General features: G+C 44.4%; 7 protein-coding genes and 4 long non-coding RNA genes across 16 annotated transcripts; 7 read left to right on the top strand and 4 right to left on the bottom strand.

Annotated features, from left to right (window-relative positions):
- Positions 1-8,763: 8,763 nt before the first annotated feature.
- LOC310662484 (keratin, type I cytoskeletal 24-like) lies at positions 8,764-11,757 on the top strand (the record flags this gene model as incomplete). The annotated part of the gene is made up of 3 exons (XM_083409417.1): positions 8,764-9,123; positions 10,459-10,541; positions 11,592-11,757. 3 exons carry the CDS (start codon positions 8,764-8,766, stop codon positions 11,755-11,757), a joined length of 609 nt encoding a protein of 202 aa, XP_083265543.1.
- A 1,479-nt stretch (positions 11,758-13,236) lies between these two features.
- On the top strand, positions 13,237-18,435 carry LOC310662664 (keratin, type I cytoskeletal 10-like; the record flags this gene model as incomplete). The annotated part of the gene is made up of 5 exons (XM_083409608.1): positions 13,237-13,395; positions 14,146-14,271; positions 14,967-15,184; positions 16,007-16,332; positions 17,441-18,435. 5 exons carry the CDS (start codon positions 13,237-13,239, stop codon positions 17,542-17,544), a joined length of 933 nt encoding a protein of 310 aa, XP_083265734.1. The 3' UTR covers positions 17,545-18,435.
- A 3,882-nt stretch (positions 18,436-22,317) lies between these two features.
- LOC310661959 (keratin, type I cytoskeletal 12-like) lies at positions 22,318-33,871 on the top strand. The gene is made up of 8 exons (XM_083408694.1): positions 22,318-23,576; positions 25,520-25,602; positions 26,426-26,582; positions 28,118-28,279; positions 28,805-28,930; positions 31,187-31,404; positions 32,151-32,320; positions 33,490-33,871. The coding sequence occupies exons 1-8, from the start codon at positions 23,136-23,138 to the stop codon at positions 33,594-33,596; spliced, it is 1,464 nt and encodes a 487-aa protein (XP_083264820.1). The 5' UTR covers positions 22,318-23,135; the 3' UTR covers positions 33,597-33,871.
- A 3,184-nt stretch (positions 33,872-37,055) lies between these two features.
- Positions 37,056-46,404, top strand: LOC310661991 (keratin, type I cytoskeletal 12-like). The gene is made up of 8 exons (XM_083408778.1): positions 37,056-37,661; positions 39,750-39,832; positions 39,989-40,145; positions 41,502-41,663; positions 41,752-41,877; positions 44,056-44,273; positions 45,051-45,115; positions 46,089-46,404. The coding sequence occupies exons 1-8, from the start codon at positions 37,128-37,130 to the stop codon at positions 46,190-46,192; spliced, it is 1,449 nt and encodes a 482-aa protein (XP_083264904.1). The 5' UTR covers positions 37,056-37,127; the 3' UTR covers positions 46,193-46,404.
- A 5,638-nt stretch (positions 46,405-52,042) lies between these two features.
- LOC310662049 lies at positions 52,043-60,420 on the bottom strand. Of its 2 annotated transcripts, none has more exons than XR_014504227.1 (2): positions 58,841-60,420; positions 52,043-52,873 (listed from the first exon to the last, which is right to left on the bottom strand). It is a non-coding gene; the product is annotated as an uncharacterized lncRNA (long non-coding RNA). The 2 variants fall into 2 exon arrangements; XR_014504228.1 differs by lacking the exon at positions 58,841-60,420 and adding an exon at positions 53,491-54,256.
- On the top strand, positions 55,367-66,090 carry LOC310661960 (keratin, type I cytoskeletal 12-like). The gene is made up of 8 exons (XM_083408695.1): positions 55,367-56,165; positions 57,139-57,221; positions 58,299-58,455; positions 60,427-60,588; positions 61,363-61,488; positions 62,543-62,757; positions 63,340-63,374; positions 65,733-66,090. The coding sequence occupies exons 1-8, from the start codon at positions 55,611-55,613 to the stop codon at positions 65,834-65,836; spliced, it is 1,437 nt and encodes a 478-aa protein (XP_083264821.1). The 5' UTR covers positions 55,367-55,610; the 3' UTR covers positions 65,837-66,090.
- Positions 66,091-67,144: 1,054 nt separating this feature from the next.
- On the bottom strand, positions 67,145-76,950 carry LOC310662030. The gene is made up of 3 exons (XR_014504208.1): positions 75,833-76,950; positions 72,041-72,206; positions 67,145-68,204 (listed from the first exon to the last, which is right to left on the bottom strand). It is a non-coding gene; the product is annotated as an uncharacterized lncRNA (long non-coding RNA).
- On the top strand, positions 71,823-89,306 carry KRT222 (keratin 222). The gene is made up of 6 exons (XM_083408782.1): positions 71,823-72,011; positions 79,757-79,885; positions 80,392-80,612; positions 82,583-82,662; positions 83,905-84,013; positions 85,302-89,306. The coding sequence occupies exons 1-6, from the start codon at positions 71,916-71,918 to the stop codon at positions 85,513-85,515; spliced, it is 849 nt and encodes a 282-aa protein (XP_083264908.1). The 5' UTR covers positions 71,823-71,915; the 3' UTR covers positions 85,516-89,306.
- A 3,412-nt stretch (positions 89,307-92,718) lies between these two features.
- LOC310662026 lies at positions 92,719-95,328 on the bottom strand. The gene is made up of 2 exons (XR_014504203.1): positions 95,226-95,328; positions 92,719-94,016 (listed from the first exon to the last, which is right to left on the bottom strand). It is a non-coding gene; the product is annotated as an uncharacterized lncRNA (long non-coding RNA).
- A 174-nt stretch (positions 95,329-95,502) lies between these two features.
- SMARCE1 (SWI/SNF related BAF chromatin remodeling complex subunit E1) lies at positions 95,503-123,579 on the top strand. 5 transcript variants are annotated; one of them, XM_083408723.1, is made up of 11 exons: positions 95,503-95,643; positions 96,624-96,666; positions 97,341-97,384; positions 103,091-103,258; positions 108,354-108,434; positions 109,422-109,553; positions 110,214-110,385; positions 113,192-113,364; positions 116,363-116,464; positions 119,185-119,395; positions 121,879-123,579. In XM_083408723.1, the coding sequence occupies exons 2-11, from the start codon at positions 96,660-96,662 to the stop codon at positions 122,088-122,090; spliced, it is 1,302 nt and encodes a 433-aa protein (XP_083264849.1). In that variant the 5' UTR covers positions 95,503-95,643; positions 96,624-96,659; the 3' UTR covers positions 122,091-123,579. The 5 variants fall into 5 exon arrangements, with proteins under 5 accessions (XP_083264849.1, XP_083264851.1, XP_083264852.1 ...); XM_083408725.1 differs by having other exon boundaries at positions 103,091-103,195; XM_083408724.1 differs by lacking the exon at positions 95,503-95,643 and adding an exon at positions 95,644-95,778.
- LOC310662025 lies at positions 104,761-108,347 on the bottom strand. The gene is made up of 2 exons (XR_014504202.1): positions 107,772-108,347; positions 104,761-107,663 (listed from the first exon to the last, which is right to left on the bottom strand). It is a non-coding gene; the product is annotated as an uncharacterized lncRNA (long non-coding RNA).
- Positions 123,580-141,409: the final 17,830 nt, after the last annotated feature.

A 141,409-nucleotide genomic window follows, 5' to 3' on the forward strand; every position in this document is an offset into this window, starting at 1 on the left:
GTAGGACTACAAGAAGTTTTGTAAGGAGAACTATATAAAATATTGCAGAAAAGATTTATGAGAATGGATTTTAACCTATGGATTATTAAAAGTAATAGTTAGGATCAAATATAAGATTAAGAGATGAGGTTTGAAAACCATTAGACGTGGTTGATGGAAGTCTCAGGCTAAAATAGCCAAAATGTTGGATGAGATGAGATGAGATGAGACGATATGTTCTGTTTGGAAAATATATGTAAAAACTAATACAAATGTATATTAGAAAAGAAAAAGAAATGTTATTAACATTGTCGGTACAAAGGTTTGAAAAGACAAGACTTCCTCAAGATTTAGTAACATGGTGCCCTCCAGCTATTACTGAAATCCCAGTCAGGGAAAATGGGAGTTCCTGGGATAGTTAAGGATGATGGAAGCTGTGGGTGCTTTAGTTGAGATTCCTGCATTGCAAGGGGTGGACTAGATGACACTCAGGATCCCTTCCAGCTCTGTGATTCTATGAACACCCGGAAGGCACCATGTTGGGTATCTGATTACAGAAGGAATGGAAGCAAAATTAAAGGAGGATCCCTGTTGAAGAACACTAAGTAAATAAATGAGTTTTTAAAACAAATACAAAGACAAAAGGAAGCGAGCAAGAAAAATAAACAAGCATAGAGACCACAGGTCTATGGGACACAGCACCACAAGCAAACAACACATTTCAAACTAGTTTTAAGAAGGACAGAGTGCCATCTACTGGGGAAGCAGAAAGCAACCATTTAAAAGAATTCACTTTTTACCAAAAACATATTTCACCCTGAGGGGCAGGTGGGGCTTGTCAACCTGGGAAGGCAGTTCATCTAGGAGAAGGGAAACTCTCATCCTAAACCTCTGCTGCCTTGTAGAATATCTTTGGAAGGAGTAAACCCTACACAAATCTGGAGTGAAGTCCCTAAGATGGTTGGATGGCACCTTGCATGCCTCCTTCCAGCAACTCCTGCAGCCCAGCTGGTACCAAATGCATTGTTTTCCTTTCCTTTGGACCACATCAGTGAGGCCAAGATGAGAGTCTTGTTGTCTGGGCAGCCCAGGACCTCCATACACACTGCCCAGGCTTGTGCCCTGGGGAGGTCACGTTGGTTCTGCTAAGAAGAAGAAGAGTTTGGATTTGATATCCTGCTTTATCACTACCCGAAGGAGTCTCAAAGCGGCTAACATTCTCCTTTTCCTTCCTCCTGTACAGCAAACACTCTGTGAGGTGAGTGGGGCTGAGAGACACCAGAGAAGTGTGACTGGCCCAAGGTCACCCAGCAGCTGCATGTGGAGGAGCGGGGAAGTGAACCCGGTTCTCCAGATTACGAGTCTACTGCTCTTAACCACTACACCACACTGGCTCTCACACCACACTGGCTCTCGCTGCTAACATCGTGGTTTGATTTCATCCCTGGAGGCGCACTCCATTGTCTCTCGGGACAGATGGATGCCAACAACGATTTCACCCTGGTTCAGTGGTTCTGTTGCCCAAGTTGTTAGGCTAGTTTCATTCGTTCAATCTAGGCAAGGCAATGCTTATTATGACAAGGAATATGGTTGGCCTATTATATTTCATTAAGATTCAAATCCTGTTAATCCCCATGCACCTGAAGGGATGTTCTTCCTTTCCTCGTAGAACGCAGTGGCCCGGTTCATACACAACACAAAGTGAAACCATGGCTTAGTGCAAGCAAGCAGAAAGTAGCTTCCCAAAGCGAAGGGCAGCAGCTGCCGTGCTCTTCTCCCAGGTCTAGGGATGGGGAAGAAGTTCAGTTCAGTTCAGTTCACATTTAAGGGCAAGCCTACCTAATTTGCACAAATAGAAACTTCCTTTGAAATTCACACTTCTACACATTTTGCAAGACACTTCTCCAGCCAATTAATGTGTATTGATTTTGCAATTTCCGCTGATATATGCCTTTGTATGATCACTTAAGCCTAGTACATGAAATTTTAAGCGATCATACAAAGGCATATACCAGTGGAAATTGCAAAATTGTATTACAGGAAATTGCAAAATTCAGAGAAGTGCAAATTCCAAAGGATTGACATGTTTCAGCTCACATATTGGTTTGGGGAGAGCAAATGAAGCAGGTTCACATACAAAATGCAAACTTAACTCATTTCTCCACAATCCCTAGATCAAAGGCAAAAGTTAAGGAGTTCAAGGAAGATAATAGTAGAGCAGAGATCTTAGGCAGTGAAAAGATCACCTGTGCTCAGTGGAGCACAGAGGGTAGAGGTCCGATTGAAAGGGGTCAAGATGGAGGTTGGAAGAGAGAAGCTCAAGAAAAGGAACAGCACACTCCAGGGATTTGGAGGCAAAAGGGGGGGGGAGCAAGATCAACCAAGATCCTAGAGGGCAAGGATGAGTCAGTGAAGGGGGGAGGGGGTTGGAGAATGTGGAGCAGGCAGGTGGAGGGCAGATCTTAGCAGAGCGTCAAATACAGAAATTCCAGAGATTGTTCCAGCGATTGTTGCAATGGGTGTGGATCAGGGTGTTGCAGTAATGTTGCCTGGCCGGATAAAAAGCAGAAGGTAAAGGAAAGATTCGGAACTGAAACTGTTTTCTGCCAGGACCTCTCAGCAACCATGAAAGCATAAGGGGGGGGGGTAATGAATTGAGAGCCAGGGCTGGGGTTCAATGGAGTGAAAATCTTGATGGGGCCAATGGAGCAAATGTTGAAGACAGGGAGGAGTGGAAATTGGGAACTGTATTATCAGTGCAGTTTCCTCCTGCCCAACATACAGTGGGCATTCCATGCCCACTGGGCATGCTCAGTTCTCACTGGGCTCTTTTGGGTCTCCCAGAGTGGGTGGGCATAAAGATATACCACGAAAACACAGGTTTTCAGGTTCCCGAGTCGCATGATACCTCATTCTCATATAGGGGTGGTGTCATTTTGGATTGGCACTAGAGAATAAGTGGGGCCCTGCAGCAAACTCTATTCCATCCCCTTTCTACCCACCCCAGTTTTCCTTGTTGTCGTCCCCCCTCAACACTGAGCATTCCATTTCCACTGAGCATGCTCAGTACTTATTGCACTGTTTGGATATGGGAGGGTGAACACACTTGAGATACATTAGCATCTTGTATTTCTTAATTGATTTCGGTGGGTAGCAGTGGAGGACTTGGGTACTACAGAGCCCTGTGCAAGGCCAAATTTGCCCCCCCCCTTCCAGGCATCAGGTTGACCACTGACCTAATCCAGTAGCCTCTTGCTGTGCTCTTATGTCCTGCTCAATAACCCACATAAGTAGCAACTTTGTTTGTTTCTCCCCACAAATCACTGGGGAAACTGTGAATAAAAAGTACACCATCGAAACAAAACACACACATTCTTCCTTCTCCTTCTCCTTCTCTTCCATCTCCCTTCTCCTCTCCAAGCCCTCCCCTCTCAAACACGGAACATTCCTCAGTTACTTTAGTTTCATTTCTCAGAATAGAAAAGCAGGGAAAGAGGTTATGAATTAAACTTTCTGGAGAAAAAACCAGGGCAAAAGAGCTGCTTGGAAGGCTGGGGACTCCCTGACCCGCCTCGACATGCCTTGTTAATGGGGTGATGCGACTTGGGAACGTGAGAGTCTGCTCTGCTCGGCTGTGTCATTCAGGATTCACACAGAGGTGATGCACACCCTTAAGAGGCGTGCTGGAAACTGCTGACTTGCTTCTGTGTTCTGCCCAACAGGCTGCCAAAGTTACCTGGCAGCATAAGGGCATCAGACGCGATTAGAAAATCCATCCCCCTTTATGGCATTTCCCTGCATAGAATCATAGAGTTGGAAGGGACCCTGAGGATCATCTAGTCCAACCCCCTGCGATGCCAGAATATGCAGCTGTTCCATGCAGGGATCGAACCTGCAGCCTTGGTGTTATCAGCACCACATTCTAACCAACTGAGCTGAATGAATGAATGAATGAATGAATGAATGAATCTCTATTTGCGTCAGCCATCAGCCATAGCAATAAAACAACAATACGATATACAAAGAATAGAAATAAAAACTCAGTTATATAAAATACATTTTAGGGTTTTGAATCAATAGTCAAAGAGTGGATCTTATTCTAATTGCTCCAGCTAAAAACCTTGCAGCCATTGCTGTCATCTGCTCATCCTGATCTGCCAAGAGAGAGGACACTGTGGCAGTGGCTGGGCAATAAAAGAGGGGTGATAACACCATTCCTCAAGTCTTTATAAAGAGTGCAAGGCAGAAGGGCATGCGCCACCAATTCGGTACTGCCATCTCCACAGGGACATAAGAGTTCTTCATGTGGAATCTGTTGGAATCATCCCTCCAGTACAGCCGAGGACGATACATTCAATCTTGCGAGAGTAAAAACACGTCTATATTTTAGAATTGCTAGATATCTATGCAGATAGGGTGCCAGAGAGTTGAAATGGGAAGGTGGAAAATAGTCATATCATGGGCAAAATTTCCTTATTGTGGCCAAGTTGTTCTGACACTCGATACCATTTAGGCACTGACAAATTAGACTGTTTGCTTTACTAAAACCCAAAGTGTGTAGCTGTTGTGGTGATAAACCACAAGAGTGAAGTTTTTGATAGACAATTTTAGTCTAGGCACTCTTGTGACAATCTTGCAGCATTAGGGATATTAAACAGGGGGGATTTGAGTTTAGGCGAAGCCATTAGTTAAGTGCCCTACGCCAGGTCCATAATTCTACCGAGGGAAGATTGGCCTCTAGGAGCAACCAACTGAGCTATCCAGGTGCTGAGGGTTCCTGACCCCTCGCTGTCCTACCACACAAGTCCATCCACTTTCCTACATGAAGGGATGGTACATGTGTCATCTTCACTGTTAAATAAAATGCAAAGGGTGAGGCTATCCAGATTTGCCATAGGACAGAAAAATCCTTCAGGAACAATAGATTTTAGCATACGTCTGTCTTGGGAGACAATGGAGGAGTGCTCCTTTGGGAGTGAAGCCAAACCATTGGATAGTTACACTGCTTGCTGTGACTGTAGATCAGAGGTTTTCAGCCAGTGTTCTGTGGCAACTTGGGATGCCTTGAATGATGGTCAGGGGTGCCGTGGGCAACACTGGCCTCTGTCCCTCTTTCCGTCCCTCCCTCCTCTGATGCCCTCTTGTGTCTCTGCCTCCCAAAGGCTTGTGTGGTTGTTTGTTGTGTGTGTGTGTGTGTGTGTGTGTGTTTAATTTTTTATTTTTTTTTTACCAACAACCAAAACACAAACAGTGAAAACGAACAGTGAAAACCCCCAGGCAGCTGTTACATTGGGTATACATAATCAATAATAACATATTCAAATCAACCATATGTATAATTCTATATACCTTAACACTCCACCCTCCACAAGGTTTATTTAACTTTTAACATTTTAATTGCCCCAAATTGTTCAAACCTGCCCAAATAATTCAATATTTTCTCAAACCAATCCTCCTCCTTTTTACTGACCTAAAACCCTTTCATTTTATATATTTGTGTTTGTTGCAACAGCCCCAGGCAAATGGTGCCTCTGGCGCTGGCCAGAGGGTGCTGGTTGCCAGGACCTGAGGTAGCCTCGGAGTAGGCAAGCAAGTGGGTGAGGGAGCCCAGCCAGCCAGCCAGCCAGCCCTCGCTGTTGGGAATGGACAGACAAGTGGGAGGCTGGGCAGGCAGGCTGTGCTTGCTGTGTGAAAGGCCTGCCTGGGAGCTGCATGCCCAGCACCGAAGGGGAGCCATTCTGCCATGCAGGCCTGGCAACACCCACTGCTACCTCCCAAGGTGAGTAAGGGGCTGTCCTCATGTTCACCTTTGGCCAATCTCTGTCAGGCTGTTAAGGGTGGGGGCATCCAGCCAGTGTGGTATAATGGTTAAGAGCAGTAGACTTGTAATCTGGTGAACCGGCTTTGATTCCGTGCTCCTCCATATGCAGCTGCTGGGTGACCTTGGGCCAGTCACACTCCTCTGAAGTCTCTCAGCCTCACTCACCTCACAGAGTGTTTGTTGTGGGGGAGGAAGGGAAAAGGAGATTGTTAGCTGCTTTGAGACTCCTTAGGGTAGTGATAAAGCGGGATATCAAATCCAAACTCTTCTTCTTCTCTTCCCAGGCCCCTGTGGGGCACTGTGAGGAGGTACCCCTCTTTGGGGCGGGGGGGTGGCTCAGAAACTGGGAGTGGTAGCTGCCTGGAAGACTCCCAAGGAGAGGGGAGAGGAGAGGAGGCTGATGGGGCACTCCACAAGGGAAGGTGTTCAAAAAGGGGTGAGGGGCTGCCGGCTCTGAAGGCAAGGGGTGACATAACTGGGCTCCTGAGCCCCACAGGGGTGCCACAGAAAGAATGTGGTTGGTTAAGTAAACCATAGGCTCAAAAAAGTTGAAAACCTCTGCTGCAGATCATTGATCTAGCGAGCACCAGTATAGATACTGGATAGGACTGGCGTTTGCTCCAGGATTGTGAAAGTTGTGGCGTTGACTCCAGTGTCATCTCTTGCCCTTGTGAACCCGTATTAGTCAGATGGAGCAGAACCTTCATTGGCGCGGTCAGAAGGAATACAAAAAGGTGCTCATGTCTTTCTTCAATGTGATGGCCGTGGTTGATGGAGAATGACTAACAGGTTAACAAAAGCTTGCCTCTGTGGTCTCAAAAGATGATTTATGTTTCTGGGTTTGGCAAAGGGTATGCGTGATGCAATGTATCTAACATTATTTTAATTGAAAAGGAGATTTAGCTAGTCAGCAGTCATGACAAGCTTTAAGTAATTAGTGGGATAAAAGACAACAACTTCATCTGCCCTTTGAAAGCCGGGAGGAAAATTAGCCAGTATACGCTAAGTGCACTATCATAGACTCACCTGCCACCATTCATTGACAGCATAATTATTTTCAATCCAGAATTAAGCATAGAATCACAGAATTAAGATGATGGTTTTTAAAAAATTACTTTTCAAACAAGCACTTGAACTGCATCCAAAATATACTGTGACCTCTGCTCCAGGCAGGGCACTTACCTGCCATGTTAAAAAAAAGGGGGGGGGGAGAGTCAAATAGCTGATGGATCACAAAACATTAAGGATCTTTTCACAGGAAATTCTTATATAGATAGAAGAATAAAAATGCTACCACCTTCCTGGTGATCTTTGTTTTACCAAAACTGCTGAATTTTTAAAGCAATGAATCAAATAATCCCCAGATATTAACAAAGAAAAATAAACTGAATAAACTGGATTCTCTCCCGGTGTAACCATATAGCATTGTATCGCATTGCATTAATGGAAAAATGGTGTGCTTTTAAAGCAGAGCTTAAACCCCATTCACCAAATGACAGCTGCTTCTAGACAAAATGGCAATAGGGGGGAATTATTCAATGCTGCTACTACAAGTGCATAATTTTATACCCCCTTTCAAAAGGCCTATGCCCCGTTGGTCAGAATCAAAAGCCATATTAGCTTTTCTGCAAACTTTCCCACAATGTGGTTGTTTTCATTATGACTGCTGCCACTTGTTGCCATTTTTATGCGTGCAATCATTAAAAATCTGTTTATGTTTGTCTTGGAGTATTTTTTAAAAAAAATTCTTCGTATCTTTTTATTATTTAGTATGTTTTCTTCTGCAGAAAAGGGTCTGATAGATTAGATCAATCTCTCTGTGAGATATGGTCTTTCTTCCCTTTCTAAACTAAATAGCAGTGGAGCTAGGGTTGCTCTCCCTGTCTCTTGTGGAAACAAGCTCCTCAGTTTAACCACACACCGTGTGAAGAAGTTCTTCGTTTTTGTCTACACTGGAATAAAACCTGCAGAATCAGCGTTAACCTGAAAGTTAACGCTGCAATTCCGACAAGATGTGTGCAAAAGGTAGAAGGAATAAAGAGGCACGGTAATGCAGGGATAAAATGAGCATATAGTGGTACCTCGGGTTAAGAACTTAATTCGTTCCGGAGGTCCGTTCTTAACCTGAAACTGTTCTTAACCTGAGGTACCACTTTAGCTAATGGGGTCTCCTGCTGCCACTGCACCGCCACTGCACGATTTCTGTTCTCATCCTGAGGTAAATTTCTTAACCCGAGGTACTGTTTCTGGGTTAGTGGAGTCTGTAACCTGAAGCGTCTGTAACCTGAAGCGTCTGTAACCCGTGGTACCACTGTACCTAAAGAAATAGCATGCAATAATGTGTTAGGAAGCAGCGAAGCTATAAAAAGGAAAGTACAGTAATTACTCAATTGAGTTCCAAAGGCTCTAATGAAAGGTTTGGCCCACCCAGCTCCACCTATTCTCCATGTTGACATGCTGATTAAACAGAGGGAAGAACCCAAGCATGCATATTGGGATTAGCTATTAATTATTATAATTAGCTAATGATGGGCTAGGCTAGCAATTTGGCAAAAAAACACACCATACACTTAGGGGTATGATGCAATTGCACATTTGTGTATAAAAAGGTAAAAACTGCCTTCCGAGGTCACCATCACTGCATTTCTGCACAGGGAAGGTCCTCTGTACGTTGTGCTGCAAACATGAGTTTCTTTAGCCAGTCCTCCAGACAAGCCGCTTCTTCCCGCAGCAGCAGCAACAGCAGCCGAGGACCAGCAAGGATGTCTGGCCATGGAGCATGCAGCTTCAGCGGTGGATCTAGTGGCAGGGCCTTTGGTGGAAGCTCCAGTTTCAGTGGTGGATCGAGTGGCAGGGGCTTGGGTGGAAGCTCAAGCTTCAGTGGTGGATCTAGCAGAAGGACCATTGGTGGAGGCTCCAGCTGTGGTGGCGGCGCCTGGGGCTCTGGCGGGGGCATGTGCGGTATGAATGGGATGTCTGAGAGCAGAGGGAGATGGAGTTCTGGTGGCATGTCATGTGGTGCTGGTGGGTCCTGGGGCTCAAGCGCTGGGTGGGGCGCCATTGGAGGTGGGTCGGCCGGGGGCTTTAACGGCTTCGGGGGCGGCGAGGGCGGACTCCTTTCCGGCGGCGAGAAGCAGACGATGCAAAATCTCAACGACCGCTTGGCAGCCTATCTGAACAACGTCCAAGCGCTGGAGGAGGCGAACAGTGACCTGGAGAGGAAGATTGCAGAATGGTACGAGAAGTTTGGAGGAAGCACCAGAGGCGGAGAGCAACGGGATTACAGCAAGTATTACACAGTCATCGATGACCTTAGGGCGCAGGTATGGAAAGAAACAAGCCACGCAGATATGTTGCAGGGCTTTATTTGCTGCATTTGTTCGATTCACAAGGCTTATACAGACGTACCTTGGAAGTCAAACGGAATCCGTTCCGGAAGTCCGTTCGACTCCCAAAATGTTCGGAAAACAAAGCGCTTCCTGCAGCCAATGGGAAGCTGCGGAAGCCCCTTCAGATGTTCGGCTTCCCAAAATAGTTTGCAAACTGGAACATCACTTATTTTGCGTTCAGGAGCCAATATGTTCAAGAACTAAGACTAGTTGTTCAAAAACCAAGGTACGGCTATATTTATGTTGTGAATTTGCAGGTGGAGGGAGGCAGGAGAGAGTTAATGGGGCCAGAAGGACTGCTGAGGTCCCTTAATGGTCAACAAGCCAAGTTGCCAAACACATCTATTAGGGAAATTACAGGAGAATGGCCCTTAATAACTAGGAAATAACTGGAGACCCCAGAACATAGGAAGGTGCCTTACACTTAGCCAAGCTACTCATCCAACTATGTCGGTGTTGTCTACACTGAGTCATAGTGACTGTCCATGATTTCAGAGAGGCTTCTCTCCTAGTCTGTTCTGGAGATGCCAGGGATTGAATCTGCATGCAAAGCAGATGCTCTATCATTGAGTTACAGCCCTTTCTCAAAGACACCCCTGGAAGGTGAGATCCATTTTGACAAAGGGCATACTTTTATTCCCCCAACCCTCACATTATTATTATTATTATCAATTGAGTTTATCTACTGCCCTATACCCAGAGGTCTCGGGGCGGGTCACAGAAATATTGCAACCTTTCTTCATAGAGTAGCCCCAGCTCCCCAGTCATTTATTGCTGAAATATTAATTTTATTTACCTACTTTTCTGTGGGTTTTTTTGTTAGTATTCTTCCATTCTAATTAAAAAAACTCCTTAAACTTATTGGATGCTTAGTTTTAGACAAAATCTATTCTAACTATATAAAAGAGAAGAAAGAAATGATGTCGTTTTAAAACCCGTATATCTCTCATCTGTCTATTTAATACTATATATTCCCCTCATTAATTAAGCAGACTTGTCTTGACTTCCCACAACAAAAGGAGACAAGATATGTAACATAATTCATAATCCGTCTTATTCTTGATGGTGCTAAATAATAACTACTGTACAAATTAAAATTGGGTGGGAATTTCCAACAACACTGTCGTTTATTTCTCTGGGGGAAGCCATGACTATTTAAAGTGGTATCATAGTGCTTTAAATGTGTGTGAATGAGTTGGGAGAGGAACTTACTGCATGTCCGAATCCAACATTCAATTATATATTAATTATTGATTCTTTCTTTTGCAGATAATTGCTGCAATTACAGACAATGGCGGCCTCATTTTGCAGGTTGACAATGCTAGGCTGGCTGCTGCTGACTTCAAGCTGAAGTAAGTGGGACAAAATGGGCATCTGCTCCACATCCTGGTGGAGATGTTTGCTGAATCATTCGCGTAGAGCAGAAAAACCAGCCTATTGTGAGATCTCCAGCATGCATATCCCATGAGGTGTAAATACAGTACATTTACTGTATGCTTGGGTGGAACAAATTCATACCCACCAGCCAATGAATTGCATTTGTATGCCTCAGCACAGACCCAACCATGTCAACTCAGAAGTACGTCCCATGGATTTCAGTGGGGCTTACTCCCAAGGGTTATAGGGCTGCAGCCCTAATTTCACATCATAAATTTAGCTGAGTGCTTCACTAATTCCAGGTTTGGTTCATAATGTGTGACAAAAACACCGCTGATAACCACACCTTCTTTAAAACCTGATATGCAAGCAAATAGCCCCAACATAAAGCTGTGGGTTAAACCACAGAGCCTAAGACTTGCCGATTAGAAGGTTGGCAGTTCGAATCCTCATGACGGGGTGAGCTCCCGTTGCTCAGTCCCTGCTCCTGCCAACCTAGCAGTTTGAAAGCACATCAAAGTACAAGTAGATAAATAGGTACCACTCTGGTGGGAAGGTAAACAGCGTTTCCATGTGATGCTCTGGTTCGCCAGAAGCGGTTTAGTCATGCTGGCCACATGACCCAGAAGCTGTACGCCAGCTCCCTTGGCCAATAAAGCGAGATGAGCGCCGCAACCCCAGAGTCGGTCACGACTGGACCTACTGGTCAGGGGTCCCTTTACCTTTAAAATAATATAGGAACTTAAGAAGAGCCTGCTGAATCAGGCCAGTGGCCCATCTAGTCCAGCATCCTGTTCCCACAGTGGCCTGTGGGAAATCTGCAAGCAGGATTTGAGCGCAAGAGACCTCTCTCCTCCTGTGGTTTCCAGGAACTGGTCTTCAGAAGCTTTGTTGCCTCCAACCGTGAAGAAAGCTGATGAAGGCATGGAAGAAAACACTCACAGAGAAGGAACATGTTCCCCTCTCTGTGTTCAGATGTTTCCCACATGATCTGCTGACAACCTTTTTAATCCATTTTGCTTCAGGTACGACAATGATGTGGCTCTCCGCCAGAGCGTTGAAGCTGACACCAATGGCCTCCGTAAGGTCCTAGATGAGATAACCATGAGCAGGAGTGATCTTGAAATGCAGATTGAAAGCCTGACTGAGGAGCTTGAGTATATGAAGAAGACTCATGAAGAGGTAATGTAGGTCTCAGTAATGCCTAAAGTCAGGTCCAATATGTGTGTGTTTGTGTATATTTACCTTTACATATGTAGGGTGGCGCTGTGGGTTAAAGCACAGAGCCTAGGACTTGCCGATCAGAAGGTCAGCGGTTCGAATCCCCGCGACGGGGTGAGCTCCCGTTGCTCGGTCCCTGCTCCTGCCAACCTAGCAATTCGAAAGCATGTCAAAGTACAAGTAGATAAATAGGTACCGCTCTGGCAGGAAGGTAAACGGCGTTTCCGTGTGCTGCTCTGGTTCACCAGAAGTGGCTTAGTCATGCTGGCCACATGACCCAGAAGCTGTCTGCAGACAAACGCCGGCTCCCTCGGCCTATAGAGCGAGATGAGCGCTGCAACCCCAGAGTCGGTCACGACTGGACCTAATGGTCAGGGGTCCCTTTACCTTTACCTTTACATATACACACGCATCTTAAGAGCAATGGGTGCTTGGCAGGGGACTTAATAGTATTGGTTTGCATTACCCATATAGATAATAGGGGAGCGGGTGGCACTGTGATCTAAACCACTAAGCCTCTTGGGCTTGCTGATCAGAAGGTCGGCAGTTCAAATTCACATGATGGGGTGAGCTACTGTTGCTTTGCCCCAGCTTCTGCCAACCTAGCAGTTCAAAAGTACACCAGTGCAAGTATATAAATAGGTACCGCTGCGGCGGGAAGGTAAATGGCATTTCTGTGCGTTCTGGTTTCCATCACGGTGTTCCATTGCTCCAGAAGCTGGCTACATGAACTGGAAAGCTGTCTGTGGACAAACGCTGGCTCCTGTGGTCTGAAAGCGCGATGAGTGCCACATGCCAGTCACCTTTTCACCTTTAAAGGCCTTTTCACCTTTACATAGATAATAAACAGACCAGTGTCCAAATCAAGCTTTAGCTATGCAGGAAAAACTTAAGATAAATGCTGGCGCAGAATACAAATATTACAGGGGTACTAACCTGAATAAAATATTGTTGGGGGAGCAGGTAAGCCCTACCCCACATAATCACATGACACAGTGTACAATACAACATTTGAATGGGAATGCTCATCAATTCTGTGAGGGCCCGGCCCCCTCAAATATTTTATTGTGGGGGCCAAGGCCCCATGGTAAGAGCAGGCACCCCCAAACTCAGTCCTCCAGATGTTTTGGGACTACACCTCCCACCATCCCTAGCTAACAGGACCAGTGGTCAGGGATGATGAGAATTGTAGTCCCAAAACACCTGGAGGGCCAAGTTTGAGGGTGCCTGGGTAAGAGGGACCCCACACCTCCTGCTCAATCTATTTCGGATCAGATACAGACCTCTCTGGAGTCTGGGCAGTAGAAGCAAAGCTATTGAAACCAGTCAATGTCATCTAGAAAACATTACAATTACTCAGAGATACTCTTGGTATTTTAAAAAAAAAAAATTATTTATTTTCCTGCTCTTGCAGCAAGTGTTGAAAGAACATTTTTATTGATGCAGGATATGAGCTCTGTGACTGATACCACGGCCGGAGGCATTGATGTGCAAATGAATGCCGCCCCAGGAGTTGACCTGACTGCGCTCCTCAATAAGATGAGAGGAGAATATGAAGCCCTCGCTGAGGAGAACAGGCAAGACATTGAGGCCTGGTTCAACGAACAGGTAGGTGGCGGAAATGTTCACTTTTTTATTATTTCAATAGTTTTCATTTGGTTTTACAAATTCATTCACACTCATAGTCACAAGTAATAAAAAATAACACAAGATTCTTCTGAAAATCAAGACTTCCCTCCTCCCCTCCATGGGTTCTTTAAGGTAACTGTTTTTTAAAACTGCATATTATATGTCCATCTAATTTACAATCCTCCATTGTAGGTCTATGTATCATTGCAACCTTTCAAACCTGCCAAAGAGTTCAAGTGTTTACAGTGGTCTTTCAAATATAATATGAATTTGTCCCATTCCTTGTTGAAGCTTTAATCCTCCTGATTTCTGATTTTCCCATTTAATCTTGCCATCTCTACATAGTCCAGTAGTTTCATCTGCCAGTCCACCTTCGTAGACATCTTGTCATCTTCCCAGCTCTGGGCAAACAGCATCCTTGCAGCTATTGTAGCATACATAAACAATTTTTTCAGTTCCTTCAGTATCTCTGCACCTACAATTCCTAACAAAAAGACCTGTTTTTTTAACAAAAGTTATTTGAAACATATTTTTCAATCCATTATATATCATTTCCCAGAATTCCTTTATCACTGTACAATTCCACCACATATGATAAAAGGTGCCTTCTTTTTGTCTTGAGGAAATGCTCACTTTTGACTTCACAGAGGACTCTTCCTTAAGCAAAATTATTCATTTGACTAAAAATCTTTGGATAACTCTCTCCCTCTTTTAATCACTTTATTTCAGAGTCAAGAACTGAATAAGCAGATCAGCACCAGCGTCGAAGAGACCAGCACCAACAAAAGTGAGATTACCGAACTAAGACACACTCTGCAAAGCCTAGAAATGGAACTGCAAACCCAATTGTCTATGGTATAAGAATTCTTTCTTTCATTCAGTTAGCATCCTTTTTTCTTTGAGAATTTTTATTTTACAATTTTACAATTGCAAATAAACATTTCACAAGCTTTAAAATATCCAGGGACTTCCCTTCTTCTCCTTCCATGGTTCATTTTGCGTATCATACATCCCTGCATATTTTACTATAACCATTCAAATCAATTTTCCACTTTTACATCCATCAAAAATTATTTACTCTGCTGAATTTATCTTAAGGCTGCCAGTGTTTTCAGCTGTATACAACCATTTCCCACATATTCAATAAATGTTTTCCACTCTTCTTTAAATGTATGTTCTTCTTGCTCTCTTATTCTATGTGTTAAATCTGCCAGTTCTGCAGATTTTGTCGACTTAAGTTGCCTGTCCTCTTTAGTTGGGACCTCGCTCACTTTCCATTTTGGGGCTAACAGTTAGCATCTTTCTTTACTTATTACTTTATTACCTTTCTAACCCTTCCTTAAGTTTAAAACAAGAAGAGAGATAGAGAATATATACAGAGGGTACACATGGCCTTGTGGCATCCAGCCCTACCATTAAACATACTATGATCTTTTAAATGTGTTTGTGGGAGGGGCTATTTGTTTGTTTATGTTTTTTATTATCTGTTTGTGTTCTCGTTTTATCTTTTTATTCAACTTCCAATGTTCCATCCCCCCCCCTTTCATCAGAAACAATCTCTGGAGGCCACCCTGGCAGATGTAGAAGGCAGATTCTGTGGCGAACTTGCCCAGATACAAGGAGTGATAAGCAACGTGGAGGGACAAGTGGTGCAGATCAGGGAAGACATGGAAAGCCAAAATAGAGAATATGAACAGCTCCTGGATATCAAGATCCGCCTGGAGAATGAGATCGAGACTTACCGAAGTCTGCTGGATGGAGGAGACAGGTGAAAAGGGAGGAACGTGGTAGAAGTCTGCCATTCCTAAATGTCTTTGATTCTCCTTTGCCTAAGGGTCCACACATCACTTGGTTTCTCATTGCTTAATTGGACGTTCCCCCTCTCAATATGCACATTCTCCAGTCAGTTTGCATAGTCTCCAAGAAACATGCCCTTTCTTTTTATTTCTGGTTCAGAAAAGGGCAAATGTATTATGAGGCAGCCTGCTTGTGCTGGTTAAAAGAATTGATCATTTTGAATAATGCAGACATCCTGGATTTAGAAGGTCACGATTTAAAATTCAGCTGGCATGCATGTCTCTGGTATGGGAAGGCGAAAACTTATAAAAGTTTCATGAACCATAATCTAAGGAAGAATTTGTATAGAGTTTGGGAGAAATATAAAAATCTTCTGGAAAGGAAAACATCTTTATAACTACAGTGAAACCTCGAGTTGCAGATGTAATCCGTCTCGGAGGCACATCCGCAACTTGAAGCATTCACATCCAGATGCTCCGCATCTGCGTACACATGCTGTGTGATTTAGCGCTTCTGCGCACGCGCAAAGTGGGGGAAAGGGTTGTGAGAGAAAGAGCGTGAAGTAATTCTGCACCCACCCACCCACAATAATATTAGAACACTTATTCAATACATCCAAACTTCATTACGGTTCAGATAGATGTTGCCTTTTCTCATCTTTTTTTATCTCGATCCCACATAATATCTACAATAAAGACTTTGCTGATCTTGGTACTGTCAAATGTACATTCACAGAAGCCCTTTTTTTTTTCCTATAACGAAGTCTAAAGTTTGTTTTTTACTGTTCTTATAGTGATTTTGAATCTGGATCCAGAAGAACCTCTTCAGAAACTAGATCTAGAGGATCTGTAGGTTCAAGTTCTAGAGACCAGACATCTTCCAGCTCTGGATCCAGAGCTTTTGGCAGTGGAGACTCGAGATCCACAGGATCTAGAGGGTTCGGATCTTCCGGTTCTTCAGATTCCAGATCCAGGGTCCAAGAAACTTCCAGCTTTCAGTCACAGTCCAGAGGCTCTGGGTCTGCAGACTCACAATCTAGAAGCTCAGGATCTACAGACAGAGGATTTAGTGGTGAAAGTTCCCAGGATTCAGGATCAAGATATGGAAGCAGCAGCAGAGGTAATACATGTTGCTCTTATTTTTCTGTTAAAAATGCACATTTCTATTTTTGTTAAAAATGCACATTTATTTTGCTACTAATTTCAGAGGGTGAAATAGTGCTGATAAATTGCCTATTGGAGTACCAAAATTGAACTGAGAAAGTTCCGTATATGGCAGGGTTGTGCTGGTGAAGGAAGAATCAATGTTAAGGAGCCACCAGTGTAATAACAACTTTACCTCAGATGGTCACTGTGGCGTTTGCCTCCTAGAGTGGGTCATAAGGAAAGGGTTAAATGAGTGTGATGTGATTGGCCAGTGGGAATGCAAGGGAGGAGTAAAAGTTAGAGTGGGAGGTTTTGAAAGTCAGTTGAGGTTTGGGAATTGGAGAGGGAGGATTAGGTGTGGGTTGGTAGAGTTGTATTGTGAGAGTGAGAGGAATTGTCAGGTGGAGTCAGATAGATAGTTGGGAATAATCAGTTTGAAGTTGTTAGGAACTAAGATCTAAGCAAAATTAACTGAAACCATAAGCTTGTTCCTGCATTTAAAAATAAACTTGATTATTTGTTAATGTTAACAACTGTCTGGACTCCGTGTGTCCCCGTGAGATATGGCGTGGTGGCAACGGAAAAAGCAATCGCAGTGGCGGCACAAGGTCAATAGACCAGGGGCCCTGTGTGTGATCGCCACAGTCACCCAGTGCAGAAATTGCCCAATGGGATGGTTGATCAGGGTTGCAGCTGCTCCCATTGACCCTCGTCCCTCCAAGCTGCTATTTACATGGGCTATGAATTGTGGGTCAACTCTGGGCAAATGGGATATTGATGGCACAGAGTGTGTGGCACAATGATAGAGCATCTGCCTTACATACAGAACATCCCAGGTTCAATCACCTACATATCCAAGCAGAACTGGGAAAACAGACAGAAACCTGGATAGCTGCTGCCAATCAGTATAGACAATACTGGCTTATATGGGTCAATGGTCTGGTTCACTATAAGGCAGCTTTCTGTATTTCTAAGTAGTACAGTACACACCCCCCCCCCCATGTTTAAATAAGAGCTCCATGATCTGCCTGTTTAAAAGAATAACTGCTCTCCTAAATGCCTGCATTTTCTTTCTTGCACAGATGTACAAAAAACAAGAGTGATCAAGACAATAGTGGAAGATAGAATTGGTGATCAAGTCGTCTCGACTCACGTCCAGTCGGTTGAAGAAAAGCCAATTAAATAAGCCATCTCTGATTCTCATGGAGAATCTTTTGAAGCATGCCATAGCAGATGCATGCCATGAAAAAAGCTATGCCAAGGTGTCAGGAGCTTGAAGATTTCTGCCTTAAACCCACAATGCCGTGTTAAAATTGCCTTTTTTCTCTGCTTCTGTCACTGCTGCTTTCTTGAGCACCTTTCTTCCATGCAAACCAAGACAGAAAACCGTGATCTTATCGGCTAGCAGCCTACAATAAAGATTTTCCTTCTGTAGCAAGTAAATGATAACATTGTGGTCAGGTGTCTTTATTTTAAAGCATTGTCTACATACTGCCTGTGCCAGTCTTCTCCAAACTGGTGGCTTCTAGGCGTGTGGGACTACAACTCCCATTAGCCCCGACCAGCACAGCAAGGAAGGAAGGTGGATCTCTTGGTTTCAGATATACAAACCAGTCCCAGAAGGGACAGCCCTCAAACTGAGGACACCATCTAGGAGAGGGCTGCCCTCTGAGCATCCTTCAAAAGAGAGGACTACACTCAGTAAAACAATAACAGCAGCCCTGTTTCCAAGTTACTGCAGCTGTGTGCATCTTAATTGCCCAGCCCCATGAAGATCCTCCACATAGAAGCCCCAGTGATCATGAAGGTCATCTCCATGAATGTGAGGCCAGGCTGTGAGTTCAAAAAAACTCTGCACTCCTGAAACACTTGTGGAGAAGCTGTCATTAGACCACCAGTCACATGTTGGTGCAGGGATAGGCCAGAGGGCTGAATGTGGCCCTCTAGGCCTCTCTACCTCTCAGGAGAGACGTGGGTGGCACTGTGGGTTAAACCACAGAGCCTAGAGCTTGCCGATCAGAAGGTTGGCGGTTCGAATCCCCGCGATGGGGTGAGCTCCCGTTGCTTGGTCCCTTCTCCTGCCAACCTAGCGGTTCGAAAGCACGTCAAAGTGCAAGTAGATAAATAGGTACCGCTCCGGCAGGAAGGTAAATGGTGTTTCCGTGCGCTGCTCTGGTTCACCAGAAGCGGCTTAGTCATGCTGGCCACATGACCCGGAAGCTGTATGCCGGCTCCCAGAGTCGGTCACGACTGGACCTAATGGTCAGGGGTCCCTTTACCTTTACCTCTCGGGAATCTAGGCTACACTTCCTCCCTAGCCACCCATTCTTTCCCCAAACTACACCCCTTATCTGCCCTATTTCACACCCTCGACGGCTGTGTTTTCCTGACTGGAATATGTTCTAATAATTCTGCTTGATTTCCAGGACAGAGAATGTGTGTAGAAACTTATTCCACCCACTTTTGCTCTGCCCAGCACTGACTTGTGGCCCCTGGAAGATTGCCACAGGGGAATGTGGCCCTCAAAGTCCTCATCTCTGTTCTTGGATCCTGGAGTTTGGTATGACAAGTTTCCTGCCCAGACCCAAACTGCAGGGGACGTGGATGTGGCCAACTGAAAACAGGAGTGGGGAAATGAGAATGGGAAAAAAAACCAATAATTGCAGATTCTCCCATCCCTATCAGTTGGTGGCCTTAAACAAGTAACACAGGGATTATAGTGATCCGACACATAAGGTTCCTAGGAGTCCAGACAAACTGAAAATGGCACAGCACTTCACACATTAAATTTACTAAATAAATAATTCTTAGCAATAAATCCTAGCTTCACTGAAACTGTCATCAGCTTCAGCAGCCAAAGACTACACCCTTTGGCAAACAGCTGTCGCCCGTAAATTTTGCTGCTGCAAGATGGGTGTAATTTCTGTCACCTTCTGTTCCTGTGCTGGGCTGATCCAATTAATAAACCAGATTGCCTTATTCTGCAGAATGAAAGTCCCCAAATTAAACAGCTGCATTCCAAAGTCCATCTGTACAATGGTACCTCAGGTTACATACCCTTCAGGTTACAGACTCAGCTAACCCAGAAATATTGCCTCGGGTTAAATACTTTGCTTCAGGATGAGAACAGAAATTGTGCTCCGGTGGCGCGGCAGCAGCAGGAGGCCTCACTAGATAAAGTGGTGCTTCAGGTTAAGAACAGTTTCAGGTTAAGTACGGACCTCCGGAAAGAATTAAGTACTTAACCTGAGGTACCACTGTATAGGTCAGTTGGCCCATTTTACCTACCCATGTAGTCTAAATGACCACAGTTGACTTTTTTGTCTTTCTTAAGGGCTGCCTCCTTTTCATTCAAAAAAAACAACAGGGGGAACTGTAGCTCTTGTTCCTCTCAGTGTACTGTACTTTGTAGGCACCTTTGAAGCCAATGGCATCCTGGCTGCCTACCAGCCTATTATCTTCCCCTTGTTTCCCAAAAGGTCAATGAGTATAACAGCTGAGTTTATGCAGGAACAGTATCCTGCATATCCAAAGTAGTACTGGAGAAGATTGGTGGTATTGCAGCCCGTTCACTCTGGAAACATAGCAATGGCTGGCTACCTGCCACTCTTACTTTATTACGATTTGTTAATTGATATCATTTTACCCTACCCTTCCTCCAAGGAGCGCACAGCAGCGTACATGTGCCTTCCCTGCCACAGCGCATTTTATTCTCACAACAACCTTGCACGGTAGGTTAGATTAAGTGTGCAGCTGACCCAAGGTTGCAGACTGAGCGGACAGACAAGGTCAGCTGGTTGCCCTAAAAGAGGACATCAATTCGCATAACTTTTGAATGTGCTGTGTGCACATAGGTGCAAATTTCGGGGAGGGGGGAATCAAGATAATTTAAATAGAAATGCATCTCGGTCCAGTATACCTGAAGGAGTGTCTCCACCCCCATTGTTCTGCCCAAACACTGAGGTCCAGTGCCAAGGGCCTTCTGGTGGTTCCCTTGCTGCGAGAAGTCAAGTTACAGGGAACCAGGCAGAGGGGCTTCTCAGTAGTGGCACCCACCCTGTGGAACGCCCTCCCACCAGATGCCAAAGAGAAGAAAAACTACCAGACTTTTAGAAGACATCTGAAGGCAGCCCTGTTTAGGGAAGCTTTTAATGTTTAATAGACTACAGTGGTACCTCAGGTTACATATGGGGTGTGGTGCGTTGCCCACAGGGGCGTGGTGCGTGTCCTGGGGGCATGGCACATGTCCTGGGGGTGTTGCGCGCATCCTGTGACCATGGTGTGCCACCTGCGGGGGCATGGCGCCCAGCGCTGGCAGGGGGCAGCAGCGACGGCACCCCACTGGGATTGCGCTGCCGGGGGTGCTGCGCTCCCCACCCCCACCCCATCTTCCTCCACTAGTGCCTGCATGCCGCCTGCTCAATCTGCTCTCTGGGTGCTAACTCTTCACAGCAAATGCCAAGTTCCCTGCATGCTCTATCTTTAAAATGGACTCGGGCCAGACCAGAGGGGCCTCCGAACACAGGATTTTCCTGCGACACCTCTTCCGATGAAGGCCTTTTCTTTTGTAAAGTAAGATACAAAGCCACCCCAAATCTAGCTCCCTTGCACACTGCCTCATGCCCCATCCAGTATCGGAGATTACGATCCACTCAGGTGGCCCCGTCCTCCGTGACGTTGCGTAATTCGTTTTGATCCCATCACTCCAAGAATTACAATTCGCTGTAACAACAGTATTTATGCAGCACTTCAGAATGTCCACAAACACTGTCTCGGTAATCCTTATAACACCCAGGGAGATTTGTCAGGACTCTTACTCTCCCCATCTTGCAAAGATATAGGTGCAGCTGATGATAAGAGGCAGGAAACTACTTACTTCGTTAGTGCAGGCTGCATAAGACTACCTAACGGGATGATGGCCAAAGAGAAGTTTAAATTAGGGGCTTCCGGGTTCAGAGGTCAAAGTCTCTGAGGCACTTGGCTACGCTTGCTCTCACTCAGGGTGGACAGAAGACAGATCAGGATCCCTGTATTATTATTATTATTATTATTATTATTATTATTATTAATTGAATTTATATACCACCCTATACCCAGAGATCTCAGGGCAGTTCACAAAAAGACTGCAATATATAAAATCAAAACAAAAACAATAACCCGATAATACCCTCCAAAAAAAGAGCTACATTTTAAAAGGGTATGGGATGTTGATCAGGTCAACCAAAGGCCTGGTTAAAAAGGAATGTTTTTGCTTGGTGCCTAAAGGTGTATAATGAAGACACCTGGCAAACTTCCCTGGGGAGAGCATTCCACAGATGGGGTGCTACTGCAGAGAAGGCCCGTTCTCATGTTGCCACCCTCTGAACCTCTCGAGGAAGAGGCACATGAAGGAGGGACTCAGATGATGATCTCAGGGTCCAGGTAGGTTCATGCGGAAAGAGGCAGTCTGTAAAGTATTGTGGTACTGAGCCATTTAACGCTTTATAAGGCAAAACTAGCACTTTGAATTGGGCCCAGAAACTAATTGGTAGCCTGTGCAGTTGGACCGGGATCGGTGTAATATGCTTAAAATGTCTTGCTCTGGTGAGCAACATGGCTACTGAGTTCTGCACTAGCTGAAGTTTCCGAACCGTCTTCAGAAGCAGCCTAGAAGCCAAGGTGATCCAAAAAAGCTGAGGACTGAGGTCAGGCGACAGGAGGTAATTCATCACACACAGCATAGTTATGGAATTTTATACAAGATGTTGGGATGACCACCTCTGTCCTGTTCTCATAATCTTCAAGCAGGACCTGAGTGCCACAGGGTTCTCCCCACCTGAGATTCCCAGCAACACGTACACACAAGAATAATGATTTTGTCTTGCTGCCTTATCCTGGTTGTACGTATCTTTTATTTTTTCTTAGGAACGCCTAAGTCTTCAAGCTGACTTGATTCAGCAAGAGCGATCTCAATCATCCTACACTTCCATCACGAAACCATTAGTTTCCATTTCCCAAGTTCCAAAGCCGGTTTGATGAAGCAGATTCTTTAAATATGTTTCATTCACTGGATCCTTGACAATTTGAGAGCAAAAAGCTTCAGGAAATCAAAGCAGCGCCTTGTGAGTTTAGCCTTAAGACGCGGTGCGTAAAGAAATAATGAGAATATCAAACTTCCGCGTCAGAAAAGCAGACAGCTGAGACAGCTGAGACAATTTCGCAGGGCTAATACAAACTGCATAGTTCTCTCTCTGCACCACCCAGGGTGAGGAAATCGCAACGCGAGGGAACCATCCTTGAAAAGCGGTTTGCACACCCCTCTGCCACAAAAGAGTGTTGCAAGTGCGAGTGTGGAAAAAAAGTGGGTAGGGACCCAAAGAAATATGTTTATAATGATGGGCTTTGAAAACACACAGAGAGAGGCGGCAGGTGGGATGGGAGGAATTACTCAACCTTGCTGAAAAGATGGTGGTGATGATGAATGTTTCGGCCAGGTGATATCCACCCATTCGCCATCTTGGGAGTGGGGTGGGAGACGACTCACAAATGGCCCAGGGGGCAAATGAACAAGATGGAAGACCGGGCCAAGTTATTAATATCCATCAGTCATGAAGGCTTGAAATGATAAATCTTCCAAACAAACAATGCAGCGATGAAATGACGTTCCAACGAAGGAACACACCCTTAACAAAGTCGGCATATAAAACCTTGATGCTCTTCTGACTGCTCAAGAAAACTCCCCTTGGGTGAATCCTCTGCTTTTCTCCCCGCAAGCTTGCTTAAAACTTCCTTGAGATCATGTCTTACTTTAGCCGGGGATCTAGGCAGGTTTCCTCCTCTCACTGCGGTGGGGCGTCTATAAAGCTTTCTGGCTGCGGAGCGCATGCCTTGGGTGGAGGGTCCTTCAGCACAGGGAGCTTTGGTGGTGGGGCAGCCTGGGGCACGAGGTCAGGATGGGGCAGCCTGGGAGGTGGGGCTGGGGGCTACTTCCAGAGCTACAGCTGTGGTGGCGCTGCCGGCAGCGATGGTGGGCTTCTCTCGGGAGGGGAGAAAGAAACCATGCAGAACCTGAACGACCGCTTGGCCTCCTACCTATCCAAGGTGCGGGCTCTGGAGGAGGCCAACAGCGACCTGGAGCTCAAAATCAAAACCTGGTATGAGAAATCGGCGTCACACGCCGACGGAGGCCTCCGCGACTACAGCAAATACCACACCACTATTGAGGACCTTCGAAATAAGGTGAGCAAGACTTGGGAAGAGAAGGGGGATTTTGGAGGAGTGAGGCTGGCTAAAGATGGAAGAGAGGTAAAGGTAAAGGGACCCCTGACCATTAGGTCGAGTCGCGACCGACTCTGGGGTTGCGGCGCTCATCTCGCTTTATTGGCCGAGGGAGCCGGCGTACAGCTTCCGGGTCATGTGGCCAGCATGACTAAGCCACTTCTGGCAAACCAAAGCAGCACACGGAAACGCCGTTTACCTTCCCACCAGAGCGGTACCTATTTATCTACTTGCACTTTGACGTGCTTTTGAACTGCTAGGTTGGCAGGAGCAGGGACCGAGCAATGGGAGCTCACCCCATCGCGGGGATTCGAACCGCCGACCTTCTGATCGGCAAGTCCTAGGCTCTGTGGTTTAACCCACAGCGCCACAGAGGTGGGCAAATCTGTCTCTTTCAGCTTCTCTCAGTTTCTTATTTCCCCAGTCTTAAATTCACCAGTGAATTTCACCTGAGAGGCACATTCTTCTGTAATTTTACTTAATGTATATTCATGATGCATATGCTAGGATAAAGTGTGCGCAAAAATGCATATGTTAATGAAAATAACGGGGGGGGGGATATATTTTCTATCAAGGGAAATTAAACATATGCAATTTTATGCACACTTTACACCAGTATATTTGATGAAGTGTGGTTGTCAAAGGATGTCTGCGTTTTAGTTCGCTTGTTGTTTCTGAAAGTGCAAATTTGCAGGTTCACCTTTAAATGTGAAATGAATCTCAATCAAGCGTGCCATAATTTTGTGATTATGCAAGTCAGTCCTACTAAAGCTACTACTGCCTGGCTGTGAGATTTATGAAGGGGGAGGGTATTCTCTTACAGATCAACAGGCTACCTTTGCTTTTTATGGCTTCTCTCCACTCACAGCAGACCCATTGGACTGAATGGACCCAAGGATGGGAGCCAGTGTAAATTAAGCTGGTTTATGTTAAGCAGCTGCTAATGTCCGACAGATCCAAGCTCCATTCAGGAGTGGCCTGTGCTGGCTGAGCTGCCCTAAACTTGGCAGGTAAAGCAGCTCAGCTAATAGAGCATGAGGACTCTTAGTCTCATGGTTGTGGGTTCAAGCCCCATGCTGAGCAAAAAGATTCGACCCTCGTGGTTTATCCCAACTCTACAGTTCTATGACTCAATGAAAGCAAGCCCTTAGAAGAGAGTTGGATTTATATCCCCGTTTGCCAGGTTTATGTAGGCCAGGTTCTCAGGTCACGTGACTATGCTTAGGATCCAGCCTAAGTCCCCCTCCTGTCTTACCCTCACCTCAACCCCAGAATGTCATTTGTTCAGGGTTTAGGCCAGCTGAAGGACTACTGGGCTCAGCTCAGGCAGCTGGGTCTTGGCCAAACTGGGATGTGGGAGATACAGTGGCCATATCTATGGCTCAGCCAGGATCAGGTAGCTATACCAACATAGCCTGGCCAGGTGATTGAGAGCCAGTGTGGTGTAATGGTTAGAATGCTAGACTAGGACTTGGGAAACCAGGGTTCAAATCCCCACTCAGCCATGAAGCTCACTGGGTGACCCTGGGCCACACAAAGTCTCTCAACTTAACCTACCTCACAGGGCTATTGTGCGGATCAAATGGGGAGGAGGCGAAGTCTGTTAACCAGCTTAAGCTACCTATAGGAAAGGTCGGATGGGAATGTAATAAATAAAACAAATTCAGCTTTAGGATCGTGCCCTTGATCATGTCAATTCAGAGTAAAACTCAGCCCAGTGCCCCCTCATGTGTTTTAATGATGCATTTACTCTTATTTTTAATCTTTACGTTTGTTTCAGAATTTTTCTACTCAATTTGAGCGATTTTGTTGGAGGGAGGAAAGAGGGATGTAATCTTTTTGTGTCAATAATATAAATGATTTGCTTTTTTTACTTCCTTTTTCTATATCCCCCTCCAATGCAGATAATTGCTGTGAGTGTCACAAACGCCAGCATTATCCTGCAGATAGACAATGCCAGGCTGGCTGCAGATGACTTCAAAATGAAGTAAGTTTGAACCCAATCAGGGTATCCGTGCTATTTTTCTTTTTTTTAAAAAAAGAGGTGCTGGAACTCACCATGAACGCCTTCCTTGTTCTCTTATCATGGCGATGGCGCCCACCTGAGGGGTGCTGAAACTGAGCTCCAGAGAGTTCCGGCTTTTTTTCTGGGGGGACGCATACCCCTAAACATTTTCTGAATCTAATGGGAGAAGAAACTAAAAATATTTTTTAAATTACCATATTTTTCGCTCTATAAGACACACCAGACCACAAGACGCACCTAGTTTTTGGAGGAGGAAAACAATAAAAAAAATATTCTGAATCTCAGAAGCCAGAACAGCAAGAGGGATCGCTGCGCAGTGAAAGCAGCAATCCCTCTTGCTGTTCTGGCTTCTGGGATAGCTGCACAGCCTGCATTCGCTCCATAAGACGCACACACATTTCCCCTTACTTTTTAGGAGGGAAAAAGTGAGTCTTATAGAGCAAAAAATATGGTAGCTCCTTCTCTATCACGGTGTACCATCAGTTCCGTTGCTACCCCCAGTGGTGGCCTCATTTCCTGTCATGGTATTTCCTGAGTCTCAGACAGAATGAGAGTACCCCTAAACATTTTTTAAGAAAAAAAGCACTGGTTCCAGCTTGGGGGGGGGACTGTATATACCTAATTTTACTTGTAAATATGACCAAAACAAACAGCCTGATAAGCAGAGTCTCAGGCTTCTCAACACAATGACAATCAAATAACTGGCCAAGCCAATACAATAGCCAAAGTTAAGTACTTGAGCAAGCTAAGCACTTTAAGAAATAATAATAATTCCTCTTCAAAGATATGAAAACGAGGTGTTCCTTCGCCAGAGCGTTGAGGCAGACATCAATGGTCTGCGCAAAGTCCTTGATGAACTGACTCTGTCCAGGAGTGACCTAGAAATGCAGATTGAGACCCTGACTGAAGAGCTGGCCTACCTCAAGAAGAACCATGAAGAGGTAAGGCAGCCATCTTGCTCAAGCAACTGACAGCATAACTCCAGGTGTTGTTAGGTGGTTCCTGAGCTCCAGGACTTTTGCACTGAGCCCCAGGTGTCCTGTTCCATCCTGTTCCCTTTTTCGTGAACTTGTTTTGTTTTGAACTTTGCTAAGTTAAAGGTCAGCCGGGCACACCTCAAAGCACAGGAAGATCCCAGCAGTCCACTAATCTTAAGTTGCCCAAAGGCATCCATGCATACAGTTTGCATATGCTGATCTACGCAAATTTGTTTCCTGCCCCAGTGCCCCAAATCCTCTCCGTATTTAGCAACTCCCCTAGTACAACTTGATTAGTTAGCAATCCAAAATGGTTGGATTTAGGGAATGTTCAGTGCTGATAACAATAATGATAGCAAGAGGTGCTTCACTGAGCAAAAGCTCAGCAGCTTACAGGAGGTGTGAGAAAGCATAAGGCTAGCAAAACTCGTTTCTGAAGGGTGATCAATTTCCTCAGATTTGGGACACAAGTTCCATACCCCTGGGTTACAGGTTCTCCACTGCATTAACCAGAATGAGGCAGCCCCCTCAAGCAGCAGAGGATCAGGTGGGATGGCAACCGCCAACCTATTCCTTTTGAGCCCACCCCCTGCCCCCTGCTATTCCTACCCCTCTGAGCTGGTGCTTTTCTGGCAGTGATTCCTTCTCCCTGGTGGCTTTCACTGCCTGCCTGTATGCCTGTATTCACTTACTCCCAGGGATGGGGAAAGTTTACGGGAACCCGAATGGCAAGCTTACCTTGATTGATGGATTGATTGCATTTATATCCCACCTTCTTTCTTCCAAGGAGATCAAGGTTGTGTACATGGTTCTCCTCCTCCTCATTTAATCCCTGCAACAAGCCTGGGGAGTAGTAGGTTAGGCAGAGAGGCAGCGACTGGCCAATGAATATTCATGTTTCTAGGGATGCAGAAATGCTGCATGTGTAAATGAAGTCAACGCGTTGCCACTGTGAATATGCAGAAAATGACTAATCAGTGTGGATATGTATTACAACCAGGATCAAGAGATTGTGCCTCTGATCACTGGTTGGTAGGGAGTACCGTATTTTTCGCTCTATAAGATGCACCACACCACAAGATGCACCTAGTTTTTGGAGGAGGAAAACAATAAAAAAAAAATTCTGAATCTCAGAAGCCAGAACAGCAAGAGGCATCGCTGCGCAGTGAAAGCAGCAATCCCTCTTGCTGTTCTGGCTTCTGGGATAGCTGCGCAGCCTGCATTTGCTCCATAAGACGCACACACATTTCCCCTTACTTTTTAGGAGGGAAAAAGTGAGTCTTATAGAGCAAAAAATACGGTAGATATGAGAGAAGGAAAATGCAGATACAAGAGAAGGGAAATGCACAAGTTCTGCTTGTGGGCTTTCCATGGACAGGCTGGGACTCTGATCCAGTGCAATTCTTATGTTCACAAATGTACCAACTGAGTTATGGTCCTGAGGCGTTTTGTTTGTTTGTCCCTTTCTCTTTCCTTCTTCCCTTTCTTTCTTCATGTAGGAAATGAAAAGTTTGCAAGGGATGACCTCCGGGAACGTCAACGTTGAAATGAACGCTGCCCCAGGAATTGACCTAACTACCCTCTTGAACAAGATGAGGGCAGAGTATGAGGCTCTGGCAGAGCAGAATCGCAAGGATGCTGAAACCTGGTTCGCCGAAAAGGTAAACGAAAATGCAGGGATGTGTCTAAAAACCAGCAATCTACCAGCAAATCTGTTTTTTAAAAAAAGAAATGAAATGAAATGACATTTGCCAGTCCAATCGTCTCCTTTCCTTGATTGTGAAACAGCTTACACGTGCACATTAAAATAAGCCAGCAGATTACCACTGCGCAGTGGTTCCAGGGATAACAGAACAAGAGACTTCTACCGGTTTCGCAAGTGTGTGTCTCTCCACGGTTCCCTGACTGCTCATTCCCCCCATTGCCCTTTAAACGCAGCATTTGTCCTTCCCTGTAAAACTCCAAATTCTGCAGAAGAAACCTGGAGAAGTTGGAGGGTGTATAAGATGCACTGAACATGTACAGAGTGCCCTGCTCTTATGCTTTCTGTTACTGGGGTCCGTTATACGCGGAGCTCTCATTTTACAAATGGCGGGGTAGAGCTGCTAAGCTTCTGGAAAACAGAATCAATTGCTCCGACCACATTTCTGTCATTTGAATACTATCCTGTTATTGAATTATTGCAGAGTAAGGAACTGAACGTGATGATCAACGTGAGTGCCAAGGAGACCAGCACCAACAAGAATGAGATCACAGATTTGAAACGCACCCTTCAGGCTTTGGAGATAGACCTGACATCTCAACTTGCTTTGGTATGGGGAAGAGATCTCTGCCAGATAGCATAATCGTGTTTGAATGATTAAGACAAACATCTCCCTGAAATATACACCTCCCTCTTACAAGGCTGGTTCAGGAACAAAGCTAAGTCACATTAAGCATTATGAGAATGAGCCTAGCTCTCCACCCCAAAAAAAACCCTTGTGTCCTTTGAAGCTTTCACTCCTGTTTCATTCAAACCTAGACCTTTATGCAATCTTCATTGTGGTTAATGAAAACAAGTCAACTTCAAAGAATAGTTCATGAAACCGGCTTGTTTTCATTAACTTTAGTTAAGATTGACCGCTGTTTAGGGTTCAGATGATACACACAACCCCTGAACCCTCTTCATAATTTGTTTACATACACAAGTAGTGAAAAGGGCTTAAGTTGGTTAGAAGTTATCAAGAGTCCCTGGAAATAACAGTCATTCTTTATTTGCCTCTCTTTTCATTACAAGCTGCTAGCTATGACAATAAGCAATTGGGTTGTCTCATTCTGCAGCAGCTTGCTTTCTCTGAATGGCAAATAATCTTAGCGATCTCTCCATTTTAGTCATGTTGTACCAAGAATAGCAAGACCTGAATGCCATCTCACTGGTTACAGGGATTCCTATAAGTGCAGTGCTGAAAATTTCTCCTCCATCCTCTGTCAGTTAATGAGAAAAGAAATTGGAACCAAAAATCAATAGATTTGTGAATGAAGTCAGGGAGTTTGATCTCCTTACCTTACTTTTGAGGTGGCTGAAGGATGCTTGTGAATAGCTTTTATTTCATTCTACAAATCGTCTCACCAGTGGTCTGCACCCTGCAGCCTCCCCAGGTGCCCAGACTTCCATTAAAGTTTCATAGGAACTCCTCCAATGGGGCTTTGTCAGTTGAGGAAGTATGGGTAGCCAGGGAGGCTGCAAATCATTAGAGAAATGTTTGAATGATGTTTATGTGGGGGAAACGGCATACACCTCACAACGAGAAGGTAAGCTCAAGACTGAAATTCTAAAGAAATTCCCAAGCGCATGAGGAATTAAAGCAGAAGCCTCTTTTGCAGAAGAACAAAACTCACGAGATGCGTTTGGAGGAGAGATTTCAGCACAGCACGAACTCCTATAGATTATTTATTTAGTGGATTTGATTTTGAGCCTCCTCCTTTCCAAGGGCCCAGGACAGGTGGCAACGTGTTAGAAACAAAGGCCTTTTGAGCACAGCAGCCAAAATACAAAGAACCACACAGGTAGCTTTGTGCAATTTGCAGGCTTGGGCTTGAGTTATTCACAAAAGGGTCAGCCTACACGTTAAATCGTTTGTACTTAAAAAAAACAACACCAAAAACCTGACCAATTTTTTTATTCTGAAGAAGCCACGGGGTCCCAATTCAAAACTTGTTCCTGTGCCAGATGCGGCCCTGTGCCACTTTATTGCTGAAACTCACAGGAACATAGGAAACTGATTTTGATTTTGATCATAGGAAACTGCCTTAAACTGAGTCAGAACATTGGTCCAACTTGCTCAGAACTGTCTACACAGCTCCCTTTCAGACAAGAGTTCCGGCCAGCCCTACCTAGAAATGGCAGGGATCAACACTGAGCCTCTCCACGGGTGAAGCATGAGCTCTGCCCCTTCCCCTACTGCAAGGAGCACCTTGGGGGACAAATAACTGTGGCAGGGGGACTGGTCTAGGGCCCCCAATGCAGACTGCGAGTCCATTCCAGATTGGCAGCCCTTGCCTGCCTTTTCTTAGCTATGTAACTTGCTCTCAGCAGCCCATCATGCCACAAAACAAAGCACTTTTGAAGCCGAGTTGTTTCAAATACAGGTTTGCATTTTGGAACAGGATTCTGCTGCACAAAGAGAAACGTATCAAAATTTTAAAAGCCCTTGAGCACACCAAACATAGCACTTTAGAACTGTAACTGAACTCTAGATACTCAAACGATACCATCCCTGGGTCCGTACAAGCAGAGCTTAAGAGCTTCTTTTTAAAAAAATAAATAAATGTGCATGCAAATCAATGCAAATGCAATATTGCTCTTGCAACTTAGTGGAATTGGTACATCTGGTGGATAGATTTCATTAGGTACACAAGTTAAGAATGACTTAGGGACGTGGGCATGTGTCTGAAACAGCCTGGAATTCCTTAGCAGTTGTCATCCTCCCAGGACACTCTGGGGTCTGGAAGCAACCTTCCAAAATGCTGATGGCCTAAAACATGCCCTATGTGTTACGTTTGTGTTATGGCACCCTTTTCCCTCTCAGAGGCAATCGCTGGAAGCCACCTTGGCAGAGACAGAAGGCCGCTACTGTGCCCAGATCTCCCAGATGCAAGGGTTGATTGGCAACGTGGAGACCCAAGTACAACAAATCAGGGAAGACATGGAATGCCAAAATGCAGACTACAGGCAGCTGCTGGATATCAAGATCCGCCTTGAGAATGAGATTGAGACTTACCGGCATCTGATCGATGGAGAAGTAAGGTAGGGAGCAAAAAAAGAACCCCAGGCAAGAAAGGGATCGACTTTGCAATCCAGGCTTGCCGTAAACTACTGACAATAAGGAGCAGGTTACTATCCAAAAGGGTGTAAAATTATCTCCTGTGGGACAAATCAGCTGCACTTCAGATGCTCTTTGAACTGGCATGAATGTGCAAAGCACATTGAGTAGAATTGCTTTGCAAACAAGGAATGAGGGATCTGTGGCCCGCCTCCAGGCAGTGTTGGACTTCAACTCCCATCATCCCCAGCCAGCACGGACAATGCTCAGGGATGCTGGGAACTGCAGTTTAACAACATTGGCAGGTCCACAAGCTCTCTTGCCCTCTGGTGTATCAAGGCTTCAAGCCCCATTATAGTTAAGCGTACTAGAACCTGGGTGTCACCCAGTGAAACGGAATGGTGGAAGATTCGGGATGGACAGAAGGAAGGACATCTATGCTAGAAAATAAACTATTGCCAGTGGCAATGAGCCACTGGTCTGGCCCAGAACTTGATTCTTGTTCTGAATGTGTTGCTTTGTTAAAGACCTTTGTGCTGTATACTCCCCCCCCCCCAAAAAAAAAGTTTTTGTTCACCTACTATTTACTTTTGTTTGGAGTTTTTTAATGTTCTCATTTTGTATTTTTATATCGTGAACCGTCCTTGTGATCTTTGGATGCAGAGCGGTATACAAATTGAATAAAATAAATAAGCAAGGGTAACACAAACAAACCTATTGCCTATTGCAGTGCATCTGGACACGGAGGTAGCAAAGATCTGGGATCAAAAAATGTGGGGTCTGCAACAGCTGCAGGATTAAGAGGCTCAGAATCGGCTGCAAGAGGCAGTGGATCTGGCACAGACTCCAGTGGCAGAGGAACTGCCGGTGGGAACACGCATTCTGCATCCAAAGAAAAAGGTAAGCATCATTTTGGGGGTGTCTTTCTATGTTATTAATAGATTGGGGACTAAGACCAATTTAACATCCCAGTACATTTTTTCTCCCCCTTCCATTTCATCAATGCAAAGAATTCTCGGGTTAGAACCAATTATCTATGTACCTCATCTATGAACAGAATTCTGGAGTGCAGGTTACATGGCCCACAGACAACTGAGACTCACTATTTTCAGAAAGGGCTGGATTGGCTCTGCCAGTGTGTTTGCACCACACTGGCCTCCACATCCCTTTGCCCCACCCTTTCAAAGCCGTAGAGATGCTGGCGATGGGAGGTCAGAGAAGTACCAACCCCCATCCCTCACTGCCTGCAACTGTCTGGAAATAACAAAAGCTTCCAGGTTTGCTCATAGACTCCTCCTGGGTTGGATGAAGATTTCTCATTTTAATACATTTTAAATATTTCAATAGTTATTACAGCTAAATTGTAGATCTAGCGTGAACCTACTTGATTTGCTCTTTCCTAACTAACATGTTAATTGAAACGCACCTGTCTTTCGAAATTTTCAGTTCTCCAAATTTGGGGACAGATGCATGCCAGCGTAACTCTTGCATTTGTAATCGCTAAAGAAATCGAGTCGGAAAAGACGCCGAATAAGTACTAAATGTTGCACCAGAAAGGTGCTCAGCCTGCTTGGTTGTGAGTCCTGGAAGAGTTGCTTCCTGCCTTGCAGGACTTTTCCCACTTGGCCTGGGAGGGTGGGGCCCGGACTGACTCCAGCTACAAAAGCTGAGGCTGCTGAACAGACTCTTGGGCTGGGGGGTTGCTCAGGGAGTTTTATGGAAGACGGTTGCTGCTATTATTGATATTTTTTAGATCTTTATTTTATATCTTATTATTATTCATGTGGAAATTGTTCAATTTGCTTGTGAATTTTTTTTATTTTTATGACTCCTTTTGCTATGTTGCAAGTAAGTAGTTTTTTTCAAATTGTAAACTGCCTTGAACTTTGAACGACAGAAAGGCATCATACAAATTAAATGGTGTATATATGCATGCACGCAGGTAAATGCTCAGATGATGGGGCTTTGTCATTCAGGTAGATACCATTCTATTAAAAATTCTGTCCCAAAGAACGTTTGGCACGGGCATTTCAGTCACTTGTTCTTTCTTTTGTCTGTTCCGCCTTCAGAATCAAAGAAAACGAGAGTGATCAAAACCATCATTGAGGAATTAGACGAGCACGGGCGAGTAACTTCCTCCAAGGTTCAGTCTGTTAAAGAAAGCACGGTTATATAAACATCAAGATTTTATCCAGAAACACTTTCCTGCTTCTGGAAATGTTGCAGCACAAGAAGAATAAGTGTCATCTTTCACATTAATGTGCCAACATACTGAGAAGCCAACGAAAATATTTCCTTTCCTTAATTAGCAATCTGTTTAGATATTCTCATTGCTCTCCTTAGAATTCTCTTACAATAAAAAAGGTTCACTTCTCTAAAGTTAATTACAGCTTCTACTCCTGCTGCTACTTTTACTTGATTCTTCTTATATAAAGGTATTTCAAAACTTGATTTTGTGGGATGCAAATGGTTTGGTTTTTTTCTCTCCCTGGGAGAAACTAGTCACACTAAGGCAGGATGCAGGTCTGCTGCAACAGCCTCTGTGCCAGGACTTAGGGTTGTGGGTGAGTTTGTCATCAAGCATAATGCCTCTGCTTACAGCATTGCACATTTATTGGGTAATCCAGACCCTCAGTGGCATCTGACGGAAGAATATTTAAAGAGGCACAGGCCCCGGCCTCACTGCAAGAGCTCCACTGCTCCCTTCCAGTGCACCAGTACAGTCGTACGCTGGAAGTCGAATGGAATCCATTCTGGAAGTCCGTTCAACTTTCAAAATGTTCAGAAACCAAAGCTCAGCTTCTGATTGGCTGCAAGAAGCTCCTGCAGCCAATCGGAAGCCGTGGAAGCCCCGTTGGATGTTCAGGTTCCAAAAAACATTTGCAAACTGGAACAATCACTTCTGGGTTTGCAGTGTTTGGGAGCCAAACATCCAATTACCAAGGCACTCAGGATCCAAGGTATTGCTTTTCCACACTGCAGCTTTTCGTAAACCAAGTGAGCTCCCCCCCCCCCCAACACACACACTTCCCAGCAATCAACGATCTCTGCGGAAGTGCCCTGGGGCTGATTCACAATAAATGTGGGCAGGTGCCCTTCTTGTACTGAGCAGTGTGAAGTTGTTAAAAACGGAGAAAACAGCTTTATTCAGATTCACGACATGCTATTAAGCCATCATTAAAATGAGGAACAGCTGTTAAACACCAAGATGCGATTGTTACATGTCATTAGGACTGAAGCAGATTAAAGGCTGTCGACTCAAATCTTTACGGGTGCAAAAGGAGTCAAACACACGCTTATCGTTTTGCAAACACATGTAGGTGCGCTGATCAGCACACAGCTCTCTCATCATCTCCAGGATGTTTATCCAGAAGAAGGGAGGAGGGAGAAGCCTCTTCTCAATAACTAGATGTGTTTTGACTTGCTAGCCTTCATCAGCAGCATAACTCGAGAGGTGTACACAAATCGCAGCGGAGCAAATCATCTTATCTTGCAGGCTCACAAATATCCGTTCGTTCCCTTGACAGAACAGCGCTTACGGCAAACCAGATGTCTTCTTCGCAAGCGCATATCGCAGTTCAACGTGTGCCACAGCCCACCTGGGCACTCGTGGCAAACGTTTTGAGCCACAGGCTTGCCACACTGCAATTTGGGCTTCAAGATGCATGCTGCCAGCTGATTTCACTGTGGTTGCCTGGGCAATGGCCCTCGGCCTGCAGCTGAGGGAGAGGAACGGGCCAGAGCGAAAGAGGCATTAGATTGCTGTGGCTTCTACTCACCCTGCCGATGTTGCCACTTGCTCACTTTCTGGTAGAAATAGGCCAATCTGTCAATTTCTCACCGTTTCTCATTTTAACTATCTTAAGGATGGTTCTCCACTTTCCCACATCATTTTGCAATATTTTTTTTCAAGGAAAATGTTTTAGTGCAAAGGAATCCAAATATATGCATCTTTGTTCCCAAACTGCTTTGAAAAGAAATAATGGGAAAATAGAATTGCACAGATTTCATATCTTTCAATGGCACTTGTAAAGTTACTCCCCTATACGGGCTGACAGTGGTGCAGGTAGAGCTGGACTTCGACCAGATCATCCCATTTCTCTCAGTTTCTCTTTTCTGGCAATCTTACATTCAGTTCTCTACATTTTTGACATCAGTTTGCATTTTTTTAAAAAAAAGACCTCATGAAAATTCGTAAGCGTTGTAGTGCCAAATTATCATAATATAAGCATCTTTGTATGAATCTCTCCCCCCCCCCCCAATATACACATTTGTGCAAAGCAATTTCCCCTAATATAATGCATTTGTGGGGGGGGGGTGGCTCACTAATATATATGCATTTCTGTGCTCAACTATATGCAATTTACTTGGCTGGAGTGCCGCATCGCAAAATTCAGAGAAGTATGAATTTAAAAGGATGCCGTGTTTCAGTTTGCCATCTTTCTTTCCCTCAGTTGTACTTTCTGCCGAAGATCCTTGTGCAGCCCATTTTCACATTATCAAATGGGGGGGGCTGATAAGAAAGTGCCATTTCTAGCTCTCAGATTCTGGCCCCCCAAAATGCGAACAAATATCTCAGTCCCAGAGATATCCACAAACCCTTGAAAACCACTCGATTATTGTTCAACTAGGAGATGCCATCCAAACCACTAAGCAATGCGATCATTCTTTATTGATGCACAAGAGAATACGTTTAGGGGAAAGGAGAAAAACTGCATCAAAGTGAAGGTTTTGCAAAATAACAATAGGGTTCGGTTCAATTCCAAGTGCATTGGGATCAGAGGGTGAACCAAAAAGAATAACATTTACTGGGGGATTGAACGTTTTAAAAGCCAAAGAGATGCAAAAGAGGGAATTTGATTGCTTTGTTCTTTTATATGAATGGTGTTCTCAAAGAAATGCTACTAAATCATTATTGGAACCCTGATGATCCATATGTGAATTGACTTGCCCTCTTCTTAATCACAGATTAAAGAGAAATTCTTGAGCTTGCTAGTGTGAATTTATAAATCCAATCATCTCCTGGGACTTGCAAAGACAGGCTATATAACAAATTAAGTTCTCAGATCAAAGTGGGGGGCGGGTTATTAAAAAAAACAATAATCCGAGAAGCAATTAATAAATCAAGCAATTGGCAACTTTGAACCAAAGCGTGACAAGCTATCTGAGATCCGTTTTTCTACTAGATTAAAACAGTATACAAAAGAATCCTCCCAAATTTAAGAGTTTAGTGCTTGTTTCGTTTATACATGTCGCTTTGCTTGGCGTCCTCTTTCAGTTGAGAGAGATTTTGCCTGGGGGCTTGAAATGTTGAGCAGAACGCAATATAATAACCAAACTTAAAAGAGAAAGAGGAGGTGGAGAGAAAAAGCCGAAAAAGGGTTTGCTCATCACAATTTCAAAGATAAAAAGAAAGCAAAACATGTTTTGGCTCCATTCCATCTGGGATTCTGGCATAATATAATAACCCAAGGATACACATTTCTGCAGAGTTGGACCTGGTAACATTTTTTTTTTAATTAGACGGAACAATTATCTAATTATGAAGGCATTGACTTGGCAAAAGGATGTGCCGTGCCAGGACGGGGCGGAAACACACAGCTAACACCGCATATAAGCCTTAAAAGCCCACCAACTCAACGCACTCTTTCTAATCCGCTTGCCTTGCTTGTTTCACGGGACAGAACCTTCCTCTTGCTCAAGCACCATGGCTCTCTCTGTCCACACTGGCTCTTCCCGACAGCTCTCCTCGTACAGTGTTGGCGGCGGGGGCGGCGGGGGGTCTGTCAGACTGTCTAGCGGCATAGGGTTTAGCGGCGGCTCCAAATATGCCGGAGGTTACTCAGCAGGTGGTTACGGAGGAGGAAGCCTGAGTGGAGGGTATGGAATGGGCTTGGGTGCAGGTCTGGGTGGTGGGTACGGAGGGGGCTTGGGTGGCGGTTTCGGGGGCGGCCTTGGCGGCGGTGGCGGTGGCTATTCGAGCGGCTTTGTGAGCAGCATGGGCGGCATGGGCGGCGGCTTTGGGGGAGGGGATGGGGGTCTCCTGAGTGGGGATGAGAAGCAGACCATGCAGAATCTCAACGACCGCCTGGCAAACTACCTGGGCAAAGTCCACGCTCTGGAGGAGGCCAACACAGAGCTGGAGCGCAAGATCAAGGAATGGTACACAAAGTACAGCACTCCGGACACCAGCCGAGACTACAGCAAATATTTTAGCATCATCGAAGATCTTCGGAACCAAGTAAGTGATCGGGGCACTTATGCAAAGTTTGGTCCACTGAGAACAACTTTCTGTGTTCCATAATTAAGTTCGAATTTATTGCGCTTTGGAATACCTAACAGCCAGTTCGTAAATGTTTCAACAGCCCCTGACTGTTCGGAATATAGGAAAATAGAAAGCTGCCTTATAATGATTTCATCCATTGACCTCAGCATTGCCTACACTGGCTGGCAGCAGCTTTCCAGGTTTTTAGCCAGAGAGCATTCCCAGCAGCCCTACCTGGAGATGCAGGGAATCGAACCTGGGACTGTCTGCATGCAGAGCAGATTGCTCTACCCACTGAGCTACGGCTCCTCCCCATTCAGTCTCAGAGGGAGCATAGTCTGCAATATTTCTCATAGTCTGCAATATTTCTCATAGTCTGCAATATTTCATTGGTGAATTTTCCCCCTTAGGCATCTGAACGTTACGTGTGCTTTACTGGCAAGATCTTAATACCCTTCTCGGCAGAGCCTTAATCTCTGGATATGCGTCACTGTCCACACCCCTCCTATCACGTAATTAAATTTGCAAAGAAATTAAGCGAGTAGTAACCGATTATCATGAAATTCATCAGCATCTTTGTGCGGATTTTGCCTAATATACACTTCCCTACCAAATGATTTCCCCTGATATAATGCATTTCTATGTGATTTTAACGAATGTGTGCATTTTTCATCATGCTTTTCCCTACTGAATGCATTTCTGTGCACATCACATGGCTGGAGAACCGCACTGAAAAATTCAATTAAGTGCAAAGTTTGAAGGACGGCTGTGTTTCAGTTTGCATCCTGCCTTGGATAGTGCAAATTTGGTGGAATTGCCTTTAAATGTGGACTCAGTCCAGTTTCTTCCCCCATCCCTAAAAAGGGGGGAAATGGCAGAATGCATCAAATTACACATGATGAATTGAAAGTGGAGAGGAAGACTTCCCCCCTCCACCATCACCACTTTTATAATACCAGGACCTGGAAGCTGAATGGTGAGGGATTCAGGAACAGAGAAAGAATTCCTCTGTACAACACACTGCTAAAGAGCAGGATTTGCTATCGCAATATGTGGCAAGTGTTGCTGACAGGGATGGTATTAAACAGGGGTTGGAGAAATTCATGGAGAATAAGGCTATCAATGGCGAATATTCATGAAAGGTCTATAGTCATTGCCTGTACATGCAAAGGCTGTGTGCCTCTGTGTGTTCGTATCTGGGGTAGGGAGAGTGTTGTTGCTCTCATGTCCCGCTATTTTTTTAATATATATAAAATATTTATTAAAGGTTTGGAAACTACAGAAAAAAGAAAAAAGGGAAAAAGGGAAACAATATAAATTTAACAAGACATACATTACAATTGCAATAAAAAGAAAAAAAGAAAAAAAGACCACTACAACAATGCAGAAAAAAGGGGGGGAAAGAAAAATGAAAAAAAACAACAATACATTAAACACACATCTCCAATATTCCATATCTTTACCTTCCATTAACTTGGTTCATCGACCTCCTCACACCTCCCTTTTTTGTATTCTATTTCAATTAACTGTTTCAGCAAATTCTTTCCATCTTACTCAAATCTAACCTTAAATTTTTCATTTTATCCCATTATCAATCCACTTTTACTTAAATTTTTAGTACATTTCTGCTAAAACCATATAACTTCATTCCAGCATCCTTCTAACATTCATTAATTTTACAATGTTTTTGTAGGTAGGCTTTAAATTTTTTCCAATCTTCTTCCACTGACTCTTCTCCTTGGTCTCGGACTCTGCCTCTCATGTCCTGCTATTGGGCTTCCAGAGGCAGCTGGATAACCACTGTAGGAACAGAAAGCTAAACTAGATGAGTCTTTGGTCTCATCCCACAGGACTATTGTTGCATTCTACAGGTTAACTTTTGTGACTCCTCTTCCTTCTCCTCCCAATCTTCCTTTCTAAAAATGGTTTGAAAAGAAATGTCTGTGTCACTCCACTCTGTGACCTTGGTGTAAAGTGTCCAAGAAGAGGAACTAAAGATGATGTTGATGTCTGCTTGTTTTCCCTAAAAAGTACTGCAGCTATCTTTCCTATGTGTCCTTACAGATTGTTAGACACACCATTGAGAACGCTGGGGTCGTTCTGCAAATCGACAATGCTCGGCTGGCTGCTGATGATTTCAAACTGAAGTAAGCATCAAATTCTGGGCAAGGGAAAGGAAAGGAAAGACCAACACCAGCACCTCTGTTGCTCCAGCCTCCTTGCCAGCTTTTTGAAGGCCGGCAGGAAGCAAGAACCCATAATTGCCACAATTCTGAAATCCCATTCTTACGTTATCTTTGAAGGTATGAGAACGAATTGTTCCTGCACCAGAGTGTGGAGAGTGACATCAATGGCCTGAGGAGAGTCCTGGATGACTTGACCATGACTAGGTCCGACCTCGAGTTGCAGATCGAAGGCTTGAATGAGGAGCTTGCCTACCTCAAGAAGAATCATGAAGAGGTCGGTAGAAACATGCTTCTAAAGCTGCTGTGCCACATGGTAGCAAGGAGGAGAGATGCACTCTTAGCCTCAAATAGGGGTGTAAGAAGGCATCATTCCCCATTCCACCTTGCATTTGTCGCACGCAGCACTGTTTCCTTTCTGCTGCTGTTCATATTCCACCCCAAACTACATTATTCATCTCATGATCCACCATGGCAGGATTATTAATTGACATAAATCGCATTGCCGTTGTGTTAACCCACCATGTTCATTTCAATGCAAAGGAAAAACGATGCAAATTTGGCGTAATCAATTCCATATGATAGATGGATTTCCAACAAGTAAGAGAACATTGGCAATTTACACTCCCAGTTCTGTTTTCATTGGAATTCTCTGACACCCTGACCCTGGAAGCAAATAGTTTTAGCCTCACTAAGTCGTATGGGAGAAACAGGGTCAACATCGCATATTTCACTTGATGTGTGGGGCAGATCAGTGGTGAAAGGAAAGCAGAGAGTCAGAGCAAGAAGCTGTTCATCTAAAGGGAAGAAGGCTGCCTTCTTATTTTGAAATCCTGCTTTCAGAGAAACTGCACTGTATTATTAGTGAAGATGGCAAAATAACATTAAAATAAACAAATGCATTGCTTCGAAGTGGTTAGAAATATATGCAGTGCTGACCAGATTTACCAAAGGGAGTTGGGGAAAGGCTCTCCTAATATTTTTATTTTTAAGACAAGGGAAATTCCAAAATCTCAGGTGCATCTGCCATCTAGTGGTTAAATGAGCTCACACCAAGACAGAGACAATTCAGAATGTATTAAATGTGGTCTCAGACTGCTACCGTATGGGAAAGTTCGTTCGCTTTCAGGGTATGGCTGCCATGTGTCCAGGTTTTCCCAGACACATCTGGGAATTGGACTGTCAAAATGGTGTCTGGGTGGATTTCTGCCGAATTGGCAAAATATCTGGGGAAACCCGAACGTATGGCCACTAGGGTGATTTTTTAAGAAAAATGCTTTAAAAATCCAAAAATAGCCCCAAAACTTTTTTTTTGGGGGGGGGGGAGATGTTTCCCAAAAAAGTCTCAACTTTTGGGAATATGTCAACCCTACTTTCAGGGCCAGCCCTACAGCTAGGCAGAGTGAGGCAACGTGTGGGGCGAATAGCAGCTGCATTCACCCCACAAGTTGTTCCTCTGAGCCATTCACCTCTATTAGATGGCAGAGTTGTGGATGCACATGACCTGTTCTTCTAAACTAGCCTGCTGCCTCCCCTGTGGTGGAGGGTATTATTCCATCACCAGGGATTGTTGCCTTTTCGTGGTCTGGCTCATGCAACATGCTGTTAAAAACCCACTGGGCTTCTCTTTCAGGAACTGATGAGCTTCCGAGGGGTAACCAGCGGAGATGTCAACGTTGAAATGGACGCCGCTCCCGGAATTGACCTGACCAAGCTACTGAACGAGATGAGATCCCAGTATGAGGAGCTCGCGGACAAGAACCGGAGAGAGGCAGAAGAGCAGTTCAACAAGCAGGCGAGGATGGTTCTGAACTCCGCCTAAAACCTTAGCAGATGGTCCGGTTATTGAGCCCACTTAATACTTCTTCTCCTTGGTCCTCCAGGTTGGAGCTCTGAGGCAGGAGATATCGGCCAACGTGGACCAGCTGAGCACGGGCAAGAGTGAAGTTACGGATCTGAGACGCACGCTGCAAGGCCTGGAACTGGAACTGCAGGCTCAGCTTGCCATGGTAAGTGGATCGTCACAGCAGGAGGAGCCCTTTCAGAGGGTTTGTGCTACAGCTGTGCATATTAGGCTGCTATCAAGATCTCTCCCGTGGTAAGGAGGTAAGCCATAGGATCGTAGAGTTGGAAAGGACCCAAAGAGTTATCTAGTCCATGCATGCAGCTACACTCCCCCCTTCTAGAACAGCAGTGCATTATAATGCTCAGTTTACTGGAGTCACTTGATAGGCACAGAATAGATGCCCAAAGAATGATTTCAACTTGAACTGCAACAAAACTGAACTGCAAGCTTTCGCTTTCCATTAGAAACGCAAGCAATCCTGCAAAAGGCGTCATCGTTTGCGGGAATTCGGAATCCCACCTAAGAGAAGAAGCAGTCGGACTCTTTTCCTCATCCATCTATATGCTACTATTATCCAAACTCTCATGATCACTTTGCAAGGAGGTGGAGCCTATAAATTTTCATGGCATTCCAGCGAGTGACATTATCGCTCCTGCTGTGGGGGGGGGGGAGTTCCAGTGCTGCATTCCCCCCCCCCCCCGTTTTCCCCATCCACACCTCTGAAATATTGTATTGTGTTCTTTAGAACTGGGCGCGCCAATTCCCGTGTAGTGAGAGACGCCACCGTTTGGCACCGTAGCTTGTTTTGCAAGCCTTCCAGCCAATACTGGAATGGTATTTCAGCACTCCTGCTGAGCTGATCCATATATTGAGCCATCCCAAAGCGATAATGAGCCATCATCACGTCAACATGTGTAGGAGGAATAGGAGAGCGTTCGTCAGAGGAGTCACCAGGCTCAGAATGCTGCAGCACAGTTGCCAACAGCAGGGAGACCCTGCCTGCACACTGACGCCTCTGCTGAGAGGTCTGGACTGGTTGCCCATCTGCTACCAGGCCAAGTTCAAGGTGTTAGCCCTTAGCAGCATATATGCCCACTTAGTCACTTCAATCTGCAGAACTGACACAGTTGCAGGTGCCACATAATACCCATTCCACAGTGGTAAGAAATTGATCTTTTAGTGTGGAACTTTCGAACTCTCTGCCTATTGACGTCAGACAGGTGTCTTCTCTGTATTCTTTCTGTGACTATGCTTAGGCAAAGCTATTCAGACATGTAGTAGCTACATGTGTTTTATCTCTGTCTAGCTGTTGTTGGTTTCAAACAACTTTTAAAAGTTTGAAAATACTTGGGGGTTTTCTAGCAGTTTTTATCAAGAATTTCAATGATTTATTTCATCTTTTTGTAAACCACTTAAATGTTTTCTTGCCATTGCATTTGGGGTGCTTTGCACAACGTCTGCAGGAAATGTAATCTAGATGCAAAAAGGGGGGGAACCCCCTCCACATAATTTGGGTTATGTCTGCAGTTTACTTAAACTTCCATCCTATACCCATTTACATGAGAGTAAGCCCCATTGAACCTAATGGGATCTACCTCTGAGCAAATGTGTCTGGGGTTGCTGTGTTAGTCTTATAAATCTGCTGGCCTGTGCTAAAAAGATACAGAAGCAGAAAGGAGCCAGTGTGGTGTAGTGGTTAAGAGCGGTAGACTCGTAATCTGGGGAACCGGGTTCGCTTCTCCGCTCCTCCACATGTAGCTGCTGGGTGACCTTGGGCTAGTCACACTTCTCTGAAGTCTCTCAGCCCCACTCACCTCACAGAGTGTTTGTTGTGGGGGAGGAAGGGAAAGGAGAATGTTAGCCGCTTTGAGACTCCTTAGGGTAGTGATAAAGCAGGATATGAAATCCAAACTCTTCTTCTTCTTCTCTTGGCATTTGGATCATTCCAAAGAAGTAGAGTTCTCACAGGGCTGTTTCAAGTGGAAGTCATTGCGTGAGTGGAAGGACTTCCGCTTGCACAACAGAACTTCCCCTCCCTTTCCTCCTCATATTTTCACCCTGCACATCCTCCCAGTCTGCTCTGGGAGTGTCCCCAACCCTCCAGAGCAGAGTTTGCAGGAGGAAAATGCAGGAGAAGAGATAGCAGAAATTCCACCACACAAACAGAAGTCATTCCGCTTCCCCAATGACTTTGGTGAATACAACATATGCTATTTATTGGATTCAACCTATGGGAGTGTTTAGAATAATCATTTTCTTTGTTGGAACTTCTCCATCTCTGTTAATTTTGCTGTATTTTTGCGCCCTTCTCTTTATTCCTTCCGCTGCGCCTTTGGAACAGAAACAATCCCTGGAAGGCACTTTGGCGGAAACAGAACGAAATTACTGCGACCAGCTTGCGCAATTACAGGGTCAAATCGCTGGCTTGGAGGAACAGCTTCTGCAGATTCGGGCCGAGATGGAGAACCAGAATGCAGAATATCAGCAGCTGTTAGGCATCAAGACACGCCTGGAGAAGGAGATAGAGACCTACCGCCGCCTACTGGACGGAGAAGGGGGGTAAGCGTTAGACATGACAGATAGCCAGATCTGACTCAGAACCAATTATGAGGCCCTGTAGATCTGACAAAGGACAGTAGCTTCACAACAGCAATTTGCATAATATGGATGCATTTGCTTCTGCTCTACTGAATGGGAAACCTGCCATTTATTAAATTAGACCAGATTGCACTTGTATTTAGAAAGCTTGCAGAGCTGGAGGCGATTCTAAATATCTGCCTGTGCAAAATGCAGAGGAAGACGTACGTTGGTCAAAATTCGCACGCCGACTTTCCATATTTGGTAGAATCAATGTGCGGGGTTGGAATCTGGCCCCACCCTTCAAGCTCCATGAGTTGAATGGGAGGGCTGGTCTGCACAGAACCTACATACACAGTGCATTGAAGACAGTGCCAGCCCATTCCAATCCTCCCTCCATGTACTGCTTCTCATCTGCTTAGGGCTATAAAAAGAAATGATCTCCATTATTCATCTGAGCTGATCAAAGGAGCCAACTCCTAGGAGTCAAGGTCCCTTCGCCGCCAAATTGAGGGGCCACCAAATTGATGGGTATTGCTATACAAATGCTTTGTGCCCCCCACGTATCATGATTGATTATGCAGGATGGGACTCTCCTGCCTCCCCCCCCCCCCAATATTTTATTCAAGTTGGCGCCCCTGGAACTGATTATCATCACATTATATTACCTGACTATAATAAATTGGTGGTCATGTTTAAATTCTCTCTGAAAAATAATGCACAGTATACCACTAAAAAAAACCTTTTTTTCCTTGACAGTGGTTTTGGGTCTTACGGATCTTCGAGCCACAGTAGTTCTATGAGTTACGGAGGCTCTGGCAAAGGTAATGACAAGTATCTTTATATACATTAAAAACGCACAGCCGAAGGTCTGGCTGCAAACTTCTCACCGATGCATAAAAGCACCCCCTCTTTCCCCGTCCATTTCCCCCCTTGCTCCCCAAATTTCCTTGCCTGCCTCTTTCCCACATTTCAACAATACATCGCCTCTCTTAGTCCCCCAAACTATGCAAGGCTTTTCCAGTTCGCTCCTAGCAAAGCAGGTGAACTACAGCCCTTTCTTGTGGGTCCATCTTTTCTTCAACTCTGTGTCCACAGCCCAAGCCAATGTGACATGGGGGACATCTATGGTCAGCAGTAACCATAGACCACAATGGCGAAACATGTGGCTCTCAGGGAGGGCCATGCAACCTGGGTGTAGCAGGAGGGAGGTGGCCACAGGCATAACCCCACTTCCCTGTTGATGTGTGATGGTGTCTATCAGTTTCCTAGTCTTAGAGCCTCCCTGCTGACGCCAATGTTGCTGCTGCTTACCTAGATGGGGTCCAAGCAGCACAAAAGCTAGTTCAGGGCTGCATTGTCCCAATCTGGTGCTCCTACAGGTGTGTCCACATGGCTTCAACCACACAGCCCAACCCTGCTCCATCCCTCTATGTAAGCTGCAGTGACACCAGTGGCAGGAGGTCAACTTCCCCCCACCAAGAGCCTGCAAGGAGAAAGACAGTTGTGGAGAAGCAATTTGGGGAACAGAAAATGGGTGGGTGGGGAAAGTCGTCTTGCACCTCAAATTCACTCCCATCAACCCACATTCTAGGGAATTGGCAGCAGCCCAGTTTTCCCAGTTGAAGATGCAGAGTCAGGCCCTATCTTGGGTGCTTGATGATTATCTGCTTGTATAAAAATGGGAACGTGAAAAGCAATCATGCAAAGCACGTCAAGGACCTTCTTTGAAGCCTTGTTCAAACACTATGTTTTAATTTTGCTTTCTTTCTTTTTTAAAAAAACAAATAAATCCAGAGTCAACGAAAACCAGAATGGTTAAGACGATTGTGGAAGAAATGGTTGATGGCAGAGTCGTTTCGTCCCAGGTCAAATCGGTCGAAGAGAAGCCGACTAAATAACCATCAAGAATCCCTTTTTCCTATGTCCTGGCACAGCAGCAAGAATGGAAGCCTTCAAGAGAAATCATTTCTTCTTTAGAAAAGCCTCTTTCTAGAAGTTCCTCACTTCTTTCCTCTCTTTTTTAAAACAAATCATCAAAGCGCATTCTGAAATCTTGATTTCTTTTAGCTGTGGTAGTTCAATAAACCTTTTTTTTACTGTTTGCATATCATACCTAGTTTCACGCGGTTCCAACATTCTCTTACTGAAGTCATGAAGGGCAGTAAGAAGCTCAGCGTTTTAATAGTGTGCATTAATTTTATCTACAAACAAGCAGATGCAAGCATAGAGATGATCTCTGCACAGCCACCATGAGAGAGGCAACCCTTCCTCCTTGCCCAAGCAATAGTTCTCTCTGATGACTATTAACGTCAAACTAATTAAGCATGTCAAAGTGCAAGTAGATAAATAGGTACCACTCCAGCGGGAAGGTAAACGGCGTTTCCGTGCGCTGCTCTGGTTTGCCAAAAGCGGCTTAGTCATGCTGGCCACATAACCTGGAAGCTGCACACTGGCTCCCTCGGCCAGTAAAGCAAGATGAGCACCGCAACCCCAGAGTCAGTCACGACTGGACCTAATGGTTAGGGGTCCCTTTACCTTACCTTTAATTAACATTAAGCACAAGCCCTTAAGGTTTTTCTTTTCTCTTGCAACACCAAAGGATCAAGATCACAGTGGAAGTTGCAAAGAATGAAAGTCTCCTTAACCCCATGCCAGAGTCCCAGTCTGGATTAAAGCCTCATGCCCAGTATTGGTAACAGGGAAATGATTACATTTAAGGGCAGACCATGTGATTGAAGTAATGTGTAGTTTGGCCCTGTGGTGTCAACAGATACTTACTAATTCCTTTAAATCCTTAGCTATGTTTGGCCCAAGACACAGGATCCACTGAGTATTTAAATTTAGGGAGAACTGAACAGGTGCCAGATATTTTGACAAGTAGCACACCCACAAGCCCATTTGTGCACTTGAGCATGTTCAGTACTGGTGTGGGAGTGGACAGGCCATTTTAGTAAAAGTAGAAGCAGACATCTAAAACATTGGTAGGCAAACTAAGGCCCAGGGGCCAGATCTAGCCCAATCGCCTTCTAAATCCAGCCCACGAACGGTCCAGAAATCAGCGTGTTTTTACATGAGTAGAATGTGTCCTTTTATTTAACATGCATCTCTGGGTTATTTGTGGGGCCTGCCTGGTGTTTTTACATGAGTAGAATGTGTGCTTTTATATAAAATACATCCCTGGGTTATTTGTGGGGCATAGGAATTCGTTCATATTTTTTTCCAAAATATAGTCCGGCCCCCCACAAGGTCTGAGGGACAGTGGACCGGCCCCCTGCTGAAAAAGTTTGCTGACCCCTGATCTAAAACATCCTACAACACTGCATACTTAAGTCACGAACACTTTCCAAGCCAAGCCAAAGCTTTGCACATTCTCTACAGCTGTTACTTGTGCACCATGTAATCGCTGCACAGAGTAAACAGGAAAGCCGTCTCTGCAACGGGGGAGTCATGGAGACATGCACCTGGGAGCTGCAACTAACACTCACACTGCCTGGTGTTCACAGTGACAAATTCCAGCATATGCATGGCAATCCCATCCACCATGACATAATTCCAATACAAAATACTATTGAGCAGCCAAGGCTGTAGTGCAAATTTCCATATTACTCGTTTCACCAAATGGCACTGACGTTGCTGCTTGGCTTAGTAGCATATGCAGCACATAGATACCTCCACATCAATGGCTGCTGGTCATGATGGTGATGCTCTATGTACCTCCACAGTTGCTTCTGAATGCAAGTTGCCACAGGAGAAGAGAGTGCTCTCGTGCTTGGGTCTTGCTTGTGGGTTTCCCACAGGCATCTGTAGGACGAGAATGGTGGGCTAGATGGGCCTTTGGGCTGACCTAGCAGGCTCCTTTTACATTTACCTATCAATAAAGTGTCACTTAGCTATGTGGCACTCTGCAAAGATTAGAGACATGGAGATTGGAATCTAAAACAGACCCAGGGAGACAACAGAAGAAGGGAAGGTAGGAAGAGAAAATGTGATCATTTCAATTTTGCATGCATTGGCTTAGTTATAATGAAGCATTTTCCTCAAAAGCAATTGCCAAAGCAGCCGTTCTGTCATCTGTAAAAATCCTGGGCTTCCGGTAGCCACTGTTACAACACAGGTCACACCCAACTGTGGCCCTTTCTCTCTGGCGATCACCTGTAGCCGAGTAAGATTGTCTTCCATAAACACGGTTTTAACAGTGAGTCCGTAAGTGACTGTGGAGGCCAAGTCTGGATCCACACGTCCTTCCACAGTGGGGACATAGGTTTTTGGGCAGGAGCTGATCACGGTGTGGATTTGCCAAGCGTGCCTTCCTCTTAGCACATTTCTCCCTTGCGTCCTGAGTTCAAGCGTCTTCAAAGCCCATGACACCTTTGGTAAAGGCTGTTCTGCAACTGGAGCGCTCGCAGGCCAGTGTTTCCCAGTTGTCGGTATTCATACAACATTTTTTTAGATTTGCCTTGAGAGAGTCTTTCAACCTCTTTTGTTGACCACCAGCATTACGCTTTCCATTTTTAAGTTTGGAATAGAGTAAAAGAAAGGCAAATGGGAAAGTGTCAGAAAGATATTTTTACACAATCCCAAGAGTGTCTGGTGAAGGGCTTCCTGGGACATGTTTTTAAGGCATGAGAAAACAACAGAGAGCAAGACCACAGCTTGCTCTCCTTCTCCTAAAAGGTTGGGCAAGATGACCCTTGGGACTCCTTCCAACACTACAATTCTATTCTTCAAATGAAATAATTGTGATGATGTGAACCAACATGTGCCTGTCGAAGGGATACAGTTAATTAGTGTTTATTGGCCCTGATCCAGAACAGGAGCAAAAGGCTGTTATCATAGTTAACATCTTCTGTTAATTATAACGAGCCAAAGTTCTCAGAAAAGGTGTCTGAGGGAGAGTTGGATCCTGCAAGTTTCCTTCTCAACAGGCAGAAAGAGAGGTCTGCATACAGCGGAGGAGGCCCAGGGTCAGAGCCCGCCAAGGCAGCCATGGAAAGCTTGGCAGCTAGTGCTGATCCATCACCAGTGGTGCTCCAAGCGGGGAAAGGCCAGGGAGAGGGTGACCCACGGCCATATCTGGGGAGACTGAGGATCTGCAGAACCCTACATCCCATCTCTGCTTGCTATCTTTAGGAAAGGGGTGAATAAGAATCTGGTCCACAGAGGTCTGATACTGGAGCGGCTCATGGTGGCTAGATTATAAATTGTACATTAAATGAAGGGTCTTGTGACCTCTCTTTCAATGCTTGGTAGACAAAAAGGCCTGGCTCTTAGTGAGAAGTGGACTCAGAACTGCCAGGAAGCAAGGGGAGGAAGACGCGAAAAGCAAGTTTTCTGAGATGTGGTTTCAATTTATTGCTTAATGCTCATAACAAAGTTTAGATGCTCCAGCCTCTGAAGTCCCATCTTTCCTTTTGATTGGACTCAATAGTTTCAGCCATACCTGCAATTTTGGGATGCTAATGAATTTTCTGTGCTGAATCATTGTCTGCCCTGTTTTTGGTGTTACTAAGGCAATTTCGCTGTTTGCCTTTTTTTGTGAGAAAAGTTCAGTAAAACTTCAGTGTGTGCTTTTTTAAAAAAAAGCTAATGCCTGTCTCAAGAACAAAACCAGTGGGGTTGGTGTGAATTGGAAAGAAGGACACAAAAATCCACCTGCAAGTTGAACAAATTTCCGAAATACAAGAACGGTCTTGTATGTTCCCAACAGGAAGCAAGAAAGAGCAACCTATCAGAGCCCCACAAAAAGAAAAAAACCCGGAACAAATTTCTGAAAAATAAGCAAATGCTGGCTTTGCATAATTTGTTGTGATAGCCTAATTCAAATGATCTCTGGGCCAAATTATAATAAGCACAAATCTGTCAGCCCACAGAACCCAGGGAAATGTTCACAGTTTCAGGAAAGGATTGGCTTTAATGCGCCAATACTGCTCCCTAGTGAATCTGTGGAGATGCTGTTGCTAAAATCCTCTCCCTCCTTCGCTCTAGGCTTTTTCTCACAGTACAGGCAACCACATTAAAGAGTTCAGCGCTGGCGAGATGCCGAGCGGCCGGTTTAATCTCTAGTGGGGGGGAGAGACCCGATTATAATAACAACTGCAGTTGAGTCAGAACATGGCTCTTATCGTACAACTTTGCAATCAAGTCAGTAACCACCTTTTATGGGGGCGGAGAAACTAATCAGGGTGGAATGACAGCATTGACTTTGGCAAGACAGACTATGAGTAGACTCGAAACACCAGCAGGATGCAATGAAGAGTTCTGTTAAGTGCATGCTTAAAAGGGCATGCTTACAACTGTCTCCTCTTTTTCCTACACAAAAATAAGCTGTGTCCAAACCCCCCAAAATAACAATAATAACCCAGATCAGGCGTATGGTATGAGGGAGAGGGTGCAAACTCTTTCTTCTCTGTGTTGTTTTCCCAGCAAAAGTATTACAGATGAACAAATCTGTCAATATCAATTTCTTTTCGTTCCTCATTCTTCCAGTCTTAAATCCAGTTCTTCCATATTTCTACATCAGTTTGCATTAAAAAAAAAAAAGTCCTCATGAAAATGTGCCAGCATTTTGGTGTACATCGCTTCTAAAATATGCATTTTTGTACGCAGGTTTGCCAAACACAAGCATCTTTCTTCAAGCAAATTTACTGAATGCACTTTCATACATTAATTTCACTAATATATGTATTATGTTGCATGGTTTTCCCCAATATACACATTTCTGAGGTGGAGAACTGCATCTCAAAATTCAGAGAAGTGTGAATTTTGAAAGATAGCTGTGTTTCAGTTCATGCATATATATTTCTTCAGGAAGTGAAAATCACAAAAATAAAGTGTGAACCAATCCAAATTTCTCCTCCATCCCTACTCGGTATAGCAATCCCACAGAAGTCCCAGATAAAGCAGATGCGGGGATCCTTTGTAAAACCGCTAGCACATTTGCAAAGCAAAGCAGGGTTTGGTACGGTTTCAAGTTGGATGGGGGACAGTGTGTTGAGATTCCCACACTGCAGAGGGCTGGGCTAGATGACCCTCGGGGTCACTTCCAACTCTTCAATTCTGTGGTGGTAAACTACAACTCCCATCATCCTTGACCATTGGCCGTGCTTGCTGCAGCTGATGGGAGTTGTAGTACAGCAACATCTGGCAGGGCAAAGGATTCTCAAGCCTGAGCTGAAGCGTTGCTCTGAGAATTCTGAGCTACATGGAATATTGATATAACTAGTGGTGCCATCAGTGCAGGATTTTGAGGGTGCTCAGTGACAAAGTCTAGGGCACCACACAGCAGAAAGAGCAGCCAAACACAGCAAGACTATCTTACTACATTGTCAAGTGATTGAAGCATTAGGCATTATTATCTGTAAAGCACACACCCAGCACAGCTGCTCACAAAACCTGTAAACTCCAGAGTCTAAAATTATACCACAACACTGGGCATAACTCTACTGTAGAAACCTATATTTTCACCACACTGCTTAAAATACAGTGATACCTTGGTTCTCGAACTTAATCAATTTGACTCCCAAAACGGTTCGAAAACCAAGGCTTCCTGCACTCAAGCAGAAGCTGCGTCAGATGTTCAGCTTCCGAAAAATGTTCACAAACCAGAACACTCACTTCTGGGTTTGCAGCGTTCAGAAGCCAATTTGTTCAGGAGCCAAGCCATTCGAGTACCAAGGTACCGCTGTACTAATTTCTTAGAGGTTTTCTTTCACAGCTAGTGTTAGGAACACATAGAAGCGGGCACAGGATTGGCTTGTGCTTAAATTTAATGACATGTAAAGGAGAAAATGCGAGGGGAAAACGAGGGGGACAAGCTTTCTGGAGTAGGCAACAAGCGACAAAGCAGACACATCGAGAAATCTATCTGTAAATTCAAAACAGCAAGGTATTTCTCCGCTACTCCTGCTACTAAAGAATGGGCACTGCCATTGTAGAAAAAGAAACTCCACTGTGTTTTGTTATTTAAGCTATCGATAATCCTTGGGTTTAAATATCCAGTGTGATCAAACTCAGTCACACTTTAATACAAATAAATTAAGAAAGGCTGTTATGGCCTGGCATCCAAGCTGTGGGAAGTGTACATAATGTACACAATGTTCCTGCAGATCCCTGTGGGTCAGAGTGGAATATCTGCTGGAATATCACACGGGTCTAAAGTATCACTGCCACATCGGGGCAATTTTTTGGAGCATTTTTTAAACTCACTTTCCCACTTAGGAAGGTGTCCAGGGCAACTATCAAACAAAAAGTAAAACGGAAAAGTAAAACAATCACTTCCCTGAGCATCAGCTATTTTGATTCTGTAGCAACTGGGAATTTGACTCCATTGAGGATTTTGCTACTCTTGATCTCACCTAGTTAAGTTTCAAGTGGGAAATCTGCTGTGAGAAAAATCAGAGAATCATAGAATTGTAGAATTGGAAGGGACCCCAAGGCACCCCTAGTCTAGCCCCCTGCAATGCAGGAATCTCAGCTGAAGCATCCATGACAGATGTCCATCCAACATCTGCTTAAAGACCTCCAAGGGAGGTGAGTCCATAACTCTCTTTCACACAAAGGTGTGGCTCTTCTGTACTTCCCTGAAACAAGAGGTGTATGTAAGGAAAACGTTGAGGTCTAAAAAGACCGCACTGTCCAATTATTCCATTTGGAATCATTACGAGTAATTAATATGAATTTACGCCGTCCTTCAGATGCTGCCAGCTCGCTTGCTGGGCCGCATCTTCAAGCGGTAAATCTAATTTAACTTAACGTACTGTAAGGTTTGCAGTTCGTAAGGACATAAGAAATGTCGAGCTGGCTCAGGCCAGAGGCTCATCTACTTCAGCATCCTGTCCTCACAGTGGGGAACCAGATCCATGTAAGAAACCCACAAGGAGAACCCAATTGCAACATTACTCTCCGTCCTTCTGATTCCCAGCAGGTAGCATTCAATGGCATGCCGTCTCCCACAGTGGAGGGAGGAGCATTAGTGTAAGAGGAACATAGAATCATGGAATTGTAAAGTTAGAAAAGTTCATCTTGTGCAGCCTTTCTCAACCTGTGGGTCCCCAGATGTTGTTGGACTACAACTCCCATCACCCCTAGCTAGCAAGGCCAGAGCTCAGGGGTGATGGGAGTTGTAGTCCAACAACATCTGGGGACCCACAGGTTTAGAACCACTGACCTAGTGCAATAACTGATGACAGCTACGTACTTCTCCACTGAAAAGGACTTCCTTAATCTGAACCTGGTTTGCTTAGTTTTTGATCTTTTGCCCTTGTGTTGCTCCAAATATTCACCATGGATTCCCATGTCCCTTGAGGCACTCACAAAACAATGAAACCAACATCAGATGCTTGCAGCTTTCCTATTGTTTCTAGGGAGTGAACAGCTCTTGGGTGCCTTCAGAATATTCCAGGTTCAAAGGAGCATCATCCCTAACTCCCCATGGAACGTGTGCCCCAGGAGCAAATCTGGGGTGGGGTGGGGGGAGGTCAACTAAGGCTTCAATTCTGTGTACATATACTTGAGGGTAAGTCCCAATGAACTCATTGAGACTTGAATCCAAGGAAACATGCATAAGACTGTGCTGTAGGGATAGAGAGGAAATGTAGTTTTCGTTTGCATTTAAAAGCGAACCCATGAAACAGGCACTTTCTGAAAAAAATACATGAACCAAACTGCAGCCGTCTTATTGAAATTCGCATTTCACCCAATTTTGCAATGCAGTTCTCTAACCAAGTAATGTGTATTAAAATGCAAATGAGGCAATAGTGTGCATAAAAATGCACATGTTTGTGAAAAGAACATACAAAAGTACATTATATTGGAGGAAATTATTTTCCATAAATGTTATACTATGGAAAGTCACATAAAAACATGCATATTATGAGAAGTTTGCACTAAAAAGCTGGTGCATTAAAAAAAAAATCACGCACGCACAAACTGATGTGAAAATATGGAAAACTGAACTTAAGACTGTAAATATGAGAAACTGAAATTGTCAGATTCACCTTTCCTAACTGCAAGGTGGCAGTCCGATACAGTTTTACTTGGGAATAAGTCCCGCTGCAGTTAATGGAACTTATTTCCCAGAGCTGCACTTTTCACGAAAACCACAGTTTTAATGTGTAGTCACAGTTATTTTCCATGCGGGTCATAGGCATGCCTCTTGGAGCTTTTTTGCACAGGATGCAAACATCTGTTTACCCACTTTGCATACCTGCACTTCAAACATCATGCCTACATTGAGTAGAGCGCGCATACATTCCAGTTGAAAAATGACTCTCCTCCACCTTCTATGTCACATTACTTTTTAGAGGTATGCAGAAAGAAAGCGAAACAGCTCTTTCTGTGCTGTGGAAGAAACACCATTTTGTAACTCCCAGCTCTGTCACAGAAGCCTCCCATCCTGCATAAACTCCCCATAAGAAATAGCAAGCGGGCATCCATTTGCCATTTTTAATGATAATGGGTGATGCTCCACATTGGGTTGTGTTAAACTTTTACTTAGAGCAGATTTGCTGAAAGTTGTTGGCCATGACTAGCTTGGGTCTGTTCATTTCAACAGTTCAACTCTGAGTAGAAGTTACTTGGATGCAGCCCATTGTGTCCCTCAGTTCAGGATATTTTGCGCCTCAGAGATGTTTGGAGAGGCTTTGGTTCTCTGTTTTATAAGAAGTCCAGAAGTGTGGAAGTGTCTTTACAATGAGAAGCCTTCCATGTCCATATTCCTTCGGCAGCAGGGGTTGCTACTAGTAAGCGTGAACGAATCGAAAGGTTGAACAAAGCAAGAGAAAGCATGATCCCATCAGAGCAAATATTCCCTCCACACCAAGAGAAAAATTGTGGCTGTAAGGCAAACTCTGAGGTCCGGCAGAAGTGCTGTGAAGTGAATGACAAGACATACAAACAAGCGCCTGTCACCTAGAGATTCGCTCTGGGAACACAGAGCGTTATGCCTAGGGGTCTAGGAGATGAAGGAGAGAAGAATTACTCATCCGCAATTACAATATCGTAATGAATTTTTAACTTTGTTCCACCCTACTCCACCCCCCGGCCTAACAAACGCCCTCGAGGCACCAAACTGCAAATGGACACCGTGTTGAATTAGGAGGGGGGAGGCAGGGATGAAAAGCTGTTGAAACTGAGATCCGCTGAGTTGACAAGAAAAAAATAAATGCCACAGGTAGGAGGCATTTCAAAAGCAACACCCTCACAACCCTATATATAAAAGACAGAGGAAACCGCCCCGTTAGCACACTGCCTGCCTGTCTGTCTTTCCTGACTCTCCTTCGCCTTTTCCTCGCTGCTTTTTGGCATCCCTCAACTAACATGTCTACTCGGATATCGACCTCCTCAAGGAGAATTTCTTCCTTTGTCAGTGGGGACGGAGGTGCCAAAATGGGCAGCGTTGGAGGAGGCAGTATGTACGGTTTTGGCGGGGGGTCCATGGTCGCTCTAGGCAGTGGCTATGGAGGGCCTGCATGCGGTGGGTTTGGTGGACCTGGCTTTGCAAGCGGAGTTGGCTTCGGCGGGGGGTCTGGCTTTGGTGGCGGGGCTGGCTTTGGCAGTGGGGCTGGCTTTGGTAGTGCCTCTGTGGGAGGCGGTGGCTACGGAGCCAGCTACCGCTCCAGCTCGGCGGTGTCCTTGGGTGGTGGTTATGGAGGGGCCGACAGCGTCTTCCTGGCTGGGGCTGAAAAGGAGACCATGCAGAACCTCAACAGCCGCCTGGCAAACTACCTGGAAAAGGTGCGCTCTCTGGAGGAGGCGAATGCCGAGCTCGAGCTGAAGATCCGCCACTGGTATGAGAAGAATGGGCCCGGGGCTCCTGGAGTGACCCGCGATTACAGCAAATATCACCAGATCATTGAGGATCTGCGCAACCAGGTGAGGAAACCAACGCTGGGTAGAAGCATCCCCTAAGACACACCTAAACGAATGGAATCTGTGTGAGGGATTTGCTATTGGACATCTCCCCTGCAATTCTGCACAGCTTGTTAAAGTGGCATTGGAGGAGCCAATTATGTACAAAACGGGATAATGTGCATAAATATGACTGTATGCTAAAGTAAGCAGACCAAGATGACGAATTTTTTAAAATTGCTTTACCTGCTTTATCACTCATATATGTATGCAGTGTAATCAGGGGAGGGAGTTCAACATGGGGGGTTTTTCTTTCTTTCTCAGCACTAGGAACCCAAATGCAAAATTATAATGGGATGAAACTGGCATAGGCATAGAAAGCTGCCTTATGCCCAGTCATTTCATTGGTCCAGGCAAGCCAGTAGCTATCGCTCTCCGGGGCTTTAGAGGGGAGTTTTTCCCAGCCTTACCTAGAGATACCAGAAAATGAACTCAGGGACATTTTTTACAAGTGAACCACAAGCTACAAGCCTCAGTTACAAGCCTCAATCTGCTTAAGCAAGATGGGGTGCCCACTCATTTAAAACTCTAATGAATGACATTTCTTCAGAACAATAACAGTCTGAATTACTGGTGCTTATTTCTGTTAGCAATAAAGGTCTTGTCCACATATTAATTCAACAGAAGGACTGGAATAGAAGCCAAATTAGTCTTGGTTTGTTTGTTTGTTTGATCATCAAGTTCATTTAACAGGAGAAATCCAGATGAAATTCAAGTGCTTTAGCTGAATAATTCTTGTAAAAGCTAACATTGTCTATTCTTATTCTTCATATTCAAAACATTGGGGAGATTTATTTATTTTTTAAGTCAGTTTTTATTTGCACTACTCTACAAATCAACCCTGATTATGTACGAAATGCATTAGCTGTTAATCTGGAAGTGAGCATTTTCCCCACACAAAATAACCTTGTTTTATTATTTTAATATTTCGTTCCAGATCGTTAATGTGACCATTGACAATGCCAATGTAGTCTTACAGATTGACAATGCCAGGCTGGCTGCTGATGACTTCAGACTGAAGTAAGCTATATGCAAAACTTTTCTGCTTTTTTTTTTTTAAGCAAAATGTTGGTTCTTAAGTTCTGCACCCCATTCCTTTCAGTAGCATTGGGTCATTGGGGTCTACTTAATTCACCAATAATGTAATGCAAGTTTGAAATCAAAACCCCACCTCTAATGCTATGGTCTGTGATGGGCTATGCTATGGTCTGTTAAAACTGGGTGAATTTGGTAATTATCAGCTATGTAGAAAAATGAATAGAGATACATAATGCTACTTCTTCTGCTAGACACAGTAAGACTATAGTGATACACATGATATCAAGTCCACCTTCTACCAACCCAAATGTTTGTTTGCTTTTGTTAGGATCCAGTGAAATACAACAGTGCTGGGACGAGCTGGGTTTTGAAGCCCTGTCTCCCAGGTGCAGATCTAACAACTCATCTGCTGGCTCTTAGTAAATATCTGCTGTAATTATCTTAGAGTCCAAAGGGATCTCACTAGGGCATCTATCAAATCCCCTCCAGCTCCCAGCAGCCTTCCATGCCCCATCCCACATAGTTCGGAAGCTCCCATAAAGGATTTTGGGGTGACTTCAGAGGGTGGCCAGGATGCAAAACTTGCCCTCTGTGTACGTTCTTGCAGGAGTGCCAGCTTGGCTCCGGGGCCGTGGGTACCCGGGGCCATGGGTGTCATGCAGCATGCATGGCCCTGGCACTGAAATTTGTGGGTGCCCTCTTCATGGGGAATTTTGTGGGTGCTTAGGACCCCAGGAAGTTGGCACCTCTGCTTCCTTGAGTTAAGCTCCTCGCTCTGGCCATTGAAAATTGAAGAACTGATAAGCTCACTGTAATGGACTTTAGGGCTATGGGGCTAAGGATCTGTCTTTGTGCTGCATTCGTTGTGTTTGTGTAAGCTACATAACCCACCTTGGGACCTTCTGGTGAAGGGCGGTTAAGAAACACAATAAAGAATGACAATGATCCAAGCACCTTCGATCCTGATCTTGCCGTTTCGTTTGCTGTCTTTACAAGCGGCTAATCTGAGCCATCTCCCTATATATCTCATAGCTTTGTGTGCTCACTTGCCCCTTTCAGGTTTGAGAACGAGCTCTTCCTTCGCCAGAGTGTTGAAGGAGACATCAATGGTCTGCGCAGAGTGCTTGACGACTTGACCATGAACAGGTCTGACCTGGAATCACAGCTTGAAAGCCTCACAGAGGAACTAGCATACCTTAAGAAGAACCATGAAGAGGTAAGCAAGTTTCGTTCCACCACCATCACCCCTTTTCAGTAGTTTTTCACTCTAATCCAGTCCAAAGGCAGGACTGTGTGAGTCTTTGGGATGCAGGACAAGTGCCTAGCACAGTGCTGCAGATCAAAACGTTTGTTTAGACAAAAGGAAGCTCAAATTCATTCCTTACTTAGCCCCAACGTTTACTAGAGTACCTCCTGGGCAAGTCAACTTCTGCCTAACCTACCCCACATATTTAATTCAATTATAATAGTCCACCTAAATCCAAGATGCAGAATGAGGAACATCACAAATATTTCAACTTCTTGCATGAAGTCAATAGAAGAACAGTTTAATAATAATAATAAGTACTTAAAACCAGCTTAGACAACCCTTCTTACAGTACCAGGTGTGGGCTTTCAAAAGCTTTCAGGAGGACAGAAGTGTAATTGTAAAAGCAAGGTGGTAAGACTTGTGAAATAATTCCACAGAAATTGTTGGGAAAGTGAGCAGGGACTAGCACAGAGTCCTGACTTTTCATCCATGTTTATTGGTTGGGTTAGCTCATATTATGCCATATGGATATGAAATCCTGTTACATCACCGTGCAGAAAGAATGAATAAATTCCACCACTCACCTTCAGTCTCTGACCGCATTTGTTACATCACACCATTGTGCTTGAGCACAAACGAGAAATCACGCCCTTATCAAAGACTCCATCTGAACTACCAGGAGATGACTATCTAAATTAAGTTCAAATTGTGCCATAAACTGCTTTAATGATTAGTGTGTGCTCTCTCCTAATGTCTACCCATCGCTGTGCCTGTGTGGTCCAATGTTACTACACAAAGTTATGATACACAGGGCTCTGTGGGCCCCGTAGCTTAGGCTGGGGCTACCCCCCAAAAAAATCTATAGGCAGAGCATCGTTTTACGCCTTCACTGTGTAAGGTAAAGCTGGCATATTTAGACTAGAATGGAGACAGGCGCTCCTGCAATTAACCCTCCATTCTTTGGGAACACCCTTCCCTTGCTTAGGTTCCTTTATGCCTAGTGGGTGCTCCGGGGCCAGGCAGGGAGTATGGATCTTCCTTCAGAGCTTCCCAGGCCCTAAGGCTGGTTTCGGGAAATGAGATGCAGATCATTTTCTCTGTGGTATTTGTCCTGGGAACAAATCCAAGAAAAATAAAATTAAGGATAATGGTTTACCAACTTCTGAAGATGCTGGCACTGGCTGTCATGAAAAGCTTAAGGTGGCTGTTTCATTGTCTCTACTTAGGATGGTAGTATACGAGTTTCATGGTTACAGGGGAACGGCCCGATACCTTGTGTATATGCTCAGAAAGATGGTTTCACAATTATTCATAGTGCCTGGACAGAGCCCAAGTAAACTGAAATCAGGTCATTGGATTGAGCACTGGCTCAGCTGAAGGACCTGCCTAGTCCTTCTCTGAATACTCTCTTCACCAGATAATGCTTCAGTGCAGATGTTTTGGACTACAATATCCATCAACCCCAATGGTCAATGGTGAGAATGGCCAATGGTTGGGGGTGGTGGGAGCTGTAGTCTGAAACATCTGAAGAGCATGAGGTTGGGAAGGGGTTTCTTAGACCATCTGCCTAACAAGGGCTGCCATCTATTGCAAAAATATAAAAGGCTATTATGAGACTTTCAATCCAGGAAGCCTTTTGAGCACTTAACAAAAAATTCTATACAAAACCTATGCTGTTGTAGTTATTTCCTGTGTAATAAAGACACGTTTACACACTGATAGCAGAGGATATGGGACCCCCCCACACACACACACACACAGACACACACCATGATACTCAGAGGTACCATAAGAAGAGAAAGACAACGCTTGGAACATTTTTGTACGAATTTTACTGTGGATGACGTCCTTCTAGATAAGAAGTTGATGAATCACTGTTTACTGACTTTACACTGCTTCATCATCTCAAGTTAACCTGCTTCTAATATTCTTGCCCAGGAAATTAACTTGCTGAGAAGCAGCTCTACGGGTGACGTCACAGTGGAAATGAACGCGGCTCCAGGAATAGACTTGACTAAGCTGCTGAACGAAATGAGGGCGCAATATGAAGACCTCGCAGATCAAAATCGCAGAGAGGCGGAAGAACAGTTTCACAAAATGGTAAGATGGATGGGCGGCTGCTCAAAGCAAATTCTATTTGATGCGTTGGATCAAGCAATATTCGCAACAAATGCATAGGGGAGGGCAGGAATGAATGTGCACAAGATGACCATCACATACAAAAATGTATTCTGTTAGCGGAACGTTTGCAAAAACATGCACATTACTCAACAATGTGTGCAAAAACCTGTTCATGCAAAGAAATACACATTAAATGCTGATGAATTTTCATGAGGATTTTTTTTTTAATTGCAAATTGCTGCAGAAATATGGAGAGCTGAATTTAGGATTGGAAAGTGAGAAAGGGAGAGAACTGGAATTAACATATCCTTCCCCACCACCACCACCACTCCTCTTACCATTATACTGGACAGAATGAATCTGTATCAAATTCCTACATGCCAGAAGCACAGTTGTGACCAGCTGTGCATTACCTCCCCCACAATGGGCAGAAAGAAGACCCATATTTGATGTCAAACTGCATAGGCTAATTTATACGTATAGGTGTAATTTTAGAAACAATACCTATAATGTAAACACAAATGCAACAATGCATCACACCATAGCGGTAAAGGCTATGATCAGGTGATCTGCATGCCCACTCACCAAGTGCTAACTGTTGATGGGCAACTTCAAAGCCCCCTGATGAACTCCCTACCTATTTTATCATTTAACTGGGCTTGAACTGGACAGCCCTTCAAATAGAAGACTGCCCTCCATACAAGAGGAAAATATTTCGTGCCAAGTTACATCTTATTGATTTTTCTCCCTCAGAGCCAACCACTGCAGCAACAGATCTACGATGACGCCGGCGCAGCAAACTCCGCCAGGAACGAGTTAATTGAGCTGAAACGCTCATTCCAGGCGTTGGAGATAGAGCTACAATCCCTTCTGGCTAAGGTATGTGCTTTGCATCTCCTTTTCTTGGACTGCAGGGTTTTTGAAAGCAGGCTGAGTTCTCTTTGGAGGGCTCGGCTTTTGAGATAAACGTCATTTTAAAAAAACCAAAACTGCTTCCAGATTCATAGTTTAAGGAGGAGTTATAGGCTGCAATCATAGAGAGTAGAAACCTCGAAGCAAAATCAATGCAGGCCCCAGAATCCTAGAAGCTCAGAGAACAGCAGGATGCTTCTCCCAGGATGCTTGGCTGCCAGTATCCAACACACTTAATCAGGATCAGATATGGTGATTTCTCTTCTATAGCCCCACACATGTCTGTAGTTTCTAGTTCCAAGGGTAGCCAATGTGGCACTCGCCAGATGTTGCTGGACAGGACTACAACTCTCATCATCCCTGACCATTGGCCATGTTGGCTGGGGCGGAGAGGCGTTAGAATCCCAACATGTAGAGGTCACCATGATGGCTGCCCATGCCCAGTGTCTCCCAAACTTGGGCCTCAAGCTGTTTTTGGACTACAGTTCCCACCTTCCCTGACCACTGGTCTTGCAAGGTAAGGAGGATGGGAGTTGTAGTCCAAAAAATAGCTAGAGGCCTAAGTTTAGGAAACAGTGCTCTAACCATTGTGGCGTAGCTAGCTAGCTAGCTAGCTTAGGTTGCAATCCTATGCACCCTCACAGGGGAGTAAGCCCCATTGCGCACAGTGAGACATACTTCTGAGTAAACATACCTAGCACAGCATGGTGAGTAGCTTAGAATTACTAGGGAAAACTGGAGTCTCCTACCCTGTTTGCTGTCCATAATTCGAGTCTGGCCATTGCATTTCAAATGGGAATCATACAGATTGCATTTATGTTTGATGCTAGGTTGATAAAATGCCAAAAAGCAAAAAAAAAAAACCCATGTGTACAGCAATTTCCAGAGACACACAAAATAGATATACCGACCCTCAGTTTTGGGGGAGCTGAACTTTATACTGGATGCTGAGCGAATGAAAAATTTCACCTTCATTAGCATGTAAGCAAGCCCTGCCTTCCTCTATTTCTCCCACCGACAGAAAGCTTCTCTGGAAGGCACCTTGCATGAAACCGAAGTCAACTACAGCACTCAGCTCTCACAGCTGCAGCACCAAGTGAGCAGCATCGAAGAGCAATTGCAGCAGATCAGGTCTGAGACAGAGATGCAAAATTCAGAGTACCAACAACTGCTGGGTATCAAGACCCGACTGGAAATGGAAATTGAAACATACAGGCGCCTTCTTGATGGCGAGAGGTATGGGAATGATCTGAAAGTAAAGGGGAATCAAACTGGGAGTCGCATGGTGTTGGGTTCAAAGGGTCCCTTCCTCACACTTTTTTATTTTAAGCCAACGTGTTTGAAAAGGTGGGAGCAAACTTTAAGCATCAGTTGCTTCTTTTTCTGGTTTTTGTGTGGTCGGGGAAGAGGTATAAGAGACTCAGAAACTTGCTCCTAGTCCCCTAAACCCAAATATTCCAAAATAAAATTCGCAAAAGACCGCATTAAAAAGTCAACATTCCCACTTGAATGCAAAATCATCTCTCTGGTTCTCTATATATCACACTGACAAATGACAGATCACAGACGCAAAGTATTCCAGTTTTAATTGGGGAGGAGACCCTAAAAGATTCTGACCTGCTAAAGGTCATCCTTTGGTTCATTTTAAATACTGGGTGGGTGCCAGCAAGAAAGAATCCTCCAGGAATACGAATGACACACCATACAACTGAACTGAAAGCATTACTGCTTCCACAACCACGTCCTAAAAATATTTTTAAAAAATCTGCCAGTTTCATAAGACTATTAACAAGTTATCATTGTGTTCCTTTTTGACAGTTTCCGCACTTACGAACCAAAAGTTCAAATCAGAGGTAATTACAATTTATTATTTCAGAGTAATATTGTTTTGTATTTAAAAGGACAATGTATAAATCTGAAAATTTCCATAACAGTGTGGGGGGGGGGCATGCTTTAAGGTGGAACCAGAGGGAACCTAAGACTCTCTTTAGGTAGGACTGAAATATCTTCCCACACACACACCTAAAACCCTGGAGCTCTGCTGCAAGCCAGTACAGACAATACTGAACTAGCTATTCCAGTGGTCTGACTCAATATAAGGCAGCTTCCGTGTTCTAGACTAGAGTCCCTTGCACTGAGCTGTTGGCTATTTGACTCTTCCACTGCCGTTGTCCCAGTGCCTGCTACTTGTAAAGGCTGCCAGCGCCACAGTCTCAGCCCCCGCCCTTCAAGGCTTTCTTAAATACGAACCCTGAAATTTGGGGTCTCCTCCCAACTGAGGCCAAAGTTTCATACCTGTTTTGTACTGTTTTGCACCATGAACCCCATTTTGTACCACCTCCCAAGCTGGGTAAGTTGATACATCAAACTGGGGCTCAGTGTTAATGTCTAAAAACCCAATATTGTCTGGTTCACTCCAAACGGGTGCCAAAAATTTTGCACTTATTTTGTACCACCACCACTCCACAAGATGCTCAAAACAGGGGCCATAGGTATCCCCCCCGAAACCCAACATTGTTCGATTCACTGCAAAGCGGTGCCCGGATTTTGCAATAGTCTCAAACCCTTTTTCACCGCAAACCCCCCTGGTTTTGCACCACCGCCACCCCCAAGCTGAGTAATCCTTCAACTTTTCTGAGAACTGTAGCAAACAACCACAAGTAGCAGAGGCAGTAGACAAGTGACAGACACCCCTACCCCCCCCAAGGCATCAAATCTAGTGATGAGCTGGCATATCTCACAATTCAATTGAACAATGTTGACTTAAGAGTATTTGCACTAGCCTTTATCCATACTGTCATGAGTCCCTTTCACTTCATCAGCTTCAACTCAAGGAGTGTGTTCAGAATTAACATGCTACCAGAGAAGTCGGAATGGATTTCAAAGGCCTTCAGCTCCCTGTGGGCAGAAAACTAATTATCACTCACCACTTTTAAAAAGAAAGAAAAAGAATTAAAAAAAAAAATCAGTAAGCTCAGTTTGATAAAATGCACACCGTTGCAGAATAAGCCTGAAATTAAAAAAAGAAGAAGAAGAAAGCAAACATTGGGAGGGAACGTTCAGTTAGATTGTATTCCTTTGGTAATCTGCATTCTGTTGAGTTTACAGAAAATCATGTGCCTGAATCCAAATAAAGAGTCAACAGAAGGAGAATAGAATAACACTTGTGCTGTGCATAGAATTCCCAAATAGAGAGCCAGTGTGTTTAGTGGTCAGAGTGCCCAACCTGGGAAACCAGGGTTCAAACCCTTACTTGAACATGAAGCTCACGGGGTTGTCTTGGGCTGGTCGCTGTCTCTCACAAGGTTGCTGTGGGGATTAAATAACAAAGGGGGGGGGGGAGAACCATGTAAGATACCTTGAGCTCCTTGGAGAACAAGGTGGAGATATAAATGCAATAAGTAAATATATCCATTTGTGAGAAAGAAAGTCTGAGGGAAACGATTGCCCTAATGATCCCAGCAGTAAAAAGTGTGAGTACCAAACATGAGTCTCGACAAAAAAATTCCCCTGGTCTATCTTCTTCAGATCCTGTGGCCAACATATGTTGCCAGGACTATGACATATTTATTCATTCAGTGGCATATTCAACATGACTATTGTCCTGTCCCCGCAAGGGATCTTTCTGCAGTCACTGTCTGGATGGCATTGTAACTGGCTGGCAGAAAAAGTGACTAAAAGCTGACCCAAGTCTGGAGAAACTTGCCAGGTTTCTGTTGGCCTGCAGTCACAAAGCATTACTGATTAGTTAAATTGCTGTGGGATGTAACAAGGATTGCACATTGAAGCCTCCGTTGTTTGCTTGAAACAATATGTGTCTGGGCAGGAAGAAGTAAAAGATGACGTTTCGATGGATGTTGCTATTCTACACTAATGGCCAGGTGTTTGCATAATGGGGTAAAGCAATTTTAGGAGTGGTTTCGCTGCTATTACTCACTGCTGAATTGTTGCTCTTACAACTTTGTAGTTTAAATGATGTGTTGTTTTGTACGATTGCTTACGTATTGGTTGTTAGCTGCCAAGAGCTCCAGACTGGAGGAAAGGCAAGATATAAACATCTTGAATGAAAGAGCAAATGAATTAATAAATCAATACTTGGTGCTTCTCCTCCAGCTCCAGTAGCTCCCCACGTGTTGGGAAAATAGGCCGTGTGAACCCATTTAGCGATATTATCAACGGTTAACTCTATCATCATTTTATTCCTTTATCAGAGCCCCTCAAAACAAGGGTGGTGAAGACCATCGTTGAAGAAGTGGTGGATGGCAAAGTCGTCTCTTCTCAAGTGAAATCAGTTGAAGAAAGAGCAACAAAGTGAACAGCATGAAAAGCAGAGTGGGGGGGGGGCCTTCAACTCAGGCAAGCAAGGGAATGCCCAAGTAGAAGAAAACCTCCTGGAACCAGAGTCAATTGTAGCTTAGTAGCTTCTCGCAAATATGGGCTCTAGAGAGGGAAAAAGCCCACTCAATATGCTTTCTTAAAACTTTACGGAGGTGTATGCTTTTAGAAATACTGAGAACTACATTCTGTTTACTGCCGCAATGCAATAAACTTTCTTACTGTTGCAAGTAATATCTGACTTTGACTAGATTATTTTCAACCCTGGTGATCTGCTCCTTGTCCTTTCTATTTCTATATTATTTGGTGTGTTTACATCTTACCTTTCATCCAAGGAGCTCAAGGGGGCACACATGGATCTCTCACTCTCTTCACATTATCCTCAAAACATCCTTGTGAGGTAGATTAGGCCCAGAGGCAGTGATTGGTCCAAGTTCACCCCATAGGTTTTGTGTCCCTGGCACCCACGTCATAGTTCAACACTCTAACCCAATGTTTCTCAAACTTGGGTATCCAGCTGCTTTTGGACTACAACTCCCATCATCCCTAGCTAGCAAGATCAGTGGTCAGGGATGATGGGAATTGTAGTTTGAAAACAGTTGGAGACCCTGATTTGGGAAGCCCTCCTCTAACCATTATGCGATGCTGGGAGACCTGTGGCCCTCTAGGTGTTGTTGAATGACAACTCCCATCATCCCTGAATATGAGCCATACTGACTGCCGCTGATAGGATTTTGAGTCCAAGTGTATATGGGGGCCACCAAGTTGGCTAAACACATTTGCTAGGGAGAAAGCCCAACTGAACACAGTGGGACTTGTTTCTTAGTAAATATCTTTAGCAAGATTGCTTAGCAAGTCAATTCAAATTCTGCCTGAAATGGAGCCAATGTCTGTTTACTAAGGTGGTTTCTCTCACACACCCAAGAGAAAGAGAGAGAGAGAAAGAGAGAGAGAGAGAGAGAATAATTCAAATATAGCATTCATATAATATTAAATAGTATGTAACAAGCTGTGGATTAAACCACAGAGCCTAGGGCTTGCCTATCAGAAGGTTGGCCGTTCGAATCCCCGCAAGGGGGTGAGCTCCCGTTGCTCGGTCCCTGCTCCTGCCAACCTAGCAGTTCAAAAGCACGTCAAAGTGCAAGTAGATAAATAGGTACCGCTCCAGCGGGAAGGTAAATGGCATTTCTGTGCGCTGCTCTGGTTCGCCATGCTGTACGGCTTAGTCATGCTGTACGCCGGCTCCCTCGGCCAATAAAGCGAGATGAGTGCTGCAACCCCAGAGGCATCTGTGACTGGAACTAATGGTCAGGGGTTCCTTTACCTTTACCTTTTACCAAGCTTAAAGAGAGCAGACTGCTGTAGTCTCTTCCTAAAAGACAGCGCAGGTTTTCCATGAGCAGGACCTGAGCATAAGAACATAAGAGCCTGCTGGATCAGGCCAATGGCCCATCTAGTCCAATATTCTCACAGTGGCCACTGTGGGCAACCTGCTAGCAAGACCTTTCACAAGGACGTTCTCCCCTCCTGTAGCTTCCAGCAACTGGAATTCCGAAGTATCACTGCCTCCAGCTGTGGCGACAGAAGCATAGCCATCATGGCTAGGAGCTGTTGACAGCCCTCTCTTCCATGAATTTGTTCAACCTCTTTTAAAACCATCTAGGTTGATGGCCATCATTGCCTCTTGCAGGAGCAACTATACACTGAATGAAGAAGTACTTTTTTTATGTGCACCGAATCTTCCAACATTTAGCTTCGGCTCAACACCCAGTGCGGGAGAACCAGCCACGCTCCCCTAAATCTGCCTCTGCTGGCTGGGGCTAATGGAGTCCAACAACCTATGGAGGGCCACTGTTTATCCATCCTTGGTTTAGAGAAGAACGTAAAAAAATCACTGCTGGAATAGACCACATGCCTGCCTAAGTGCAGAATCCTGGTCTCACTGTTTCCAACCAGATGCTTATGGGAACATAGATCATAGACCTCCACTCCCCCCTGCCCACTGTTGTTTTTTTTAAGCATTTCAGATTTTAAAGTCAGCACAAAGCTAGGAATGAGTGCTTCAGTCTACAGCACCAGTATCTTTTGAGTTCAGATTCAAAGGAATATAGTGTCTGGATTTTTATTTAATACTATCTTGTTTGAACACGCACATCAACGTCAAGCACAATTTCCAGCGGCATTTACTTGGCAGAAGCTTTGATAAATCTTTGCCTGGGTGATGCTATTTCAAAGCGTCGAAACTTTGAACTGCAAAAATTGACTGATCATTATCTGGACCAGCTGAGTTCACATAGGAGGCATCCATCGTTAGCATCCTGTTGTGACATCGAGGCATGTAATCGTACCTGGGGCCGAGGAAACACAAGGGTACTTGTCACAGCTTGAAGAAACAAGAGCACGGTGTACATCTACGTAGAACTCAAGTGTAGGAGTATAGATGCAGTCAATTAAGGAGTTTGCAAGGCTGAGATGGATGAAAACACACAGATCGCTTAGGGGAACCAAAGAATTGGTTCTATAAAGAGCCTGTTTTGCTCAGTACTATGGTGCTTTGAATGTGAGCATCCCTGAGGATTTGGAATAAGCCAAAATATGGGCTGTAAATAAAAATAAAAAAATATTCTAGTCCAGTTAACATGTCAAACATGGAGTGAGGAAGAGGTTGCTGGATTATAACTCCCAGTTGGAGCCTAAATTCCCTTCTTAAATTAATCAGGTGAATTCTCTATGGGAAACATTAACGAAGATTTTTCTGCAGATCTTAATTTTCCTCTGGTATATTAATGTGGCCCCTCCACTGTTATGGAGAAAGTTATGCTCTATCCAGGCTAGATTTTGCAATGTGTTGTGTACCAGACTATACTTAAAGGCAGTTCAGAAACTTCAGCTGCATCAATACACTGCAATCAGAATTCCGGCTTAGAACCATCATTCTGATGATATCACATTGACATTAAAATAGCTACACTGGATTTCAGTGCCTTTCAAAGCATAATTCAGAGTGGTTAACTTAACCTTCAAAGCTCCAGCGGGAACCTGTGGCTAAACTACAACTCCCATCATCCTTAACCTGTGTCTATGCCGGCTGGGGCAAGAGGGAGTATGACAACATCTGGAAGGCCACAGGTTCTCCATCATGTTCTAATGCAGGGTTTCCCAAAGTTGGGTCTCCAGTTGTTTTTTTGACTACAGCTCCCATCTTCCCTTAACTAGCAGGACCAGTGGTCAGGAACGATGGGAATTGTAGTCCAAAAACAGGGGGCGACCCAAGTTTGGGAAACCCTGCTCTAATGGGTTTTGAATACATGAATGGCTGTCTTCAGCCCAAAGATCTCCATTAAAAGGAATTACCATCATCATCATCATCATCATCATCATCATTTTTTATTTGTATGCCGCCTTTCCACAGTTAAAAAAAACAATGCTCAAGGCGGCTTACAGCATAACAAGATTTACATAATTACAAAAGTCATAAACAATAAATAAAACACACCAAAAAAATACACAACCAAATGGGAAACAATTTCCACATAAATCAAAATCTAAAACTAAGAATACACCATTCATATCAGAGTTTAAAATGACATAGGTAAAAAACAAAAACAAAACAATATTTTTCCGTGTATAAAACTATATTTTCTCCCAATTTTTTCAAGTTTAAAATTGGGGGTCGTCTCATACATGGATAGTACATATGGGAGACTGGTGATTGATGGAGTCCCAAAAAATAGGGGTCATGTTATACATGGAGATGTGTTATACACGAAAAAAAATAGTATTCAGATGCCCCCACCAGGTGGATTCAAATGTATGGCGACCAGGGTGAGGGAGTACTGGCCCCCAGTTTGTATGATGCCCTTCTAAGACAACTACTTTCATTTGCCAATTCCTGCATCATTTTTCATGGAGAATTTTAATAGTTCTTAAGTTTTGTAATTCTACGTTTTTACTTCCACTATTTGGAAGCTTGAATTTGAAATTGAAATTATTGGTCGCTCTTAATTTTTGAGCGTGTTCGGTATAGAAAATAAACAAACAAACAAATAAATAAATAAACATTTTAAAAAAGATATCTAAGGCATTATTTCATCACTCTGCTACATTTTATCATTTCATTGTAGGCCTATTATTTTTGTATGTTCCCTTGAATATCGATAAAGAAAAGCAACTCATAAATATTTTGAATAAATGAATAAAATCCCCGTGCCAATAAAATCCCAGAGCTGAACTGAGGCGTGAGGAAATTTGCTGATTCAAAACAAAATGTTGAAAATGAACTCTTTAAACCTATTGCATTAGGTATGTGGGTTGCCTTGCTTCCAAAGAAATGTTTGCAGGATGTTGCATTATGTATTTAGCTTTCTTGGCTTCCAAAGAAAAGTGTGTAGGATGTTTGAGTTTCAACATCCCATATTCAACTTATTTATCATTCCTCATGAGGCCTTAAGGGCACAAAGTGTTAGATCATTTAGCCGCAGGAAAGCCAAGGCAATTATAAAGCAATTCACAATATAGTGATCTGGCGTAAGCAAGTAATACCATCATTTAAAATCATTAATATAGTTTATTTATTTATTTGTCTATCTATCAAATTTAACTATATGCCACCCTCCCTCCCAAGCATAGCCCACAGAGGGGCAAGCATATCTGTAATAAAAATAAAATAAAAACTTGTTTAAAACATGTTAAAAACATCAAAAAAGAAAGAAACACAATAAAACATGTAACCAATCATGTGTCTGAATAGGCCCACTGAAAAGGGAAGTTTGAAGAAATTGCTTTATACAGCTTAGAATAAAATTGATGAAATACTTTTTTTCATATGTGCATTATCTGTTATCACAGCGTTTCCCTCTTGCAGCTTCACTATCACTTTCCTCTCTTTCTCCTTCTGTTGTTCATACCCCAGCCACTTCCCTGATTTATTGGCAAATTCAAAGTTTTTCATTTAGCATAATTCAACTTTTCTATCTCTTGCGTTTTTAGCATAGATAACTGCCTCTGCAACGTCTTAATTTGCCAATTAATACTAATCTTATGTGGAAATCTTTCTTTTTCCTTTTGTCTAATTTCAGTCAAGATTGTTTTTCATTTTATCTTGTTGTCATCTCCCCCCCCCCCCAGCAATAAATTATATTCTATAAAATAGCCTCTGTGTTGGAGAAAAAGCAACTCTGAAGTGGCCCTCATTTGATCCATCCACCACTAGGGATTTAAGGGGCCCTCAGTGTTCACCACAATCAGCGCCGTTTCTGTTTGGCTGCAGTTCGGCTTTCCCTAAAACCTACACAATTCAGTTCACTGACAAACATAATTAATTATAATTAATTCTGTAATTATTTCATTTCAAAGCATTTGTGGAATGCTCTCCCCAGGGAAGTTTGCCTGGTGCCTTCATCACGTATCTTTAGGTGCCATTCGAAAACTCTCCTCCTCAACCAGGCCTTTGGCTGATTCTACAGCCTTTTAAATGTGTCTGTGAGAAAGGGTGTGTCTCTGTGTTATTGCTTTGCTGTTTTGCTTTTCCTGTTTCCTAGCAGTTCGAAAGCACATCAAAGTGCAAGTAGATAAATAGGTACCGCTCCGGTGGGAAGGTAAATGGCGTTTTCGTGCGCTGCTCTGGTTCGCCAGAAGCGGCTTAGTCATGCTGGCCACATGACCCAGAAGCTGTATGCCAGCTCCCTCATCCAGTAAAGCGAGATGAGCGCCGCAACCCCAGAGTTGGCCACGACTGGACCGAATGGTCAGGGGTCCCTTTACCTTTATCCTGTATTTTATTCTGTGAACCGCCTTGTGATCTTTGAATGAAGGGCGGTATATATAAATCTAATAAATGAACTAAATCAAAAACAAATGGTCATTCTTCAATGCTGCTAAGAGAATAGAACTCTGCTGCTTTAAAAAAAAAACCCAGTGTTTTCCTCCCTCCTCTCTCTCCCTCTCCCTCTGTGTTCTCACTCTTACTGCAGGCTGAGAATGCTTTGCTGCTGCTGCTGCTGCAGGCTTCTCGCCCTATCCATAAGGTTGAGTTAGCCAAGGTGGAGGATGGGAGCAGCATGGAACTGTCCCAGCTCCTCAATGAGATCAGGGCAAACTATGAAACGCTCATCACCAGAAGTCAGATAGAGACCATCCTCTCAGCAGGGACCCAGGTAATGATTATATACAGAAAGGCACCTACCCGAATAAGGAGGCAATCCAATGTGTACTCAGTTCCTCTCTCAGCCTCTGTGAGGTACAGTATTTTCTTTTCCAATGCAGCCTTTTATTGGGGAAAGGGAATCGCGGTGTGTGTGTGTTATTCCGTTCTTTCTCCTCTCATACTGCAGCATATCTAGCCCGAAAAACTGCGGGGAAATACATGAAGGTATAAGAGTCGTGTCACCTTGCATCTATCTGTTTATGTAAATAGGATGGCAAAGGTTTTTGTGATTCCCACCCCCTCACCCCCAAATGAAATAGTACTCTTGGCTCATTTTGAGATGATTCTTCTTTTTTTGTTGGGGGGGGGGATAAAGTAGGCATCCTTTAGCAGTTGTGTATAGGAGCCATTTTAAGGTGGGTTAAGATTTCTAGCCACTTTTAAGGTTGTGGGAGCCTGTGCTTTAACCCTCGAGGTAATATTTACAGTGTCCCCCCAGAAGATGAAAACGAGTGCCATAGTATTTTGCAATGCCTTGCCTTGTTCCAGCTCTCGTATTTCTTAAAGGTTATCCGGTCACAATGACACCATTAGACATCCACACAGAAATAAACATCTGTGAATCACAGCTGGACAATTAGTCTGAGTGCTGCAACACATCATAAACCAAGATATGTAAGCTAGCTGATGTTATCACCCTGCTACACTTTAAATATGGTTATTTCTGATTGTATGGTCCTATTATTATCTCACGGCAGGCTTGCTTCTGGTGTAAGATGATACTATTTGTACGTTCCAGCAGCTTTCAAATTCTGTCCCAAGAGGCTGGGACAGGTTACAACAACTTGTCCTCACAGCAGCCTGCTAGGTTAGGCCCAGAGGCACTGACATGCCCATCCAGAGAGTTTCTTGGCAGAGAAGCAACTTGGACCTGGGTTCCCCACATCTCAATGCGCCCAGCTGCTCTGTGCAACATGTATGTGAACCATTGATAGCAACATATGTTGCTGAAAACAAGGCTTAAAGGTAAAGGGACTCCTGACCATTAGGTCCAGTCGTGGCCGACTCTGGGGTTGCGGCACTCATCTCGCTTTATTGGCCAAGGGAGCCGGCATACAGCTTCCGGGTCACGTGGCCAGCATGACTAAGCCGCTTCTGGCGAACCACAGCAGCGCACGGAAACACCATTTACCTTCCTGCCAGAGCGGTACCTATTTATCTACTTGCACTTTGACGTGCTTTCGAACTGCTAGGTTGGCAGGAGCAGGGACCGAGCAATGGGAGCTCACCCCATCGCAGGGATTCGAACCGCCGACCTTCTGATCGGCAAGTCCTAGGCTCTGTGGTTTACCCCACAGTGCCACCCGCGTCCCGAAAACAAGGCTTACATACCTATATACCAATGGCCCTGGGTCAATAGAAAAGCTGTAGGATAGGGCAGGGGTGAGGAACTTTCTTCAGGCCTCATACCCTCCAACTGTCCTCATAATTCTGCATCATTATCAATGCTGGGGAGGGGCTCTTTCCTTGTTGGTTTTGCATGTTAAGATTTTTATTAAAGTTTTTCAGGATACAGACAACCCCTCCCTGTGCAAAGCCCAGCTAGCTCCAGTGCTCACCCTTGACCCCATAACCTCCTTCCCCCCCACCCCTCAACTCCAGCCCCCCACAGGCCTGTCTTCATCCTGCCAGCTACACACACACACCCAGCGCGTGTTCCTGCCCAAAGTCTCCTCTAGCGGCCACCTTCTCTTCAGACCTGACCTGGCTCACTTTCTCCTTCTTGTTTTTATTTGGTCAACTGGATGGGGACCCGCCAGGTTGGAGAGTGGCTGCTTCCCACAATGGAGACAGGGACATCAGTGTCCCCGTTGCCTTGCTTCCCCTTTTCCTCCTCTACCCGCTACTTGTGCTGCTGATACTCTGCTGGCTGGCCGCTCTAGCTCCCTCGCTCGAACCCGGTGCAAGACTCTTCCTTCCCCCTCAACCCACCTTCTACAACTCCCAGGAGCAGCAGCAAAAGAAGGTGACAGAAGAGGAGGTCTCAGTCGGCAACTCTCTCATCCCTGCTTCCCCCAGCGTGAAGCCATTCCTGATTAGTGTACTTCAACAAAGATGGGGATTTCGGGTTCTGTGTGAGAAAGTGAGAAGCCACAATGGCTTAAGGGTTTTCATGATGGTCCTGGCATTTCCAGGGCAGTTGGAGGCTAGGAGGCCACATTCACTCGTGATCAACCTTCGGGGGGTGAGTGGTGCATGCCAGTGAGTCCTTTATCTCTCACACATGAAATAGCTGAGGAAAGAACTTTGAGTACAGTGAGAAGGGAGAGACCCTGAAAGGAGTCAAAGTGGCTGTTTTAAAGCATCCCAGCTTCACTCAAACCTCTGCTGATGTTTAAAACTGCCATTTTCCTCTCAGAGTTGCTCCTCGCTTGCTTTACTGACTGCAACATGACCTGTTGTTTAAAACGGCCACTTTTTTCCCCTCACAACACTACCCCCTTCTCACTGTACTTAAACTTCTCCCTCTTTCATTCCTCAGCTACCTCATGTGAGAGAGACCAAGGAAGGAGAGGTCTCAAATATTCCATTGTAGTGTCACACACTGTATTTCACTCCTGGTGCCATGTGTTGTCTTCAGCATAAAGTTCCAGATTCCGTGTAACAATTTAGAACAGATATTTTATTAATAAGCCATATATGTGCATAAGCCATCAGCTGAACTTAACCTTCCCTAACTGAACAAGCTAACTGACAGCCTTGCTCTTAATAATCTATTTAACTTAAAAGATATAGTACCGTGCGTTTCACAATGGTTCACACGCAAAAGGGGCTGTTATTATAGGAGAGAGGATGAGTCGTGGAAAAGGGGTGGTCCGTGTTCAAGGTCGAGTTGAGGAGGGAAAGGGAGTGAAGGTGAAAATGGGGGTGTAAAGGGAGCTGCAAAAAAAAGGAGGGAGAAGGAGGCATGGGAAGGGGGTGAGCATGAAAGCTGGGGCATGAAGTGTCTGCAGAACAGGAGGGGAAAGTAGCTTCATAATCGGATGGAAGGTGGCAAGGGTGCTAAGGCATTGCAATGTGTGGAAGGAGAAAGATGCATGGGGTCCCCATGAGGGTGGTTTGTGAGCAAGGGTCAGAGGCACAAAAAGAGGAGCAGGAGGAGGCATGGACATGAAGGTGAAGGTGAAGGTAAAGGTGAAAAGAGGTGCAAAGCAGGGCTACAGAATAAAGGGGAGAAGTGCCTTCAGAAATGGAACTGGAGAGGTGAAAAGTGAGCTTAATAGTTGCATGAGATGGAAAGGGGATTAATGGAAAGGGGAGAATGGCAGGCCTGGGGTTGGGGGAGGTTGGCAAGTGTAGCCCCTAGTAAAGAACCGTAAGAAGGGACAGCAACTGGAGCCTTGGAGTTGCCCGCCAACAGCATCAAACTGAACAAACATACAGGTCACATTCATCCTCATATCATATTTCATGTTTCTGCCTGGATTGCAAGTATTTTTGTTTTTCTAAATGTGAACCTATATGTATACATATTAATTAGCTGCATATGCAAATTCCATGCATATATTTGACCTCTGTTGTGAGGTGTACTTCTTGCTTCTTCTTCTTCTTCTTCTTCTGGAAATGCATAAATAACCATCCTAAAGCATGAATTTCTTCTGCATATACCATGAACAGCACAAGCCAGGCCTTAGATGACGTCCGCCATGCCTACAGTCACTCCCCTGTTATTTGGGGATGTGTCATGCAAAGGCAATTTGTAATCTGGTAATGACAGAGTACATGCATTTCTTCATAAGGAACAAAGCTAGGTATTTGTAAAAATATTACCTCAGAAGTATGTGTCAGTAGAAATCCACAACTTATGTCTGAACTAGTTGCCGACGATTATTTTCTAGCAGCCAGATGAGAAGTCAAATTCCAATATGATGCTTCAGCAGTGTTTATGCATTTTCAAACAGGTATCAGATCCATCAGGCTGAATAAAATTATATAGCCCAGGCTTTATCTGGGTTAATACATGAAATTATTATTAGGGTTTTTTTGTTGTTGTTTTTAAACCAATTTAATCTGTGATCCATTTTGCGGCTTTCAGACCATCGTTTTCTTTCTTGTTTTTAAGGCTAACCTTTTTTGTCCTACATATATATTATGTATTCTCATTAAAGACTCAAATATTATATATTGTTCACATGTTCTAGTACAAATGGGGGGGTGGCTTTTGGCCAGGGGACTATTTTAATTCCCTGCCAATAAATGTAATTACAAAAATGAAGACAGAATGACAAGTTTTTCCAGAAGCACCTTGGGGGGGAAGAAGCAACATGAGCTTTCTGAATGTCAGATGATGCCTAGTCACTGTTGAAGTGGAGCCATCAAGCATCCTTATCTGGGGTTAATTGGGCAAAGTACCTATTATCCCCCAAACCCTCTGTAGTGCTATCATATCTATGTCTACTATTGCCTCAGAATTGCGGCCTCCAGAATTATCCCATATTACCAAGGGCGCGTCTCATGCAGGGTGGGGCAACCGGGTACACCTGTCCTGAGCCTCAGAGGGCTAAGTCGGCCTGGGTGTGTGTGCGCCAGTGGCCTGCTGAACGTACGCCATCATGCCAAGAGTGTCCCATGCCTCCCATGTCCTCAGACAAGCTCTGCACATGCCTGGCCCCATATATTTGATTTATTGACCAGTGGGCTGTATTTTGTCAGGGCTGACCCTCTCTGCAACAACACACCCACTGCATCCTCCTGTGTAGGTGCATGCCCAGTACTATTAAGGACAGAAAGGCAGTATACAAATTATTATTTTTTTAAAAAAAGTAAATACTGTCTGGACCGCTATGATGTCACCAAATGTCTCACAGTTCTGTTGTTGGAAGACTTCCCTGCGCTGGCTTAACTCCAATAGGTAGATGAAGAAATGTGAGGTGTTGAAATTACCGTATTTCCTTTTTTTGGCCAAATTCTGCCGTGAACATTAGGGTGTGCATTAGATTTGACGGTGCATTAGATTTGATTGCAAACTTGCTTGGATGGGGTGATCAAGTTCTGCTGAATCCGCTTTTTTTCCTTTGGGCACCATGAAAAAAGACGAGCTCTTTGGTCCGGTCGCTCTTTGCCACTCCACTGCCACCGCTGCCAGCCTTGGCACAGGAGGGGGAGAGCCACGTGGGTCAGCAGAAGCCTCTGGAGCCGGGTGAAGTAAGTCAGGGGCTCAGTGAGCATCACGGGAGTTTGCTTGTACAAACACACTGCCTTTCCCCTCGCCCCGCTCAGCACGCAAGCCGCTGATTCAAGATTGCCCCATCCTGTGTCCCCCCCCCCCCAAACAAGGACTTGGTCTTACCAGTGAACAAGGTGAATGTTGCAGGAACCGGCCTTGTCATACGAAAAAGAGTCGAGCTGCAGGCCTGAGCACAGTAGCCCATTTGCGCTGGGACGGTATTTGAGACAGAAAATGGCGGCTCTCAGGAGAGAAGATTGAACAGGCCTTGGGAGTGCGCTTTTTGCCAATGCGCATTACATTCTCAAGCAAATACCTTTTTGAGTTTCAAGGTTTTGAAAACTAGGGTGTGCATGAGATTTGAATACAGTACACAGATTACAGATTTGAATACAGTACAGTTAGCAGATTCCTCGTGTCATCTGATGTAGGAACTGAGTAGTGTTTCTGAATTATGAACTGAATGATTACTCTGGGATTCAAACCATTTGCCTCCCCCTCCCCCCGCCAGTGATATCCAAGCAACTGATTCATAGACACCTTGACTGTATTTTGAACTTTCTTGAGAAGCTTCAGTGAGTCCTTAAGTCAGCGAGTCCTTAGCAGTACATTTATGCATCCTAGAATTTTCTGGGAAGCCCTTAGAACTTCTCCCTAGTTCCCATTGTAACAAAGCCAAAGTACCATACTTTTCTGTGTATAAGACTATGTTTTTATCTTTGAGAATCATGCTTAAAAGTGGGGGTCGTCTTATACATGGGTAGTGCATAGGGTGGACGTTTGATTGGTTGCTGCATCAATGGGTGGCGTTGATTGGCTGACGCTCCAGCAGTTGGATTGATGATTGGCAGCTTCTGCCAGCGACGGGACAGACAGGAGGTGAGAGATTTTCGGCAATCCCCCCCTTAAAAAAACTCAACAACCCTGGGCAATCGTCCGCAAAAAAAAAGCTTAACAACTCTCTGACACCCCACCCCCCAATATTCTTAAATTCTTAAAGGGGGCATCTTGTACATGGGGGTGTCTTATAGATGGAAAAGTATGGTATATATGATAGTAATTGAAGTAACTGCATATTCATTCCCTGCCTGCCCACTACTCCATTCCCCCCATCCTCTGTGTCTATTTTAGACTGTAAGAGCTTTGGGGCAAGGACCTCTTTTTTGTAAAGTGCCATGTACAGTGCTACCTCGGGTTACAGATGTTTCAGGTTACAGACGCTTCAGGTTACAGACTCCGCTAACCCAGAAGTAGTACCTTGCGTTAAGAACTTTGCTTCAGGATGAGAACAGAAATTGCGCGGTGGTGGCAGCGGGAGGCCCCATTAGCTAAAGTGGTGCCTCAGGTTAAGAACAGTTTCAGGTTAAGAACGGACCTCCAGAACAAATTAAATTCTTAACCCGAGGTAGCACTGTACTGTATATGGATGACATTTTATAAATAAGCAAACAATATTATGGAGTGACCTTTGGAGTTGTGCCAATGTGTCCTTTGAAACATGCCAAGTCCCTCAACGGGAATTGTGCAATTAGTTCTTCTTGGGTCTTCTTTGAGCTTCAGTGTGTCTGTCTTGGCACATATCAGGTTGAGCTTCATGAAGGCATCTTGGTTTAAGCACTGGTACTAAAGATGCTGTGGGGAATGAAAAACTGGCCTTGTAGCAGCTGCTGAGTTCTTCAGATCCTATCCACAGGAGCCACCATTAAATACAAGAGCAACATCGGCCTTTCTGATGTGCTGGCGACCTAGTACTTGCTGCAGATTGTATGCAGGCAGAACATTCTCTCCCACCCCAATGTTAAGCCTGAAGTTTGGAGAAACACATGGAACGCCATGGCCCAGAGCAATCAGCATTCTGATCACCCCAAAACACTGGATCTATCAAGGATGATGGTGGCTGTAGCCTAACAATACCTGAAGAAACACAGGTTTCCCATCCCTGCAATAAAGAATCGTGGTGGGGGTTGCTTTGCAGTCATCCATAAATTCATCTTAATATTTTGGTATGTAAGGTAGATGGCTAACTCACAGAGCTCTACAGCCCATCTTGTTATATCTAACAGTGTTTCCCAGACTTACGTCTGCAGCTGCTTTTGGACTACAGTTCCCATCATCCCTGACTAGTGAGGGATTATGGGAATTGTAGTCCAAAAACAGCCGGAGACCCAAGTTTGGGAAACTCTGCTCTAGCATTTTGTTCTCAGTTTGTAGGCAGCAAGTCCCTTCTGATACCATGTCCTGTGTTCAAAGTGGGGTGGGGTGGGTTAGAACATATGCCATTTCTTTTCAGGCAGACCTATGACCACCCCGCCCATTTTATTTATTTTTGCTTTTGCTCCCACTGTGAAACCATTCCACTCCCTTCAGAACCATCTTGTTTCAATGATAGTCTAATAAAATGAAGAAGACGTGAATTGTGCGCCAGGTGTGCTTTGTTTCAGGAACCTAAGATTAATTCACACAGCCAAATTTGAAATTTTCAGTGTGGGACATCTTGAACTGATGTGGCCAATGCTTCCTCTTTGCAGCTAGAAGAAGCCACTAGTGAAAGAATGAGCAAAGACGAGGAAGCGCTAAAAGCAGCCAGGGCAGAGCTAAATGAAGCAAGACGCCAGTGGCACCATATGCAGATGGAAATTGATTCTCTACATGCTGTGGTAAGTCTGATTGAGCAGCTGGGCTGTCTGTGCAGAGAGAGGAGGTGAAATTGCTTGCTGTTTTCCCTTGGGCTCACTGTACTCAAGGTAACTTTACAGACCCTATTTGCCAGGGACATCTCTGATTGAGAGAAGCCATTCCAGTTTCTGATTTGATCCCAGAATGTCCCACTTTTCCTTAGGATGTCCCTATTTTCATTGGAGAAATGTTGGAGGGTATGGAGTTATCCGACCCCCCCCCCGAGCCGTCTGAAGGAAAGGTTTTTAAAAAAATGTTTTATTCCATTCGACTTCCAAGGTACGACTGTATGTTTTATATTGCTCAGAATATGACGGTTTGTGACAAATACTGATTTAATTAGTTTGAATTTAATTTGAAATGTAAAGTTGATTGTGTATGTGTGTTTTTCAAAAGTTATTTATCCTCTCCCTTGTTGTTGTTTTTAATGGTCCTGGGCTTTTTAGAAGCACATTCAGTAATTGAAACCAGTAATCTAATTTAACAGGAAAAGGGTCTGGAAAATTCTCTGCGCACCACAGAACAGCGGTACCAGACACAACTGAAGCACCTGGAAGCAGAGATTGAAGGCCTGGAGAGAGAGCTACATGAAGTGCGGCAAGGGATTGAGAAGCAGCTGCAGCAACACGAAATATTACTAAACACCAAGATGAGGCTTGAGCAAGAAATAGCTACATACCGCAGTCTGCTAGAGAGGGAGGAGAAAAGGTACCCACATACAGTCCTCAAATACCTATAGCAGCGGTCAGCAAACTTTTTCAGCAGGGGGCTGGTCCACTGTCCCTCAGACCTTGTGGGGGGCCGGACTATATTCTGGGGGGGGGGGATGATGCAAGAGCACCACAAGCCCCAGTGGCTGCTTACCTCTTGCAAGCGGCAGGGGTTGGTGGAGGCGGCGGGACGATGAGCAGTACGCGAAAGGGCTCCGGAGTGGGGCTGCTCAAAATGGCAGCTGCTCAAGCGCTGCAGCTGCTGGCACCAACAAAGCCCAGCCCCCTTCCTCCTCTAGGCAGGGCAGGGAGAAGCCAGGAGGTGGGAGGAGGCACCGATGCCACTGTGGGAGGGAGAGGAAAAGAACGCACACGTTGGCAATCCACGCAGCAATTCCCAGACCGTTCGCAGGCCGGATCCAGAAGGCAATTGGGCCTGATCTGGCCTGCGCGCCTTAGTTTGCCAACACATGACCTATAGCATAGCCAGGGTTTTATGGCTAGTAAAAGTTATCTTGTTTGCTTGCTTGCCTGCCTGCCTAGATTTACCGTATTTAATAGATATACCGTATCTATAAGACGCACGCGACCATAAGACGCACCTAGTTTTTAGAGGAGGAAAACAAGAAACAAATGCAAAGCCTCTTGAAAGAAGAGGCAGGAGCACTCCCACTGCACTCAAGAGGCTTTGCGTGGCTATCCCTGAAGCCAGAAGAGCAAGAGGGATCGGTTCGCACCAATCCCTCTTGCTCTTCTGGCTTCTGGGATAACTGCGCAGCCTCTTCAGAGCAGCAGGATGAAGGCTCCCCACTGCCCTGAAGAGGCTGCACACGGCTAAGCCAGAAGCTAGAACAGGGAGAGGGAGGGCTGCACAGCGATCTCTCTCACTGTTCTGGCTTCTGAGATAGCTGCGCAGCCTGCATTCGCTCCATAAGACGCACACACATTTCCTCTTACTTTTTAGGAGGGAAAAATAGAGCAAAAAATACGTTATATCCACTTCCTGCCTAAAATTCTTGACATGGCTAGCACTGTGGCAGATCCAAGGTGATTTAGCTGGGAAGTGGACCAAACCATGTTCATTGGCTGCAGCCCTAGCCCATATATTAAAAATGTACTCAGAATATACTCACACAATAGTTCATTCAAGGCAATCTGGTGGGTGAGAGAGGGAGTGTTTGAAAGCTTCTGCAATCACCTGTGTATTATAGGAAACTCTTAATTAACCGAAGAACCCTTCAATTGTGGCAGATTCTCCATTCAAGCATGTGGTACAAGTGTTTTAACCATTTCAGCTTCATAAGCCAATACTGTATATACAGTATGTTGCATCCAGTCCAGACCATTGTCTCCACAGAGGAAAGAAACAACATATGAAACAGCCCTGAGCTAACTTTACCCTGATAGAGATTGCCACGTGCTTGTATACTGAACAGGCAGAAGGTCTAAAGTGTCATGCTGCAAACCAAACAAGTTCAGTTGGGACTGCTCAACCCACAGAGCTCACTCGTTGCAAATGTTCATGGTATTCTCTAGAACAGGGGTGGGCAATAGGTAGATCAAAATCTGGTGCTATTTCTTCGGGCAATTCACAGTCATTCGATAAAGTGTTCCCGATTCTGAATTTTCCAAAAGCAGCAGCCGCTAAAAACCTAAATCAGGTTGATCTAATGTATGTTTGTGGGGAAACCAGGAAGCTCTTGTGTGAAAGGACTTTTGAGCTCAGTTTTGTTAGTGAAAGCAGATTCCTGGATTTAATTTGTGCTCTGCCCCTTTATTCCAAGTGTACGTCAGCACAACAACCCCCCAACTATTATTATAGTTGGTGGGTTGGTGGATATCAAAACCTGATATCCACCAACAAAACAAAAAATATCCTGCAAACCTGAAGTCTGGCATCCCCCAATTTAGAAGGATCTAACCATAAGCAGGCCCATTCTCACAGTTTCTTCCTCTTTTTCTTTCAAGGTTTCATCGTTCTGCATGCCAAGACAGAAAAGGCGACAAAAAGCGCACCACTAGCCAAATAGCATTTATCTTACCTTCATGTGAGTTTTCTTAAGACCTGGAATTAACATAAAAAGACAGCTCACCATTTAGGCAAAGTTGAATGTGAATCAGAACTTGTAGGATTTTAAGAAAATAACCCACTGGAAAATAAGAGACAACTCTGTAATTCTGGAAACTTCAAATGGGCAGAATAGGTTGGGCTAGGTAACCACAATGTGTGGCACCTATTCTGAACCATTTGCTTTGGTTATCGGTGGGTTCTGGGCTCCTCTCAAAGTGCTGGTGTTGACCTTAAAAGTTCTAAACAGTTTGGTACTATGTTATGTGAAGGGCCATACCTACAAATAACATACAAGCTTGCCTGGGCATGATGACTGCTTCAGGGCCCACATGTAGACCCATCTATAAAGTTGATAGGCGCATGAGACAGGGCCTTTTCTGTGATGGCCCCCTTATATTATGGACCTCTGCTACACAGGAGTACATATATCCTAAACCTTTAAGCGGGTTTTAAACACCTGTTTATTTCAGGCCACTCCCCAACCCCCAACCCCTAATTTGGGATTCTATTTCATGGGCCATTTAAAAATATGTAGCTTTTTAAGCTGCTGAAATCTCTACTGCCATTCTATTTATCTTTAACTGGCCTCTGTTTTTAAACAGTTTTGTACTGTTATTTAGATTGCCTGGTGTTGTTTTGAACTGTCTTGCATTTTCAAGATACGATGTGTGAGCTATGCAGGGCATAACTAACAAGCTATACAGTCGTACCTTGGTATTCGAGCAGCTTAGTTCTCAAACGTTTTGGCTCCTGAACGCCTCAAACTCGGAAGTGACTGTTCCGGTTTGCGAACTATTTTTGGAAGCCAAACCTCTGACAGGGCTTACTGCAGCCAATCAGAAGCCATGCTTTGGTTTCCGAACATTTTGGAAATCGAACGGACCTCCGGAACGGATTCCATTCGACTTCCAAGGTACAACTGTATAGCAATTCACACAGTGGTTGGTTGGTTGGTTGGTTGGTTGGTTGGTTGGTTGGTTTGTTACAACCATGTTCAGGCTGTCCCATTCTAATCCCTCATTTGGCTCCTTGGACTACACAAGAAATTCCTTACAAACACATAACCTCCTCTTCTCCGAACACCGCACATCCCCTTATGATCAACTAATTACAGTTTCTCATTTTCTAACTGGACCGAAAAAAGTCACATATGGTTACTGATTCCTGTTCCTGCATAACAGTGAAAATTGCATTTTCTTTTCTGTTTTAATTTATACAGCAAGTGAGCTAAAGGCGCACGAGATTGAAAAAGTGGAAATACTGACAAAGCAAACGGTCTTAAATGGAAACGTCGCAAAAGAGAGCGCAGAGGCTTGTGGAACGATACAGTAAGTGAAACTGAACAGCGCAGAGCGCTTACAAGCAATAAGGAAATGTTCTCTGAGGCAGGTTGAGCTTCGGACTTTTGGGGGGGCAACTAATACTACCACCTCCATCCACAAGAGACAAAATCTGCCAGAAAAATATCCTGTAGAAGTTTAATGCAGGGAGTGGGAAATGGACAAGGCATTGGCAATGAGCAACATTTGCCAGTTAAAGTAGCAACCTCACCTTGCTTCATAGTAGGGATGCTTCTGATCAAGCACCCTGTATCATCTTGTTTTCAGACAACATAGGGGTACCCAGTGTGGATGGCTTAAGGTCCACTGTGGATTGTTTTTGGATTATTGGTTGTGGTTTGTCTGAGGGAAGCAAACCACAGCACGCAGTCTGCATGACAACCAAACCCAGTTATAGTGGTTTGTTTCTCCCATAGCTATTGGAAAGGAACAAGGCAAGTGAAAATCGCAGATTCACAGTAAACCATTAACTAACCTGATGTTTACCAAGAAATGCAAACTAGGCCAATGAGTGATGGACTATTTATTCAGATGTCTCACTGTGTTCAATAGTGGTCTACATCCATACCATAGGTAATTGGCAAGCCCTAAGCTCTGTGGTTTAACCCACAGTGCCACATTTACAGCCCATCACACGCAGACCCCGCCAAAATCCCAGGAACTGGAGTTTACCTCCTTACAGAGCTACAGTTCCCAGTATTCTTAGGGGGGAACCATATGTTTTAAATGTGCTTTAAATTTTTAGTGTTGATGTGTCCTGTATTTAGGACTGGAGCCCAAATGTTAAAAGGCATCCACACAGGCATTTAGCGAACATTAATTAGTAGGAAACAAAAGCAACCATTGGTACTAAAGGGAGCCTAAAAACTCAGTGATAGATCAATGCAGATCCTTAAATCGGTGTTGCTTAGTTCAACAGAATTTCTCTCCGCCTTCTGTCCTGAAGAAGGTTGTGAGAGCAGATTTCCATGGGTATCTTTTTTTTCCATAGTATGAAATCCTGGTTGATCATTTGAGCACTTCAGTTTGGCATAAGTTCATGTGTAGCAAATCGGGCACCTTTTATTTTACAAGTAAAAAACTGCAGAAAGGTTGCAACTTGCCATCCCGTTTCCTGAGGGATACAGATTTTAAAACCAGCCCCCGTACTTCAGCTGACTAAACAAAAACTCTGTGTGTGGTCGGGTCATGCCATTTCCCATCACTTTGTGAAATCCTAGCTTGAAGGTCTGTTCCACACTCATTCATCAGTATAATGTTTAATTTATTGTTTCAGGACGGAGAAAGTAGATGAAGTGATTAAAGAATGGGAAGGCTCTTTCTTTAAAGACAACCCTCGCTTAAGGAAAAAATCAGTTTCTTTGCGGTTTGATCTCCACTTGGCAGCCACAGATGAAGGTTGTTTACAGACTAAACAGAAAGGCTTGCCTGATATCGAAGTGAGATTGGTTATGAGGCGGTCTTGCAGTATCCCATCCATCAAAACCTAAATCTGCATCACACTTACCCAAAGATTATTCATGGATGGGTTTCAGAAATAAATGGCAGTATGGACCCAGGTGGACCACATGATTGTCTCCTGTCTGTCAATACTAGGAGTATATTCTTTTAGCTAATATATATTCCTATAATCCTGTAATTATTTTGAAGATGGCTCATGCGTCTATATGAGAGGAAGTTACGGGAATCCTGACAAACAGAATTCCTGTTAGTTAAAACACCTGATGAAATACCTCCCCCGCCTTTCTTTTCCTCCAGAGAAGAATTATTTATTTTTATAATTTTCATCAGTTCAATGTTTAATGGGTTCAAAGACTTGTCTCTGCAGAACTAAACATCTACATTTGAAAGGACTTCCTCTGCCACAGGATAAGTGATTATAACTTGTCTGTAGTCATTTTTATCTCCGTCATTTTATATATTTTCACCAACACCCCTTAGTCACCGGCACCTCCCAAGAACTGGTAATACAAAAGCTTCAAGAGGGCAAATAGGCCCCAAACCATTTAATTCCAAAGTAGTACAATTAACACTAACTGTGAAACATGCGCACATTGACCTTGTTCTCTCAGAATGGGTAGATCATTTTTCACTTACCTGAGATTCTATATTCCACCATAGCTGGATTTCTTCCAACAGATAAACCATCAAAATATTTCCTGGAGTTAGTTTAAAATCTGATTTAAGCCATACCTTGCCACCGATAATGGCATTGGTACTCTTATGGACTTTTGCGAGGTTAAGCTCAGATGAGGCTGCAACTGAGGCAATAATAATTTCCCCACAAGAAACATGTTCAAGCCGCCTCTGACCGCTGCCTCTCATTGCTCAGTCCCTACGGGCCAAAGTGGCTTGCTTCCAATCGGCTCAAGTCTTTCCTAGTGTGCCCAAGCCACTAGAGAGATACCCTAATGGGCAAAAAAGGGGAAGGTTCTTGTCGAAAACATCAGAATACAGCCATCAGAGAGATATATGAGCTATCCATTGCATGGGCCATATAAATGATTTTTGAGTACAGTACATTTCTTGCTGGCCTTTCACTGTGACTTGGAATTTTAGCAAGTGAAAGACTTCCTTGAAAGGAATGGACAGTTCCCATACTGGGCTATTGGTTTTTTCCAGACCAGACGATTATTTCATACATGTTTTATTACTTTTCTCCTTCGCCCCAAAAGACGCTATGCAGGTAAAATGCTTTCTGTATCGATTTTGCAAATTCCTGCCAGCTCATGAATGTTGTATATTTTGTTGTTGTCTCGATAGCTTGAAATAATGATTTCGAGCCCCACATTGGGTAAAAGCTTCCTGCATTGCAGGGGGTTGGACTAGATGACCCCCACGATCCCTTCCAACTCTGCGATTCTGCAGCTCTGTGAAATCTCGACTTCCTTGAACCCAGTGGCAAAACTTTTGATTTCAATACACCCAGGGCTTCAGCTGCTATGTTGTAGTTATTACAGTAGCAGGAATGAAGGTATCTTAAGTATAAGTTACTTTATGAGCTACGTGCTTATATTGTTCTTATTTAATTTATTACTTGTGTTTCATCCTAAGCTCCCAGGGCAGGTTGCAACATCACGACACAATATTAAAAACTGTTTCAAACAATTTAACCATTGCAGAAATAAGGTGAGTCCTTAAAATAAACATCTCAAAAGCCAGGGCAAAGAGGTACATCTAGCATTTGCTAGAAGCTGTATAAAGAAGGTGCCAGACACAAGGAGTTTCGCAATTTAGGTCACAGCCGCCCCATAGCATCTGAAGGCGGAAGAAATACCAAGATGGCTGCCTCTGCCTGTCTTAGCACCCAAGGGAGTCTCTAGGTATTTGGGGAAAGAGACATTTAGGGCTTTGCACACTAATATGCGCACCTTGAACTGGGCCTGGAAACCATGTGGTCTGTCGTCATCGTATTAACAACTGGAAGTATCTGCTTCACAGTCAATCAAATGACTAAAAAGGGCTACAAGCTTGAAGCCAACCTTGTGCTCAAATCTCACATGAATGATGATGTTAATCCAAAAAGCTGGAATCCTGGCCTTGGTACTCCATCATCCCATTTCAGCTACAGAAGCTCTGCACACAAGGTGATAAGCAACAACAAAAAAGAATGATAATGGATTTTAACGGCTTTTTAAATGTATCACCTGGTGAATTCGGCTCTTGGCTACAAAAGTTCACGCTACAATAAACAAGCCATTAGAGGGCCACCATGTGTCCTCGTCTTGCTTCAAAAGCTACACTGGCCAGAATTTTAGAGGGATATTTCAAGGTGGCTTTCTTCCACTTTTTATGTCATATTAACTTCCCAAAGCGGCATATTCCAGACTGAGGTTACAATTCTACACACATGCACACGGAGGAGCAAACCTTCATGAACTCCGTGGGCCTTACTTCTAAGTAGACATGTCTAAGGTTGCCCTGTAAATACCATTCCTGGCATCACCTCCCTTGTGAAAGCATTCATTTCCATGTAAATCAGGGTGGGGAGTTTGTGTGGCATTACCTAACAATAATTCCCAGCACCCCTTTACCACTGGCCATGCTGACTGGGAGTGATGGGAACGCCATTAGACCAATTTCTATTACACATTACATGAAGCAGAATGGCAAAATACCCGAACCTAGAGATCATGCTTATCCTTAGACCAGGATCCAAAGGATAGCACAGCTAAGGAGGCTTTAGACAAGTGTTCTTTGAAGAGATAATTGTTCCTTGAGGTAACTGGGAATGCCTACTTTTAAAACTGAGTTTCAAAATCTGACATATGAGAGGACTGTGGTTCAAAGATGGAGATGAAAAATATTCCTGGGTGCATAGTGGCCTTTGATCATACCTAAAATAAGCATTTGGGTCCTGGTCATAGTCCCTTTTTATCGTAATGCTTGCTTATTTACCAGGAAAGAGCAGTATTTTTTCCCCCCACTTACCTAGGATAGCATAACTTTTCTTGAAAAAAGGTGAAGGAAAAGGCATGATTCAAACCCGTAACCTCCTGTATTCCTAGCAGACACCCGAGAGATTCATAATATTTTTCTGTCGAAACAGAGGTATGTCATGTGTATTCTTACTGCCATGGAAACTCAAAACAGCATCTTAGATAAGGCTAAGTTTCTTTCATTACTGCAGACTTCAAACTATTTTGTCATTAGAAAGCTAAAAAAGAAACTAATCCTGAAGAGGCATTTAAGTAAAACAATAACTGTGACCTTATGATGAAATTAGGTTGTGTGTGTTTTGAAGATTTCGAGGGCACTGCAGAGTGTCAAGATATCTTTGAGGATCCAGTTCAGTGTCTTCTTTATGTAGGTCTTCATCTGTAGCATGTAATTTTACTGGAGTGTCAACAGTTGCCTTATTACATACGGCATGCAAAGGCGGGGAAAATGACACAGCAAGTGTCAATGCTCCATTTAATTAACTTCCAACTTTTAGCAACATACAAAGCAAGCATTTCTACTGCTGGTTCTTGTGCTAGATCTTAAAATAAGTATGTCAGCTGTTAATGTTTAATCTTCATAAATTCTGATCTAGAATTGTTAATATTTGTTTACTTGGCATTATGAATGTAAAACTGATTTATTAATTGCCCTGTGCGCCTTTTTCTCCTCTCTCTCTCTCTCTCTTTTTGGTTGATACTTAATTTGTACTTTTTACACTTGAATTTCAAAAACAAGACTTAAAACTAATTTTTGAGCATTGAAAAACAAGATGGGGATATGAATTTACCAAAGTAAATGATATCATGATGATACAGATAATAAAACTGAGCCTGGCAAATCTTCTTTTCTTCTTCTTCTTTGGCGATCACTCATAGCCGAGTAAGATTGTGTTCCATAAACACGTTTTAACAATGAGTCCGTAAGTGACTGTGGAGGCCAATTCTGGATCCACACGTCCTTCCACAGTGGGGACATGGACATAATGGTATGGATTTGCCAGGTGTGCCTTCCTCTTAGCATGTTTCTCCCTTGCATCCTGAGCTCGAGTGTCTTCAAAGCCCATGGCACCTTTGGTAAAGGCTGTTCTTCAACTAGAGCACTTGCAGGCCAGTGTTTCCCAGGTGTCAGTGTTTATACAACATTTTTTTAGATTTGCCTTGAGACAGTCTTTAAACCTCTTTTGTTGACCACCAGCATTACATTTTCCATTTTTAAGTTTGGAATAGAGTAGTTGCTTTGGAAGACGATCATCAGGCATCTGCACAACATGACCAGTCCAATGAAGTTGATGTTGAAGAAACATTGCTTCAACACTGGTGATCTTTGCTTCTTCCAGTACAATTATATTAGTTCACCTGTCCTCCCAAGTGATGCGTAAAATTTTTTGGAGACACCGTTGATGGAATCTTTTGAGGAGTTGGGAGATGGTATTTATAAGTGGTCTGTGTTTCACAAGCATATAGTAAGGTTGGTAGTACAATAGCTTTGTAAACAAGCATTTTGGTTTCCCTGCAAATGTCCCAGTCCTCACTCTGCACTTCAATCGGGAGAAAGCTGCACTCAAGCGATGCTGGATTTCGGCATCAATGTTGGCCCTTGTGGAAAGATAACTGCCTAGTTAGGAGGAGTGATCAACATTTTAAAACATTACACCACTGAGTTGGATTTGTGGCGCTGAAGAGGGGTTATTCTGTACTTGTTGGAGCAGCACTTTGGTTTTTGGGATGCCTTATGAAAGGCAAGCTTTTCATAAGCTTCTGCAAAGATATTTAGGATGGTTTGGAGCTCATCCTCTGATCGTGCGCACACTATGTTGTCATCAGCATACTGAAGCTCTATGACGGAAGTTACGGTAACCTTACTCTTTGCTTTCAGCCTGCTCAGATTGAAGAGCTTTCCATCTGTTCGATATATGTTTTCTGCTCCGGTGGGTAGTTTGCCTTCGACAAAGTGTAGGATCATGGTAATGAAAATAATGAGCCTGGCAAATACAAACTCGGTGTCATGTGGATCTTCCCAACACAAGATACAGCGGTCGAAGGTTACTATTCACATTCGAGGGTCAACCATTGTAGATGCTGAGTCACATTAAGCTTATTTCTGAAATATGTTGGTTGCCCTTCCAGCAATTCAGCACATCTTGTAATAAAAATTAATAAAATAGCAAAAAATAAAGGCAGTAAAAATAAACTTGCAGAAACAGCAGAACCCAGCCTTTCCAAATAAAGAGACTTTCATGTGCCACCACAAACTATGCAATGAGGGAGCAAGTCCGATCTCCGGGGGGGGGGGGGGGGGAGGCAAATATTCCCAGAGTGGAGGCCACTCAGTGAAGCTTAGTCCATTATGGCAAATGGGGCATTGCCGCACCACCTTCAGTCTGCCGTCAGCCTTGTGATTTACAACAAATCAGGAGGTGGCTATACTAGTCACTGACTGTGGATCCACCTGCCTGCTTTCAGCACCACCAGTCACCATGGGCACCAGCCACCACTGGTGCCACTGCAGCAAAGGCCCTGCACTGCACCCTATCAGACAATCTAATAGTAAATGGTGGAACGTAGGCTCAGAAGAAGGCTGTTTCTCCAAAATGGCTGTTTTTCTTGTTAAAAAAACAAGGAAAAGCATATGGGAGAAGGCGCTCACAAAAGTAAGCCATTTGGGGCTTTGAATGTGAGACCCAGCACTTTGAATTAAGCAGCCGCTATTACTGTGTTGAAACTGGAGTAATACAATCTCTCTGTCATTCCAGAGATGGGTCTAGACTGAAATAAGTTTCATCCTGGCTGCCCGAGTTGCAAATCCATTTCCAAAGGAAAGGGGGGAAATAGTCCCTCAGCAAAGAACTTTCTCAAATAACTTTGAGAAGCCGAATTTGCCTGTATGTTAACTGTTTTCAGAATATATTGATTGAAAGATTACAAAAAAAAAAAAAAATCCTGCAGGTAGCCATTGGTCAATTAGGGGGGTGGGATCCTAACCCCACAGTATAGCTATGGCTTTCTGATTCCAAGGCATAACTAGTGCTTTTCTTTTCTAGGAAAAATGTGCCGGAACTCACCATGAACGCCTCGCTTGTTCTCTAAGAATAGCAATATCACCCACCAGAGAGGTGCCAGAAATGAAACCCCTAGCATTGTGCAGGAATCTGTAACCCAACAGTTTAAGATGGTGCAAGTTTGTCTGCAAGAGATTAATGTGTAGGATGAATGTACAGAGTGCCTCAAGGTATAAGTGATACTTGAGTCCATCCAAGCTCTGAGTCATACAGGACTTTCAAGAAAAGCCCATAATTAAGGGCAGCAAAACATTGGGCTCCTGTTTAAAAATGTGGTCATTTATTTCCCATCTTTGGTTTTGCCAAGACTCACCTACTCACTGATGGCCCAGTCCAGCAATTAAGGGCAGAAGGCAGCACAGCTCAATTATTGCTCAAGGATAATATACATTACACACAACACCAAATGTTATGCAAGCCACAGATACAATAAATCGGCACTACCCATCAGGTCTCTGCCAACAGTGATTATCTTTCTTTCTATCTCATAGCATAACAATCTTGCACCTGAACTGAAAGTAGCACACATTTGCAACAAAACTACAAAAAGAACAAGTAAAACAACCAGATAAAAGCAATTGCATAGCTGTTCACTAAACTGTTTACAACAGGATTAGCAAACCAAACAAAAGCGCTCCCATTCAGGGGTAAATACAATTGCCCAAATCCCTTATTAAAATTAATTATTTTGTTTAGCTGTACAAATCCCAAGTCTCGATTTCATATCCCCCCCCCTTTTCTCTATTCAGACATGCCAAAACACAGATGACAGGTTGTTTTGATATAAATACATACAATGTCACATCTTCATTGGAATGATAGGCTTAACGTGCTAATCTGACTTCAAAGTATACAATCCAGAGTGTTTATACTGGTGGTAGAAAGGAAAACACCTTTTGGGAACTACCTGACACTTGGCTGTTTCTCCAGACAACATAAATTTATTTTAAAATATATAATAGCCTAGGAAATTTCCTCTTAGCTTTGCATTTCATCTAAGCTCTTATTTATTAATTTTCAAGCTTAGCTCTTCTCATTCTAAAGACTCGGGGAGAAAAAATAACATTTTCAAAACAAATATATAGTTGCATGCCACTCCAATCTCTGAACGGTGCGAGATTCCAGGGGTTTCAGGCACCCTTACCCGGGGTCCGTGTTTCCTTTGGGAAATGAGGCATAGCGGAGACTGTGGTATCTTCATAATATATGGTTTATTTACAACCTGAACCTACGATGGAGGGGCTCACTGCATAAACACCGCAAAAGGAACTTGTTTCTCCCGTAGCTGTAGTCTTGGATCACAGCAGAAAGCAAACATTGTGCTCTGCCTCTGCCTTTTACAGCCTGCAACCTTTTTCCTTTTGGATCACATCACAGTCAAGTTTACACTCTGTTTCAAAACTCTGGCCTTCTAACTATCTAGACCTGGAGGAGGGGGTCTCGCCCATTTTCCATCTGGCACAGACTCCCCTCTCTTGCTATCTTAGTGATCCATCACCTTCCCCTTTGTTTTCTCTTAATGGCTCATCTCCCAGGTGATTACCTCATAAGAAAGCTAGTCTGGCTTATATTTTAACTCTTGATAGATCCAGGGGTTCAGGAGGCTTGATTAATTTCTAACACTTACTGGGTCCAGGAATTTAGCGGAGATTGGCACCCCCAAACTCATACTAATATTTGCAGATCAAACAAGCATATTAGATAATATCATATTCTGAAAACTAGACTGTCAGAAGAAATTCCTCATGTGCATCTAGTCTTCTGCTAACAGGGATTTCTTTGTTTACTTGCAAGAGCAATCCCACAAACGGCTGCCCACAGTTGAAAGCAGTACAAGCAAGAGTCACCACCGTAGTGAAAACTATGCTGTGGAAAACAAGCTAGATCAAAATTGGTTATCTTAGAGGGCCATTATCCTCTGGTCACTTTGGGGCATGGGTGGGGAGCATGTGGGCCTCCAGATGTTGTTGGCCTACAATTCCCATCATGCTTGATATTTAGCCATGCTCACTGGAGCCGATGGGAGTTGGAGTCCAACAACTAGAGGGCCACAGATGGATGATACAGATGTGCATGAAATTTGCATATAATGCGTATTTGCATATATGATGCGTATTTGGTGGCATCCATCGGTCTTGAGACAATGGAAGAATGAGCCACTAGAGAGTTACAGCCCCTGCTGTTGCTGTAGAGACCAATATGAGAGAGAAAAGTTTTATGGCAGCGGGGACAGATGAAGGCGTCCGGTTTCACTGTTACAAATACACCATGGCATATAGATGCAGATTTAGAAATAATTTAAAGTCTTATAATATTTGATAAAAGGATGCCATATTTCAACAAAATCGTCTCCATCATTTGTATTATTCAATGCATGTAATCTGTTTGTTAATTTCTCTGGTGCAGCAATAGACCATCCATTCTGTTTCCAACTGGAGATACACAGATGTTTCAATCCTTTCCAATTCTGTGACACTAGTAGACGTGCCACTGCAAAAGAAAAATAATTAGTTCGTTACAACAAAGCCAGATTGCCCTTCTTTTAAAATCCAAAACTTGTGATACATTCCACGTTGATGCGCAATATAGCTTATTTCTGTAAATACCTTCTGCCACAAAGGCTTATAGGTTCTCATAGAAGTGACTCTCCTGACTAGGATACATCTGTTGGGCCAGGAATGGAAAGCCCTAATTTTACATCCCACAAACTGATTAGGTCCACAAACATTTAAGCATTAAAATCTTTTTCCTTACTCAGGGGAGACAGGACTGCTTTTGGAGGTCCTGTTAGAATACTTTTTAAAATTAGGAAAATGAGCACCGACACACATTAATCTCTTGCCCTGTGGGAGGCACAAATACCATTTAAGCCCTTGCTTTCAGATCACACCATGCGGTAACCTCTCAATATCCCTGTCTGTATGCAAAACTCTATTATATTAAAACATAGATGACTAAGCTAGACAGCACAAAAGCAAAAATAAGAATACAACACAAATATATCCCATCTGCAGGTAGCAAACCTTTCTCTTCAAATTCTTGAAATCAGCTAATTTGTGGAAATGTTGGCTTGCTTTGCTTCTACCCTTTTGAAACAGAAATCTAAACTAGTCGCGAGAATTACATCAATAGGTTTATTGCTACGCTTTTGAATACATGAAATTGCTGTTCCCCCAGGAGTAAATTTGCGCCAGGACTCTTTAAGACTTAGAGCTTGTCGCCATTGAAGGTTGCAAAAATAAGTGGACCAAAGCCATATTTTCACCTTCCAATATGCAGTAACAAATAGATATCAATTGAGATAATCAGGATTTTGCTGTGGCTGTGACTGAACAGCAATGTGTCTACCCCTAAACAAAAGACTGCCTTACTCAGATCTTACTCCTTCCCGGAGAGAGGGGTTTAAACATCGAAGAGAGATTGCCAATATATTTCATTATCCCCGGGGGTGGGGGGTTGTGCCTAGACAAATAGCCTTGGGAAAGCTTTGAAGAGGAGGACATTGTCCATCTTGCAGGTCAAAAGTAGCTCTGAGGGTGGTTGGGGATAGCAGCAAAATAGAAAGAGGAGAAAGCCCTCGCTGCTCTACTCCTGTTTGTTTCTGGCTGCAGAAATCCTGACATTTCTGCTTCGACTTCTACCGACACTCTCCCACCTTCCCCGCATAAAAGAACCGGAGGACGAGCCCTGCGCACCGACCTGCTTAAACTCTACGCTCACTCTCTTTGCGTCACGTCGTCGCGTTAGCCCTCACGTGACCCGGCGCGCGACTCCTTGCCTACCAACCGCTTCAAGCAGGCAGCTTCGGGAAATGTAATTTCTACATTGCATTCGCAGTTTCGCAACAATCCGCTGGCAGCGTCCTTTTAAGTTAAGAGGGAGATGACTGGGTGCAAATGTCTTCCCAAATTGGGAGGTTTTTGTTTTCAATTGGAAAGTGGGCAATGGAGTGAGTGGGTGAGAGAGCCAGGGCGAGGGGAAAGGTTTGTGTGGAAAGTGCTGAAGAGGAAACGGAAGTTGCTGCCTTCCCCCTCCTCCCTCTCTCTCCATCCCTGCTTCCGCCGCTTCCCTCTCGTTGGAGACAAAGGAGCGAGGCCCGAGGCCCGTGTTGGAGCCGGTGAGTTTGCGGGGCCCAGTCTGGGTGTGGCGCCTGTGTGAGAGAGAGCCTGCGCGCCCGTTAGCTGTCCTCCTCCCCGCACCCGCTGTGAGGGTGGCGCCCCCTCCCCGCAGTCCTCACTAGGTCTACTCGGAAGTAGGTCCTGCTGAGTCCAGCGGGTCGTCGTCGTCTTCTTGCGGAGGGGATGGACAGGCAGAGCTGGCAGTACTTCAGTTCATTCATTTATTTTATTGCGTTTATAGAACGCCCTTCGTCCGAAGATCACAGGGCGGTTCACAGCATAAAAACACAAAAGGCATAACGTGATTTTTAAAAAGAAAGTTCTCTCTATATATATATGAAAGCTATATATAAAATATAATATAAATCTCAAACTCCCAGGGTCGTTATTGATAACAGATTAATTTAGGAGGATCAGGGTTTGTGGGGGGGGGGACTCAGGGGTACTCATACCCCTAAACATTTTGTGAGTCTAATTTTGGCCTCATTGAGTGTACATATGTGTGTGTGTGTGTGTGTGTTTACACACACACACATATAAACACTGATCCTCCTAAATTAATCTGTTATCATTAATGACTCTGAGATTTTGATCTTGTTACACAAAACAAGCACATTTTGATTCAGAGTTTTTTCTTCTCTAGAGAGGAAAACCATTTGCGATATATGATTTCAACTTTTTCTTTTGGTACCGCATGAAAGAAGTCGCTACAAGTGGGTAGTGTTTAAAGGGGGAGGGAAATAAACTTTTCCTGTACTGGTTCATATCTTTGCTCTGAAACAACAAGGGGATTATCTGTGTTTAAGAAGGTAGCTCAGTACTGCAAACAATGAAGTTTATAGATGATTGTTGTTCAGTACTGTATATCAATTATGTGCTTTAGTTGTAGATGTTGGAGGACTACGTTGGTCCAACTGTTTATATGGGATGTGTCAAGAGAGAACATGATTTATAGTGATGTTCTGCTTTTCTTTTTCAGATCTAATGTCAGCTGGTTGAACACTTTTCTACCAAAATGTCAAGTAAGTTCAGCAGCAGTCTGTGTGTATGTGTTTTTTTTCTTATTTAATTCATATCCACATATAGAATAGCACCAATATTTCATTCCATGGATCATTGATAATGATATCTGCACACTCTAAACCAGCCTTGGGTCCCCAGACATCTGGGGACGCCTGAGGATCCAAAGTTGAGAAAGTCTGCTCTAAACCTTCCCAATTTTGAACTACGTACTTAGTGTGTTACTGTCACTGTCCTTATGGCAAAAAGTTCATTTGTTCAAGAGCTCCAAATCAACTATAATTGTGCACCCTGAATTTTCCAAAATCCTGAAAATTGTGACAGTCTGGATGTGCAGTCACATGAAAAGTCTGTTACTGCTTCAGCAACTCAATCAGCCACCCTTTGGTTGTTCTGTTAGAATAGGAGAAGGGAAGAATACAGAGAAATTCTGTTTTACTTTTAATTTACTTGAGCTTGTTCATTCTACTCACTCCTTTGAGTTCTTGGGAACTGAACACAAGATTACAAACCACAGCTTGGGTGCTCCTATATGAAGTATTTTCTTAAATGACAGACTTTCCTCCCCCTCATCTATTCACCTTTTGATTTGATACTTGAAATTTTTGCTGGCAGTCTCTAGGTTTCCAGCTTGTCTACATAGTCATTCTCCCCCCCCCCTTCTTTTTTAAAACAGAAAGGCCATCCTATGCCCCACCACCCACCCCAGCCCCCACAACCGTAAGTATGAAAGTATTTTTCTTCCTTTGTAAACTAAAGCCTGATTTCATTTTAGTTCAGCAGAGAAGATACTGCAGAGCTCTGTAAACCAAATCAGACAAATGGTTCCTCTCACAGCGTGATTAAATTCTGACTCCAGTCCATACCTCAGAATCCTTTGCCAGCCCTGGCTGTGGAGTGCTTTTAACTGGCATTTTCAAGAATTAGAACTTGGGGTCTCATGCCTGCTGCTTGCTATGTTTCCAGACTATAACACAAGCTTACTTCCTATAACATTTGGCATTCATTTTTGTAAAAGTACACATTTTAATCTCGTGTTGCATCTTTAATCCAAGTAATATCTCACATAGCTTCTTTCCAAAGCACCTAGTAAAAGCTGTGACCACACATTTTTGGAAACCTGGATAAATGCAAGCTCTGTTTTTTAAGTCTGCTAAGATATGAGCATCTGTGTGGTAATAACAGGCATTTGTGAATCTCCCTAATTGTATATTGTAATTATTCCCATAGAATGAGGTATAAACACCTTGGCAGGGAATGGGGGGGGGGGAGATGTTGTTATAGCTATTACATACAGTAGCAGAAGGTGGAAGTGAGGTACACAAAGAACAGAACAAGGTTTTCACTTCTAGGGAAAGAGAGTAGATTAACCTTTTGAGTAAACACGTTCAGAATATCTGTGGTGTGTGCTATGAAAAGGAAGGCACGCTATAAGCCACATACTTTAGAGAGCAGAAGGTAAGAATTAAATGCAGGCCTCAGGTTTCCACTTTGTGACCAGGCTGGCATGTCATGCTAAACCATTGTTGAGTTCAGGTGAGAAGAAGCTTTTGCTTTACTACAGTTGTCATGTTGTCTATGGTTATTAACTATAGTTAGCTTAAAACAAGCCAACTTCAAATTGTGTTTTCAGAAACTGGCTTCTTTAACCACAGGTTAAAGACCACAGGTTTGGATGACACAGGAAGCTGTGGTTAAATAGAAGTGAAGGTCCCCAACCTCCTCCTTAGCTATGTGGGGTGGGTGTGCAAACTCAAGGCTTGGTGCAGCTTCTTGTCTAAACCAAAGTGCAAGTGATGTGTGAACTCAGCCTCCCTGCTTTGGCTGCTCTCTGCAGAGCCAGAGGGCTTCCTGATGGGAATTTATTGTAGAACTCACACCATGTTTGACACCATGTCAGAATGCCATCCTATAGCTCTTTCCATTGAATCTGGATTTTGTGTGGTAACAGAAAATAATGAAAAATAAACAATTATACATCTGCAGACACTACTCATGCAAAAGCTCACTGATTCCATTTTTTTGTGGGCCGTTTGTCACATATGCAGTGACCTTTTTGGTAGGTGTTCTCCCTCTTCTCCTTGCACCTCACCTGAACACAGCCTAGTCATTTTGTTTCTGATGGCCCAAACAATGGGAGCATGCCTGTTTCCACAGATTGCTGCATACTGATGGTCCAACTGAAAGGTATCTGGAGAGTCTGTAATTGGTGCATATCACTTTAAAAAAAATAAATACTGAGGCCATGCTCAAAACTGCTTTTGCAAAAAAAAAGAAAAGAAAACCTCTTATTATTAAACCACTATATTAAAAATATTTATTGCCCACCTTTGGGGAGTGCATTCAAGCTGCAAACTATGCACCTAGTGTACTGTCTCAAAGTAATGATTTGGGTATTAGTTGCATTTATGGTTCACCTTCTCCAGAACAGAATAAAACAGAATATCGGGATGGTTCAAGAGCCGAGAATTGTCCAGGTTTGGGTATACTGGACAGAACTGTTGGTTGGATCCTATTTCCCCCTTTTTCTGTGGCGCTGCTAAACATTTTATTTCTATTTGGTCATTAGTTACTGCAGTGGCCTGGTTTGCACCTAACATTAAACCATGGTTCATTAAGCTGTAGTTCATTAAACCGTGGCTTAGTGCTATATGTGAACCCTCCCCAGCAGCTCAACTATGGTTTGTGTGCTCCAAAACAAACCATAATCTGACGGCGTCTTGGATTTTGGACTTGGTTTTAATTATAGATTGGTGCCGTGTGAGAACCTGGTACCCTTCTTTAACCATGATTTAAGCATTGTTTGTCCACTCTACCTATTCACCAGGCTACAGAATAGAACCCCCATTATTAAAAGTTGTATTATCTAGCCGTTAACAGTTATATCATTTACATGGAAAGGAGCCTCACTGATTTGTGCAGAACTTATTTCCATCGAATGAGTTTAGCACTGGGGTGCCAATGACATTTCCTTAGAATCATAGATGTGTAGAGTTGGAAGGGACCCCAGGGGTCATCTGCTCCAACCGCCTGCAGTGCAAGAATCTCAGCTAAAGCATCCATGGCAGGTGGTTAGTCAACTTGTGCTTTGAAACCTCCAAGGAAGTAGGGTCCACAACTTCCCAAGAGAATCCATTCCACTGTCAAACAGTGCTTACTGTCAGAAAGTTTTTTCTGATGTTTAGTTGGAATCCATTGGATCGAGTCCTGCCCTCCTGAGCAGGAGAAAACAAGCTTGCTCCATGTCTTCCATGTGACAGCCCCTAAGATAATTGGAAGATGGCTATCATATCTCCTCTCAGTCTTCTCTTTACCAGGCTAAACTTTCTCAACCATTCCTCATAAGGATTGGTTTCCAGGCCCTTGATCATCTTGGCTGCCCTTCTCTGCACACATTGCAGTTTGTCAATATCATTTTTAAATTGTGGTGCCCAGAAGTGGACATAGTACTCTAGGTGTGTTTTGACCAAGGCAGAATAGAGTGGTATTATTACTTCCCTTGATCTGGACTCTATACGTCTGTAGATGCAGCCTAGAATAGCATTAACTTTTTTTTTTTTTGCTGCTGCATCACACTGTTTACTCATGTCCAACTTAAGGTCTACTTTGATCCCTAGATCCTTTTAACATGTACTACTTGCAAGCCTGGTGTCCCCCCGTCTTCTGTTTGTTCAACTTGTTCTTCATGCCTAGGTATAGGATTTCATATTTGTCCCTCTTGAAATTAATTGCATTAGTTTTGGCCCAGTTCTCCAGTCTGCTTAGGTCATCTTGAATTCTGATTCTGTCTTCTGCAGCATTGGCTTCTCCCAATTTGGTGTCCTCTGCAAATATGATGAGCATCCCCTCATACACCATGTCCACAACATCCCCCTGATCCATGCAAGGAACCTACTACTTGCTTGAACTTCCTCTTGCTTTGAATGTAGCTGAATAAATCTTTATTATTATTTTTAACTTCACTTGCAAGCCCGGTTCATTCTGAGCTTTGGCCTACCTGACCTTTTCCATGCAACTGTTGGCTACTCTTGTACACTTGAACATAAAGTTCCTTGCCCTCTGAGATCTTTCGATGCACTGAATTCTGATTACATTGATTAAATATTGTGGCTGTGCAGTTTCTCTTTAGGGCTGCAATAATTTTAAAATAATTTTGTGTCACCCACTCCATACCAGGGTAACTATGTAAGCTTTCCTCCCACTGCGTTCTAGAAACATCTGGCTGGCTGGAGTCCCCATTGCATTTATTTAATTAAAGTATTTGATATATCACCTGCCAGATTCACAACCTCCAGGGTGGCTTATAGGGATATTTTGAAATGATAATAATAGAACTATAAAGAACCAGGAAAAGCACATTGGCAGCCTGAAAGCAAATCTATTTTGAAAGACCTGGGCAAATAAAACAAAGTCTCCTGATGCCAGCAGGATGTGAAATTTTGTGCCAGTCTCCCTGGGGAGAGCGTTCCAAGGCCCTTTCTTTAGTTGCTACTCACTTATACTGCAGGAGAGGCACCCAAAGAAGGGCCTCAACAGAGGACTTAACCATGGAGACAGGTTTGTGTGAGAGTAAGCAGCCCTACTTATACTTGACAGCTTTCAGGCTGTATAGCACTTTGAATTGCTCTCAGAAATGAGCCAGCAATAAAGACATTTAAGTACTGATGAATTAAGTATGTTTCATTTACTGGTCCTAGTCAACCATCTAGCAACATAACTGGGCAACCTATTATGGGAAAACCTATTATTTCTCTATCCTGTACAGCTCCTAGCACCTTGCTAGAGCTAGGTAAACATAGAAAAGTGTGGTGTGGCAGGTGAATACGAGGGCGAGTGCTTTTTTGATGGCAGTGCTCTGACTTTGGAATGCCTTCCTGGGTGTTTTTGACACCATGGATACACCTCCCCCCCCCCCAAAAAAAAGAATTCATTGTAATTTATTTTGTGGCACAGCTTCAACGATTTCTATCTCAGCTATGGGATTTTCAGCTGCCATTAAATATTCATTCATTTGGGGGTGAGTTAACTTGTATTTTAGATAATTGTTAACATGCAACCTATAGTCTTATTTGGTTGAATATAAAGATCCAAAATAAATACTGAAGTTTGAACCGTGAACTAATTTTGAAAAGACAAATGGCTTAAGAAAATATTGGTGCACCGAGCGCCCATATAAAGGACTAGGTCTACTTGGCTAAACATATTTAGATGCTTTCCTATGATGTGTCATGTCCTTTGAGTATTCCAGTTTGGGGGGGGGGTTGTACCCCATGAGCACCTGGATAAGCAATGAATCAGAGCTGTGAATCTCCATTTTTCTTGGGAGTTTTCCTTCAGCATCCTTCAGAAGCACCTGAAGGGTAGTTGGTTTTTCTAATTTCGGTTGGCTGGAGCCCAGCCCAGCAGGTTGGGTGGTAATAGTTCTAAGGTTATATTGATTATTTTAGAATGTATATTTAAATCAAGCATGCAATTTGCCATTCGCCTACAGAGCATAGCAATTAGCCCCCAGGCGGGCAGATGACTGGCAAACTGGGCGGTTCAGACGCAGTGCCAAATCATGCTTTGACATTATGTCAGCAAGGAGCTTTGGGATTTTATTCTTCCTCTGCTCATTGCATGATGCAGTTCCCTTCTTCTGACCCGGCTATGAAGCAAGCCATGGTCTGCTGTTTTCAGTGTTTGAAATTAGCCAGGCGCCAGGTGCATTTTGCACCTGGCTACCAACCACTTGCGACCAAGTAAAGATGCCAGGGCGCCAGGGTACCACGATCTAGAGGTGCATGCCTGTGGATCCTTGGATCTGGACTGTTTTCACCCACCCATACCCCATCCTGTCGAATTCTATCAGTTATATTTTATCTGCACAATCAGAATGAGTGTCACAAACCAAAATGCTTTTTCTGTGCAGCAGGAGCAGGAGCAGTGAACAACATTATAGTTTATCGTTGTAGCATGTCTTCAGTTTCCCCACTGCCCTGATCGCAGTTGTGAAGAATATCCGTACATTATGAATGATCAGTGTCACCATTAAGAAAAAGAGGTCGGAATAGGCCAATTATAAATGTGGACCATCTCTGGATAAAGTGACTTTTCTTATTTTAAGTTCTCAACGTTCTTAACCTAGCTCAAGGTTGTTATCTGAACTAGGCAGTTGTTTTAACTTTGAGGTTACACCCATCCAGAATCTGCAGTGGCAAGTTTTTTTTAAAGAGAGAAACCCCTCTTTCCTCAACAGGTTTCATTCAGGCTTACTGTCCCTCTTGAGAGAGGGAGAGAGAGCCAGCTGCTGTTAACACCTCATTATGCTTGTTTAAATTTCTGGTTGCTTTTGCATGCTGTACTGCAAACCATTTTCATTTCTCTGTGTTCTCCTCGTTGGGATTCATTTCTCATTCGTGTTTTTGTCTCATTTGTTTCCATCAGCAAATGCCCAGCACACCGGGGTTTGTGGGATACAATCCATACAGCCATCTGGCCTACAACAACTACAGGCTGGGAGGGAACCCGGGCACCAACAGCCGGGCCACGGTAGGAGAATCAACTATTACGTCATCCGGCAAACAACAGGAAGTGACCAGAAATGGCTTTAGAGTTAGGTTCTTCTGAATCTTAGCTGATACCACTTTTTTATTTTCATTTTTCAAATATGAAACATGAACAACAATAACTTGTGGTTTCTTTCCCTCTCTCCCTAGTCTTCCTCTTTTTTTCCTTTCTTTTTTTTCCACTGTGCACGTTTTACATAATGGCCTTCTATTTGTAAAGCATACAACAAAATGGGGGTGAGTTCACGTGTATGCCCATTGATAAGTGGAGCATCACATATGGGTGGAACTGTTATCGCAGATCAGGCACCACTCCCAGCACCTCTTGACTGTGGTTTCCATGGAGGCAGCTCACACATTGCCTTGCCAGGGCACCAAGGGAGAAGGAAGCAAGTGATAGACATGCACAAGGCAATCAGCCTTTTGAGTTCCAGAAGAACAGTTCACTTGAAAGGTGGGCATGCTTCAGCATCTTCAAGACTTAACTTGGCAGGAATGTTTCTGAAGCTACAGCCTACTTCCTCAGATGGGTGGACCTTTTCCAAATTTGCAGGAAATTGTTTTAGAGCTACAGTCGTACCTTGGATCCCGAACACCTTGCGAGTCTAAAGTTTTGACTCCCGAACGCCACAAACCCAAAAGTGAGTGTCCCGGTTTGCGAATGTTCTTTGGAACCTGAACATCTGTCACAGCTTACGTGGCTTCCGATTGGCTTCCTGCAGCCAATCTGGAGCCGCGTCTTGGTTTTCGAACGTTTCGGAACTTGAACAGACTTCCAGAACGGATTCCGTTCGAGGACCAAGGTACCTCAGAAGTCGAACCAAATCCATTTCTGAAGTTTGTTCAACTTCCAAAACATTTGAAAACCAAGGCCATCTTCCGATTGGCTGCAGGAGCTTCCTGCACTCAATTGGAAGTTGCGTCGGACATTTGGCTTCCAAAAAACGCTCGAAAACACTTACTTCCAGGTTTTCAGTGTTCAGCAGCCAATTTGTTTATCAACTAAGCCATTCAAGAATGTCCAAAATCTTCTTAGGCTCATTTAAGTTGGCATCTTCTGCCTCCATGTGTTAAAATAAGCTGTGTTCTGGAATTGGGGTTGGTGGGGGGAGCACCTGCTCACCTTCAGAATTAAACATCATTTTGGATTTTCCCATTACTACTTTTAAACTAATTATGTGAAGTTTTGATGTCCTCCTAAAAGAAGCTTAAAATTGGGGAAAGAATCAGTAAGAACTACCATCTTGACCTTCCTACTTGCTTCCTATCTACTGCCAAAGGACATTCATTATTTTTACTATTATTGTCAATATATATCACTTGCCCTTCAGCCTATTGTCCTAGGGCAGGTTATCAAAATGAAAAACAATGTTTAGAAACAATATAGACATAAGCTGGCCCTAAAAATACACAGCTTTGGTGCCAAAAGCCAGTGTAAAGAGGTGCATCTTCATTCGACAACAGCTGTACAGTATAATGAAGATGCCAGATGCACTTTTTAGCAGCTGCCATAGAAAATGCCCCTTCCTGGGCTGCCACCCCATGAGCTTTGGGGGGGGGGGAATAACCAATAGGCCTCCCCTGCCAATCTTAACACCCAATGGGGTGTGTAGAGAAGGAGGCAGTTTCAGGTATTTGGGGCCTGAGTCGTTTAGGGCTTTAAACAGCACCACGAGCACCTTGAATTGGGCTCGGAAAGAAACAGCCTGTAAGCATTGCTGGTCGAGAATGCTCCATAATAACCTGTTAGCACCTAGGCTGTCTTAACTCATGTCATCTGGCTGCTGTAGACGGCATCACAGTGACCTGCCAGTGGTGACCACATCATTGTGAGATCTTCTTTCTCATGCATTCCCCCCTGATAATGTGGCAGTAACGGGTCAATACAGGCCATGCTTCCTTTTCCTAATTACATGCTTTCTTTCTTTTGATTGTTGTACTCCCAGCTGAGAAACATAGATCTGGGAAAGAATTCCACTCCTGGCCCACTTCATGCATTCCCTGCCTGCTTCTACACAAGAATGGGGGTGGGCGGAAATAACGCTATAAGGAAGTGGCTCTCATGCCCCTCCAGGAGCATGTGTAATATACCTTGAAAAAGCATTTTATAAGTTAACTAACAAATTAATAAAATGCAGTTGCTCTTCTGGAATTTGCTAGTAACTGATAACTGTAGTAAGTGTTAGAGCAGTGTTCACCCACGCTGGACAGTCAAACAAGGAAGCACATCAGCTATCCCCAGTGTGGTTCTCTCCAGATGTTTTGGACTACAACTCCCATCGGCTGTGGACAGCATGGCCAGGGGTGGTGTAATCCAAAGAATATGGATGATACTGAGCTGGGCAAGGCTGGATTGCATAGTAGCTGCTGTCACGGCCTGCCCCTAGCAGCCCCAAAACCGAAGTGTGCAACTCTCAAGGGACTCTCGTGTCCCTTGTGGAGTTCGTCCGCAGCTCAACACGACACTCATTTGATAAGTTGAAGAGAGCCCTCTTTTGGCCCTCGGTGCTCAGATCAGAAGTAGATCAATGTGGCAAAGCGATACAGTAGGTACACAATACAATGGCGGGGAATTGATGGCCCTTCATGCTTTTAAATCACATTTCATAGGAAGGATTTCTTACATTACTAAGATCTTCATAAGGTGTCTGTGTGTGTTTTTCCCAAATACAGTTTTTGTCCATTCATCATTTAAAAATCTTCTCCCCAAAGACTTTTAAAATCTGAATTTAGGTTCAGATTAAAACAGGTTTTTATGTTTCACAGATTTCCATTGTATATATGTCATGAGCATTTACACCTTTCTCTGCTGTGTATATTTCAATATATGTGGTCTTTAAAAAAAACACCTATTGATTTATAAGCATTAAATTAATTCACTGAATGTTTTCAGTCCCATTGTTATGTGTGTGCATGTATCTGTATACAGTTGCTAATGCATACACCTCAAAAACGTATAGATACTTCAGTGGAAGCAATATATGAATTGATTGGTTCAAAGCATTTCATAAATATGAGCAGGAGCAAAGCCTGGTTTTTTTTCCTAAAACAAAACAAAAAGTTGAAGTGCTTCTGGAATGCTAGAGATCTGATCTTGCAAGCTTGCCACACATGCTTTACCTCAGGCTTAGTGGTCCTGCCACATTCTGCGAGATTGACCTTACTGCTCTCAAACTGAAATCCATGCAGAGACTTGTCTGTATGTTTATGCCTTCATCTTAAACACTGCAGTTCCAGGACAGCTATATGTGTTGCAAGGTGCAGGTGGAATCTTGTTCATGCAGGCTGCCCCATTAATTGCTATGGAAAGAGGAGATCCACGTGAGCTGAGAAACGGTGTGTGCTGATCTGTTTCTTCCATTGAAATGAACAAGAAGCCCATGGAGATGGTGGTACAAGTCAGAGCTTCTGGCACTGTAAGCAATTGCCAGATGTGGGAACATAATAGTTTATTATGGTAGAATTCCATTGCCCAGAGTTATCACACTATCAGAAATAGTGTGGGGAACTTGGCTCTTGCAACTTCCCTTGGGATCCATTTAATATAGTTGGCATTCAGTCCCCACATGAACACAGAACACTGACCATAGCCATGGTTTGTAAACCACTTAGAGATTTTGCTATAGCCAAGCAGTATATAAATTTGGTTTTGGGTTTTTTTAAAAATATATATAGCAAATATACTGCACTCATTTCAGCAGAAGTATGGAAGCCAAGGCTTTTAATGGAAATTGTGTTAAGACTGAGGAGTTATATCCTTCTGGCAAACTATAGATAATGCAAACGAAGTGTCAGCTTGTCTTGGATGGATGAGAGGTTGTATTTGTGCAAATAATGTATTTTGGAAACGAGAAAATAAATCATAGAAAGAAAGGCACTGTGTAGCTGCCAGCCAATAACACCTATTTGTTTTAGTGTCTTTCTTTTTCTTTCTTATTGAGTGCAGGCAAGGTGCTTGGCGGTTTGTACCTTTAAGGAAGACAAAGGTCCCTCCAGGAACTCACAGTCTAATTTGGACTCCGACAGTGAAATTCGGATACATGTGGTGTACAGGTTGAGGGAGCCAACCTTGCAGAGTTCTTGTTATGATACGTTTTCTGGGCTCTCCTCACCCTTAGCCTGCCTTAATGGAATAAGTATAACCTGAGAAGGCCTTGAGTGAAAGAATATCCATCCTACTTCAGTTCTGTTCTCTCTCCTCTTCCTAAAGTTACCTGTCTCTTTTCTTTAGCATTGAGGTTGCATTCACCCCTGAACTTGACCACTGGTTTGCCACTGTGCCTATGGCAGCAAGTGTCCCTAATGTTCTCCTGGGCAGTGGTTCGGGGCGGGGGGTGGGGGATCTAAGAAAGCTACCGCTGTAAAATCCAACTATCCCCAAGAAGCCAGCCTAAAAGAAGTCAAAATTGGGTATGCCCAGGATTCGGAGCAGTGACTACTATTCCCCTAAACTAGGTATGGCCAAATTTGGCCCTCTAGCTGTTTTGGGACTACACCTCCCATCGTCCCTAGCTAACAGGACCAGTGGTTAGGGATGATGGGAATTGCAGTCCCAAAACAGCCGGAGGGCCAAGTTTGGCCATGCCTGCCCTAAACAATCATAGCTGTCTAGAAAGGTCCTGTCAAACACAGCATCACCCATACTCTGCTATGCGTTGCAGGCGGATTATGGGAGAGCCGCCTGTTTTGCAACATGAAACGATCCCAACAAACAGTTGGAAGTTAAGAGTAGTCAAATCTGCATACAGCTGTGGGTGTGGAGGCTACAAAAGGGATGTGCTTAATTCCAGCACTGGGGTGAGGCAGGTGTGGATGCAGCCTCAGGTATTTAGTGCTGGTAGAGTTAACAGCTGCTCTCATTAGAAAGTGAAAACGGACTTTTGAAGCCACTGTTACAAGTAGAGAAAATCTGCTTCTCTTTCATTTAGAATTCTCTGTACTGACAAATTCATCAGAGGTGCTGTCGGAAAGTACTCCCGACCCAGGGTGCTGGAGAATGTAACCCTTCTGATGAGAGCTAATAATGTTGCCTGCACCTGTGTCTCACTTACCTGTGTACGTCTCTTGGCAAATGCCTGTCTTGGCGGTTCGCAAATGTTTGAGATAAGATAACCAGTGGATTTTATTTGGTTCTTCTCTAGGCATCATCGGGTATCACAATCCCCAAACCCCCTAAGCCTCCAGATAAGCCACTCATGCCCTACATGAGGTACAGCAGGAAGGTGGGTACAGAACACTTGGTCTTGATTTCAGTAAGCAGGCCTCAAAACCACGTTAGCCTTAACCTATTTCATGGTGGTTCTTAAAAGTGTACTTGAATGTGTGGTGTTGTTTTTTTCTTTCCTTAAGGGAAAACTTAAGAATGCAGTTTGTCTTCTCTTTTCACAGTGAAGGCAATAGCAAACCATGCAAATGGAGCGGGTGGGGAGTTAGTTTCGCTGCAGGACGAAACTTGGCCACTGTACTTTCGGGGGACAAATGAAGAGCTTCATTTAATTGAATATTTAGACAATGCTTAAAACTGCTGCCACCCCTCTCTGCTAACAAGGATGCATCTGGTGACTTGTTGACATACTTTTCTGTTTTAAAAGTATCCAGGATTGGTGCAGCTCGATAGCTGGACTTTGCAGTAGTGACAATAGGACCTACTCTGCTTTTTTGAAAAGTTGTGTGTGGTTTTTTTTTCTTTTTTTAAAAAAAGAGGGTGCAGCGTCATTCCTCTCTTTCTCTCCCCCTTTTTTAAAATGTGAGCTTTTTCCTGATTAAAATGAGTACCTAGGACAGCGCCTGATCCAATCCATTGTCGAGGAGTCACTGAGCCAGGAGGACGACTGTGTTACCGGCCTTCCCATCTCTGGTTTTAAAAAAAAACCACAGCAACACCAGTTTCATCCAGCGGCCTCTCTTAAGACAAAAAGAGAAGAAACGTAATGCAGGATTTAAGGGCAAGACTGGCGGAAAAGATGCTGTGCGGCTGAGAATTAAACCAGGCAGTGGATAAACGTCGTAACTCTTGACTTCCTGCCCCAGAGAAATAATCAAACAGTGGACATAGCATAGCAAAAAAACAAACAAACCCTGTCTTAATGTAACCTTGCATTGTGATGATAGCTCTCAGAAAAGACCCTAGTCATGGTAGTGATATTAACAACAAAAAAATAGATGTGTTTTCAGTTAGCTGGAGCTTTACTACAGATGTTTTTATTAAGGTCTGGGACCAAGTGAAGGCGTCCAATCCTGACTTGAAGTTATGGGAAATTGGGAAGATCATTGGAGGGATGTGGCGAGACCTCACTGATGAAGAGAAGCAAGAGTACTTAAATGAATATGAAGCAGAAAAGGTACACGGAAGAAATCCCTCTCTCTCTCCCCCAAATGACACTGGACGTCTCTCTCTCTCACACGTGCACACACGAGGCTAAAATCTTTTTTAAAAAAGAAAGAGAGACTAGCTCTGGAGGAGGAGGTGATAAAGCAGACTCACATACGAGAGAGGTATTGAGGAAGGAAACTGAATCAACTCTTTGCTGTGCGAGCCCAGCTCTCCCGGGAGCTTTAAGGAAAGTATGGTAGAAACACGATCCTTGGATTGCTTGAAAAGAGCCCACAACACCAGATCCTTCAATTAAACCTGAGTCGAGGTTGTGTGCCGTCCCTCTCTGCCCCCCAACTCTAAAGGCACCTGGAAATAAAGCACAGTTTAATGAGATTTCCCTCTTCCAGTTCCTCCCAGCATCACACTCCTCCTGTATTCCCTTTGCTGTTCATTATATATGGACGCGCACCGAAATGTTTAGATGACACCCTGCCCTGCCTCTGGCTGTGAGACCTTTGCAGAGGAGAGCAGTTGAACCTCAGTAAAGCTGCCCTGAGATGTTGTCCACCCCTTGATTCGCGTGAAATTGGTCCTTGTTTTCCTGCAAGGAGCCTTTAGGATTCCCCCAAGGGCAAGGGAGACTGTTTTGGGTGCGATTTTTAAAATGTATCTGTCAAAACTATAGATAGAGTACAACGAGTCAATGAAGGCCTACCATAACTCACCCGCTTACCTTGCCTACATCAACGCGAAAAGCCGCGCCGAGGCCGCCCTGGAGGAGGAAAGCCGGCAAAGGCAGTCGAGGATGGAGAAGGGCGAACCTTACATGAGCATCCAGCCTGCCGAAGACCCGGATGGTAAGCAGGAGTAGCAGGTGTGGCGCTTTTTGCCCGTAAGGAATGGCAAGGGGGTTGGTGGGGAAGCAGAAACTTCTTACTCCAAAAGGCTGCTTGGCAATAGAATTTAGCAGGAACCCTTGGGCCAGTTACTCGTCCCAAATCAATCTCGTCACTTACCCCCAGCAGCTTGGTGGTGGGTGATCCATACTACTAATAGTAATTATTTATTAATTATACCCCGCCCATCTGGCTGGGTTTCCCCAGCCACTCTGGGCAGCTCCCAACAGAATATTAAAAACACGGTAAAACATCAAACATTAAAAACTTCCCTAAACAGGGCTTCCTTCAGATAGTTGTTTATTTCCTTGACATCTGATGGGAGGGCATTCCACAGGGAGGGCACCACTACCAAGAAGGCCCTCTGCCTGGTTCCCTGTAGCTTGGCTTCTCGCAGTGAGAGACCCAGCAGAAAACCCTCAGAGGAGGACCTCATTGTCCCGGCTGAACATTTAAGCTACCTGCATTAAGTGATACTGAATATATGCTCTTTAATCTTGAGAGGCAGAATCAAAACACATTCTTTTGCGGGGATGCTGAGCAAAGAGCCTAGATCAGGGAATCGGAGGGAGCATCCCTCTTCTCTGCCTGCAGGAACAATCTCCAGCACAATCTCTGCGTGTCTGGTCTTTGGACTTCAGAAGGCGTGAAAAGGGCCAGGCCCCCATTTCTTGGTGCCTTTTCCAAATCATGAGCTTTATTGCGGCGATTGCACAGCTCTGTTGAAGTGGCTGAATAGGATCAAGTCATCCTAGCTCTCTAACTCTTCAGTTGCAGGGAAACGTGGATTTTTCCAGCTCTCACATTGCAACACCTTTTCTTGCTGTGTGTGTGTGTGTGTGTGAGAGAGAGAGAGAGCGAGAGAGAGAGAGAGCGCTCTGTTATCCTATCACTGGAACCTGCGTTTGCCAGGATTCAGCCTTCCAACTTGGGGTGAGGGTAACAGAGAACACACAAACCTATGCAGAATGCCTTTCATGAGACCAGAGTAAGCCCTCACACACTTAGGATTTGCAGGGATGGGGGTTTAAGGAGACATAATAAGAATTACAAGTAAGCTTCTCTCTCCTACTTCTCACGGCAGAAATTAAGCATGGGGTGAGGGATCATATTGAGTGCGCAATCATTTTATTTCTCGAGCCAGACTAAATGCTAGCCTTGCTGCTGTCAGACGTCCAACGTTTTTATCAATCTGAACTCATTGGCTGGAAGGGATGGGCTAGAAATTCAGGGTGGCTCCTCGGTGAAACCTATCCAAAAATAAAGTTTTGTTTAGATATGAGGCCAAACCCATAGCCGGTATTTATCCTCCCCCTCTTCAAAGCAAAAATTTAAAAAGCCCTTTGGTGCTTGACTGTCTCTGGCAGTCTTTTGTTTGTTTGTAGGTGGTTCTGGCTAGGGGAGGATGGGTGGGTGGCGGCAAGTTTGCCATTCAGTTTAAGCAATGACTTGTGCTGGGAAAGATGACAGGGCGAGGGCTTGCTGTGCTTCTGCAGAAAAGCAAACAAAACAAAAAGCCACCTTCCTGTTTCCTTCATTGATGGCACATATACATTCCTCTACAAAAAGAAGGCCAGTGCTCCACCCATCTGTGAAGCACAGCTTGGTTCCTTTCTCACTCTATGTAGCAGCCAAGGATGATGATGTTCATGATCGCTTTCATAAACAAACATAAGCTAGGGAAGAGACTCTTTAATGTAGAGGTAGAGTAGGGTCCTCTTATCATCCTGACCGTTGGCCACGCTGGCTAGAGGGCCACAGGCTGTCCAGCCCTAGGCTAGATCTTCCTACAGGTTGCCCTCTTCGCTCTTCCAAGGTTGCAATACTTCGCATACTAACATGGCAGAAAGCCTTGCGGAGCATAGCGAGGTTTTCTTCTGACTAAATGTGCTTCAGAGTGCAATGTACAGTGGTACCTCTGGTTACATACGCTTCAGGTTACAGACTCCGCTAACCCAGAAAAAGTGCTTCAGGTTAAGAACTTTGCTTCAGGATGAGAACAGAAATCGTGCTCCGGCGGTGCGGTAGCAGCAGGAGGCCCCATTAGCTAAAGTGGTGCTTCAGGTTAAGAACAGTTTCAGGTTAAGTACGGACCTCCAGAACGAATTAAGTACTTAACCCGAGGTACCACTGTTGGCTTCCTCTAATTCTGAATCCGTCTGCGGCTTCTGTATGAGAGAAAAGAACCTGCATCTAGTGACACCTAGAACAGGAAACATTGAGTTTGAGAGCTCGTAGGTCGTGGTGGCTAAAGGCACGAGCTGGGTTGTCTACTGTTCAAATAACAGTTCAGTCCTGAACTTGTTGGACAGCATAAGAGTCACACACAGTTTAAAAGGCCATGGATTGTTGAATTAGCCAAAGGCCTAGGAGAAGAGGAATGTTTTTGCCTGGTGCCTAAAGATATGTTAACAAAGGCACCAGGCGGGCCTTCTTGGGGAGAGCACTCCACAAAGCCAGGCTTCAGGATTTCGGGAAACTTGGAGATTCTTGGGAGGGGTAGCGAAGTGACAGAAAGGAATAGAGTGAACAGAAAGCTGTACGCTTCAAGAGGTTGTATCCAGTCTTAGTCCTACTTTAGGTACAGCCATCGAAATAAGCAACCTAAGATAGTCGTTCCCATTACTACAGTGAGTCTACTTGTGAGTAGGACTTGACATTAGATACAACCCAAAGTTACTTAGCAGTGTTAGCTGTGAAGCTAAGCAGTGTTAAAACTGAAAACTGCCCTGGTATCTTCTATAATGTAACTACATTTTTGTTTCAGATTACGACGACGGGTTTTCTATGAAGCACACTGCCACAGCCCGTTTCCAGAGAAATCACCGCTTAATTAGTGAGATTCTGAGTGAAAGCGTCGTCCCCGATGTCAGATCCGTGGTCACCACGGCAAGGATGCAGGTTCTCAAACGCCAAGTCCAGTCCTTAATGGTTCACCAGGTAAAGTTTGGCTATATGAGAACGCTTAATAAACATAATAGCTTTTCATGTGAGATGTGCCCGGATGATATCTGTGCCTATGACAGCAGCAGACACACACACACCCGTGTTTTGAAATCTACCTGTTATTCAGGTAAAATCTCCCCGTTGTTGAGCCCTGTCACTAGCACTGCTAGGGAGGGGGCCTTTTCTCTGCTGATGGTGAAGAAAAATTTGAAATACCTTCAGTATTTTCTTTATTAGAAATACTGAACTTTGTTCTGTCCTTGGGCTCTGAAATCATCCATAATATTGGACTTCCTGTGGCCTGAAATTGTTTGAGCACAGCAGCTGCACCTGTTTAGAGACACGTTTGGCAAACTTTTTTTCTGATTTGTTACAGTCCTGTTCAATTCTAGTCCTTGTTTTAAAAGTCCTCCCTCCAATCCGCAACTCAGGGACTCCCCCCCCCCCCACCGCCCACTTTCTTTCAAGATGGTGCAGAAATATAAGATGACGTTGGTTTTCTTGAATGATTTGTTTACCTTTCATTTTCTTCCACCTCATCCCAAACAACTCGTGTATCGTTATTTGTATCTCTTGCTGCTGCTTCTTGCAAGTGTATCTTGCGGGGGGAGCGGATCTTGCTATAAACATGCATGTGTTTCAAAAAGCAGCTTGGGGAGAACCTACAAGTCTCTTGAAGTAGCTGAACACATATCCTGGGCATATGATTCACACACAGAGAGAGAGAGAGAGAGAGAGAACTTATCTCTTTCTGACTTTGGGGGATTGTGGGGGGAGGCCCAACATTTAGCGCTTTAGAGGATTTCTGTAGAGAGATCAAATGTAACAAAAGGTCTGGACTACCTCTTTAAATATCCCCGTACATGCTGTACTTTGTCACAGAGATTCAGCTGTTGAACCGGGTGAAACTAGGAGCCACTCTTTCTAAAGACGCTGTTGCAACTTTTCATTAGCATGCAAACTGCCAGAGGCTATTTCTCTGCATGCTAGGGTTTGTTTCCCGAGTTGCTAAATATGTGAACTAAGTGTTCCTTCTCCGAGATTTAGGATAGAAAAACAATGGTATGTACAGGGTGTGGGGAACCTAAACTGAAAACCAAGTTACGGATTGGTTACAATACCATCAGTTACATGAAATGTTTAAATTAGATTGGGGAAAAATGTTTTTTCAGACCAAAGCTCACAATTTGAAAAAGAACTTCTACAAAACAAAGAGAAACTTTTGTCTAAAATGTATAATATGTTATTAGACTGGGAAACAAAAGACAAGCTTGTTAGAGCCTCAGTGACACACTGGGCAATAGATATAGGACACAAAATAGATTTTAACCTCTGGGGAAAACTCTGGGAAAGTGACTTGAAGTTTACAGCATGCTATTCTTTGAAGGCGAACTACCTGAAAATGATTCGCATTTAACTCTGAGTAGGCTTGCTAAGATGTATAAGACTGAATCAGATAAGTGCTGGAGATGCAAAGAGGTGGACGAAACGTTCTTTCATATATGATGGACTTGTAAAAGGGTAAAAGAGTATTGGGAAATGATCCACAATGAATTGGGGAAATTTTTTTTAAAAAATACTTTCCCTCAAAAAACAGCGTCCTTTCTGTTGGGGATAATTCAGACTGAAATTCCCAGGTGTCGAAAAAGGTTATTTATCTATGCTACTACTGCGGCCCATGTTTTGTTAGCCCAAAAATGGAAAACAAGCGAGGTCCCAACCAAAAAAGAATGACAACTTTAGTTGACAGAATATGCACAACTTGCAGACTTAACATATAGAATAAGAGAACAAGAAGAACATACATTTAGAGAAGATTGGAAAACATTTATTGAATTGATGGGAAATAATTGTGTACAGCTGAAAACGTTGGCAGCATTAAGATAAATTCATGTAAATAAGTCACGATGGATGCAATAATGGAATACTGAATGGTATAGTTTTTGTAAAATATGCAGGGATTTATGATATGTAAAATGAAGTATGGAAAGAGAAGAAGGGAAGTCATTGATGTCTTAAGGATGTAAAATGAGCCACCTCTTTTTAGTGCAACTTTATAATACCTGATCCTGAACTGTTGGTTCCACAGTGTTGGATCCACCACCAATAAGTCCTTGGGTAGAGCTTACACTTAGCTATGAGGACAACTTGAGAATTCCTTTGTATACTTCAGGAGGCAGCATATGTGCATATTAAAACTAAATTCAATATAGCACTGCACGTTCTGAACTGTGTGGCTAAAAAGCCAGCCCAACTAACACCTTCCAAATGCATTCAGGCTGACAAATCTCTTGGGAAAGAGTTCACAGTTGTGGACCATCTCGGCACACAAATGGAAATGTCACCAGGACACACTCAATTGATAATAGAAGGACTTGTAAAATATGGATCTTAGCGTTCAAGCAGTCAGGCATGTGTGTATGTATATGGAGAGGTATGGAGTGAGAGTGAGAGTCTTATTTTAAAGCACAGATAAATTAGCATTTTTACAGCCATTTGCAATGTGTTTAAGCTTGGGTCTGGAGCGTAATAACCTGTTTGTAAAGTGTTTGAGGCATTCTGGTGTGCTGCCAACAATAAACTTTACTTCCTTATTAGCAGAAATTAAGGACGTGATTATACTACAGTCTTAAACCTTCCCACATACACACATCCCAAATATGGGTCTTTAGAACTATGATCCCGTGAAGAGGCCTCAGCTCTAACCATTCTTACAAGTCTCAGGCAGAGGGATGTTTGAAATGGTCCACAGGCAAGAGAGTGGCAAGAATTTCTTGGGAGGTGTTTGCCAGTGGAATAAAATGGTTCACATTACTTGGCTTCATTCTGTTTCTGAAATCATCTGCTTTTCTTTCAAAGTAGAGGATCTGCATATTTTTCTTCAAATTCCCCACTCTCAAATATAGCAGTCTTTCGCATGAACATTTGAATTAACTTGTGTGTTTGTGTTGCAGCTATGTGCTTACTTTTTAATCTCATTTTCCACTCACAGCGGAAACTAGAAGCTGAGCTCCTGCAGATTGAAGAACGTCACCAGGACAAGAAAAGGAAGTTCCTGGAGAGTACAGAATCCTTTAACAATGAGCTGAAGAGGGTAGGGTTCTTCAGAGCTTTTCTACTTGTTCCATGGACTAGTAGGCTTTCTCAGTCAAGGGCTGATGTGTGACTCCCCAAAACAGAGAGGGGGAAGAGCTGAAATCCTCTGCCATTGCAGTTTTCTAACACTTTGATCTACTGAGTCTGTCCGGTTCCATGAACTCTTTTGTCTGGAAAGACTAGGGAATGAGCCTGAGACTTTGTTTTCTGCTGCGTATCAGCCCTAGGGTAGTTTCCTTTGAAGCAAGGCTTCACCTTTTGAAATATTGTGCCTCCCAGTACACAGGTTGGGAAGGAGCAAAAGGGAAATAGCACCTTGCACCAGTAGTCTAGTTCCAAGACAAAATAAATACAGGCCCAAAGAGTTCACAGACTTTCCTCATAAGAGCTAGCTCTCACTGAGATGGTTAACTTGCACCATGTCCAAAGGCAGTTTGTGGAGAAGACTCAGATTGCTGGATATACCTTCAAATAGAAGATTAGCGTTCTCACTAACATGCTGGGTTTCAGGTGGCCTGTCTCACTAACATCCTAGCTTACTATGTGTAGGAATATTGTCAGTGGGGGAGCATTCTCTCATGTGAGCCAAACACACCTTAGTCCAGCCTTTCTCAACCTGTGGGTCCCCAGATGTTGTTGAACTACAACTCCCATCACCCCTAGCTAGCAAGGCCAGAGCTCAGGGATGATGGGAGTTGTAGTCCAACAACATCTGGGGACCCACAGGTTGAGAACCGCTGCCTTAGTCTGACACCCAGACATATTAATCACTTCTCTGGAAACGAGGCCCATCTCAGCTTTTAAGATTCAGCAAGGCTCACAATATTTGACGTGGAATGAACGCGATGGCTCACCTCCAACATACCCAGCTCCTGTGCTTCCTGGTGACTCATGATGTTTGAGACCCAAACAGCAGAACTGCTTTCTGTCTTAGTAACTATTTACTTTTGCGCAGTGCTTTTTTTCTGGGGGGACACAGGGGTACGCATATCCCTAAACATTTTATGAATCTAAGTTTGGCCTCATTGAGGGGCAGTATTTCAGGATGAGTAGGAAAATGAGAGTACCCCTAAACTTTTTTTTAAAAGCACTGCTTTTGCTCCAGGCCCACATAACACCCCAAGCTAAACTGCACGCTCATTGTTGCTGGCCAAGTTCCTTTTATTAATGAAATGGTTGTTTGACAAAGGGGAGTGATTCCGTTTCGGTACCACAACCCGTCCTGACTAGCTGAAACTCTAGAGGAAACGTCTAGGGAGTTGCAGTCTGGCTGTTGGAGCCTGCTGTAGAAAACTGAAGGTGTGAAATTCAGATTATCATTGGAACAACAACATCCCAAAAAAAATAATGCATGTCACTTTTCCACACAAAACAGTTTGCCACATAAGTACAGCAATGACAGAAATATAAAAACTCCCATCGTAATCCCAGCTTGATGTGTCAGAGGGGCGTGTGTAAAATCTGTTCCACAAACAGAACCATTTATGGGTAAGAAAATTTTCAAAAGCTGACGCAGTAGATGTTTTTATAGTAAACCGTGGCTACAACCAGTGCTTTTTTTCTCCTAAAAAAATGTTTAAGGGTACTCTCATTTTCCTACTCATCTTGAAATACTGCCCCTCAGTGAAGCCAAACTCAGATTCACAAAATGTTTAGGGGTATGCATCCCCCCCCCCCCCGAAAAAAGGCACTGGCTGCAACAGTCAGCTTTTTGTCTCTGGTATGTGAGTGAAGCAATCCACACACACACAGCCTTCTGTACAAGAGGGGCTTTGAATGGAGCGGAGATGTCCCTCTGCCCTGTGTGGCACTGCCGGAGCTCCACCATAGGCAGGGAAGCCCTGCTGGTCAGAAGTGTCCCAGTGCTCCTGCCCAAACAGCAGGCAAGCAGAAACTGCTGGCGGTGGCATCCTGGCCGGCAGTAGCCAACAGAAACCTCTGAAATGTGATTTTGCGGGAGGGAACTGCTGGCTCCTGTGTAGACCCTCCTGCCATCACATGGCAGCCACAGGGCCAACCTGGGATGCTTTGCTGTTCCAGCCTGGGAGCTGACTCGATGAAGGGGGACATTTTCCCTGCCTCTCTCCCCATACCTTCTTCCCTGGCTGGCGCGAATGCTGTGGCTGTGAATGCATCGCTGGCTGTGCTGCCTCACCAAGCCCCACAGGATTTGGGGGGGGGGGGGTGAATTAATCTATAATGTGGTCCCAGCACTTTCCAACAGGAATCTTACCAATCCTGTTGAAATAAAGATGTGAGCCTGGAATATCCCCACCACCGGAACCAAGCAGTGATAGATCGGACTAGTTCAAATTAATTTTAAAGGTTTTTTTGTAAGCTACAACTGAAACACACAAAGCTTGTTGGTTCTTAGGAATAATAGTTTCTGAGCTTTGCCAGCACAGATGGCTTGCAGCTGCCACAAATGTTGGATTTTGGCTTTGATTCTGTGCTAAAATATCTATTTAAGATAGTGTATATGAATCACACCTACAGTGTGATTTATTCATACATATTGTGCATCATATTTCTGCTGTATGTATTATTCCCTTATCGTATATCGGAGGGAGGGGAGACTGAAGTTGGGAGAAAATGCCATGCCTAAGGCTGCCTAGTGACGTCATAGTGGAGACAGGACTTGGGCCTGCAGCCCCAAGGTGATGAGAGAACCTGGATTTTAAAAGTAACGCGTGATTTTTCCCTCTTCCCCACATCCAGCTGTGCAGCCTGAAGGTGGAGGTGGACATGGAGAAGATAGCGGCCGAAATCGCTCAGGCCGAGGAGCAGGCCCGCAAGCGGCAGGAGGAGAGGGAGAAGGAGGCCGCGGAGCAAGCCGAGCGCAATCAGAACAGCACAAGCGCTGAGGAGGAGCAAGCAGCCAGCAAGGCAGAGGAGAAGAAAGAGGAGGGGAGCACTCCGATGGAAGCAGGTAATCATGTGGCAAGCCGGGCGGGGGGGCTTCCCTTGAAGCAGGAGTGGGGCATGAGGGGGGCATGTAGCCGAGGTCGGAAGAAGGGCTGATGTTTTAAACTGAGCCTTTTCTTAAAGGATCTGGAGTCTGTACAGTGGTACCTCGGGTTACAGACACTTCAGGTTACAGACGCTTCAGGTTACAGACTCCACTAACCCAGAAATAGTACCTCGGGTTAAGAACTTTACCTCAGGATGAGAACAGAAATCGCACAGCGGCAGCGAGAGGCCCCATTAGCTAAAGTGGTACCTCAGGTTAAGAACAGTTTCAGGTTAAGAACGGACCTCTAGAACGAATTAAGTTCTTAACCCGAGGTACCACTACATCGAGTAGCACAGTTGAGTTTTAATAGGCTCCCGCATCAACCAGTGGCTTCCCCTTTTTCACGTCTCGCGCATCACTGCGGGAACAGGTTACAGCCATGTCTGGTGATGCAGATGTGAAGAAGACTGAACTCTGCATTGACTTAATAACCAGGGCTTGTCTCTAGTTGCCATTTATGATACAGCCAGGCTTTCATTCAAACAAGGTCTCCTCTTCTGTGAGAAAAAAGAGGACGAACTTTCCCGAACTTGGTGCAGTCAGGCTGGGTAAGAGCCTTGAAGTAGAGGTGCCCAGAGCGGGAGTTCTTCCTTGATTTATGCCTCTGGGTCCAGCAGCTGATGGTTCAATGGAAAACAAGTTTGCCTCTGAGGGGCCCTTTTCTCTTAGTAGGCGTTGAGGCTTTGTAACAACTAGTTCCCACTCCACCCCGCAGCCAGGGGGAAACAAAGCTCTCAGTGAAGAATAGAATAGAGAAACTGCCTTTCCTTACATGCTTTCCTTGTTGGGAGAGAGTGCAGAGCCCCCCAGACCCTAGCATCATAGAGTTGTGGAGTAGGAAGGGGCTGCAAGAGTCATCTAGTCTAAACCCCTGTAATGCAGGAATCTTTTGCCCAACATGGGGCTTGAACCCACGGCCCTGAGATTAAGGGTCTCATGCTCTACCAACTGAGCTACCAAGACTGAAAGAATGAACTCCGGGGAAGTCTATGGGGAAATAGTAGGCCTGCTCCTTTCATCATTGCTCATAACTCAGTTATATTGTTTCATTGGTAACATAAGAGGGAAAATGACTATTGCTCATTCTTAATCTAAGCACAATCACCAGGACTCCTGATTAGGCATTTGGGTATGTGATGTTAATTGAATGTTAATTCTATTCTGTCCCGTTTCCCCCTTTTTATTGTTTTTCTTAAACCACTTCACAAACCAGGAACTTACACATTGACCACTAATCATGAACCATATGTTGTAGATATCACTACAAATTTATTATGCTCCTTTTGTGATACACAAATGCCATGAGACTTGGTCTATTTATTTGTATCATTTATTATTCCTGTGATCCTTATTTATGAAGCCTAATAAAAAAGTTATTTAAATAAGAATACGAATAATAACTCTGATACAGTTTGAAGGGTTATGCAGCCAGGCAGCAGGGCCTGCAGCCAGAATTGTTGAGGAAACCCAGCCAGATGGGTGGGGTATAAATTATTATTATTATTATTATTATTATTATTATTATTATTATTATTATTATTATTCCTTGGAGCTAGGAGGGGTGGTGTTGGTAGGGATTGCCCCTTTTTGTGCAGACCACGAAAGCACTTCTGCCTCTCCGCCATCCTGATTGTGCTCACATCTTAATTTGGGGCATAAGGAAGGCAGGAACTAGGCTGTGCCAACACCCCCCAAAGAAATATGTCAGTAAGGGAACGCTTTTGTGTGGAATTGGACTTCCTTGAATCTGTTCCCCATTGTACTGCACACTCTCCCTTCGTTCGCTCAGCCCAGCAGTTGATTACCTTGGCTATAGTGGTGCCTCCTCACCTTTCCCCCACATCTTCCCAACAACCATTCACAGCCCTTTCTGCCCCTAAGCCCCTGTACTGGCAGAACTTAGCCTTCAAAATGCTCATTCCATGACATCATAGCAGTCCAGCCAATGGTTGGAGAGGTGGCTGCACATTTTCAGTAAAGGGAAGTTAGAGTTCATGCAGCAGGCCAGCTAGGGAGGTTTCAAACAATGCTGGTGGAATTTAAGGTGGAGGATTTGGGGAAACTGCAATTAAAACAGGTTCTGAATTTCCATACCTTGTTTAATATGATTACTGAGCCATATCCCTGTGATAAGTAACCAGTCTGCCAAATTACCGAATATTAATTCCCCTTTGTATATACTTGGTTGTTACACAACCTAGGCTCTACAAGCCAACTATTGCCCCAAGAATCTACAAACAATACCCATCTTACAAATAGCAACTCTCAAGACAGGATTGCTTTGTTTTGTTTTCTTTCTGGGCATGCCATGCGTTGTTTGGACGCCTATTGTTGTGCCTGAAAAGCTTTCTAAATTCAAAGGAGGGGAAATCTCACTGACAAACTTGTTTCTATGGCAGAGGAGCCTCCTGCGGAAGAAACCATTGAGAGCCAGCAAAACGGTGAAGGGACATCCACTCCGGAAGACAAGGAGAGCGGCCAGGAAGGAGTCGAAAGCATGGCGGAGGAAGGAACGAGTGACAGCAACACCGGCTCCGAAAGCAACAGCGCCATGGTCGAAGAACCGCCAGCTGACCCGGTGGTTCCGGAAGACAGTGAAAAGAAAGAATAAATTTTTAGCTACTTTTCATGCATCTCCCTTTTTTAAAAACAAAAGATTAACAGCATGAGAAAGAAAAGAGGTGGTATATAGGTTCCTCTTGATATCGTTTCATGTATATTGGTCACCGCCAAATGGTTACTGGGCATTTTAACTTTTTGTGACATCAGATATCCAGGGGTCACGAATGGATTTAGAGCGATCATTTGGCACAGAAGCAGATCACAGCTCGCACACAGCTGCATCATAATCCACAACAGCAGCATCACTCTTTTCTCTCAAGGAAGCAATTTTACTCTATGGTTTGCTTTTTAAAATTTTCCTTATGCCCTCTTTCCAGGGAAAAGATATAGAGTGTTTTAGAGAAGCATCCACATATCTGAACAATCCCTTTGTTCTCAGTTGGAGACTTGGCAACTTCAAATCAGCTTATTAAGTTATAAGTTCTGCCAAATTCACTCTCCCTCTTTCACATTATTTAAAATTGTGCGTGGAACTGATACTCCAGATTTCCATTCCTTTCAGATATAATTAAAAATTGGTTATCAGTGAAAAGAAAACTTCCTTCCTGCAAAATTAAATTGCCATTCGTTTTTGTGAAGAAAGGAAATTTCCTCTCTACCCAAAACACTTTTAAAACAACACCACACACCTCATAGTTTTAAACTAGTTTTTGTTTTGTTTTTTATCTAAAGAACTTGTTAGGGAAATCCTTATACAACTTAGCATGGAAAGATCTGGATAAGAGCTACAATCGCAGGACACCTTCTTTGCTCTTAATGTTCCCCTTTTTCATTGTCTGTAAAAGAAAATCTGACTTTCCAACACTGGGAGAAAAAATGGAGATAAATGTAATATTTCAGAAGTCTGAAATGTGAGAAAGGCCTTTAACCAGAATGCAGTTTCTCCCCAGGCACATGGTGATTAAGACCATTCCCACTGAAAATGCAGCTGCATTATACAGCTTCATTAAGTCTTGCGGCTCTATGGAGCAATGTGGGATCCTTGAGGGATTCCCATCACCGCCATTTTTATTCTCCTTGATCCCTTTCCTAAGAACAATTTGATGCAAAGGCGGTAGTGGAACACAATCCAAGGCAATTGTTTGAAGCTTGTCAGAGTGTTTCCCCTCCCACGCTGCGCTGTGCTACCACAGCACCATGCAAGCAATTCACGTCAAACAGCTTTTTGGAGTTGCAGCAAGCTCTTGGGATCCCTTACAGCACCACCAAGTTATTTGTTTTCCTTGTTAAACGCTGGCTGTCTGAGAATTCTGCTTCAGGGTTGCCCTCCACAGACGTCTTCTCAGAGGATTAAAAAATAAATTAGTAACGTTAAGGGAAGGCAACGCCAGTCTTTTTGTGAGTGTCTCCTAATCCCTTGTTGGTTTAAGGATTTATGGTGGGTTTTGTTTTGTTTTGTTTTTCAAACAACTCTCTTTGTTCTGTTTTAAATGGTTTTTCACGTAATAAACTAAAACATGTTTTAAGAAAATGGAAAAGTGGTAGCGGTCTGTACTTGTCTCAAACACATTTGTTTAAAGCACTGGTTCCCCACCCCCAAGGAGGGGAAATAGACCTCTGAAGAGAACCATCTTTTTTAAAAAAAAATCTTCAACTCCTTCCAACAAGCCTGTACAGTCATACCTTGGTTCTTGAACGGAATCCGTTCCAGAAGTCTGTTCGACTTTTGAAAACATTCGGAAACCGAGACACTGCTTCTGATTGGCTGCAGGCGCTTCCTACACCAATCGGAAGCTGCGTCGGACATTCGGCTTCCAAACAACATTAGCAAACCGGAACACTCACTTCTGGGTTTGCGGCATTCGGGAGCCAAAACGTTCGAGAACCAAGGTCTGACTGTACAACACGTTGAAAGTGCATCCTCCCCAAAGAAGCATGGGGATTATAGTTAACCCCTTCACAGAGCTATAGTTCCCAGGGGTCTTCACAGGGAGGGGTGCTTGAAAGGTATGGTATGTACGCAGCCTGGGAGACCTGGCTTCAAATCTCCATTCTGCCCCATGACCTTTGGCCAGTCATCTCTCAGCCTACCTCACAAGGGCATTGTGAAGATATAATAGGGAGAGGGGAAAACAAATATGCCACTTTGAAAGGGAAGATGTGAATGTAAAAATAAGTAAGAAACCTAGCTAGCTAGCTCAGCAGGAAGCTGGCTGAGCCAAAGCTACTTTGGGGATTTTGGGAGGGCATTGTCTTCCTCCTTTTTGGCAAATGCTTGACTGTACATTTAGCAGCATGGATTATATGTGTCCCACCTTTTTTATTTTCTGCCTCCCTCCTCAGTTTCCCTTCACTGATCTCATCAGTTAACCAAATCTGCAGTGCGCTCACGTCGCCCTCTTATAACAGAGTCATCCTTGACGGGCAAGATTGCCTATACAGGAATAATCCAGGAAGTAGTACAGTGGTGCCCCGCAAGACAAATGCCTCGCAAGACGAAAAACTCGCAAGACGAAAGAGTTTTTCATTTTCTGAGTTGCTTCGCAAGACAGATTTCCCTATGGGCTTGCTTCGCAAGACGAAACGTCTTGCACCTTTTTTTTAAAACCGCCAATGCATTCCTATGGGAAACCGTCAATACACAGTGGTGCTTCGCAAGACGAAAAACTTGTAGAACGAAAAAACTTGCAGAACGAATTAATTTCGTCTTGCGAGGCACCACTGTAACTTTGAAGGGAAACGGTACCAAACCAACAACAGAGCGGGGAAACCATGGCAGGGAGCAAGATCAAAAAAGAAATTTAATCTCTCAATTGAAGGGATTTCTGAGGAATATTTCAGTTCCCATGAAAAGGTGGTTTTCATTCCCCCCCCCAAAAAAAAATCTAAATGAAAGAATATTCAGGACTGCCCTAATGATGCACCCCTGAACCTGTAGAGACGACTGCTAGCCAGTCTTTGCTGTGCTGGGACGATTTAGTTCTTTCTTGGTTGGTTGCAAATACATCAGAGCTTTGGCAGGGAATCTTGAGAAAGAGACTGTAAGGTGGCGTTGGGGGGGGCATGGAGCATGAGCCCCAGGGAACCAGCAAGTTCGTGGCCTCTGTACCAACACGGACAACCATCTAGAGAACCTGCAAAACTCGTTAAGGACATACCACTTTTCCCCCTGAGAGATGAACATATCGAACACTTATTTTATGCCCTGCTTTTCCTTGCAAGGAGTTCAAGGCAACAAACCTGGTCCCCCTCACTTAATCCTCACAACTACCTGTGAGGTAGGTCAGGCATGAGAAAAAGGAGGAACTTGACTAAGATCACCCTGTAAGCTCCATGGCTAAGCAAGGATTTGAAGCTGGCCCTCTTCCGTCGTCGCCTGTGCTCTAACCCAGCCATTGCCAATCTGGTGTCCTTGACACTTTTTCTCTACAACTCATACCAGCACATGCTAGTCAGAGCTGATGAGAGTTGTAGTCCAAGGCATCTGGAGGCACTGGGCTGGTGAAGCCTGCACTAACCATTGCACCACGCTGCCTCTGCTGTTGCTGTTGGCAGCTGGCCCTGGTGTCTCTCGAGTCGCTTCTGATGCTTTAAAATGCTCTTTCATGGTTTTCGTTTGTTTTTTTCTTTTAAGAGCCTCTAAGCCCAGGCTCCACCGTTTTGCACACCTCCTTGCTTAGCAGTTGGGTGGGGAGCAAATGATTTTCCGTAACATTGCCCGCGGTAACTTTCAGAGCTTGTGTGTTCCGATGTGAAATCCCCAGGAGGACTTGGCTCCCGGAGACGGTTAAAATCCACACCATCAAAGTCCCTTGAGCACGCTCTCCACCCGATGCACAGCTTGCCCTGTTGCAACATGCTTTCTTCGTTATCTTGCGTCTTCGGTGCATAAATCGGAACATCATTTGCCATGCATGGACTGAACTTTGTTTAGGACCTTCATTCAGATGAATCTGGAGGAACCTCAAGGCGTCCACTTGGGCATTAAGAACAAATGATAAAATCACAAAGAACCGAAGGACTCTTACGACGATTGCAATGTGCATCTCTCTCTCTCCGTTGGCATTCAGTTAGCTTTGCCATTGGGGCTGAAACCAGTTATGTGAAATCGGCCGAGATCAAAGTGCAGATTCACGTGGGAAACACTGCAGAGGGTTGCGTGGCTTAATTTGGGGGAAGGTTTGTAGCTTTGTTTTGCATCCAGAAGGTTCCTGGTTCAATCCCAGTTGGCATCTCCAACTGGGGCTGGGAAAGTCCCTTGCCTGAAACTCTGGAAAGCTGCTTCCAGTCAGTGTGGACAATATTAAGCTGGGTGGACCGCTGGTCTCTGTGTAACGCAGTTTCCTGTGTTCCTATATTGTGGAGGGTGGAGAAGCAGTTGTGTCTCTGCTAGATCTTTGCCTATGTGTTCCTCTCAAACAAGAAGCTGCCAACCTTCTCCCTCTCATCAGGGCCGTCTTTAGCATATGCAGCACCGGGGTGCAAAAAACTGCCCAGTGCCCCCAATTCTGGGGGGGGAGGCCAAAGTTGTTGAGCTTTTTTTGGGGGGTACGCAACTCTCCCATGCCGCTGTGGGTGGAGGGAGGAGAGCAATCCCTGCAGAGGCTTGGGAGGAAAGCTGTGTGCCTCATGTGAGCAGTGTGTGTGCACTGGACTGGCCTCTCGATGGCCCACCAATCCCAGGGACGCAGGAGAGCAGAGCCAGCCAGCTGCCTCAGTTCCCGCAGCAGAAAAGCCTGCAACGCTCCGACAGGCTCTGCTCCGCTCGACAGCAGCTGTTTGGCTGGCCTAGCTCTTCAATCCCCGGACTTCAAATCTCAGCTCCAGACTCTAGGCCTGGAGCCCCTGAGAGCCCAGCACCCTGAGGGTGCCCCGCACCCCTAGCGCCTATGGGTAAGCCGGCCCTGATCTCAGTATAATGATAAGTCAGTGCCTGGATGGATACAGCTCTGAGTCTCCAAGGGGAAAACAGTTTAATTTCTAAACTGAGTACAGTGGTACCTCTGGTTGCGAACGGGATCTGTTCCGGAGGCCCATTCGCAACATGAAAGGAATGCAACCCGCAGCGGCGCGTCTGCTCACACGCGGGTTGCAAATCGCCACTTCTACGCATGCGCATGACATTATTTTGCGTGTCTGCGCATGCGCGAGTGGCGAAACCCGGAAGTAACCCTTTCTGGCATTTCCGGGTCACGTAACATGAAGCAAATGTAACATGAGGTCTGACTGTATTGCAGATTCCTAAACCTGCCTGGAGGTTATAGCGTGTAGGGTTTTTTTAATCCTAGATTCAGTTGTATATCATATAGGATGGTAGTTGCCCTTTCAATGTAAGGCATTTTGCACATGCTCATATAAACTTTAATGGAGGGGGAAGCAACCTTCAGCTATCCACAAGCTAAGCCATGGTCTCAATGCCACGGTCTCAGGCCCTTTGCCTTAAATTCAGCCTGTCAGATACAATTCTCTCGCAAAGGTATTTTTGTGCTTTGTTTCTCTGGCCAGAGAAATTGATTGCCGAAGCCTCCAACGAGCAAGACTCATGCTTCCAGCAAAAGACAGCCAAACTTTATTGCACAGAGACAGATTATTAGGGGAAAGGGTGATTATTACCGAAAAATTATAACATGCTTCTCTCCCACCCCCCGCCTCACTGTCCAATTTTCTTCTGTGCTTCCAGTTTGATGCTCTTATACTGAAACGACTAAAAACAACAGCTTGTCTTCTACAAAGATAGGACGCTGCTTTGTACTAAGTCAGGCCATTGGTCCATCAAGCTCAATATTGTCTGCACTGATTGGCAGAAGCTCTCCAGGGCTTCAGTCCTGCAGAGGTCCCAGGCCTACCTGGAGATTCTGGGGATTGAACTGGCAACACTAGATCAGTGCATCTGGCTGTTAACCAGAAGATTGGTGGTTCGAGCCCCCTGCCACACCGGGATGGCTGTGGGCAGGATGCAGGGGGTTGGACTAGATGGCCCCAGAGACCCTTCAAACTCTACGATTCCATGGTTCTATTATTCTGATTCTAATTGCAAAGCGGATGCTCTGCAACTGAGCAGAAATCAAGGATTTGCATTCCTCTGCAGTGTAACCACCTTGATTGTGGCAAGGTTTTAATTCCCCCTCCCGTTCAAAGCCATTTTGGGTTTTCAACAGGTGCCCGAATTCTCATGGCAGGTTTTAATTAACAGTAATTAGCGGCAAAGACAGAATGTCTTGCTGCAAAAGGGCGTGTTGTGCAAAAGGGGAGAAGTAACACGTCTTGTTAATTTTTTCCCACAATAGAAGTGGTGAAACGGAGTAGCCTGAACCTCGGAGGATCTGCTTGGACGAAACCACCAAGTGAACAGCTAAGCCGCTAAGTCGCCGCGCTCTCAGTAACACGAGATCAACTTGTCAGATGAGTCATGGCTGTGTTCGTGCCGATGACGGGCTGGCGCTGTTGTAACGGTGGTTAAAGATCATTGTACGCAGACGCAAGCTGGCTCTCCGGGGCTGGCCGGCCACTTAAGTGCCTGTTCCACATAAGTAGCCTGGTATTTTGCAGGGCACGCCTTAGATCAGGTAGGCTTAAAGGCGTGTGGGCAATGCCTGCTAAGATCTCCGGAGCTCAGGCACACAATACTATGGCAATCCAAAACCATTTTGTTGCCACAGGAAAAAGAGGATCCTGATGCCTGCAGCAGCAGCACCACCACCCAGGGATACGGGAGAAATAGATTAATTGCACATGCAAAGGCGTGATACATAGCTGTCAACTTTTCCCTTTTCCTGCGAGGAATCCTATTCGGAATAAGGGAATTCCCTTTAAAAAAGGGGAAAGTTGACAGCTATGGCGTAATACAGTTCTCTCACATTTGTACTTTCTGAAACAATTTGCAAACCTAAAGCACAGCTGTCCTCTGAGACCCACGCTTCTCTGAAAGCCGCAATGCAATTCTCTGGCCAAGTAATGGGTCCAAAAATGCAATACAGGAAAGCGTGCACAAAAATGCAAATATTAGTGAAAATAAGCAGAACAGAATGCATTCTATCTGGGGCCTTTGCTTTGCAAGTAATGAGTAAATTAGGCAAAATGACGCACACACCAAATGTGTATATTACGAGGAATTTGCTCTAGTGCTGGTGAATTTTTGTGAGGGCTTAAAGAAGAATTGCATACTGAAGCGGAATTGTGGAGAACTGAATTTAAGATTGGGGAAAAAGGAGTTTATTTATGTTCATTTTATAAAATCAATACACCACAGAATAGCCGGGAAAACTCAGCCAGATGGGCGGGGAGTAAATAATAAATTATTATAATTATTACTTGATTAGGGGGGAAACACACCCTCAAAGCGGTTCACAAAAAGGTAAAGCGATAAAAGCAGGAAAAATATACAGCCCTACTTTAAAACATACAACAGTTAAAATACTGAAACAGATTAAAATTACATCAGCTTTCTAAGCATCTAAGTAGGCTTGTCAAAACAAGATATATAGATATATTTGCAGGCACCAAAAGGAGTCCAGGGGAATGAGAAACTGAGAGAAATGGAAACTGACAGAATTGCCCATTCCTACCCACACTCTAATTCCATCTACCAAACCTCATGGGACTAGTAGCTGACTCTTCCTTATCAGCAGAAGGAGAGCAACTTCTACCAAATCTGAAGGCGGCAGACTAGCTTAGGGGGCTCAGACGAGAAGGCAGGGAGCTGTTCCATCCCTAGCACCTGCCAACTAATACAACAGCCTCACGGCAGGGCCGGCCCTGACAGAAGAACCCTGCAAGGCCAGGCTAGAGTTTCCCAAACTTGGGTTGCCAGCTGTTTTTGGACTACAACTCCCATCATCCCTAGCTAGCAGGACCAGTGGTCGCAGATGATGGGAACTGTAGTCCAAAAACAGCTGGAGACCCAAGTTTGGGAAACTGGTTTTAATTCATTAATTGAATTAATTGTTGATTATAACAATTTATTACCAAAGCAATGCAAACACGCCTTTTGGGGTAGACGATGATGAGGGGGTTTACTTAGGGGGCATGGGAGTGCAAGGGCAGGAGAAATCAAAACATACGAATACACGGACTCTCAAAACGATTCTCCACTTAAGCCCACAGTGGCATCAGAGCACACGCCTGCTACTTCATATAACTTCATATAATTAGATCCTAGGAGGCTGAGAAGAGCTTGCTGTTTCACAGCAAACCCACAAGAGGGCACTGGAAACAAACAGATAGAGCTGCCTTGTCAGTCTCATAGCTGTATACACACCATAGCTGTCAACCATCCCTTATTTGGCGGGAAACTCTCTTATCCCAGAGCCATGTCCCGCTGCTGTCCCGGATTGATAATGTCCCTTAAATTTCCCGGGTTTCATGCTCGCCCCAGCTTGGGAGGGAAGCAGCGGCTCAGGGTCCTCCGTCCGCCATGAGAGAGAGCACACAAACGAGCTGCCGCGTCTCCGTCTCTCCCTTTCCCCCCTCAGGGGTGCGTCGTGAGGAGACGAGTGGCGGCGGGCGGGCAGGCAGCCCCTCTCTTGCGGCGATACTTCTGCCGCACTGCCAGGGGAAGCCGGAGGCAGCTGAGGAGGCGGCCTGAGGGAGGAGGAAGAGGAGGGGATGGGGAGGGACGCTGAATGGTGGTCTGAATGGTGGTGCTTTAGCGGCCGCGGAGGCGCCGCAACCACCTCATGGCGGGCTCGCAAATGAGAGTCTCTTTCCCTCCCTCCCTCCCTCCCTCTCTCTTGGGCAGGGAAGGGCCGATGGAACTCCTCGCACCAGGCCAACGACAAACTAAGCAAAATCCCTTATTTTGGCTGCTGATCCCTTATTTTCAAGGCTGCTGGTCCCTTATTTTCAAATCTATAAGTTGACAGCTATGATACACACCATCTTCTGGCGGTGATCAGTGAGCCATTCTTCCAACAGTATGTCAAAATGCAAAAGCATTTCGAGCAAACCCTGGCTTTGTTACTTGTTCCAGCAAGCCCTACTCTAAAACACCCCCAGGAATGTTGATAAAAGTTTCTCAACACCCCTGGCATACCAAGATGCTCTCAGTATTATTTAAGTGCCAGCCATGTATGACACAGAATTTGTATTTGTTGACAAACTTAGGGAATATCACCGGAGGTCAGAAACAAGAGGCGGTTCCCAGCCACCCCTCGCTACATTCCAAAACTACAACAATTTTGCCTACTTAAAAAATGTGTGCATCATCTATGATTTGCTACAGAGGCAGAAGAGAATAAAGATAAAAAAGGACACCCTTATTGCCTTGCTGTTTCAGATGCAGGTCCATTTAGGCTGCAATCCCCTTCCTGTTTACTTTTCAGTGAGACCCGCTGAGCTCAGTGTAGTTTACGTCTGAGTAGGGAAACATAGGGTTGCAATGCAAACCCACTGTTCCATTTCCAGGGTGGTGGTCAGCCAGCCAAAAGTAGGGTTTCATCCACATTTGTCCCGCCGCTTTCCCCCAGGAAGACCCGCAGTTTACCGCTGAATTTGAACCAAATGGCTACCGGGTTTTCTGTAGATTGCTGTTTGTTCCAATTCAGCAGTAAAGAGTGGGACTGTTTGTTTAGCCCAATCACTCATCAGTGTGCAGAATTAGTGAAACAGCCCAAAATGAAGGTATGATAGTGGCCAAGTGGGCAGAGATGGCAAGGATCCTGCACCTTTAATAAGCATGTGAAAAAAACGATTTAAAAAAAAACTTAATGAGAAATTTATAAAATAAACAAACCTTATCACATTCTTAGTATTTGCCCCTCTGCCGTTTTCACAAGACCAACTATGTCTATGGGTGGATCTACACATGGGGGGGCGTGCTATAAATAAGTCAGAAATTAAATCATTATAACAAAAGAAAAAAACACTATGTAAGAATCACATAGTGGTTCTTTTGTTCTTGGGCACCATCTGGTGTTGCAGGTTTATAACACAATCAAAGCGTTGTTTTTTGACTAATGTACCTGAGTCCTATGTATTCAAGTTTATATTAAATTCTCTTTAAAAATTACCTACTGGCTACTCAGTGCCATTTCTTTCTTTCTTTCTTTCTTTCTTTCTTTCTTTCTTTCTTTCTTTCTTTCTTTCTTTCTTTCTACAATTTTGGATTAGGTAAAGGTAAAGGGAACCCTGACCATTAGGTCCAGTCGTGGCTGACTCTGGGGTTGTGGCGCTCATCTTGCTTTATTGGCCGAGGGAGCCGGCGTACAGCTTCTGGGTCATGTGGCCAGTGTGACTAAGCCGCTTCTGGCCAACCAGAGCAGTGCACAGAAATGCCGTTTACCTTCCCGCCGGAGTGGTACCTATTTATCTACTTGCACTTTGACATGCTTTCAAACTGCTAGGTGGGCAGGAGCTGGGTCCGAACAACGGGAGTTCACCCCGTTGCAGGGATTCGAACCGCCGACCTTCTGATCAGCAAGCCCTAGGCTCTGTGGTTTAACCCACAGCACCACCCGCATCCCTAATTTCAGACTACAGTAATCTAAAATATAAGAATGTGAGTTTTCAACTACAGCAAGCGAAATGAATAAAACACGTTACGTTATAATGGTTTGACTTAATTTGAGGCGTTGAGTTTAGATGGCATGGATTTAAAAAACGAAAATTTATATCAATGTCAGAAAATTATACATTTTCCTTTCCATCTAACATCACAAAAATGTATTGCAACATACGAGGGAAGCCTAGGGTGCAAAAGACCCTTACAATGGCGCTGACACCAGCCCTGCCTTCTTTTGCCTCTGGCCACCCCACAGCCTACCCACCTCAATAAGAAGTATGTTTTTAACAAGCATACCTGTCTTCCGCATTGGTACGCTCAGTGCAGGAAGAAGGTGGCCTCCCGGTTAACAAACATGCGAGGGTTGTGGTTGATTCAGAGATGCAGTGTGAACAAGCAGCCCCAAAGCCTGCAAAACCACCTTGAAAACAAACAATCCAGGATCTCGCAACCATCACCAACCCAGGCTTGGGATCGGACACAGCTTGATTTAATTTTCGCCCTTGTCCTCGTCCCATTTATATCGCACCTTTTCCTCCAGGGAGCTTGGGGTTGTGTACGTTGTTCTCCTCCTGCTCCCCATTTTGTCCTTGCCACAACAGCCCTGTGAGGTAGGCGGAGAGCCTGCGACCAGCCCAAGGTCACTCAGCGAGCTTTGTGGCGGAGTGGGGATTTTTAACCCTGGTCTCTTGGGGCCACAGTCCGACACTCTAGCCATTACACCACATGTGCCCATTAATATGCTTTCACCACCCTTCTCTTCTAGAGAGAGCCAAGTCTCACGACGCAGTCTAGACATAGGGAATTCACACGGAGCTGAATTTGGGGAGGGGGAGGCGGCGGTGGGGTTTTCTCCCAGGCAACATGTTGTTTGTTGCTTTGGTGCAGAAGTTTAACTTGGGTGTTTACTTCTTTTAAGCGTAGGGCTGACACTATTCTAATTAATGGGGAAATTGAAGAGGGCAATATTATCAGTGCCCACAGAGCCTATAGTCTCCCTCCTCACTTTAGATCTTTCTTGCTGTTTGTCTCTGTCTTTTTGCTTCCATCTTCCCCTCTGCTTTTGTTCTCACAGCCCCTCCTTTTACCTTTCTAGCAGCCCTTTTGAAGTGGCTTCTTGTTTTGCAAGGCTGTGAGGTTTGGGCTACTGAGAGGCACACACACACACGTTTGGCTTCATGCGGTTGCCAAGGGGTCCTCACTTTGCAGTAAGAACGGAGGGCAGAGAGAATTGTCATCTCATGTACCTGGATGCAGAGCTGTCCCTGGGCAGGTGGGGAAGGGGGAAGTAGCCAGTAGCAATCACACTTGCAGGAGGGGGGCTCATAGGGAATGTGTAGAAACTCGGTTCAGTTGACTTTTAAAAGTAAACCTACCCAATACACACTTTTCAAAACAACCTGAGGACCAGAACACAGCCATGCAGCCACTTTCACAATTGTAAGTTGCTTCGAGCAAGTGACAACGTGGCAAGAAATGCAATTCAGCAACAATAAGAGTCCTTTGAAATTTGCACTTCTCTGAATTTTTCAGCACAAGTTTTCCAGTGAGGTGATGTGCACTAAAAGACATGGATGAGGGTAACGTGTGCATTAAGAGGCATTTATTGGTGAAAATAGCACACTCAAATGTCTCCCATTTGGGGAAATCGCCCTGTGGAGGTGTGCATATTAGGCAGAATTGCAAACGTACATGTGAATTGTAAGAAATTCACTCTAAAATGCTGATGAATTCTCATGACGGCCATAAATGTGGAGAACTGAACTTAAGGGTGGAGAAATGAAAAACAAGGAGCAATCATAGAATTGTATAGTGCTGGAAGGGACCACAAGGTTCATCTAGTTAACCAACTGCAATGCAGGAATCTTTTACCCAATGTGGGGCTCAAACCCACAACCCTGAGATTATGATTCCTTGTAGCTCAGAGATAACCAGTGTTGTGGACTAGGGCTCCCAGCATCGCAAGGCAGTTTGGCCAGTGGTCAAGGATATTGGGAGTGGTAGTCCAAAACATCTGGAAGGCACATCACTGCTCTAGTGGATCCCTGCTCTAGTGGATTGAGCTGGCCCTGATCCCTGCATTGTATTCCAGAAAACAGAGGGCTGGATTTGGATCAAGGAAATACAATGCACTGGAAGGACAGATCGTGAAGCTGAGGCTCCAATACTTTGGCCACCTCATGAGAAGAGAAGACTCACTGGAAAAGACCCTGATGGAGGGCACAAGGAGAAGAGGACGACAGAGGACGAGATGGTTAGACAGTGTTCTTGAAGCTACAAACATGAATCTGACCAAACTGCAGGTGGCAGTGGAAGACAGAAGTGCCTGGCGTGCTCTGGTCCATGCGGTCACGAAGAGTCGGACACGACTGAACGACTAAACAACAACAACACAACAAATAATAATACTACAGAAAAATGCATGTGTGTCTCGTTAGAGATTGGTTCAGTGACATTTACAGCAGCACAGTAAGTTGGCCTGGGAGAACAGTGGCTTCCCAGTAATTCACCATGGAGCCAGAATTTGAACCAAAACCTCTTGGTTTGCATGTCACACCCCGAACAGGCTCTTTGGCACGTGCTGCTGAAAAGTTCCAGCCTTGCCTTGGTGGCAACCATTCTAGAAGGACTTTGTGATAACATGCACCTCCGTGGGGAAGTGAAAGACACCCTTAGATGAAATGTATTCATTTCACATTTATCCCCTGCTTCCTCCAAGGAAATCACACCAACCGGGAATTTTCGAACAAAGAAAATACAGGGGAAATTCCGCCCTACAGTCCTTACAAATCCCTCCCACTCAAAGTGCCCTTTTAATACGGTTTACATTTTGGGGATCCGGCATTGTCTAATTTACAAAGCTGTGCCAAACGCCAGCAGAAGGCCCCCTGCAACGTTTGGCGGTTAAAACCCCATGTTTCACGTGGACAAAGAACAAGTCATGTGTGGGCTAGGCCTTGACTGAGGTCATTATGGGCATGCAAACCGGTATTTGTTTACCTGTAAGCACACACCTTTAGTTTATCTTTTTTATATATATCAATCTGCCGGCTTTGAACAAAACAGCAGTCGTGTGTGTGTGTGTGTGTGTGTGTTGCTCAAAGCCAGGAAACCTGGTATCTATGGGTATTTGTTCACATGTGCACATATACCTTTTGTGATCTACCAGGCTTGCACAAAATAACAGTCCAAAAATAAAAAAAAATAAGCAATGCCTCACTTCAAACTAGGTAAGGATTTGGAGTTGCTCACATGAAAGGCTACCTGTCACTTTATTTCCTCCCGCTTTCCTCCCCATCTCCCCTACCCATGGGCGTAGCCAAGGGGGTAGGGGGGGGTCCACGAATCTTGTTGGAAAAGGCAGACTGTGACCTTTCCTTTAGTCAGATGGAAACAAAATGGAAGTAGGGAGGGAGACAGCACCCAGCAAAACATCACCACAGAGAGGGGTGGGGTTTTTTCACCGTAACTCACAAGTCGGGCACCTCTCAGGAGTTTACCATTGCCACTGTAAGAGAATAAGGCAGCTGTTTGTGGTGATTTCTGGTACATCTTATTCTGGAAAAATAGCACTGACCACAGATTACTCATAAGCAGGAAATATCCCAATCAAACAGGTCTTCCCCACAAACCCCTCCCCCCAAATTTCACAACATAGGAGTAGTGTGACTGGAGACTCCGGGTGGAGTAATAGGGGCACTCTCATCCTTTTCTTCCACACTGTGGCTCCAGACCCAATCATCTGTCAGGATAGCTATGGCGGTCACAACTTCACCGAAAACCCAATGAACCTGTGTTCATCTGTGGCACAAAAGGCACAGTCAGGAGAGCTGTGAGCTATGTCCTGGTCAGGACAGATGCCTAGCCAGGACACAGGATTCAAGTTAGGCCTCAGTGTTTTTCTTACAGCAGCACCCTCATGGGGGCCTCCTTTCATGCCCCCACCTCTGCCAGAGAAGCAGTGCCACTATAGGTGCTGATTTCCTGCAAGATCTTGCGAGATCTCATCAAAGTCTTGCAAGATATCAAGGAGGGAAAAAGATCTCATGAGATTTGGGTGAGATCTTGCAAGCTCTTTCAGGGAATTGGCGCCAAAGCCAGCACTGCAGTGCTGGTACAGCAGCCCCTACAAGTGTCCCTATTTTCCAGGGGTGCCCATGATATAGAGAAGCTGTCCCAGTTTCTGATTTCATCCCAGAATGTCCTGCTGTTCCTTAGGATGTCCCTATTTTCATTGGATAAATGCAATGCTGGTACAGCAGTCCCTCTAAGTGTCCCTATTTTCCAGGGATGTCCATGATCTGGTACGGTGTCCCTATTTTCATTAGAGGACACAGGCCTGGGCAGGACAGCCTTCCTGTTATACATTCTGGGCATGATGAAGCATCTGACCCTTACCTGAGTCCACTCCAGCTGAGGAATCACACACCTACTTCCCAAGCTAGTGAGCCCCACCTGGGCTGTGGGCCTGTGTCCTGGCCAAGCCGTAGCTCATAGCTCTCCTGCCAGATTATTTGCTCTGGAGCCACAGTGTGGAAATAAAGGATGAGATTGTTCACCATATACCAAGCACTCTACTATCCTAATTAGGCCCCTAGTGGTTTTCTCACAATGCCCTTCTCAATGTGCCTAATTTGCCCACCTTGCTTTGGCAGGTCTGCTATAATCCTGAAGTCTCTTAAGTCCAAGCCCTTTGTGACACAGATGAACACAAAAGGCTTGGACATAGAGACTTCAGGATGATAGCAGACCTGTCAAAGAAAGGTTTGGTCAGAGGAATGGAAATTAAACCTTGTAAAGTTGACCTGAATAGTGAAATATGTGAAAGTTGTTTCTTGGGGAAGGGAACAAGACCTTCTACCCTCCAAGCAAAGCCAGTAAAGTCCAACAGAGCCTTGGCAACTTATTCATACTGATATATGTGGTCCAATTCAACCGATGTCTCATGGGAAAAACAACAAAATGGGAAAATAACTTTTCTGCTTATATATGTTGATAATATAATTTTAGTTACTGAGAACAAACAAATGCAGATTTAGATGTTGTTCATGTTTTCCTCTAGGCTCTGTGATTCAGGATTTGACACCCTGTTTTAAGCAAAACCTCGGTTACCCATGTGGGCTGAATTAGACCTGTTACTTTCAGAAGACTCAAGACTTTCAACCTCTTGCATGCAGACTGGTGTGGGCAGGGCTTCAGAAGTCATTTTGACTATGAGTGGCAGGAGTAGAATTCAGAGTGAGTTATTCATATCTGAGGGGCTTTCAAATCTATATGGAGGCAGGAGCACACTTACAATTGTGTGTTTTTCATTATCAATATTCTTTTCTAGAACGCAATAGAAATGTGAGTCAGGTACTCCAATTCTCAGCAAGCTGCCCAGCAGGGACTCTTCCCCCACTTTCTCAGCAATCCTGCCCTTTGGGGTAGGAGGACTGGAGGTTCAAGGGCCTGGATGAAAGAAAGCTTTGGTTCGAGGAAGTCTGTTGCTTGTTTGGACTCCCAGTTTCAGCTTTAAAACCTTTCCAAAGGAAGTTTTAAACTTGATCCCATCTTGGACCACAAGCTTAACATGAGTCAATAGCGTGATGCAGCAGCAAAAATAAGCTAATGCTCTTCTAGGCTGCATCAACAGAAGTGTAGTGTCCCGGTCAAGGGAAGTAATAGTACTACTCTATTCTGCTTTGGTCAGACCACACCTGGAATACTGTGTCCAGTTCTAGGTACCACAATTTAAGCAGGATGTTGACATGCTGGGCAACCAAGATGATAAAGGCTCTGGAAACTTACGAGGAGCGGTTGAAGGAGCTGGGTATGTTTAGCCTGGAAAAGAGAAGACTGAGAGGAGATATGATGGCCATCTTCAGATATCTTTAGGGCTGTCACATGGAAGAGGGAGCAAGCTTGTTTTCTCCTGCTCTGGAGGGCAGGACTCAAGGCAATGGCTTCAAGTTACAAGAAAGGAGATTCTGACTAAACGTCAGAAAGAAGTTTCTGACAGTAAAAGCTGTTCAGACTCTCCTTTCATGGAGGTTTCTAAGCAGAGTTTGAATGGCCACCTGTCATGGATGCTTTAGCTGAGATTCCTGTATTGCAGGGAGCTGGACTAGATGACGCTTTCAATGCTACAATTCTATGATTCTGTTGTGATAAGGTGGTATCTGCAGAATGCCCTCTCCTGCAGAGGGCAGGTATGTAAGATCCTTTCAGGTATTCTGCTCCCAAACTGTGCAGCACTTAGCCTGGTAGCTGACTGGCACCCTGTGTAATTCTTTCAGCAGCAGCATAATATGATGGCAACATTCTGCCCTAGCGAGCCACTGAATTTTGTGCTGGCTGCAGCTACTACAGAGCACTCTCGTCTGTAAAGCAGGGCAAACAGCCAGCCTACCTTCACTGCTTAGGACAGAAGCTGCTGTTTCCTTTGCTGAAGTCTTTGGAGAGAGGTCAGTGGGCATTAGACGATGCACCATACAATCGCCACTTCCCTGCAAAGAAGCTGATCTTAAATGCTCATCATGTTATGCATGCACACCGTGGTGGAAGATGAAAGGCACTCGTGCATAGCATAGCATAGCTGACAGGCAGAACGGATGGCTGAACCTTTCCTTTAGATACGTGCATATATATATATATAGCTTGCAATGCAATGTAACAACAAAAGGCAGGTTGTGGTTTGGCTTTGTTTTCCATCTTTAGCAGCAGCCAGGAACAGAAGAACCATTTGCATAGAGTGCACAGAGAATATTTTTTTTCTATGATTTGGGCAGTGTTGTTGTTTTGACAACTGCAACAGCCCCTTTGTGGGTGCTCCAGGGCTTAGGGGACACCAAACTCTGTGTGGACCAGTTTGACTCCCATGGCTTCTTCCAAAGTGCCCAAGGAATTACAATTTCACTAGCCAAACCTTATCACCAGGAGCTAGTTCACACCGAGGGGATAAGCCTGTGCCAGGAGGGTGGAGGTTGCCACAGCAAGTGAGGCAATTCACACTATGGAATTCTTGTGGGTGGGTGGGGAATGCTCTCCACATAAAAAACTCAGTCAGATAGAAGTGTTCAGGCCTAGCCTTCTCCCTGGCTTGTAAGCCTTATAAGAATAAAAATATGACCCTGTTGCTACCAATGGGGGAGCAGAACATCTTGCACACACCCCTCCCCTACCGTTGGAAGTTTCACAGCCCAGACAGAACCAGCCCTACCAGGCAGAGGGCCTTCTGAGTAGTGGCGTCCAACCTCTGGAACGCCCTCCCATCAGATGTCAAGGAAATTGTCAGAAGTGCGTGCAGGAGCCAGGCCCTGTGACCAGCAGGACTTCACAGGACTAGGGCCTTCCTAAGTCTGTTCTGAAGAGGCAAGGCGTGACCGCACAGGTGAGGCCAATTGGTAACTCACAGCACCTGGTGGCAAGAGCCGGGAAGGGATATAAGGTCAGCATTTCCCTTCAGCTCTTTGCCACAGCAACGTGTTTCCTGCCTTGCTGTGTTTGGCTCCTTGACGCCTTGCTTCTTGATCCTCGGACCTTTGACTTCATGACTCCTTCCTTCCTGACCCTCGGCGTCCTGGCTCCTGGACTCTCGTTCCTGCTCCCAACCTGCCATCTTGCCCCCGGTCCTGACGTCCTCAGCCGGGACTTTGACTCGGACCGTGACAGAAATAAACAACTGCAGTGGTGTCTCGCAAGACGAAATTAATCCGTTCCGCGAGTCTCTTCGTCTAGCGGTTTTTTCGTCTTGCGAAGCAACCCTATTAGCAGATTAGCGCTATTAGCGCTATTAGCGGTTTAGCGGCTATTAGCGGCTATTAAAGGCTTAAGGGATTAGCGGATTAGCTCCTAAAAGGCTATTAGCATCTTAGCGCCTTAGAAAAAGGGGGTGGGGAGCGAAAAAAAACCTCAAGAATCGCAAGACATTTTCGTCTTGCGAAGCAAGCCCATAGAGAAATTCGTCCTGCGAAGCACCTCTGAAACCGGAAAACCCTTTCGTCTAGCGGGTTTTCCGTCTTGCGAGGCATTCGTCTTGCGGGGCACCACTGTATCTGACTTTTAGAAGACATCTGAAGGCAACCCTGTACAGTGGTACCTCTAGTTACGTACTTAATTCATTCCAGAGGTCTGTTCTTAACCTGAAACTGTTCTTAACCTGAAGCACCGCTTTAGCCAATGGGGCCTCCCGCTGCCGCTGCACCGCCAATGCACGATTTCTGTTCTCATCCTGAAGCAAAGTTCTTAACCTGAGGTGCTATTTCTGAGTTAGTGGAGTCTCTAACCTGAAGCGTATGTAACCTGAGGTACCACTGTATCAGGAAATTTTTAATGTCTAATGTTTTACCATTCCTTATGTAAGCTGCCCAGAGTGGCTGGGGAAACCCAGCCAGTTGAGCGGGGTATAAATAATAAAATTTTATTAGGTAGAATGAGGTGGCTTCCTCGGTTGGGTTTTGGGGGTAGTGGTGAAGTGTTGTAGGACAGAGCTGTTTGTGCCCCACATGGCCTGCAACTCCTAAGCCAACCTGCTGCTCTCAGGAATGGCGGATAGCACCGTTCCATTACCACTGTTGAAATAATATTCTGTGAGGGCTGCCCTATTGAGGCAAAAGGGGCCTTGCTCCCTCAACCAGCCTCCACCTCCCCCCCTTCCTACTTTACAACCAGTCCAGGGGGTTTACAACCACTCCTATCCGCTTCTTCCTTCTCCTTAGTCCCAGCATTGCCTTTGAAGAAACTCAGCAGGCAGCAGGATGGAGGCAGAGTGAGAATTAGTTGGCTCTGCTTTTCTTTGGCTGGAGTCGCCTAGCATTTGGCCTCTCTGCTTTCCATCCCACCAGCCTCAAGGGCCACCCAGCCGCCATGGGCAACTTTCACCTCCCAGT

Source organism: Podarcis tiliguerta, assembly GCF_965153285.1.
Source record: "Podarcis tiliguerta genome assembly, chromosome: 13".
Taxonomy (NCBI): domain Eukaryota; kingdom Metazoa; phylum Chordata; class Lepidosauria; order Squamata; family Lacertidae; genus Podarcis; species Podarcis tiliguerta.

Bases quoted from the DNA above. Each gene is read 5' to 3' on its own strand.
- LOC310661991 (XM_083408778.1), top strand. From the start codon at position 37,128: ATGGCTCTCTCTGTCCACACTGGCTCTTCCCGACAGCTCTCCTCGTAC. The intron at 44,274-45,050 runs GTAAGCGTTAGA...TTTCCTTGACAG, and splicing joins CTACTGGACGGAGAAGGGGG to TGGTTTTGGGTCTTACGGAT. The intron at 45,116-46,088 runs GTAATGACAAGT...AAATAAATCCAG, and splicing joins TTACGGAGGCTCTGGCAAAG to AGTCAACGAAAACCAGAATG.
- LOC310661960 (XM_083408695.1), top strand. From the start codon at position 55,611: ATGTCTACTCGGATATCGACCTCCTCAAGGAGAATTTCTTCCTTTGTC. The intron at 58,456-60,426 runs GTAAGCAAGTTT...ATTCTTGCCCAG, and splicing joins TTAAGAAGAACCATGAAGAG to GAAATTAACTTGCTGAGAAG. The intron at 63,375-65,732 runs GTAATTACAATT...TTCCTTTATCAG, and splicing joins ACCAAAAGTTCAAATCAGAG to AGCCCCTCAAAACAAGGGTG.
- SMARCE1 (XM_083408723.1), top strand. The intron at 109,554-110,213 runs GTACACGGAAGA...TCAAAACTATAG, and splicing joins ATGAATATGAAGCAGAAAAG to ATAGAGTACAACGAGTCAAT. The intron at 110,386-113,191 runs GTAAGCAGGAGT...TTTTTGTTTCAG, and splicing joins GCCTGCCGAAGACCCGGATG to ATTACGACGACGGGTTTTCT.
- KRT222 (XM_083408782.1), top strand. From the start codon at position 71,916: ATGGAACTGTCCCAGCTCCTCAATGAGATCAGGGCAAACTATGAAACG. The intron at 80,613-82,582 runs GTACCCACATAC...TTTTCTTTCAAG, and splicing joins CTAGAGAGGGAGGAGAAAAG to GTTTCATCGTTCTGCATGCC. The intron at 84,014-85,301 runs GTAAGTGAAACT...TTATTGTTTCAG, and splicing joins GAGGCTTGTGGAACGATACA to GACGGAGAAAGTAGATGAAG.
- LOC310661959 (XM_083408694.1), top strand. From the start codon at position 23,136: ATGTCTTACTTTAGCCGGGGATCTAGGCAGGTTTCCTCCTCTCACTGC. The intron at 28,280-28,804 runs GTAAACGAAAAT...GAATTATTGCAG, and splicing joins AAACCTGGTTCGCCGAAAAG to AGTAAGGAACTGAACGTGAT. The intron at 28,931-31,186 runs GTATGGGGAAGA...TTTCCCTCTCAG, and splicing joins TGACATCTCAACTTGCTTTG to AGGCAATCGCTGGAAGCCAC.